This window comes from Strongylocentrotus purpuratus, unplaced genomic scaffold (assembly GCF_000002235.5).
Source record: "Strongylocentrotus purpuratus isolate Spur 01 unplaced genomic scaffold, Spur_5.0 spur5_contig_867, whole genome shotgun sequence".
Lineage (NCBI taxonomy): Eukaryota > Metazoa > Echinodermata > Echinoidea > Camarodonta > Strongylocentrotidae > Strongylocentrotus > Strongylocentrotus purpuratus.
The window spans coordinates 2,441,938-2,554,388 of NW_022145576.1; the positions used below are offsets into that span (position 1 = coordinate 2,441,938).

The following is a 112,451-nucleotide window of genomic DNA, read 5'->3' on the forward strand; positions in this document are numbered from 1 at the left end:
CGCCTCGAAACACCCGTATTAAGCGCCTAATAAATGTTGTGTATTATTATTATTATTACCAGAAGGAAAAAGAGCATTTATAAGGAAAAAAGGGGGACGTGTCAAAATAAAAAGGGGCATTTATTAGAGATGAGAAGAGCACTTACCAGGAGGGGAAGGGGCACTTGTCAAAGGAAAACGAATATCTCTCAGAATTGAATAGTCAAGTCATGACTTGAAAAGGGGCATTTATGAGAAGGGAAAGGGGCTCCTTTTTAAATGGGGGCACTTATTATACGGGAAAGGGGCACTTATTAAAAAGGAAAGTGGAACTTGTCAAAGCAAAAGGGGAACCTCTCAGATTTGAATAGGGTAATTATCAGTGGTGAAGGGGGCGGCTATCAAAAGTGAAAAGGGGGCTTCTCGTACCTGAAAAGGAGAACTTACTAGAGATTAAAAAAGGCACTTATGAGAATGGAAAATGGACACTTATTGCAAAGGAAAATGGGAACTTGTCAAAGAAAAAGGGGCTCTTATCAGAGGTGGAAAGGGAAAGGGGCAATTTTTAAAATTAATAGGGGCACTTGTCAAAGTAAAAAGGGGCACTTTTGGGGTACTTGAACAAGTGAGGGGGGCCTGCCCCCCGGGAGCGCCGCCTCTGTATATGATATTATATATGGTTTTCTGTGATTTTTTTATATTTTTTTTTACGCACTGCGGTTACCTTCCATTTTTTTCCTTTTAATCCTTCTTCTTTTATTCATTTGTTTCATAATCATTTGCTTTCACACCTGTCTCATTACTATTTTGTTGGGGAGGGGGTGCTCCCCCCCCCCCTTTCTTTCTCTCTCACTCTCCCTCTCTCTGTTGCTTCTCATATATTTTGTACATGATAAGAGTTCAAGAGAACTATTATGGGATGATCTCTATATGAGTGACATTGAGCACGCCCTCATTGTTCAATTCGTAGCAATGTAACTTTCAAAGATTCTTTCTCAGACTTGTCTTGTGCTCTTCTTCTTCTTCTCCTTCTCCTCCTCCTCCTTCTTCTTCACAAAAATAACAACCATCATACACATCATCACCATTACCATAATCATACATATCATCATCATTATTACTATGAGAATCACCACAATTACAAAGACATACTTTGCCGTCTTTATCTCATGAGAGGAAACTGAACTTACAAAAATCATGAAACCAAACAAGAGTGTTTTCCTTTTCTTATTTTAATTACGAAGTTGTCATTGCTTTTATCATCTCAGCACCTGCGATTTCATTATCACCAGGAACACGAGGTTTAAATCTACAATTTTATATCATATAATGTCTTTATACATGATCATCATCATCAAATATCTTGCGTCCTTTCTGGTTGTAAGTCCTTTCATGTTCAATTTATAAACATGCCTCTCACTTTTAAATCAAATTAAACATCGTGTTGAGGTTATACTATATAGACAAGCACGTTACAGAGTGGAGGTGATACATGTCTTGTACATGCTAGAGAAAAAAATGTGAATTTTTTTTTTCACAGGATAGGACACATGTAGAGGGGAGAACAGTGTGAAAATGAAGGAGAAAAACAGAAGAGGAAGATATGTTTTCTTGAATGTATTCCATATGTGTGAATTTTCACTAATACTATACACCAAATCTACTATGTTGTAGACGTAATTTTAAGTCACTGAAACTACCTCTTATAAACATTCTGAATTATATGTAGATGAATTTCATTGCATACATATAGAATATGAATCTTTATGAAGTGATGATTGAGTAAAGTGTAGTCCTTAATCCCTAACGAAAGTGACTCCAAATTCCTTTTGGAAAAGTGAGATTATAAGGATTGTCAATATTTCAGAGAATTTATTTGAAATTAGTCCTCTTTAATGAAACCATGATTTATTTTTAATTATTTGCACCATGGTTTGAAATGTCTTCTTTTTCAGGTTCCTACAGAATTTGAGAACCAAATTCCATGACTTTCCATGATTTTCAACGAACAATCTTTTCCCTTTTTCCATGAGAAGTAGCATTTTGGTATGGGTTGCGGCATCCAAGCTGCATAACATAAATTTGTGTCTGTTATTATGATACAGAAAGAGGTAAAAGAACTATGCATATTTTCTATGATGAAACATCTTTTGTTGTCGTAAATAAATCAAAATACATACATCATGTACATTTCACAGAATTTAAATAATAGGGTGATATATCAGAAATATAATATCCATACATAAACAGAAAAATAAAACTCTCAATTTCTTTCAATTAATGCACAAACACACAGATATTTCAACATAACATCACAATGTCGTTTTCAACACTGAATGAATAATCAACATATATTTGATTGAAACCGTCAATTCAAGACAAAAGAATAGCCCTTTAAAAAGGGTAAGAAAGAAGGTAATGTGATATTAGCAACCCTTTTTTCCAATTTCAATATTGCCAGTTTTTTTTCTTTCGTTTTACTTCATTCCTGGCAGTTCTGCAATTCAATGGTATTTCAATTCATTATGAAAATATATTAATAAACATATTACATGAGAAAGAAAAAAAGACCACTTACATCATACAGACTTAACTTTTCACATAGAGCACACAACAAATAGGAGCCAGTGGATAACAAGAGCCCATAGTGGTAGAAATTATATAAAAATTATAAATACTGATAAAATACAGATAGGTACAAGAGCATACATTACAGTGATAAAAGGACATTAGAGATCTACAATTTAAAACTTTCGACTTCATGTACATATAACCCTTAAAAGAAACGTCCATTCTTCTTTAAAATCCATAACATGCCAAATTTTTTTGGAAGGTTATGTCATACAATTCATAGTAATTATTTTGTGTTTATCAATTGCAGAGTAGTGTTTAAAAATAGAATGCAGATGTTATGGTATTATCAAGAACTATATCTTATCCAACACGAGGGAAATTCCATGATCAAACATTTTTAAATCTCCAAAACTATGTCAAAAGAGCCATGGTTATAAGAACAACATATAATCTTTGGAACTATGAACTGTCGCCGAAACAGAAACTACCATATAACTGTACATTGTAAAAATATTCATTAAGAATATTGGTATTTAAGAAAGTCATTGGCATTTTGAGAGTTATGTCAATGCCATGCTGTTCTTAATTTCAGTATAAGATATTTGTCTCTATATGATGAAATATCTTTGGTATCCAAATGACTTTTTTTTCCTTCCCCGTCTCAACCATTTTCATCCTACTCAAGGTCAAAATATCTTTGAAATTATCTGCTAAAAATCAAAGGGAATAAAAGAAATAATCTGGAAAGATAATATAAGATGACATCATTATACAGCATATAGTATTGCTTTCTCCATTACTATGTTAGTACAGGTAATAATTACCATTAACAAATTACTTCTTGTACGGTAAGTTAAAAAATGTTTCTGAAAATGAGGATATTAATTGAAATGCTTTCCAAAGCTATGTCCAGATTCTTTTGCTCATAAGGTAATAAAAATATCAAAACAATTTTCTGGACAGTATATAATTTATAACACTTTAAAAACTGATATCAATTGATGAATTTTGTCAATGTACTAAGATATTTTAAATTTCAGCTTATATATATATATATATATTAAGGGTGAATGCTTTTTGGTTGATACAGAATGATACACAGTGGCTATATTATAAACATACTTTGAAAATAGTTGTCTGAAGTATATTATATTATACTTTGATTGTGAACAAAAATAGAATAATATAACAACTGGAATGGAATTCTGTACTGCATAACAAGATAAACAGATAAAAAGGGGATATCAGACACCAGAGCCTAAATTTTTTTTTTTTTTTTTTAAAGAACCCAAACAGCGATTTATATTCTTGAAAGCAAAGCCGTATGCAGTCATTCATGGAGTACCAAATGTATATTTCTCATTTCTATAAATTGGCATGTTCAAATGTATTTTTAAATGTTAATTTCCGTAATTGTTGATGTTTCCCGGTACGCGCTTCTGTAGAAACGCGCCATAATCGGATTATGATGCCAATGCTAACTAAATGGACTACCCATTTTTTTCCAGACATACAGTGTACCCGCTTAAAGTCTGCCAAAATCCATTAACTGCGCTCCTGTAGAAAGAGTTTGGTTAAATTCCGATAGGGTTACTTTCCCGGTCAACAATACCGCTACTTTCCGGGTCTCCTGCACGATGTATGACAGTAACTATTTAACGCAATGAATTTGAATAGTCATAGTATCAAATTGAAGGTATAGACGTGAAATAAACATGAAAATCAATTTCACGATGACATGATTTTTATTTTATTTATTCATTTGAAAGAAGAATTATGGTACGTTTGAATGGACAAAGAGACTGGCATCTGGGTGCTCAACAAACCAATGGAGTAATGCAGCTCATTTAATAAAACTGAAATTTGCCTACGCTGTCCTTTCCAGTCATCGATGTGAGGGCACCAACAGCAACAACAACAATAAAACTTAATCACACAGCTACACAAGAAATACCAAACCAAATAATTCAGTAACCGCACATAAAATCTACTCTGTATGACGCGAGAGAGAGAAACAGAAAATATTGATGCAATATTAAAAGACCATGTGGTGGTGTTAAACACATAAAGACATTAGCATTACATAACCAGTCAAATAATAGTAATGATACAATACAATTAAATATGCAATAATAATTGAATTGATAAAATATCTTGGTGCCAGGCCAGCTGGCAAAACTTTTCATAAACAGAAAGGAATGAATGAGTCAGTATTTTTCCCTCACAAAAACAAAACAAAACAATACGAAATAGAGAAATCAGATACCATCATAAACCAACCAAGACCAATATGAAAAACAGTTGAAATAAAAGTTGACAAAAAACATATCAATTTTCCATGTACATAAAGACACTTTTCTTGTTAAATGAGTTTCATAAGTCCACTTTTTAAATAGATATGCATTTGATGATTGACTGATTCTTACAAGTACAATAGTGAAGAGAAGTTACAGAGATGGGCGAAGGACTTAGAACACTGGTACAACCCTCATCTCATCAATAAGCAGAAGAGTCAAATTAATACTTGGTCAAGCTATAATATCATTTTTGCAACAAATACTAAATTTTAACTTACGAGAACGGTGGTATTTTCACCTTGAGTGCTTAAAAAGTCACCGTAGAAGATAATGACTTTGTTTCTATTGCCTCATCTCCCTTACATCACTCATAATTGAGGAAAGTTAAAAATCTCTTTTTCTGACCAAATATGTGATAATTTAATGGGAATCTCACTTGGCGATTTAATTTTTAAAAAACACCATCCATGGCTTAACACAAACACCACGATGGATCACATATAGTCGAATATCAATCCACCATTACGTCACTCCTCCAATAGTAAGTTTGTGGGACTTTGAGACTTGTCAAGTACCAATTTTCGCAATCCTGAGGGAAGAGAAGAGAGTGCTCCTGGAATGTGTTGTTTTTTGTATTTAACAGTTCTTTGTCAGGGTTGGCAGTTGAAAGATAAATGTTAAAGTTGCTCAAGCGTGAGTATATAGAGGGCAGCACACAGACCAGAGCGTAATACCCATTGGCCCAGTGTTATGAAGTAATCAGGAGTGATTTCCAAGTTTCCTACTTCACGAAGGACTACATACCCATGCATGAACATCTTTAAGAGTTGATACGGAACATGCTCTGCTCCCTGCTTTCAAAATTTTATTGTACATGATTACCTCCAGCACCACATCTTATCCAACTTCTCAATAATTACTGTAGACATGCAGATGAGGCCAACTTGTCAAATCAGTGAGATCAATAACTCAACTCTTCTAAAAAATTGAACACATTTCATCATGTCGTAGATAAATTCTATCAGTGAGCTACACCAATCTTTGAGATTAACTGTCTCAGATGAATGGTCTTAAGTAAACAACTAGCATTATAGCTATTATTATTTGTCCTAACCAAACTTCGCTGGCTGCAGACGTTCGTCTCTTGCCATCAACAAAGATGGCTACTGAACCTGAAGCAGCCAAGCATGACGGATGGTAAGGATAGGGCAAGACTATTTTAGGTTATTTTACCAATCGAAATTGTCTGAAGGCTGCATGTTGGAGGGAGATGAAGATTTTAATACGATACAACATGTCTTTCTTATGACAGCCATGCCTAAAGTGGACTGGATCGAGAAGGCTATTTGTTTGAAGACTGTGCATGATCCATATGGTGAATAAACGTGGCATATCTCTCTTGATTTGTTCATTAGATTCCATAGATCGTCTCCCGCGGGTCTTCCAAGATTCTTAAGGTCTCTGTCTTCATTGTAACGCTTTGGTCAGATCCCCCATGAAGAAAACGGGTCTTGAGGTGAACACTTGTCATCAGCGACAAATGACAGTTGTTGTTATAAGCTACTGATATCCTCGCTCCTGATTGGTTATCAGCAGACTTGTCACTGATATTTGTCATTTGTCATTGAAAAAAGGCTTTGTGAAACGGGTTCCTGGACATCTAATGAACCCACATCAGCCACTGACCCATCCATCATCTTCAGTAGTCCTATAGGTGGCGCTTTATTTTTATTGTACAATAGTCTCCACAACAACGGAACAAGTCTCTCTCTTGCCGCCGCAGCAATGTCAGTTTCTCGGGGATTCCCCCGGGGGCGTGTGGCGATCGTCCGTTCATCATAAGACCGATTCGGCAGAGCGGGATAGGTGGAGGGGGTGGGAGGGGCTCCGGTGTAGGCCCTTCTTCTTTGGTAGTCTGAGGATGGTTTTCTTGATGTGCTGGAAGATGGGGCGGCTGTCCGGAGAGTACGACCAACACATCATCAGGATCTCCTGCAGAGACAACAACAAAATAAGTTAAAGGTATAAACCAGTTATGGTCATGCGACTGCATTGTGAAAGAAACGTTGTGGAATCGATCAGAAAAGGTTGATCATCTAGCATATAAGTGTTGGTGTGTACTGCAAAAGGGGATCATGGGGAACCAACAGGCACCAATTAGGCATTGTTTGCCATATAGAGGGTGCAAGTAGCTATAAGTAGTGAAGTGGGGCTTTAAAAGTCAGGTTTAGAGATACCATACCTTGACATCCCTGGAAGCCTGTAGGTGGTTGAGTGGTTGTTTTAAGCCTTTGCCGACCTGCCAGATAACCGTCTCAACAGGTTGTTTGTGGAAGGGCCACTCTCCTGCCAACAGCTCATACCATATCGTCCTGGTAAAAAAAAAAAAAATGGTTCAATGAACATTCAAACGATAAGAATGGCAAGCATAATAATACTTGTTGATAATAAAGCAACCAGATGCCTCCTACATATAAAAATTGTGATTCAATTTTTTTTTTTCTTTAAAGCCTATCTGCACTAGTTTGGCCAGAAGGGGTTAGTCCTCCCTGCATGGTCGCTGGCAGGTGGTTATCTCATCAAATCAGCTCTCAATTAACATAAGAAAAAGGGGAAGACGGGGGATCAATGGATACCACTTAGGCATTGTTGATATAGAGGGCGCAAGTAGCTACAAGTAGTGCAGTCCCGCATTAAGGTGACAAAACAATTGATGATCTTTATCATTCTTTTTCCCATCCATATAAAAGAATTTCATGGGACCAATGCGTAATAAAAATGATTGCTCTTGCAATGCTGTTATAATTTTTTGATATGATTAGCAATTGCAGTTTGGACCAAATTTCCTATGCCACAATGAGATGCAGTCACATATACCCATACATGCATGTGTGTGGAGTGCTTGTAATGGTTCACAATCTCCAGCAAGATTTGGGCAATCTGATACAATTTTGATGATCTCAGAACCTCATATTTATTGTTAATTACTACAAAACCAACCAACCATCAAGAATAGCTTCTAGATAGTGTCTACAACAAAAATTCACTGAAATCTTTCATTTAAAGCCTATGTGCATTAGATTGGCCAGGAGGGATTAGACCTCCCTGCGTGGTCACTGGACAGGTGGTTATCTCATCATATCAGCTCTCAATTACCATAAGAAAAAGGGGACCATGGGGGAACAACGGGTTCCTCTTAGACTTTGTTTGCTATATAGAGGGCGCAAGTAGCTACAAGTAGTGCAGTCCCGCTTTAACCCTAGTGATTCGATGGAAGTTCTTACCCGAAGGAGTAGACGTCAGACTTCTCTGAGAAAGGCAGCTCCATGTCTTGGGTTCCATCCGTGTTGATCTTGAGCGATGTGATGAGCTCTGGAGCAAGGTAACACAGCCATCCGTCCGGTATCACCAAACTATCCTTCCGCCTGAAAACCAACCAACAAAACAAGAGATACAAGATGTTAAAGGGATTGGGTATCGGTGCCTCAGATTCTTAACAAAATCCTGGATTTAGCTCATGCTGCAATGATAATTATAAACCTTTAGGTCAGTCAGGAACCCCATTACTTTATCAAGATACTTATGGTTGGAAATTGAAATCAAGTTTTGCGTTTTCCTAATGGTTTTCATAACACTACAGTCTATTGGGGAAAACAAGTATGGTAAATCCGGCCACTCAAAGATTTTTACTTTTTTGAGGCACTTTTTTATCGTTTGGAAGTGCAATTTTTTTTCGGGAGGGGCTTCAATATTACACCATATCACAGATACTGATAACACGTAGGGCTGTGCATCTCAGATTTAACATTGTTAAACAATGCCTTTAAGAGAATACTTGATACTTTCCGTCTTTCTCAGTGAGTGTTGTTGGATGGACTCCACACTCAACAGCACTTGCTACAATAAATCATAATTACGCCCCCCCCCCCAAAAAAAAAAAAAACATTCCGTTTCTGTGCTGCCGTAATGATCGTTAATTTCCGTACCAATTACGGGAAATCCCTACTAGTTGGCAGCTCTGGTTATGGTAGGTTATATGATGCACAATTTGCGGTTTTTGACTTACGTTTTCTGCTTGGACAGCCTGCCTATACTGAAGAGAGCAAAGTCTGTGAGCACCACCTTGCCGTTCTCAATGAAGATGTTCTTGGACTTGAGGTCTTTATGCACTATCCCCTTGTGATGTAAGTAGCTCATACCCTATGAGAAGAAGAAAGAATTAAGAACAATGTTATAAAAGCTGAGAGATATGATGCTATTATAATCAACATCTTTCTAATATCACAACAAACAGATTTTAATGATATCCTTGCTGGGCAAATCACTATTTATCATCAAACATTATTATTAATAAAGATGTTCTTGGACTTAACGTCTTTATGCACTATCCCCTTGGGATGTATGTAGCCCATACCCTGTTAATTAGAAGAAGGGGTTAGGACAATGTAATAAATATTTAAAAATTTGATGCTGGGGGAGTGGGGAATAAAGGAAATTAGATAGCAATTATGCTTCTTTACATGTTTGAAACAAAAGCTGCAAGAATAATCCAGAATTAAGAATGTACCTTTTTCCAGAAGTCATAAGCTATATTTCCTCGGCCATAATGAAATATAACTACATTACACTTATCACATACTAAAATGAATGTTAAAACATGTACTACATTTGTTTAGAGTTAAAGTTTGAATACCCAGATTATACTCTTCATGAAGGAAAAGCAACTTTTGAGTAAAACTAGTCAACGGAGGCACATACAAAATTTGTCACACAATGAAGTTAATTCTCTTTCTCATGAATACAAATTAGAATGTCCGACACAATTTTTTTTTTTGCTTTATTTGTCTACTGATATCAAAATTATTATAATCATCTTCATTGTCATCGTCGTACCGTCACTGTCATCGTCACCACCCCCAACTATCACCATCACCATCATCATCATTGTTATTTAAGAGATCGGTTGCTTTACAGTCTCTCTGAATAATGGCTTCCCAGGCTTTGAAAGGAATTCTTTCCGTCACATCTCTCTTACCTGGGTTATTTGTGTAGCTATTTGTATTGTCCTATTGATGTTGAAGCGGTCTTTCCTGAGGTGTATATGAGTGTATAACGTCTGTCCTTTGCAAAGACTGAAAGATAAAAATTAAGAAGATGAGAAAATTTAGCAATTTAAATAGCCTGTTGACAAATAGATGCATACAATGGCTACATAAGAACAGACTAAGGCAAATTAATATCATATTATATGATCTCGGTTGTATTATTTAATGTTTTACAGAAAAGAGTATTCCCACAGTTTTTTTAAAATCAACAAACTTTAGCGCTAGATGTGATTTAGCTAGCTTGAAAGTATTCTGCGCTTTCCAGGGTTCACCTTTTATGCAACGCTCCAAACTAACGTTATTTTGGAAAGGGGTCTAAATTGAACTTCTTAGAGTATGTATGTATGAGCCCTAAGTTACAATTTTGTTCGGGGGTCCAGACTTAAATTTTGGTTGCTTGAATGTCCAAGGCACCTGTTAGCTTCATGCCCTGTCTTATGACAGCCTAGGGGTCGTTTCCCAAAAGGCTAAGATCGACTTTAAGTTAGACTTAACTATGAATTATTAAAAAAAGGAAACTCGAAATTTGTGACTATGATTTGTACGTCGCTTGATAGACCAATCATAGTAAATGGTGAGAGAAAACAGTAACATGAATGGCCTGCCATAGTTAAGTCCAACTTAAAGTGGACCTAAGTCTTTGTGAAACACCCCCCTGGTTTTATAAAAAGCCGAGGTAATAATGAATGCGCCTCAGAATAGAATTTCTAGATAGACGGCGCTATAGAAATGTCTATTATTATTATTATTATTATTATTAACTGATCCAAACCTGACATGTAACTTGACAATATAAATTCAAACATAACTCTGAGTCATATCAGATATTGATACTGGAGCACGTGCTGTACAATCAATAGGTGGTATGAAACTGTACCAAGGGGGTGTTTCACAAAGTTCCCAAGTCGAACTTAACTCTAAGTTGGACTTCAATATTATGGAGAGCCATTCGTAGCATTAAAACAAAATATATTCAAAGGCGAAAATTCAAGTATTTTAGACTTTTTATAAATTCCACATCAAGAACATGAAATCTCCTGATAATAGAAAATATAATTGATTTAGATCAGCATTTTATGCCTTTTAAAATATTTTCATAGATGCTAACGGCTTTCCATAATCTTTAAGTACAACTTAGAGATAAGTTCACCTTAGGGTCTTTGTAAAACACCCCCCTGGTATGAAGACAGAACATGTCATCATTTTTACCTTGTAACAATAGCTAGATGAGGGGGCCTCATGCAAGCTCCCATAAACAGAACCACAAAATCATGCCTTGTTTTCCTGAAGTAGGACACCTGATCAGGAGAAGAAGACAAAGTAAAGAAAAAAATATTAACAAGAGTAAGATGAGAACAAATATTAAACAACATAATAGAATAGTATGACCATAGTAGAAATTTGATTCTATGTGGCGCTTACTAAATTCTCTAAGATAATACCACCACAATCATTGGATTTATTCTTGCACACAAGGAGTGCACCCTAACCACATCATGAGCACTGTTCTGAATGACACAAGGTCACAAAAGGGTTTTTGACTCTTATGATGGTCCTCTCGATTTAAAAAAAATATATAGTAAAAAGACAAGGGAGAGTTAAAGAAAAGGTCATGTGATTATCTGTGGTGGGGGAGGGGGTATTGTCCCCCCCCCCCTCTCATTACAGTAAGGGTGCTCACCTCTCTCTTGAAAGCTTGTAACTGCTTCTCATCGTCAGTATCGATGTCCATCATCTTGATTGCAACGTCCCCATGCCACTTTCCTCTGTAAAACAAAACAAAGTTAATAAGTCGCTATTTTAACTTGAGAAGTCTTTATTTTTTTTAATACGTCTTTAATACTTCTGAAAATTTTACTTCCAAAAGTGTGAAATCAAAATTTCAAATTAAAGTGAAGTAAAATGGATCATAGAGAAAGATAAAGAGGGTGAGAGAACACAACAAACAGCTACATATTGAAATTGGGGTAGATAAAGACAGAGATAAAAAGAGATACAGAAAACTAGAGAAAAAGAAATAGATAGAGAGAAACAGAGATAAAAAGACTTTCTAAAAACTTTCTAAAACATCAAGTTTAGGGAAACAAGAACTAATGACAGACGAAAATAATTAATAAATAGGAAACTTACTTGTGTACTGCCCCGAATCGACCTGTTCCTATTAGGTCTAGTATCTCTAGCTGCTCAAAAGGAATGTCCCATTCTGATAAAAGTTTTTGCTATATAAGAGAGAAGAGAAGAGAAGAAACAAGTTAAAAATACAACACCATAGTTACAAAATTGGACTATTCTCAATTCCAATCCCAATGGTAGACAAAATTGATAAACACACTTCAGGGCAAAATCAATATTTTTCAAGACATTCAGTCATGTTTTAGATGTACCGGTAAACAACTTTGCTTTTCTTTATTTATTTTTCTTTGTTAAAATGATACATTTTGTATGACTGCCAGCAATGGTTTGAACCGATTGAAAACTACTGTATTAGCCGTTATATTCATGAAGGTTTTTTCTTCCGATATTTTGTGAATTTTTGTAGGGTTGCGAATATAACAACACACAAATGCGAGCTGGTAATGCATAGTGAACGTGCCAAATAATCACGAAAATGTCTGTGTTCTTGTCATCCACAATTATATCACTACAGCAAAATATTGACTTACATAGAACAAAATATAATGGGGTCTCTTAACTAGTTTTCATGATAATAACAATAATAAAAGTCAGCTTTTATATAGCGCTTAATACATCTCGGATGTCTTTAAGCGCTTTACAGATACACTATTACCCCAGTGATTGGACCCAATCACACTATGTGTGCACAATATCCACTCCCTGGGGAGCATTCCAGTCAGGCGTTACTTGACGCTCAAAAACTGTTTGACCAACAATGATGGTCGCATCCTACGGGATACCCATTTTAACACCTGGGTGGAGAGTAGCAAGTGTAGATTAATATCTTGCCAAAGGATATCAGTGCCGTATCGGGATTCGAATCCTCGACCTACGCTTCTACAGTCAAGCGCCTTAAACCACTCGACCACTCCCCATAGAGATAACTTACACTATTTTTACGAGTTGCTAATAATATGTTAGGTTCTGGATCAGAGACTTCATCCACAGGTTCAACCTGCTCCGGGAGTGTTCTCTCTGAATCCGTGAAAGGCTGCATAAGAGGGGGAAAAAGAGGATAAATTGAATATCAGACTACCACTGTTCAATGTTCAATGTTCTTTATTATTATATATAATCAATAATTCCCAAATTGGTTTAAGACGTAAATACATGTTATGGGTACCCGACCTCCTCAGTATATCTCTCTTACTTGTTAATTTGTTTGATCACCTGACACCTCCTCTTGCTCTGCTTTAATAACTGTGTTAACTATTGTCCTGAATTTGTGTTTATTACACAACATTAGACCGTCTGTTAATTGTGCTTAATCATATGTTAAACCTTGTTTATTTACTGTTAATGTCTATAATTTATGTAAACTCATTTGTAAATGTTAATCTGTATATGTTATACCAGTGAAAATCAAATATCCAGAAATGGACAATAGATACTAATTACAAATACATGACATTAGAATAAAAATTGCGAAGGGATGTGGGTGTAGCCAATTAGAAGAATAAATTTCACTGCGGAGAAAGCATCTCATAAAGAAGTTCATATAATCATAGAAGGGAAAGTTCGATACTTTTCATCTTTCTACATGCGGAGGGGGAGGGGGGGTGTAAAATAAGCACAGAGCTACCTAAATAATAGTATAAGATGTTGAAAACTTCGTTATTGAATGAATGGAAGAAAGAAAAAAAAAGCAATACATCCTTTTTAAATTACCTAGAAATGAGTCAAACCCGTCTTTGCGGCCACCTCTCTATAAAGGCCGCTTTTCAATTGTGACCATGTACTTTGTATCTCTCCAGAAAAAGTGTGTGTTGTAGAACCTGTCTAGAAAGGCCAACTATTTACAGTGGCCACTTTTTCTGTTTCCCTTGGGTGGCCTTTATAGACAGGCTTGACTGTATCCTAAGAGGGGCTGTATTCTTTCTTACTTATTGATTCCCAACTGTGATATACAGATGGAATGAGAATATTTTCTCTGCATACATACATTAAAGCCCCACTGCACTACTTGTAGCTACTTGCGTCCTCTATATAACAAACAATGCCTAATCGGTGACCATTGGTCCCCCATGATCCTCTTTTTTGTATGTTATTTGAGAGCTGAGTTGATGAGATAACCACCTGTCCAGTGACCTTACAGGGTGGTCTAATCCCTCCTTTACACTAGTACAGATGGCCTTTAAGTATAGCTTGGTAAACAGGAAGAGTATACTTACATCATGGGTATCGTGTGAATCTACAGTTATCGTCCGATCACTACTCGTCGATGTGACGTTTTCACTGGACCAAGGAAGAGCAAGGATAAGGAAAATAAATAAATAGGAAAAAAGTTAAAGTGACTCAGTAACATTGTTGAAGGTTAATGCATTTATTTTGCCCCAAGTTTTGACTTTCAGAGGCATAGTTAATAGCAATAAACATGGATGAAAACAACTTCATATGAGATATCCCAATATTATCCAAGGTATGCATGTTTCTTCAAAGGTATTTGTTTGCTATAAATGGTCAAATTTAAATTCAAGCATGTTTATAGATGCATTTAGATCTTACAATAGTAGCAGATCTGGCAGATCTGTTTTTTTTTAAAATCATTTTAGGGTATCCGGCCAACCGGTTCGAGTTGGACACAATATGGCGACTACTGATTTGTTGGGCAAGCACAAACAAAACAAAAGAATATACGCCATCTTGGGACCCAGTGAAACCAAGTTGGCCAAACTCTGATTCTTGCCAATAAAATGTGGAAGTTGTCCTTAAATAAGTAAACCACATCATGAAACCAAAACAAGCGATACTCACTTATTGTCTAGGAAGTCGCTCACGTCATCGCTCACGTCAGGTGGGAATTTGAACTGAGGTACCATCATCCGAGGCGACGGCGAAGGCAGGGCGGGGCTGGGGCTGGGAAGGGGAATCCCCGATGTGGAGATGAATGGGGCAGGACTTGACGGCGTCGACGAGGTGGTCGATGAGGGATTCGAACTCGAGTCACCCGTCGATGATGCAACGTTGACAACCGTGGGTGGGTCGGTGCGAGCTGGAAGACAAAGAAGACAAAGTTGGGACAAATCGGCAAAATTGGGATCGGACTTGAAAATGAAAAGGCTAATTAATATACCTCCCATTATACACCCAACGCATAAAATCGTGCTCCAGTTTGATTATTGCACAATATGAAGCTTTGCAAATTTTTCAAGTTGATCTAGATTTGCAAAAGTGTCATGCTGTTTTTTAAAAAGGAAGCACAACACTCATTTTCGCCAAAAAAAATTGCTCATTCATGAATAATCTAGAAATGTTTTATTTAGTTTCATACCAGAAACAGAGATAATCCGTAACAATTCACCAAAGTTTCATGTTGCAAAACTGTCAAGTATTACAGCATCGTCCATTTATAGGGACAATTAACATTTTTATCAAAACATCCTTATCAATGTGTTTGAATCAAGGAATTACAAACTCCCTCATCACCTGGCTTAAATAGAATATGCTATATTAAACAAATCATTCACTTACAATCAAACCTGCTTCGATCATAAATGTATATATACAGATGCATGCTTCATGTAACAATATTATAAAGATTACATTTTTTTGTTAAAAATCTCTCATCATACATTTGTAATGAAGAGAGAAAGCAAGATTTCATGAAAAGCTTTTCCATACACCAATGACATGCAATGCAAAGAACATACACACAGCGAAAATTTGTTGGTCTATGTACTGTCTGCAATATATATTGCCCTTCTACATCTCTCTGTGCAGTATCAGTATATATCCATGTATTTTTTCAGGTCATAAAGTGCTCAAATACATTTTTCTTGAGATAACATCAAGAAAACTATAATAAGAGTTCACACACTTTACTGTAAGCACTGCAAATTAAAATAGTTGTCATAGCAAAGATTTTAAGACATATTTTTAATTTGGAAATCAAAAGACAAAGAAAACTCCTTTGAAATTCTAGCATCAAGTGGTTTTATTTTTAGCCCCCTCCCCCCCCCCCCCCCCAAAAAAAAAGGGCATGCACGTGCATATGCATCTAATACCACTTGCCTGCATTTATGATGTTATAACATTACTAATATTATCTGTTGAGAGCCAGAATGCTATTAAGGTACTTGGATTTGGGGAACAGGCTAGAGTTTTAGTGCTCACTGAATGAATATTGCAGTAATAATAATTATAATGATACATATATTCTGGGTTTAGATAGTGCTTATAATGTCTTAAAGCGCCTTACAGATAATAGTGCGAGGTTTCATGCTTTTTCTGCTCGTTTCTAAATCTACTCTTTGCAACTACCATGCAGGGATGATGATGGAATAGCACAGACCCCTATAGGCTCGTTCTGATATGGCACAGAAAACCCCAACTAAAAGCTGCCATTTTTTTTTTTTAATTGTGTAAATGAATGGCAAGTGCGTGGGTGCGTTTTAATAGTTCCAAATATTAAGAATCCCCTAATGAAATTTATGACATCTAGAAAATATTCACAGCATCACAGATTTTCATACCATGCCATCTCAGAACCTTACTCTCCAAGCATTGCTGGAGGGTGCCTGACATAGCGAACTGGTATGAAAGGTGACAAGTTTTTTTTCCTGATGCAGATATGCCTTTAATATAGCACCACTGCAGAACAGGCATAAAGGGTCTGTGCCGGTCACACACAAAAAGTCCATATTCTACTCAACAATTCAAAACCAGACACTGGGTTGAAGCTCAGTTCATGACGAGTTATTTGTAAATTAAGACACAACTAGGACCTTGTTTACACATGGCTAGAGCTGCGCTTAAACCCAGGGTTGGATCCACAATTTAGTAGACTATGGGCTCAAAGAGTCATGCTTTGGTGTGTTCTCACTGCTACAACCTGCTCTAAAACACATTTATGTGTGGTGTTAACCTCTCCTTTGAAAATGCATTCTTGAAAGAGCATTCCATTTTGGTTTCAATCTGAATTTTTGTTCTTCTTTAACGTTTTTGATAAAGAACACAATCATTATCAAGTGTATGGGAATAGACTTGTATCGCCAATAACTGGTTAAACATTATTGCAGGTTTGAGTCGAATATTCACTCTTCACAAGATCAAGTAGTAGACAGCAACCATGAAATACCCTGACATGAAGGCTAATAAAGTCACACACACGCATGTAAATATGCATGACACAGTAATTGACTAGAGTGAGAACACATCACGAGGAGAGGCGATGGCAGTGGTTCCTAACTCTTTCCACCCCACGACCCCATTTTACATTTTTCATGTTTTGCCTTACATTCCCCAAATCAATTTGTTTGTCAGAGCACATTAACCCTTGTAATTTAATATTACATAAATTCAAATGTTTTATTTTTCATTTTTTATATAATATAAATAATTTCTGACTTGTCATCACACCCCTCCCCCCCCCCCCAGAAAACCTAGGTTCCTCGCATGGGTCATGACCCCTCAGTTAAGAACCACTGGATGATACCTCAATCACACCAGCAAACCAGACCGAACGATTCTTGGCCATCTGGGGTAATGTCATCTAGCGTTTGGTCTACAGTTAGCCAGGACCCCGTTTCACAAAACTTGTCATCAAAAAGAAGTTACAAGCTACTGAAATGGTGGCATTTGATTGGCTAAGAGCAAATTTGCCATCGATATTGAGCATTTGTCATTGATAACAGGTTTCATGAAACAGAGCCCTGCTGGCATCAGTCTACAGTTGGCCAGGGCCCTGCTTCACAAAACATGTCATCAATAACAAGTTACAGTAACCCGTTACAAGCTACTGAAATGGTGGCATTTGATTGGCTGAGAGCAAATAAGCCATCGATATTGAGCATTTGTCATTGATAACGAGTTTTATGAAACAGAGCTCTGCTTTGGTCTACATCTGGCCAGGGCCCTGTTTCACAAAACTTGTCATCAATAACAAGTTAGAGTAACCTGTTACAAGCTACTGACATAGTGGCATTTGATTGGCTGAGAGCAAATATGCCATCGATATTGAGCATTTGTCATTGATAACAGGTTTGATGAAACAGAGCCCTGCTTTGGTCTACAGTTGGCCAGAGCACTGTTTCACAAAACATATCATCAATAACAAGTTACAGTAACCCATTACAAGCTACTGAAATGGTGGCATTTGATTGGCTAAGAGCAAATTTGCCATCGATATTGAGCATTTGTCATTGATAACGGGTTTCATGAAACAGGGTCCAGCTGGTTTAGGTCTGGTCGGTGTGACCAAGGGGTGGTAAAGCATCAAACAAAGCGTGCATGTAAGTTGCTGTGTATATTTCTACCTGGCTTGTGACTCATAATGGGAGATGCGGTGCGACCTGTTGGACAACATAAAGAGGGAAGGTAATAGATAGGCAAGCACACATTAAAAGGACACTGTGTACTGAGCAACAAAACACACAACTAATTCACTTTAAGCATCGTATACAAAATACATAAACAACTTCTAACTATTCTCTAACACCAAAGTCGAATCCCCCCTCCCCTCCAAAAAAAAAATAATAATGATTTTAAAAAATATTTTAAAAAAATTTAAAAAATTTAAAAAATATATTTAATGAATAAAAAGAATAAAAAATAAAATGAATAAAATAAAATAAAATAAAATATTAAAACAAATAAAAATAATAATAATTAAAAATTCAAAAATCATAATGATAAAATGGGAAAGTGGCAATGGGAAAGTGGCATTGGGGTTGAATCTCAGACGTTACTAATCTTTTACTTCACAACCAAAAGATTCACAAACATTTAAAAATAGGACACTGGGGAAGGGGACATCTAACAAGGTGGCAAAATGGGTAATCTTGGATGAGTACATAACACTGTCTTTGCTTTGCAGTCAATTATTTCAAAGTTTTCTTTCCAACAAAAAATCTTTAAATACTTTACAGCTCATGCAGCTTCAAACAAAAAACTTATTTAAGATTTCCTTTTGATAATCTTTTTATATATAATCCAAATCGTTCTTTCTTCATAAATCATGTTGCAGTCATTTGTATAAAGTGCAGAGGGCATTACACATTTTGCGGCCTGTCGTGCCAGATTTATAATGAGAATTTTCTCAAACTAAGGCAGTTGCTTAAGTTTTGCTAGTGTGCATTGCGCTATATAAATCAAAGAAACTTAACATATTTTACGGTAGTTGCAAATAGCGTAGGTGTAGAACAAAATATTTTAACATTCTTTAACAAAAAATCATTGGTTTAAGTCTATTTTTTAATGAATTTGAGTTAAAATGCCAATAAAAACTACCGGTAGTCTTTATTTCTAAAAATCAGACACTGCTTGCCAATACGACATTGGGTGACTATTGCACGACTTTAAGAGAAATCTTGTTGAACTACACTGCAATGGACTGATGTAAACATTGGATGGCTATCCCAAAGTCTGAATGTGAAGGAAAAAAAGCCCACTGAAACAAAATCCTCTTGCATTTATTGTAGCACTTTTGCAACCAAATCATCATCTCAAGTATCAAGATCCTATTGTTGGTGAATTTTCCCAGGGTTCATCGAATAATGTATTTACGTCATTTCAACAAAACTTGGCCAAAAAATGTTATTTGAGCCTAAAAACATAAGCCAGCAATCAATCTAACCTAAAAATATCTCCTTTTTAACATCATTTTGGATTTCAAATATTTCTTGTTGTGATGAAATGTCAGAATAATTTAAGGCCTCCCACACAGTCAAACATAAGACATTCCATCAAAAGTCCATGTTTTGCTATTTGGCTTCTCTGTAAAGGCATGTATTCTGTTTATTCCACAGGAACTAATGCAGATTCTTCTGCTTGCTGCTACTTTAAGAAAAGATCAGTAAAAAAAAAAAATGCTTTTAAGTATTGTACATTCCATTAATGCCACCATTGTCAAATATACAAATTAAGACCGACTATCAAGGAAACTTTATCTCTTTCTAGATTTTCCGTAGGTGGCAAAAAATCATCCTCATTTCATGTTTGAATTATGAAAGAATGAAAGAACACTAATTTTATAGATATACACAGGAGTTTGAATGTCTCATAAATAAATACTATATATAAAATATTACGCTGAAGCATATCTTAAAATATATCCTAATAAATTCTTAATTTTTTTTCTTCATCTAACAAAGAAATTAGCATTTTTGTGTTGTGCATATGTGTAAGTTGGCAGGGGAGGGGGCGATAAATCTATAATCTTACTAAGGAGTGTGCACAGCATTTATATAAAACACACAAAAAATATGTATACTTGGGACTACTATAAATAGTACAAAGCCAAACAAACAACTACATCACATCAATTACAAGTTGGCAACTTTATCTACGGAAGCGTGCATAGTTTCAGCTTGTTTCTAGCAGGCATACTCACCGCTATTTATCGTCTCCCTGAAGATTTCTTCATACTTTCTTGGCAGTCCGCACGAAGGGACCTTCTCCGCATGGAATTTACAGTTGCTATGACAGATGTACCTGATGAATGAAAGAACATTCCGATGTAAAGTTACAGGTTTTATGAACGACAAAAAGAACAAAAAGGTGTGATACAATCCAAATACAGAATTTAAAGACATAATGAATGTAAAATGACAAATTTGATACGATTTTTTTTTCAAAGGCAAGTAATAAGCATCTCGAAAGACAAGGATATTGGGTACATCTTTGTTCCATTTGTTTTACAATGGATCCACATACTTAATTGCACAAATGTCCTATGGTGTATTTCTCCCCAATCAATTTCTCACTCTATTTGAATCAAAGACCAAACAATTTTATGAATCTCACCCTCGTCCTTAACCTAACCTAATATATAAATGATGCCTGTGATTGAGTTCATTATACGACCTATCCATACTCACGTTGAGGCTGTAAGCATCTATTGTACCAACTCGTTGGGCTGAGTACGATAGTCGTATAAGGCGTTTAAAAACAAAAATGTTTTATTGCCCTTTGCCACTGACCCACAATTTTAAAACCTACAGTCGGCTTTTTGAATTTTTTTTTTCTTAAACGTTTTTTTAGAAATTGTTTTTTAATGAATAAAAAAAATATGTATTTTGTTTGTTTAGATGGGATATAAATGCAGAAAATCATCAAATTATTCCCCAAAAAGCTTGGTACAAAATATCACCATTACGATTGCCTGATCACCCAAATACTCACTTGCAGTCTTTGCATTTGTAGCGCTGCAAGATGACGATCTTCTCGTGGCAGTAGTCGCAGCTCTGCGGCTTCATTGACGTCTTCTTGCTGAACCTATGAGGGCGCAATGACCATCTGCTTGCGTAAGTTTGTTGACGAATAAAGGTATAGTGGGGAAGGCGTGGTAAGGGGGAGGAGGAGGAGGGGGTAAAGAATATTGGGAGGGGGGGGTAGAGTGAAGGGGGGGGTAGAGTGAAGGAGGGGGGAAGGGGAAGGGGGCAAGATGATATAGGTTGGTACAAAGTGGAAGGGAGTACATAGGCATGTGACATAGGGACACAGTGCAGAAATTTGCGTACAAAAAAAAGGCACACGTAATAGAGGTGATGATCACAGAGGACGTTATGATAACATTTTTTTGTTGATGTGTTGTTTTTTTGTTTTTTGTTTTTTTTGGGGGGGGGGGTTCATTGAGATGAAATACATAGAAATTGTTTCGAGAAGAAGTTTTGAGAACATTAAGATGAGATCGGCGATTACATTTGCAATGGTGAAAGTATGGTGAAGTGGTGATGACAATGACAATGATGATGGAGAAGAAAACGATGATGATGACAGTGATGATGATAATGATGGTAGAGTCCACAATAGTACAGAGAGGAATGATAGAAAAGGGTGATTTTTTTTTTAAAGAGATGTGACAGGAATGGCAGTTATGAAACATACAATCAAGAGATGATTACAAAGATAAATGAAATTGGTTGCATGATGTACGAGTCAAATTTACATTAGATCCGGAAAATTCATGACCACATCAGAAAGAAAAGAGATGTATTTGTCATGACAGAGTGTTTAATAACAATGATCATTTCAAATTGAAAAGGGGGAGGGGTGAAATGAAAGACAACATTCAAGGCAGGGTGCATGCATTAACAAACAATCAATAATGCAATGTCAAGCATGTGGGATGGATCAAAGTCATGGACAAGGTCATGAAACATTGGTGAAAGTCATAGACAAGGTCATGAAACATTGGTGAAAGTCATAGACAAGGTCGTGATACATATCCAAATGAAAGTTAGCGTTAGTTCATATGATAATGATGATGATGATTTCAAACCAGAGAGCATTCATGAAGGCAGTGTCAATGTGACACGAAAGGGGGAGGGGCCAAGGAAGGAATACGTTAGGATGGGGATGGTACCAAAGAGAGAGAGAGAGAGAGAGAGAGAGAGAGAGAGAGAGAAAGAGAGAGAGAAAGAGAGAAAGAGAGAGAGAGAGAGAGGGGAGAAGAGAGGATGCATTTGTTAGCTGATGAGATGCAGGCAATAAATGTCTAGTCATGATTTTAAAAACTAACCAAAATATAAAGAAGAGTAAATGATTATTGACATAATGCACTAAATGCTTCAAAAAATGACAACTAAAGTAGATGAATATACAACAAACTCAAATGCTTTGCTTATGCTTTTTCATCTACCTTTCGAAAATCTCAACTACAATAAATAAATATAAAAATAGTAAATATTTCAAAATCTAAACTACCTTTGTGCAGCATTAATACAAGTTTTAATACTAAAATAAAAAAAACAAAATTGTTAAAACAACAATAATTTTGTTCATAATACCCAAAATAAAACAAACACATACAGCTGTTGTATTTGTTAATAATTCAAACAAATTACTACTTCAGTTTCAAAGAAATAACTGTGCTTATTGCTGAAACTATTGACCCTACAACATACTGCATGTATTTCTGAGTCATAATCTCTCTATAATAGAAAAAATGTAAAAATAGTCATTGCTTTCTTGATGTATTTTGTGTTTAAAGCACTAATTTTGGCAATGTCAAGCAACTTTTGGAGTTGGGGTAAATTTGCAGATTTTTTTGCTAGCATATATTGAGCAATTTTATGTTGTCGCATATCTTACAGGCCATGTGATTTGTAATGCATGATTTTTATTTTAGAGTAAAAACAAAAGGGATTGGCGACAAGGTATAGATCATGTCAAATAATTAAAGGACAATCCAACCTTTGTAATAAGTTCATTTGAATAAAAGCAGAAAAATACGAGAAACAACATGGCGAATGTTTGAAATAAATCAACAAATAATAAGAAAGTTATGAATGTTTGAAATATGAGATCGTTACATCTATGAGAATCTCAAATTGGCAATTTGGTCAATGGATTGTGACGTAGTCGCGGATAACTCTCCCGTTTGTTGTGTACAAAAATATCACTAATTTCTGTTTTTCTCCCAAGTCAGTGCCCCCACCCTTGGGGTACTACTCAAAACATATTATGGAGAGTATATTATTATACTACAGGTCCTCTAAAAAGAAAAGACTATCCCAAGTCTTGAATATTACCCAAAAAAAATACATTTTAGCGATTTTGTGTGTTAGGACTAATAGAAAAGTTGTCCACCACTATATCACAGTTAACGATTCAGCCAATTTGAAGTGCCCATACGTATTGATTACAACTTTAAAAAATTCATAACTTTCTCTTTTTTGGTCAGATTTTGTTAAAACTGTCACCAGTCTGCTTCTCTGATCTTTCTGCTTTCTTTCATAGTTTTTTTTTTCATTCATGGTTAGATTTCCTATTAATAATAACATCTCAATATCATAAGCTAAAGAACAAATAATTGCATTTGGACTAGTAAATGCATATGCTTCATTCTGGGATTTGGACAGCATTAATAAAGTTCATTGGGAAATTCATTGCAAAAGCATTGAGGGCATAAATAAAATATGAAAATCAAGTACAAAATCAAACTGAGTGAAGACAAAACAAAATAGAAATAGCATCAGTCATTTACAGATAGCCCCATCCTAAACTTTCTCAAAACTTTGGGAGATCAAAATCTAGACTTCAATCACACCTACAAACTCATAAAATAAAAGAGTGGATAAATGGAAAGTGCTCATTAGACATTAGACAAATGGTCTTCCAACCGAATCAACTGGTAGCCATTAAGACTGAGTTAATGGACCACACTTTGTCTCCTTGAAATCTGACAATTCTGCAATGCCAAGGTGAAGATCAAATAGTGATTGATGATGTTAAACGTCCAGTTTTTATCCCGTCAAATGAAGAATTAATTTCTTCAAGGTTTCTGCAAATGGCCGTCACTATCTCAAGGATAATCGGGTAATCCCTGATGGCATAATCCCTGATGTCATTGTTAATACCGTGTCCAAATCAAATATTCATGATAAAATTCAAAATAAATGCACTCCCTTATTTCATGAAATGGTTTAGTAAATAGGCGACCTAAACAATTGCCATCACACCAATCTCCCAATATTATTTGTTGTGTAACTAAAACATTACATGAAAAGGGGGTAAGTAAAACAGGGGAAGGAGGGGTTCGGCTAGCCAGTGACCCTTACCTCTCCCCCCCCCCCCCCCGCCCCAAAACGCACCCCTTTAAACTCCAAATAAAAGACTCACAAACAAAATTACAACATACGAGTTAAGCCAATCGAATTAGGTATATCATTTAAGAGAGTAGATCAAAACAATATCACAGGGTTGAATGTATAGGGAAACTTAAAGTAGCACACTCAAATTTGACACTGGACATCCCAAACTTTAAGATCATGATGGATTAAGTTCTTTTTCACCACAACAACTTTTATAAAGCAATTGGAGCAATAAGGACAAAGATATCGTTTATCTTGAAATCAACACCTAACAACAAACTGCGTTGAGGGAATGTTATTGATTTAGTCACATTTAATATACAAGACGGTAGGTGGGTATCGTTAGTGGAAGGATAAGAGAGGGTTATTTTTTGTTGTTTGTGTCTTTAATATCAATTTGAATCTGTTCAACGTCACATAAAGCCTTTAAAGCAGCATTGAAATTTAATTTGTTTATTAGCAAGTACACCTGTATGCTTTAACATTCTTCTCTTTCAATATCTTCCTGTTTTCTTACTACAAAGCCTTTTTAAGCATAATAAGAAGGAAGATGGGCGCGTCCATAACACATTTTGGAGAGGCAATAAAACGGAACACATTAATGAGCAATGTTTAATACAGGTGGTGATGTAGCAGGGTGGCATATTTGGAAGAATTTGAGCAGGATTTGGCCGAGTTTTAGACAAAAATACACTTTAAAATTTTTGAGATAAAAATGCACAAGATTAAAGCATGGATGTTTGCATTTGCAATTTGTCTTTTGTGTGTGTGCATGATTCTTAAGGGGTTTGTTATCTCTTAAAGAATGGAATTTCATATTTTCTTCTATTTCCTCTGGGTTTCAGTTAAGTTGATGTTTGTTTGGTTGGAAAAGGAGGAGGAGGGGGGGGGGGCAAATTAAAGGGTGTGACCAGTGTTGAACACCAGTGTGCAAGTGGGCCTGTCTCTCTCTCTCAATACTACAGTTACATATTAAAGATGGACATGCTAAATGGATTAACCAAGTTGATGATACGACAAGTGGTTAGGTAACAGGCTATTGGTTAGATATCAGGCTACTTGTTAGGTCTCCTAACCCATAGAAGATGCATGTTAATATAAAAATGAAATGGTCTGTGATGAGTTAACATACATTTGTTTTTTCCTTAATCCTATGGAGGATTAGGATTAGGATTAGGATTAGGATGGGAGAAGAGAAGTATATGGTTTGGAGCTCTGTATGATTACTACCTTGATGTAACTTGTAGATGGCAAGGTATATGAACCCATCGAAAAAGTTCTGCAATTCAAGTTTAAGCGTTGATATCTCTCCTTACTCTATTTGATGTTGGCATTATTGAAAAGCCTGTTCATTCCCCTTTACAATGATGTCCTATTTTTTAATGGATATGTAATCATGGACTGTGCAGCACACCTGAATATTAGGCTAAGTCAACAGAAGAAATGTTGGAAAATGCATTTTTATTCCTTAAAAAAAACACAACCCATCCTCCAAACAAATGAAGAATTCCCTATAGACAATAACAATGCATTTTGTGATATTTCGTTTTGGACCTGCCCCATATTCGGACGTACTGCACATTCCATGATTACATAATCATTACAAAGAGGAATAAACAGACTTTTCAATGATACTGACGCCAAGTATGATAATATATTAACAAGAGATATGTCAATGCTAAGACTTGAGTTGCAGAACTTTTCTTTGAGGGGTTAATTTGCAGATGGCATCTATTTGTACTTTGAAATATATCTGAGGCAATTTTTGGATGTTGAATTATGGCATGGATGTTAAATCAAGGAAAGAAAGTCAACTTGGCAATATATGGGGAGTGTTTCACAAAGACTAAGATCGACTTTAAGTTGGACTTAACTATGGCAGGCCATTCATGCCACTGGTTGCTCTCACCACTATGACATTTACATAATATGTTTCCTTCAATAATGAACTATCAAAGAATGTAAATTCTGTAGATCTGTGACCATGATTTGTGCGTCCCTTGAGAGACCAATGCCAGTAAATGGTGGGAGAAATCAGTGGCATGACATTTACATAATATGTTTCCTTCAATAATGAACTATCAAAGAATGTAAATTCTGTAGATCTGTGACCATGATTTGTGCGTCCCTTGAGAGACCAATGCCAGTAAATGGTTGGGAGAAATCAGTGGCATGTACGGCCTGGCATAGTTAATCCAATTTAAAGTCGATCTTAGTCTTTGTGAAACACTTCCCTGATGATTGATGAGGAGATGTCTGTGTCATCATCCAAAGTGGGCAACTTATATTGGACGAGGGTAGGGAGGGGGGCAAGGAAAGGGTTACGAGGGAACGTGGGGGTGGGGTCAATCATACCTGCCAACCTCCTACACACCACAAAAATAATAATCTCTCAAATAATGAGGAAAATACGATTATTCTTTATGCTATTAATGTAGAAGTTTCAAAAAGAAAGTAGGCCTGTCTTCACCAGCTCGAGTTTGCCAAATAACCCGCTATTGCGTCTTCACCAAACCGATACGCTCATAACAAACTAGCTCAGACGGGCACGAATTGCGGGATATTTTGGAAACAAGACCAATATTTCTCAGGATATTTTCTCGACCAAATATCCCGCTAATTGCAACTGCGGGCTGATGAAAACACAAGTTATCTGGCTTATTTGCGATCAGGATAGTTATACATGTAATAGCGGGGTTATTTGGCAAATTCGAGCTGATGAAAACAGGCCTAAAGAGGAATGTATGGATTGTCACACTAGTTTGAAGGCCAGAAATAGGAACATTCCTCCACAATAGGAATCTTTCCTTTAAATTAAGAATAGGAACGGTTGGCAGGAATGGGTATATTACCGGCACAAAACATGAACAGATGACTGTGTTAGATGAAATAACAACGCTTCCCCAAACTCATTATTCAAAATCCAGATAGCATCCACCAATTTCCAAATTTCTTTTTTTTGGTGCCTATATTAACAGTACATTCTTTTACTGTTGAATATACATACAGAGTATTGAATAACCGAACACCAGAAATGATTTCTCCAAGGTCATATCGGGGAACAAACCTGTGTTTTATTGCGTGGATCATGTTACTTCGATGTGTCGCTCGGGGAGACTTGGGAGGAACGAGTTTTCCTGTAAAAGACAAAGAAAGACAAAGACAATGAGCTATTTCCAATTATTATTTCATACCTGAATAACAGAACTATTTAATATTAAGTGATGCAAAAATCCCTGTAAAAACTCCTTGATGGTCACAACGATGCACGAAATGAAAATATAAAGGAGGTCCTATCATTATCAAGGACAAATACAAATTCCATAGGGTGTCTATATTTAATCAATGACTTCAAATAAGAGACAGCATTACAACACAAAAAGACACAAGGGACACAGACAATTACAACACGAAAAGACACAAAAGACACAGACAATTACAACACAAAAAGACACAAAGGACACGGACAATTACAACATTTTATTAGAAAACATATGTGACATCCATTCTATGAAATGATATAATTTTTATAATTATAAATTAAAATCAAAGAGACAGCATTACAACACGAAAAGACAAATAAGGACACAGACAATTTCAACATTTGATTAGAAACAAATGTGACATCCGTAATCAATAATAAACTGTACACGTACAATGTGATCTAGTCACAGCTCAGTCTGCAACTGTTACAAATTGGACTGGAGACGAGTTTGCTTTGGCCAGCTTATCTGCAGCCATCTACATGTACTACACAACCTTTGGTATAACCATAGGTATTCTGTGTTAACACTAGTCATTTTAAATCAAATACTATTCTTTATGTTGTAAGGCTGATAACCCTTTTGTCTTTTCATACAACATGCAGCGTTCACACTAGCCATTTTTAATCCAATTCTATTCTTTACCTTGTTTGGGTGGCACGCCAATGTCTGTTAGTCTTTCTTCTGATCTACAGGGTGAGGATAGCCGCATTACACTTTGGTCGTCCGAGTACCGTCTGGTATGCTGGTCTCGACTTCTCACTTGAATTCTCCCCAATCTGTAAAGAAAGAGATCATTTTTTTTCGTCACTTGATGCATTCTCAAATTGGCAACACATTGAGACATCAAAATCATTGTTTTTTATCAAAATTTGCCATTTCTTTCAACTTTTCGACCAACTTGTCACATTATTGGTTTTGCCGACATTAAATTTTATTTGAACAATGTCGCATTAATAGAAAACTATTATTATTGCCAATTTGAAGAACAATAGGTGATCAATTTAGCTCTTTAAAAAATTCCTTTCCTGAAAAGGGGTAACATTAATGGTTACATGTGGTCATGTTTGAGAAGCTCTAAATAAATTGGGCCAAAAATATTCTGCATTCCGTCAATACAGGGCATTGCTTACACTAAGAAAATAAAACATCATGAGTCTAAGACAAGCACGTGGGTGTGCTATTGGGTTACATTTCCGAGAAACAAGACAGTTTTGGGGTGAATAGTTGATAAATAACAAGGAAGTAAAAGATAGAATGTCCAGAAAAAGAGCACAACATTCAGGAAACTATGACAATCCTGTTTTCCCTTCAAAACAAGCAGAAGAAATACAATTCTTATACATGTTTTGTTTTAAAGCGAAGATCAGTATCTTCCTAAAAACTGCTAAAATGTTATGTTCGTAGGTAGCTAACTCGAGCATTAGCATGTACTGCCTCAGATTTTTTGGCACAGTGACATGAATCAACAGAGTATTAAGCCACTGAGTGTATACTCTCTGGTAAGTACTTAACAATTAATTAACACGACACACAGCATTGAAAAAGCAAGTTTTAAGGTGGGAATTCACAATTACTCTTTCATCATGAGTACTTCACAAATTGTACTCGAGTTTTCCCATGGAATTGCAATAAAAGATAACAGGCATTACTCGTCATTATAATTTCTTTTACCAAAAAGTGGCAAGTTGGTGCTATATTTTTACTATATCACTACAGCATGGAAGCCACGCCCCCCCCCCCCCCCCAACAACGACCCACAACCTCGGTAGAAGTGTAATTATATGTTATGTATGAACATGCCCAATCACTTCTGGCAATGTGTGAATTGGTTTTGCTACCATTGCTAATCCATTGGTTCAAGTATCAATATATGGCCATTCTATGTTGTGTAGATATACGGGAGAATTCTCTTCTTGTTGTCATTCATTCAGCACAGCTGTTTTAGCAATGCATGGTGGTGGCCAGTCAAAATTAAAAAACGGATGAAATCCAATGAAGGAGATACTGATGTGAATTCCTGAAACCATGGTTATGCCCCCATCCCCCTCCTCCCCTCCGCCCCCCCCCCCCCCCCCCCAACCAATCCCTGGACGTGTCCAAAGGTTAAAGAGTAAACAGAAATAGACGTACGTCGCTGAATCGTAGCCAGGGCCCGACCTCTTATTGAGATGATTATCAGAGTTCCAGTTTGATTGGGCTGGCAGGGGTAGATTGGTCTTCCTCGTCAGGGGCGGGGTCTTGCCCTTCACCCTCTTGTTGAAGGTGGGCGTGTGGGGCGGGGTAGGCATGGGTGGCAGTTTGAAGATTTTATTGTTGAACGGGGGCGGCGTGATGGGCACCGAGGGCACTTCCGAGAGGTCCGAGCTGAGGGAGTCGATCGAGGGCCGCTTCTGCTCGGGGCTGCTGCTCACGGAAGGAGAGTTGGAGCGGGACCGGGACAGGTCGATGACCGTCTCGATGGAGTTGCCCATGCTGACCGCATCGGGGCTCTTGGCACCGTCCTCCAGGCTACGGTCCTTGGAAGGATAGTTGGCTGTTTGGGACGGAATGAGAGAAATGATATCCATTATTAATAACATAAACAAAAATGGTAATACGATGAAAACGGTATATAAGGAGTGCTCAAGAGAGAAAATTATCTTTATAGGCAGGTGGTCGTTATATACAGGTTTGTATATTACAGGTTTCAATGACAAATGATTTACAAGGAAAAACAAATTATATGGTTTTTGGAGCCAGAAGGTTGCTCAAGTGTACAATCACAAAATATATGAGAGTAATAATTTTGGCCTTTAAATGTTGGCATCACTTACCGTAAATCTCCGTGTATAAGGCGCACTTTTTTTTAAAGTTTCGATTAATGCCCTGCGCTATGCCTGGCAATGTCTCCCAGCTCAGTAATCTGTGTGTTGACTCACCACTCGGAAACTACAACAACACTCAAATTTGTCTGTCATCTTGGTTTGAAAGTAATCTTTCAAATAGATTTCAATACCGGTATGTAGTTTATAATAATAATTCCTCAAATTGTTATTCAATTACACATGGCGTACCACAAGGTTCTTTCCTAGGTACTCTACTGTTTTTAATTTACATTAATGATCTTATACACATTCTTCTAAAATCGACATTGTTACTTTTATTTGTGACAAGTTCACAAGCACAAATCGGCGCCTTCAACAACACCTCAATGTTAAATGAAAGCCCTTCCCTGCGTGGGTTTTCAGCAAAAAAAAAAAAAAAAATTATTTTGTTTGCCCCCAAAATAGGGGTGCGCCTTATACACAGGTGCGCCTTATACACAGAGATTTACGGTATTGTAAACAATCCATTCTTATACAACTAAATTATTCATAGCCCTTGTACATTAGATGTTTTACGTAATTCAAGAATAAAAGGTGGACTGGTTGAATTGGGGCCTTTGTTGATACTTTGATTATTATTATTATTACATTCTCAAGAAACATAAACCGAGGCAACTCAATTGTTAATATACTTAAATTTTTCCAAAACTTGGTATTAAAGGGTATAAGTAATTTAGTTTATTAACTGTATGTACATGCAAGCACCTAATCTGTAACATCAGTCTGAAGCTAAATAGAGGGAGGGGACAAGAATTATCAATGGCAAAAGGATTTACGATGTACCAAAAGATAAACGAGAAACTATCACGCACTACTGATGACTGTAATGGAAGTCCTTTACCACAGTGCAGAGAAAACAAGATGATCTTCAAAGATACATATGATTGTCTGTTCTGGCACTGGGCCAAGGTGAGAGATAGATGATTATTAGCCCCATTCACACAAAGGCAATTATTGGGATTTTAACAATCACATGTTAAACCATAATGAGAGTGTGATTTTTTGAAATGTTGATGTGATGTTTGTTGATGTTTGGTAATGAAAACGGTAGCAGCTGAAACATCCCGTTGTTTGGCACGTGACCTTCATATTTCAAATATTCACAACCTTCTAGTAATTGGTCCAATTTTCTAAAACTTCCGCCACTCTGTTTATTATTCTAGCTATGTTAACAGGATGATTTTGCTTTCATACAAATGAACCGATTACAAGGGTTGAAATGCCCTTTAACATAAAATTTCAATTCAATATCTGAGGCAAACGGTTATATAGTATAGTATTAATGACTGCTTTGAGAGAAATAGTTGTTTTTATACGCTCAAGGGAAGGTTAGAATTGTGCTATTACCCGAGGCGTGCCGAGGGCAATAGCCCAATTGTAACCTTCCCGAGAGCGTATAAAAACAACTATTTCTCGAATATTAAAGCAGTCATTAATACTTTTATATGCCAAAAAAAAAAAATTAAAAAAATTAAAATAAAAAATAAAAAAACTTTTGTCGAAGATGGGATTCGATCTCTTGCGTACAAAAGGTGATGTAACTAAAATCACTGCCTTAAACCGCTCTGCTATCGCGCTCTGTTACCATACATAGCAGTTTTTTCTTATATATACATTAAAATGAATTGAAAACGGCTTCGCGTGGTGGATGCTTCGCGGCTGCTCCATTAAACAGGCCCTTCTTTTACTTTTGCAATGCATATTGGCACGAACTTAGATCAAGATCTATCGGCAGATGTTGTTTTTTTGTTTTTGGAAGTTTATTTTCGTCTTCATGTCAACAATGCAAGATAAAATTGTCGGTAAGATCGATCGAGATTCAATTGTATTGAAATTACCGACCAATTCTTCGCACACGTACAGTATCCTCGATCGCTCAGACCATTTTTTAACATGTAAACCTATGGGGTAACCATGGAGACTGAACTATTTTCCCAATAACCATGGTTACTGGGATTATAGAACTGTTTTAACCATGGTTACTGGGAATTTTACAGAAATAGTTGAAGTTTATGAATGCAATTTCGACCAATCAGATGGCTGGATTTCTTAAGTGAGGTATATAACTCACTATATTTGCCTGTTCACTGTACATGAGATATAGTAGTGATCGAGCCAATTTTCCGGGATCAGAAAAAGTGGACAAATTTTAAAACTTGGGCTAGTGAAAACAGGTCTCAAGTACTCACGCATCACATCCAGTAATAAGCTAAGTTATTTTGCTGAAAAGAGTAACGTACCAACACTTTCTCTTTGTCTCTCTCACTTTCTCTTTCGCTCTCTTCCATAATGATCTATTTTAACAAGGCTTCAGTTATAACCCTTATCTTTCATCAGCTGCCTTCAGAAGAACATTGTTAAAAGAGAGCATGTAGAGGGGGGAGGGGAATGAATCAAATTATGACCTTTTTCACTCAATATTAACAAGGACGCATGACAAAGTACAGTGTATAATCACCCTCTTTGTTTAGTTTAAAACACGGTTGCTTCCTTTCTCACTTTTGTAGAATCACCGAAAAACGGCAATCATGATCGCCGATCGTAAACTCACAAAAAGATGCGTTTACAATTTGTAAACGCGTTTCAATGGGGTCAACGCACTGACCTCTAGTGGGTCTACGTAGCATGCACAGTGCAGGTTTGCGAATCCAGCTGCAAGACCAATTAGGGCCACACAGCAAGAATTGCCTGGAGGAGCCGGAGAAGTGAGCATAAACAGTACACCGTGGAACTGTGATTACGATGAGCGTTTACGATGAGCGTTTCATATCGCTCATTCTGCCTTCAAAATTGAGCTTAAACGCAGCCTTACTTGTTAAGAGAGGAGATGTGACAAAATTTAAGTGCCCTTTGTGCTAGTTCTAGAGGAATCAAGAATTTTTAATTGCACATTGCTCGAAAACAGAGAAGCAAACTGTATCATCTCAAGGCTTTTACTTGTTATGACTGAGGCGAGTGTGACTCAAAAGTTTGCTCTAGCTGCATTCACACTGCAACCAAAAATCATTGATTGTTCTCACATTACGTTGTTTCTACGAAAAATGGAAATAAAAAGATCCACCTCTGGAGTGCATGTTTTTTAAACACCTGCCCAAAATTTCACTGATTTTTTTCAGTGTAAATGCAAACTTCTTTACGATTCTGGTTTTTGCTCGCATGACTCTCCTCGCTTCTGTGTGTTAACATGCAGAGCAGCGACAAGCCACGCACACTACTCATCAAAAATTTGGAATGCGCAAACACCCAACATTTTTTGTAATGGATTTTTCCAGTAGTGTAAATGACAGTCAAAGAAATAAACGATGTTTCAAAATGTGTTCGAGATGTGTAAACAAGCCTTTTTTCTTCTTTTTTTTCTTTTTCAGTATTCAAGGAATTAATGCTTTCTTACATAATACTTGAAAACTGTTTCATCTTAGGATGTTTTTCTTTACTCAACATTAACAAGGCGTGACAAAATTTAATCACCCTTAATGAAATTTCTAGAGGAATAGTATTTTTTTTCTTTTATACTTCTTGCTCCAAAACTGGATTATCTCATGGATTTTACCCAATATAAATAAGATGTGAGAAAGTGTAATCACTGAAAACTGTGTCATCTCAAGACTAACATTTTATCTTATCAAGGAAATTAGCAAATACAGCTATCCTCTAAGATCTTGAGAGATTGAGATATTTTTACTTTTTTTTTTTAACACAATAATCTTTTACAACCCCAAAGAGAAATGCCACGTCCAATGTTAATGGCTGAAACCTTGTACCTCTGTAGATTTCTTGAAGTGCTTAGCAAAAAAGATCTCTTTTCCAAATTATATTCATGAATTTTGAAATTGTTAAAAATAAAGCCAAACCTGCCTTAGTGACCACCTGTCTACAAAGACCACCCGTCGACTACTTTTTGTGTTTCCCTTTGAAGGTCCCTATATACAGGTTTAACTGTACATTATTCTACTCTCAAAGAAAGCCACTCATTCACCATAAATTCACAACAGGAGAGGTCCTTAAATGGCCATTGGCTGGCGATAGAGGGGGCTACATACGTACCGTTGAAAGTCTTCTTCAGGTTCTTGACGGCATCAAGGAGACGAGTGATCTCTTTCTCCTCGCAGCCACAGATCTTCATGATGGTCCTGATCTCAGACTCCCCGTGCTTGATCAGGTGGCTCAGGTTCTGCACCTTCTCCATCAGCAACTGCAGTCAAGAGAGGATCAAATCAAACATTGATTTTATCAGTGTTGTAATGATTCAAGCTCTACTAGTAATTGCTTATGTTTCATCACCTTTGTGTGTTCATTCTTTAAACTGTATAATGATTGCAACTTGTCTTTGATAAAACATTGTTATATTCTTTTTCATGTGAAGTCAATTCCAATGGATTGTAAAATTGAAAATGATTTGTTATATTACATTCTTTTTCATGTGAGTTAACTCCAATGAATTGTGAAATTGTGAACATGCATGCATAGATATATAGATAGATAGATAGATAGATAGATAGATGGATAGATATATGGTGAAGTGCTATATCATTCCAGTTTACTGGCTAACATCAGTAACTAGAAGTATGTCACATTGGTCACCCATTCCCTTTTCATTTACATAATTCAGGGACTCCATGACAACTCAAAGAGCATCATTAAACCCTGTTCAAACAAGTTGCGAAAAAAACCGCCTAAAATTAAAATACTGCAGCAAGGTGAAGACATTTCTTGAGTCTACGAATGGCAAAAGAGGGTGAAAAGAAAGAAGCTGTTCACAACAAATTCCCTCAGCACACTGACTGACAGTATCTGTTTATTATAAGATACACTTCTCTATTTAAAGCACACAAAGCTTTAAGTTGAAGTCATTTTATTTTGCCATGCCAGGGTTTTCTTGTATTTGTTCTACTTTAAAACCTGTAAATTCATGTAAGTGATATGTTCATGAATGTTTCATGCTGCCAAGTAATTGAATCAGGCTTTAACACACCATTACAAATTTGACAAAAGTTTTGTATCACAAAGTTTCTTGTGTTTAATTTAATAGTGCATCACCAAGTGTGAAAGGGGCGTTTAAAGATGTAGAAACTCATTGCCATTCAGTAATGCTTGGCAAATCATTAGGGCACTAGCACACTCCAGAGATATCTAGCTCTGTGCAATGCAACATGCAATGGTCATTTCACATTTGCAATGACAAGGGTTTCTCCATGAGTTCTATAGCATCAAGTGTGAACAAAGCTTACAGATGTAGAAACTCATTGCTTGGCAGCAGGTATGCTTGGCAAATCACTGGGTTGTTAAATTGTTGAGATATCTAGCTGCATGTAATGGAAATGCTAAGACTTCCATGAAAACCACATATCGGCTACCCAACACTCCATTAGCTCCAGCTTGCACCCATGATCAGTTGCTCGATTAGATTAGACTTAAAACGGGGTTTTCCCTACTACCTGTATAATTTACTACAGAGAATACTAACCATCTGGTCTGTTCCCAGGGAAATCACATTTCAAGAACAAAAATTGTATTAGCTCAGTGATTACTGAAGTGATAAGCTGCTGTTTAGATAGTGCGTAGAGCCATTTTATACTTAACAGCATACGTACAGTATACTTTCAACATGTCTGTCGTGTGTAGAAAGCCCTTTTGGTTAGATTTAGGCAAGACTGTGACGTCACTAGCGATAATTAAGAAGCTAGTATTGATTTGGCCGCTTGGAGGCGCTGTTAGGCGTGCTGCTAATTTCCATGTTTCGGAAAGGTTATGTTAACCGGAGATGCCATTGATATTTGTCTAATTTCGATACAAGCCCAATGATGTGAGTAAACTATGCATGTTATCTTGAAGTTAAAGTCTTAATGTATCTTTCTAGCCTATTGGCTTTATAAATTATGAGATTTAAGTGACATTTGTGATGCCTTATAAATGAAAGGCCGAGAGTACACGTGTATGTGAAAGTGCACGTGTATGTGAAAGTGCACGGGTTTGTGTGCATGTATTATGTAATGTACTTGTCAGTACGTGTAATGTACTTTGATAATGAATCAGGCGTATGTGGGCATTTACGTTTAGGTATTGTTTAGCTATCAAAGTAAAGATGAACGATATGAAATTATAAGAGGCATATTATGGAGTTTGTAGCTCAGCTGGATTATAATGAGTGTGCATGCTCTCTACAAAAGAGAGACAAAATTACTATCATGCAGCACTAGAAACATTGGTGCAGTGCATGATTTGATTTGTTATGTCAAGGTTGTGATTATGAAGGTATAGGCCTGTAGACTTCTACATTAATCACAATCTATTCAGTTCATATACGATGAAGGAATTTAATGGTTTATTTAATTGTAACAAGTGTGGAAAGACCCACAGAGTATTATAGACCAAATTGTATGACAATTTATCTTGGTTTAAGCAAATAACAATAGGAATTAATACAAACAAGTGAACTAGGGTTGCAGTATTGTATTTCACTGAGGTGAAGTTTATTACATCTAAAAGGGTATCATTTCATGATAAATGAGTTATAATGGCGACATATGACTAAACAAATGTTTATATGTTTACATTAAATTGCAGATTGAACCTGCATTGTTTGCACGGTATCTTCATGGTTTGTCAAGTTCTGTCGTCGATGGTGTCGAGGTGTTTTGGAAGTCACATCAAGTTCAATATCAGCTTGGATAAGTGAGAACGTCAAGCAGTCACCAAGCAGTCACCAAGCAGTCATCATGAGTGAAGTACAACCGGAGGACTCGGTTAGCCAGAGTGGCAGAAGTACTGCTGTTAGTTCCAGTGCCAGAGTAAAGACACTAGCAAAGAAGGCGGTCCTCAAAGCTGAGGTGGAGGCTCTTAGACAGCACCAGGAGTTAGAGCTTGAAGAGTTGAGGCTCAAGCAGAGGAAAGCTGAGTTGGAGCTGAAGACAAAGCTCAGAGTAATGGAAGCAGAGGAGCTTGTCTATCGCCAGTATGAAGATGATCTTGTCAAGGCTAGTGAAGGAGATGAGGTTACCTTCAAGCCTCAGTCTGTCAATGATGACAGCACATTGCCATATCCTGCAACGGATACACCTCAGAAGCAGAACATTGACGTTGAGGTATCAAGAGCACCTGAGTCAACGCCAAAGGCCAGTGATGAGTCACACAGAGAATCCAGAGATCATTTGGACTACGAGATCTTAGGACATTTGAGGCAGGGCCAAATGCAACAACAGCAGCTTCTTGAATCCATAAATTTGCCAAGTGCCGAATTAATGAAATTTGATGGTGACCCATTAAAATATTATGAGTTTGTACAATCATACGACTGTATGATTGGGGACACGTCATTGTCCAGCAGTGGCAAACTCATGAGACTGTTTCACTGTTGTGAAGGAGCAGCAAAGAAACTCATCCAGTGCTGCATGATGATGTCACCGGATCAAGGGTACCTAAGAGCTAGGGGGCTCCTTGCTGAGAGGTTTGGTGACACTCACAAGATTGAAGAAGCCTGGTTGAGGAGAGTTACGGACGGCCCAGCTGTACTAAACAACTGCAAGCAGCTGCGGGATTTTGCTGATGAGCTGCAGACCTGTACAGAGACCCTCAAGGCAATGGGTGTGCTCCAGGAATTGAGTACCCAGAGAGAATTAGTGAAGCTGATCGAAAGATTGCCCTACCAGTTGAGGAGTCGGTGGCTTGGCCAAGTGAAGAGAATCCGTGATACCGGAAGGTCACCTGTAATCTTTGATGTTGTTCGATTTGTGAACGATGCTGCTGAAGAGATCAATGATCCCGTCTACGGAGCTCTAGTTCAGGGAGGATGGAAAGAAGGACGCAGTTTCAAGGCCAAAGACAAGGATAAGGTTTCGATTCCAAACCGATACCACTCTTCCAAAGGAAACTTCTCAGCATCGCTCAGTCCTCAGAAGTGTGCTCTCTGCCATGCTGATCATGGATTGTTTGGTTGTCAGCGGTTCAAGGATATGAATCCTGAGCAACGTTTCCACTTTGCTCGTGAACAGAGACTCTGCTTCAATTGTCTACAGCCAGGGCATATGTCCTTTAAGTGCACCTTGAACAGGACCTGTTCAGTGAAGGGTTGCAAACAGAAGCACACAAAGTTTCTGCATACCGGGAAGCAGATGATGTTTAGCCGTGGAGATAGGAATTCTTCTTCCAAGAAAGCAGAGAGAGATAGTGGTCAATCCAACTCTATGACCCAGACTGATGACAGAGCTTCCGGCAGTGAAGCTTCCTCTTCGCATGCAAGCAGTAATGCCACGGGGGCCGGAAGGTATAGAGTTGCTCTTCCTATAGTACCAGTGAAGGTACGAGCAGCTGATGGCGATACAGTTGTAGAGACATTTGCACTTCTCGATTCAGGATCGACAAATTCATTTTGCCTTAAGGAGTTGGTGGATGAGCTGCAGGTTAAAGGCAAGAGTAAGATCCTGTCTGTCTCTACCTTGGAGAAAAGGAATAGCCGGTTAAGATGTGAAGCAGTAAACATCAAAGTCATGGGACTTGCCACACAATCTGAGCTTGACGTGGAGGTTCACACACGTCCCAGTTTGAATATCAGCATAGCTAATATGGCAGAAGAGGCAGATCTAGCTAAGACTCCACATTTACAAGGTCTTAATCTTCCAGTCGTCAGTAGAAGCCAGGTCACATTGCTGATAGGGCAAGATGTTCCTGAGGCGTTGATGCCCCTTGAGGTAAAAGCAGGTAGACCTGGAGAGATCTATGCTGTAAGGACAGTTCTAGGATGGACATTGAATGGACCCCTAGGAGACAGAGAAGGTCGAGATAATATCCAAGTCTCAACAAGCTTTATCTCAGACGATAGTAATGCTGGTTTGGAGGAACAGGTGAAGAAATTCTGGAAGCTAGAAGGAATGGAATACCTGTATGATGATAATAGAGGAATGTCAGTAAATGACAAGAAGGTATCTGAGTTCTGGAAGAAAGAGATTAGCATGGACAACGGTCACTATCAACTGCCTATTCCCTTTAGAGAAGAGAACCCAAATTTGCCTGAGAATCGCTACATGGCAGAACAGCGATTAGAGTCACTGAGGAGAAAACTCAGCAAGGATGATTACCTTATGGGTAAATACAAGGAAGGGATGTCCAGCCTTTTGGAGAAAGGATATGCTGAGGAAGTATGTGTAGACAACACAACTGAAGTCCAGATTCAGGACAGACAAGAGAAATGGTATCTTCCTCACCATCCTGTTATCAATCCCAAGAAACCAGGAAAGGTACGCATAGTCTTCGACTGTGCAGCTAAGTGTAAAGGAGTAGCTCTCAATGATGCTGTATTGCAGGGTCCTGATCTTACCAACAAACTGACAGGAGTACTCCTTAGATTCAGAAAGGACCGTATCGCATTAACAGCTGACATAGAGGCGATGTTTCATCAAGTCAGAGTACCGTCATTTGAGAGAGATGTGCTGCGATTCCTGTGGTGGCCGTCGGGAGATTTGTCAAAACAGTGTCAGGTTTATCGCATGTGTGTACACCTTTTCGGTGGGACATGGAGTCCCAGTGCTTGCAGTTTTGCCCTTCGTCAGACTGCGGTTGATAATCAGCAGGATTACGAGGCTGACACGGTAAAGACTGTTCGCGAAAACTTCTACGTTGACGATTGCCTTGTGTCAACAGATAGTGAAGAAAGGGCCATTAAATTGGCAGCACAACTCAGGGAACTACTCAGAAAAGGGGGATTCAGGCTAACGAAATGGTTGAGTAACAGTCCCACCGTGCTACACTCAATACCTGTTGAGGAAAGAGCCAAGGAGTTGACTGGAGTCGACTTGAATCATGATGCCCTCCCAGTTGATCGAGCTCTAGGTATCAGCTGGAATGTTGAGGCAGATAGTCTCGGGTTCAAGATTTCACCGAAGGACAAGCCTCTCACGAGACGGGGATTGCTGAGTGTTGTTTCATCGATGTATGATCCGTTAGGATTTGCAAGCCCATTCGTCGTAAGAGGGAAGTTGATCTTGCAAGAACTGTGTCGAAAGGGACTTGCATGGGATGATCCTATTCCTGAAGTCTACAAGCAGAAGTGGATGGTGTGGCTCAGTGAACTACCAGAGATAGAACAGTTTGCAGTGAACAGATGCATTAGACCCCATGGATTCCCTGAAGTGGTGGAGTATGAATTGCACCATTTTTCTGATGCTTCTGAAGTAGCATATGGGGCAGCATCATATCTAGTATTGAAAGCTGAAAATGGTCAGGTGCACAGTGAGCTGTTGATGTCAAAGTCTCGCCTTTCACCAATCAAGAAAATGACGATTCCACGTCTAGAGCTGTCTGCAGCAGCAATCAGTGTAAGATTGGACGCCTTTCTAAGACAAGAACTGAATGTGCTAGTGGGAAGTTCTCATTTCTGGACAGATAGCACAATCGTCATACGATACATAACAAATGAGGAAAGGCGGTTCCGGACTTTCGTGGCTAATAGAGTTGCAGCAATCAGAACTAAATCCAGCCCAGAACAGTGGCATTATGTGGATTCAAAATCCAATCCAGCAGACGACGTGTCTAGAGGGCTGACTGCTGAGGAGCTGAAAACCAACCAGCGATGGGTGCACGGTCCTAAATTCTTGCTGCAAGGAAAGGAGAACTGGCCTACTGATCCATTTATAGTGGGAGAGCTTTCAGATACTGATCCAGAAATCAAGTTGCCCAAGGAAGATACAAGTTCATTCAGCACAGAAACGGGTAATGAGAAAGCCTTAGACAGGATGATTAACCACTATTCATCGTGGTTTAAGCTCAAGAGGGCTGTATGCTGGATGCGGAGATTCATTAAGTGGCTGAGAACCAAGAGAGAGTCACAGTTGAAAGTTGACACAGAGGTGACCTCTAAGAGGATCACGTATGAAGAGATGAAGTATGCAGAGCAGAAAATTCTCCAGTATGAACAATCTTGCTTCTTTAGAGAGGAAATGGATGCACTAACTGGTGCAGATGGTGTAAAGAAAGCCAGCAGTTTATACAAGTTAGACCCTAAGATAGAAGGTGGTCTGATTCGAGTTGGAGGAAGGTTGAGTAGGTCAAAGAATAGCGTGCTTGTGAGACCAATCTCCAAATTGTGTTTGGTTTTGGAAGCCGACGTTTAAACTACTTTGGAGAGATTTCTGAATTTGAGAGATAGGAAATTATCAAATATATTGATGTAGGATTGTGATAAAAGGAATACCAATTTGATTCTTTTTATTGTGCCTTATCATTTTTGGAAAGGGAATGTGGAGTCGCACAACGACAAGATGATTCATTTGAGCGGGTTCACTAGCATAGTAATTCGACGAAAATTGATCTACAGAAGTTTATTTAAACAACTGAATGGAACTGAGAGATATTCCAGCCACGTTTGACAAGAAACTGATTAACTCTAAAGACTGAAAATTGAAAGGACTCAAAGACTCATGGACTGACAGTCATATTCAGCTTATTTATTGTCATAAATGTCACTTTCAATGCTAAATTTTCATTTTTCTTGTAAAATTCAATATTTAAATGCCTTTATCCCACAGGAACAGTATAGGTGTTAATGCATGCTGGTGCATGTTAGCTTTGTTTATAATCTGGACAAATTATATATGCAAGGTTTAGCAGATAAATTTTCTGGAGAATTCTGGTTAATATCTAGTGTTGACTTATTTGTCAAAGTTTGAATACCTTTGTTGGAAATACAGTGTAGCAGAATGCCAAATTGTTAAAAAAAAATTAGCAATAAGAAAAAATAGGTGTTTACATGTTTGCTAATTTCAGTCTGTTAAGACCGAACACAGAAAATGTCAAGGGGTTGTAGCAAGGATGATTTCATTATTTTTTCATATAGCATGTTTTGGAATACATTGCATTAGTAATTTGGTATACAGAACATGTATGTTGAGTTTGTAAAGGCTTCCAGTGGTAAAGAAGATGTGTTAATACATAGCAGATGGAAGGACAATGACTCAATTTATTGCTAGAGGAATGGCATAAGGTCATAAAGGACAATTACATGTATGTTCAAAGTTTGATTGAAACAAAGTGAAATGGTTATTGGAGACGTTAAGAGTGATCTACCAATAAGTATATTCAAGTTTGTCACAAGGAAGTAAACAAACTTAATTTGTGGTTGACCAAGTTTAATGCCAACAAATGCATATTTGTTTTTTACCACACCGGTATAGAAAGAGTTAAAGATATGTTTAATTCAGGTATTGCTACCAACTGTTATTGGCAGTGGTTTAGCTAGATTAACAATGATGTGTTTTGGTTTAACTGCAAATTTGCATAATTTGCATAATTTGCATGATTTGCATAAATTTGCATAATGGTTGAATATTGGTTTAAAACAATATACATGTACAAGTATCTACATGTGGTTGTTGTTGTGATGCTATAATTCTTAAAATTAAGATTATAGGTTAAATGTTATTTCAGGTAAATTTGTATAGAAAATTTAGAACAATTTCTTGCAAATTGACAACTTTGTTGTTTAGTTAAAGGGATCTTGTCACTTTTTTGATGAAGTTGAGTTAAGTAAATGTAATACAGTGCACGTAGTGAATGTTAGTTTAAATGTTCAGTAAAGCTTCACATTTAGGGGGCCGGGATGTCGTGTGTAGAAAGCCCTTTTGGTTAGATTTAGGCAAGACTGTGACGTCACTAGCGATAATTAAGAAGCTAGTATTGATTTGGCCGCTTGGAGGCGCTGTTAGGCGTGCTGCTAATTTCCATGTTTCGGAAAGGTTATGTTAACCGGAGATGCCATTGATATTTGTCTAATTTCGATACAAGCCCAATGATGTGAGTAAACTATGCATGTTATCTTGAAGTTAAAGTCTTAATGTATCTTTCTAGCCTATTGGCTTTATAAATTATGAGATTTAAGTGACATTTGTGATGCCTTATAAATGAAAGGCCGAGAGTACACGTGTATGTGAAAGTGCACGTGTATGTGAAAGTGCACGGGTTTGTGTGCATGTATTATGTAATGTACTTGTCAGTACGTGTAATGTACTTTGATAATGAATCAGGCGTATGTGGGCATTTACGTTTAGGTATTGTTTAGCTATCAAAGTAAAGATGAACGATATGAAATTATAAGAGGCATATTATGGAGTTTGTAGCTCAGCTGGATTATAATGAGTGTGCATGCTCTCTACAAAAGAGAGACAAAATTACTATCATGCAGCACTAGAAACATTGGTGCAGTGCATGATTTGATTTGTTATGTCAAGGTTGTGATTATGAAGGTATAGGCCTGTAGACTTCTACATTAATCACAATCTATTCAGTTCATATACGATGAAGGAATTTAATGGTTTATTTAATTGTAACAAGTGTGGAAAGACCCACAGAGTATTATAGACCAAATTGTATGACAATTTATCTTGGTTTAAGCAAATAACAATAGGAATTAATACAAACAAGTGAACTAGGGTTGCAGTATTGTATTTCACTGAGGTGAAGTTTATTACATCTAAAAGGGTATCATTTCATGATAAATGAGTTATAATGGCGACATATGACTAAACAAATGTTTATATGTTTACATTAAATTGCAGATTGAACCTGCATTGTTTGCACGGTATCTTCATGGTTTGTCAAGTTCTGTCGTCGATGGTGTCGAGGTGTTTTGGAAGTCACAATGTCTTTTACCTTATTCCATCGGATCCATCCCTCTGTTTTTTCGCTTAACCCTCCCCCTCCTCTATCTCTCTCTCTCTCCAATGATTTCTTAGTTCTTACCCCCTCTCCCCTCACTTTCTATTTCTCTCACTCTTTTCCTATCTCCATCTCCTTCTCCTCTCATATATTGTATCATATCTAATTTTCCTTCTCTCTCTCTCTGTCTCTCCCTCTCTCTCTCTCTCTCCTTCATTTCTCTGTTCTTCGATTATAACATATCCCGAATCTATCTCATTGTCCGCAAATCCTTCTTTCTGATCCATTCTGCTTTCATCTTTTATTCCAACCTATTTCCCATTTCTTGGTTCTTCTCCCATCCATCATCTATTCCTTTGTTCCACTTTTCAGAATCAACCACTCATCAGAATCCACTCCACATCCTACAAAACCATTCCTAACAAATTCTTCCTCCAAGATGACCCCCCCCCCCCCCCCCCCCAGCCCTCAAAAGGCGTGTCTGCACTATCTCGAGATTGCCAAATATCCAGCTATTTGAACTATCGTTATATAGTTCAAATAGCTGGATATTTGGCAATCTCGAGATAGTGAAGACGGGCCTAAAGTCCAACTTTGAGAAGGTGCTATAATAAACTAGGCTGTGGTATTAGGACGACAATTGATGGAAGAAAAAAGATATACAAGTAAGGCTTTAGAATCGAGGTGTCAATGGATGGAAGAGATATATTTTCAAGTCCAATGTAGGCTATGGTATTAGGGGCGTCGTCGAGTGATGGGCGCTTTGAAACAAAAGCCATAAAGGGCATGGTATCCAGGTCAAAGGGGGTCGGAGGACGTTACCCTCTCACTGAACGGGATGAGTCACAGGGTGCTTGCATACCCTTCGCCACCCTCTCTTCTTCACATCTAGAATGTGGTTACAGACCCTGTAGCCGATATCCAGTATCAAAATGACTTTTAACTAAGCTTGGTTTTGAGCTTTCTCTCTCTCTCTCTCCCTCTCTCTCGCTCTCTTTCTCTCTTTTATACTCTGATTAGAAGGTGTAAAATTCACTCAGAGGAAAATCATGGTTCTTACTTATTGCAATGAGATCTTTATTTGTAGTTTCCCAGAACTCTTTTATAGCTTTCCAGAGCCGATCTAACCTTTAACTAGGTACACAAATATTTTTTTCCAATGATACATAGGTCTATAGATTTCAGTTGAGATGATTCCAAACATGGGAACTACTAATACCATGTCTTGCTAAAAATTATTCAATTTTAGGCTAAAAATCGGTAGTCCAGCAAAAGTAAAGAACTTATCAAATTAATACCTAATCGAACAATGTACGTCGGGTACAATACAGTGGTTTTGAAAAGTCGCAAATGGATCTGTAAATTGCTAAACCCACATGTAGCATGGTCATGCGATTCAATTTCATACATCATACTAGTACACTCTCTATAACAAACAACCCCAATGGCGTCTGAACCTCAAGACTAGACAGTGACTTTGATATATTGTCTTATTTTCATTTTATGGACAGAGGCACCACTAAATGAGAGTGTCCCATGTCACGCGAAGAATAAAACATATGCTAGAGTATAATGTATGGATGGCCTCCAGGTCAACTTGCCAGAGCTGACTGACCTGGGACGAGTAGCTTTGTATACATTTCATATCATTCATTTTCAGGCCAATCTAATAGAATATTCAGAATCTGAATTTCATGGTTCATACTTGCTGCTATTATTTATGCAGGCAGTCCTATTTACTCATATGAACTTGTCTTTCGATGGGTTGATTTTCATTATTTCTTTTGTTTGCAGCTTTTTCTCAGAATATTCATTGTTCATACATGCTGCCATTTATGCAGATAGCCTATTTACTCATGTGAACTTGTCTTTCGATGGGTTGATTTTCATTATTTCTTTTGTTTGCAGCTTTTTCTCAGAATATTCATTGTTCATACGTTCTGCCATAATGCAGGCAGTTCTATTTACTCATATGAACTTGTCTTTCAATGGGTTGATTTTCATTATTTTTTTTGTTTGCAGCTTTTTCTCAATTCTTATCTCAAAAGGGTTAGTCTCAGGGTTTTGCTAATCTCAAATGTTTAACAGATACAATTTACATATGTTTTATTACATGCTTTTACTAAGAATGCTAAGGAATAACCTGAAAATAAAGGCATATTTTAGCTTTAATCAACTTTTAGATTCTTTTCATAAATTAAATCAAATTCCATCCTAATAACTCTACTGCTCAAGTTCAGTTCATATTTATAGTTAGCTACAGAGCCAAAAGTGCCAAATCTCTGAGCTAAAATATAGCCTACAAGCTATATCATCAGCTCATTATTGATGTGGATTTTTCTTCCATCAATTTTTTAAGAGAAAAGGGACTTTTGTGAAGCAACACATTTTATTGAAAGGTGAACAAAATATTCCAAAGTGCGTTCACCCAGCATTTCTTTGATACACAACTACATCCTCGCTACTATTATGGGTAAGTTAGTTCTATACCGATAGCACAGAATTTGAATTGTGTGAAAATGTGCTCTAATCAGTTCTTTACAGGAGACTTTCATTGTTTTTCTTTTGCCATTCTGCCCCAGATCACTAATCAAGAAAACAATGACAACAGAGAAAAGGTCACGAGCTCCTCCTAGGCCTTGGCAATGACAGTCCCACAGGGTTTTCATAGAAATGTACCATTCACACTGTTGGTGGCATTCAATAATTAAAATGTGCATCTTGTGAATGGGGTTCAATCTACATTTTGCAACATGGGCAATTCTACAGGGTTTTCATAGAGATAATTATACAGTTCACACTGCAATTTGTGATCCGTGTCATACTTAAGAGCATTCTATAATTAAAATGTGCATCTCGTGAATGGGGTTCAATCTACATTTTGCAACATGGGCAATTCTACAGGGTTTTCATAGAGATAATTATACAGTTCACACTGCAATTTGTGATCCGTGTCATACTTAAGAGCATTCTATAATTAAAATGTGCATCTCGTGAATGGGGTTCAATCTACATTTTGCAACATGGGCAATTCTACAGGGTGTTCATAGAGATAATTATACAGTTCACACTGCAATTTGTGATCCGTGTCATATTTAAGAGCATTCTATGATTAAAATGTGCATCGTGTGAATGGAGTAAAATCAAACTTTGGCAACATAGATGATTCCAGAGGGTTCTAATACAGATGTACCGTTCACACAGGAATTTGTGATCTTCGTTGTGTGAGAAACCTGAAGTTAAAGATAAACTTGAGTTCTGGTAATGCGATTGCATTGTGAAAGAAAAGGTGTGGAATGGATCAGAAAAGTTGATCATATAGCATGTAAGTAATGGTGTGTAATGCAAGGTTCTGGAGTCATCAAAATCATCATAAATTTGGCAGTCTTTGTAAAGTAACAATCACATACACAGAAAGATGTATATGGGACAACACACATGGTGTCGGGGCTAGTACTACCCCGATTTCCTTATCTTTCTATGCTCATTACTCAGCCAGTATACATTTTCTTCCAAAATTGTTTGGCACATGACATTTATTTGTAATCTTGAACATTCAGTGTAAGTTTCGTTAGATTCTGTGAGAATTCTTTTTCTTTTTTTTCCAGAACTCAAGTTTATCTTTAAACTGCATATTGTGTAAATGCATGTGCAATCAAACTTGGCAACATAGGCAAATCCACAGGGTTTTTAATATCACAGATGCCCAGTTCATACTATGGCCTGCAAGGGTCCTACTAGCAAAACAATCTTGTACACAAGATGTATCGGGTTCAAAATGGAGTTTGTACTACTGACCTTGGCCAAGACATTCATCCTCTATAACCAAAGTCTTTGGAAAGGACATGAAGCTGAGGATCTACCAGATGCTTTTCTCCAAGAACATCATCTATATGGACCCAAAAGGATGTTGTCTCTGGCTAAAAGGACATGCCCTTCTGGCTCCAAACAGATGATATTGACCTGCTTCCTTTCTTTAGCGGTCTAGTAAATTAATTGAATATTAGCATCAAAATGCATTCTCATTGGATAGACCCTCTCTATGCCCTCCATTCGTAACTTGCACCCTGCAGTGGATAGAGGTCCGTGATCACTGCAAGAGTGCAGTCTAATCTCCCGAGGCCTGTCTGGACTTCCTTATCATGGCGGTACAGTCCCTATTGAGAGAAGCCCTGTTCCGATCCGTTCTTCCTGAACCTGCAGAACCGCTGATCCCGTGAAACTCTGGGCAACTCTCGTGGGTCATTCTCACCCCAAGTTGACATGTTTAGCTTCATAAATGGGGCTTCTTTTTTACTAGGCTAAGAGAGAATTATGCATGTTCTGAGTTTTGGCTTGATAACTTTTAGTTCATGGCCCTACAAAAATCACAAAGAGTTTGAACTTAGCAGTTACCTGGGTACCATTGACCAACTAAAATCATGGAAGGCAACCTAGAAGTCTGCCTTTATTGTAAGGCTGATACTACATAACAAATCTCGAGTGAATTTTATAAAAAAATACTGTAAATGAAAGCATAACATGAAGTCTGGCAAACCTAAGCCATTGTCTAGTTCGGACCAGATGGCAACCATAATAACAAGTTTAGCAGTCCTAAAACCAGATCCTTAAAAGGAAAGAGCGAATAATTTATGCGCATTCTTCCAACCATTCTTATTGCATTACCATATGGTCTTTCATGACTTAAAGTTTAATTTTCATAAATTGAAGGCAAATAAAATTTGCTCGTCAAACATACTTATATTTGTCAAAGAGGGGATGTAGGCCTACATAAAAGAGGTCTTCTAAATTTAATGAAATCCTGAAAATGAGAAGAGTAAGTTCTGATACCAAATATTCATGAAGAGACCTACAAAATGTATCAAAATATAATATTTGCTCCATTTAATAGCATAGAAAATTTCTGGACCATCAATCTTGCTTTGACCTCATCTTAAATTAAAGAATCAAATAAAAGCATTAATCAACAGACAAATCAGGGCAATCTCCACACGTATAACAGACCCAGATTAATCACGATTACATCTCAGCTCCCATTGAAATATACTTAGGGTGACTGGGAGTTTAAACGTATTAAGGCACATCAGATATGATGCGAACATTTGCATCTGGGGTCCATAATATTCACCATACACACGTATGTACACATGGGTCCGGGCACGAAGATGATGCTGAGAGCCGAGTGCTTTTTTGCATGTATGTCCAGCACACACAGGAGAGAGAGAGAGGGGGGGGGGGGGGGGGGTGAGATGAAGAGAATACGATGAAGAGAATCGAATGGCGTGCCTGGTGAAATCTCCCTGGGTTCATGGAAAGGTCAGGGAACGTATTGCATGCAGAGCGGTGCGCCACTGACTGCCTGGAGCTCTGCCTGCGTAATGCACGGGAACCCCACATACAGGCTACGATGTTTATGATGATCAGAGGATGGTGGGGGGAAGGGAGAGATGGAAAAAGGGAGGAAAAAAGAGAGAAAGAGATGGAGAAAGGGAAGACAAAAAAGATGGAGAAAGAGATGGAGAGATGGAGAAAGAGATGGAGAAAAGAGAGGAAGAAAGTGAGGTAGAGACATCAGTTGGTGGTGACACAAAGGGAGTGAGAAGAAAGAGAGAGAGAGGGGGAAAAGAAGCTGACAAAACAGTGGGAATGGTGAAACAGAGGAGTAAGCAAAAGGGTGGAAGGAAAGAGACGTAGAGGGAACGAGAATGAGGGGGACAAAGAGAGAGCAAGACAATGGGATAAGGAGAAATACAGGAAGGTAGAGAGAAGGGGAAGCAAGAGAAAGAGGAGGAAATACAAAGGGATGCAGAGAGGGATGCAGAGAGGCACAATGAGAGAGAGAAAGAGAGAGGGAGAGAGAGAAAGAGAGAGGGAGAGAGAGAGGGAGAGAGAGAGGGAGAGAGAGAGGGAAGAGAGAAAGAGAGAGAGAGAGAGAGAGCACAAGCAGATGTCACTGACCCATCTACGGGTGATGATGCACACACTCAATAAGATGCGACCAAATCACGCATAATTTCATTTTCATAGAGTGTGGTGTGAGTGGGGTGGGGGGGGGGGGGGGGTCGGTACAGCGCTAATTAGTATGTAGGTGCCATACAGGCTAAGCATACCCATTCAAACTAACGATCCCTTTCCCCCGGGCAGGCCTTCAACAGCAGCTATAAATAAATTCATAAAAATTGCTGACGCTAGTCCAAAGGATGAAAGTAGAAGTGAGATAGATTGATTAACAAAGAACTTCAATTTTAGACAACAGCTATATTGGTTGCCATGTGTTCAGGCTGCACATTGCCCATTCAAATATATATGGCCTAAAGCATGAAAAAACAGAGGTATTAGTCTTTCGTGTCTTAGCAATAGGCCGACTTTTACATACACACATAGAAAATCAAATTATAACAATAACAACCAGAGTTTGAATATCAGAAGGAGAAAAAAAATGTATGGACATTTATATTGCACCATGACGACAGAAGATATGTTTCAAATTAGCCACAATTATATTTCATTTAACAATCACACAAGACCTCCATGAACAGGCATATACTTTCCCCCTTCTAAAAACAGGGTTGTTAATGACAAAATGGTGAAGCATTATGAACCATGCAATCTATTTTGTGCTTCTTAGCACTTTACTCTGTGACCATATATACAGGCAAGTCGATCAAGAGAACAAAACTTGACATACATGTATTCACTTGAACTGGTATTTCATCTATCGACCTCTCACTTCAACACATATTAAACACTACTGAATCTGATCTCTCCCTTTAAAATCAGCATACACAACACTCAGACAAGGTACACACTAAGTACATGAACATGATGCTATTTCTGAGAAGGAGTCCCGGATATGAAAATCACTCTCTCGGTATATAAGGAAAGCTTCATGGTTTAATGAATTTCTGTCTCACAAAAATGCCCACATAATATGACAGAGAAGGGATAAATATTCATATAAACTACAACTGAAAATGATCTCTCCCTTTAAAATCGGCAATGCACAGACACTAAGCATATGAATTATGATGCTATTTCTGAGGACGAGTCCTTGGAAGTGAAAATCACTCTCTCTGTACATGTATACAAGGAAACTTCATGTTTTTTTTAATGAATTTCTTCTGTCTCAAACATATGCACATAACGGAGGGGGAGAAGGGATGAATATTGACTGAAATTATAAATAAAACTGCCATTGAAAATTGACAACTCCCTTTAAAATCAGCAATGCACAAACACTAAGCATATGACGCTATTTCTGAGGACGAGTCCCTGGATGTGAAAATCACTCTCTCTCTCTCGGTATATAAAGAAAGCTTCATGGTTTAATGAATTTCTGTCTCAAACGTATGCACATAATACGATAGAGAAGAGATAAATATTCATAGGAACTACCATTGAAAATGACATCTCCCTTTAAAATCAGCAATGCACAGACACTACGCATATGACGCTATTTCTGAGGACGAGTCCCTGGATATGAAAATCACTCTCTCGGTATATAAGGAAAACTTCATGGTTTTTAATGAATTTCTTCTGTCTGAAGAATATGCACACAACGGAGGGGGAGAAGGGATGAATATTGACTGAAATTATAAATAAAACTGCCATTGAAAATTGACAACTCCCTTTAAAATCAGCAATGCACAGACACTAAGCATATGACGCTATTTCTGAGGACAAGTACGTCCCTGGATGTGAAAATCACTCTCTCTCTCGGTATATAAGGAAAGCTTCATGGTTTAATGAATTTCTGTCTCAAACATATGCACATAACGGAGACGGAGAAGGGATGAATATTCAGCCGTGGACTGGGAGGGATGACGACAATGGAGACGCAGGATTAGATTGCATGCAACAACAAAAATGCTGGATATCGTGTAAACCGAGACCGTTTAGGAGACAAGGCATATGTTCATTGTCATGAAGAGGGGTGATAAGGAGAGAGGAGGGAGGAGAAAGAGAGGGAGGAGAAAGAGAGAGGGAGAGGAAGGGAGAGGGAATGAGGAGAAAGATAGAAAAGGAGAGAAAGAGAGAAGGGGAGAAAGAGAGAAGGGGAGAGAAAGAGAAAAGGGGAGAAAGAGAGAAGGGGAGAAAGAGAGAGAAAGAGAAAGAGAGACACACACACAGAGGGACAAATGAAATAGATAGGGCAGGCAGGATGATGGCAAAAAAGGGAGAAAGGGGAGAAAGAGAAGGAGGAATAAGAGTGGGGAAAATGAATAATTCTACAGGGAAAGGGAAAGAGAAAGGGAGAGAGAGAGAGAGAGAGAGAAAGAGATAGAGATAGAGAGAGAGAGAGAGAAAGAGAGAGAAAGAGGTAGATAGATAGAGAGAGAGAGAGAGAAGAGAGAGAGAGGAAGCCATGGAGATAGAGAGCATGAAAGGAGAAAGAGGAATGTAAGGAGAGGAATGGAAGATACTGTGTTATAAGAATGATATGAGAGAGACAGAAATTGATAAGTAACAGAAAATATACCTTTTGTTGTTGCTGTTGTTGTTTTGTTATGTTTCTTTTATGTTTGTTTTTGTTTTATTTAATTGAAAGCCATGGCAGAAGGTACTTTAGAGTTTACTTGTATGAGTTTACTTGTATGTGTTTACTTGTATTCTCGTTAATACTTCATATTCTGAAGATTCGTAAATCTGATCACTAATCACTAAAACCCTAATCACTTTGGTGGTGATTAGACCGAAAGCCTCAATTCTTCTAATCATAGAAATGAAAATAAGAAAACTTACAACATGACAACAAGGGACTTGGTTATTATTTATGTAAATCTTCTTGAAAGACAGACAGAGAGACACAAAGAGACAGTGAGACAGAGAGAGATAAAACTAGGACTTCAATAATCGCAGGCAAATACACAATCCCTAGAATAATGCCTCTTCATGTTCGAGACAGCCCGAAATAGACCACTCTTAATTTCTTCACAAATGCCGGGCGATGACGATATTGTGTCTTCAGATTCTCCCAGGAGCGTGTCGTTGGGGTGTCGCTTGCACGCTCCTGACCTTAGCGGAGTCGCCGTATTGTTTGGGGCGAGCGCCGGCCGGAGAATTACGTCACGCGGCGGAGAGTGAGGAGATGATGTCAGAGAAGATGCGTAAATAAATAACAAAAACTACTCTCGAGAAAGTACTGGACGGTCGTGAGCAGAAATGGGAGAATGTTCTATTCTAAGAATAGATGAGAAAAAATGAGCAAGCAAATATCAAGACGATTTCATCATGGTAATTTTTCTCTTCTTGTCTAGAAATAGGCACTGACAAGAAATAAATATGAGGAGATGGAGATGGTCGGAAAAATAAAAATTGAAGGAAAAGGGGAAGGTATTCAATTCTGTAAACAAGTAGGGAAAAATGAGCAAGTAAATATGTCATGATTTTAATATTGGATTTTGTTCTCCTTTGTTGTTCTTGTCTTTAAAAGCCATCCTCCAGAAATGGAGATTGAAGAACAAGAGGAAGAATGTTGTTGTTTTTTAATAGAAAGGGAAGATGAGAAAGCAAACAAGATGATTTAATAAATGGTACATTTCTTGTCTTGAAATAGTCACTGACAAAAAAAAAAAATAATATGAAGGGATGGAGAGACAGAAGAATGAAAATATGCAAAATGTTGATAAATAGTAAGAGGAAATATAGAAAAAGACATGGGGAGAGAGAGATGGGGAGGGTAGAGGATTAGGGAAAAATTCAGTTTAAATCGCAAAACAATGGCAGACACAGAGGAAAATCTACATTATGTACCGGGTAAGATGTGGAAGAAAAAAACATATGGATAGCGGTTGTTTTCATAAGAAATTAGTTGATATTTTAATACAAATACAAAGGTAGTCATTTTTCAGAGTCAAGTGAGAGGGGAAAACAGGATTGGAGAGAGAGAGAGAGAGAAGGAAAAGATAGAGAGAGAGAGAGGCAGAGAGAGGCAGAGAGAGGCAGAGAGAGGCAGAAAGGGAGAGAGAGGCGGAGAAAGTGAGAGGCAAAACAAGAGGGAGAGGGAGAGAGTGAGAGAGACACACAGACAGACAGAAAGAGAGAGAAACAGAGAAAGAGAGAGAGAAGGAAAAAAAGAGAGACACAGAGATTGAGATTGTATAATGTCAAGTGTTCTTCAAGGCTATTATGGTCCCTTAGAAGGTGTTTTGCTAAGGCTGATACACTTTCAGACGAGCCTGCATCCATAATACCCGCTTCCTACGTGCAGGAGCCCATGTAAACATGTCAGGACGTCAACATGTATTACGGACAACACAGATTCCGGATGATTCTGCGTTGATTAATTTTTATTGCTCTATTCTTCTAACTGCTAGAAAGCGACGACGTGCTGAAGTCCATGTCACTATGCACCATGCATTCTTCTGGCAGATTCATGTTTTAATGAATTTGTTTTGATCCACTGTCTTCTTGAAAGAGTAGGTCATATACAATTACGGGTAAATTTGGGCGATGAGCATTCATTCAAATTTCAGGTTTGTAGGGAGAAAAAAAATCTCATTTGAAACAATCTATTTTTGGAAAGCATCAAGATGATTCCAAATTTGTATTATAGGTAAAAGTAAAATGTAAACATTGTTTGATGTAACAGATGCAACAAATACAGATGTCCTCAAGCTTTTCGTCTTGCATTCATTAGAGTAAATTGCAAGAATAAACAGAAAGTTTTTGTATTCATTGCTATTTTTTTATTTGGGGGTACCAATCATCTCTTAGAGAGAGGTTTGAACATTGTTTCAAATGAAATGTGGAAAAGAATAAGAGTCCCTAAACTACTGTATATTACATGTTACATCTATTTGATAAAAAAACGTATAAATGGGGGCGGCTTATGTTTGCACGTGCTGATAGGACCAGCGCCAGCTGTTATTTTGTATAGTCCAGCAATGACCATAACATAAACTGACTCTAAATAAACATATTATAGTATACGCTGATTCCCAAACTAGTTTGTTGATACTGTATCACTTTATTCAACAATCTTATCCTATGTGTACATGTACAGCTCTTTTTTAACAATAAGTTTCTTCATATATATATATCTTGTATAAATTTCTTCTCGTGTGAATACCCTGAGTGCCCCCATCACTAAGCCCTGAAAGAGAGGCTTTCCGGGAAATTGAGATCATGATTTGCATGTCGCCAAATGATTGTTAATTTCTCTGAGATGGGCTATATACAAACAAAAATGACAATTTCAGTCTCCGAGTCCAAATGCCATTGCATATAATCACAATAAAATGCAGTTTCTTAGAGTCTGGAACTTTGACATTTTCCCAAATCTATGAGGAGAAGTACCGTGGCATTTGAAACATTGACTAGAAGATTCACACAACCTTTCCCTGTTCCATTTCCTAAATTAACTTCACTAAAATGGCCGACTTTCTTTCAATCTCTCAAGCTACTTCTCTCTGCTTAAAGGTACATCTAACTGTATCGTATGTATCATCTAACTTTTTCAATACAAAAGTTTTTTTTTTTTTTAATAATATATTGGTTACGTTTTAGACATAGAGATATTTAAAACGACATGTTTCATCAGTTTGGGGTCAGAAGGGAATTAACTCATATCATCATTACACAGATTTAACGCCCTTCTGGATCTTAACAGACGATTTACTCCTCTTGTATTTCTTTTTTTTCTCAGTATATTTTGTACAATTATTTGGAAGGAATGCCAAATTACCCTAAATTACCCCTAATTTTGTTTTTCTTGACAGGGATGGGTACTGTACACTTTTTATTTAGTTATTATGATGTCCTTTAAAAATCTTGAAATATTTGTCTATCCCAAATTTATAAATAGTACCATAAAATGTCATCTCAATGTACTGAAATTGAAGGAAAATATTGATATATTTTGAGCCAACGGGTATAAGACCTTCAGGTTGAGAGGAAATTTCTGACATTTACTGAACTTAACACCATCTAGAAGAGACCTTTAGAACTGAATAAGGCAATTGTTATATTGTCTTTAGTTAGGGAGGATTTTTTTTGATGTTTTTGACATTTTTGAGAGCCAAAAAGATGTTAACCTTGTGTATAATATATGAGCTAATGTCCTTCTGGCTTTAATTAAATACTCCATATGGATTCTCTAAATGCCGGTGCAATGTGAGTAACTACATTGTCGTTGTCAACTGAAATTAAATCCGAATTTGACGCACTAGGTCCATTTACACAGCCAAAACACCATTTTGAAAAATCATCGATTTTGGGAACTACCATTTACATTGTACACTACTGGAAAAACCCATAAAAAAACATTAAGATTGCTCAAACCACTTTTGGGATAAGTTGTGGCACCTGCCCTGCATGCCTTAGCAAGGAAGCGTGGAGAGACACTTGAGCAAAAAGCTGTAATTTTAATTCTGAATTTTGCATTTACACTGGCAAAAACAGTGAAACTTTGGCACGTGTTAAAAAAAATCAAACTCCAGAGGTGGATTTTTCAGTTTGTTTCATTTTTTTTTTTTTTTTTTTTTTTTTTTGGTGGGGGGGGGTCATGTTTGCTTGTACTTCGCACCGCAATGTGAGACAAATCAATGATTTTTGGTTGGTCGCAGTGTAAATGCAGCTAGTGTCTATGATATTTGAATTTGTGAGACACTCTAGAGCAAGTGTAATGAGCACCCAGCAGAGGGGGATACTGACACTGTCCAAGAAGCCATCATCATCATTTGTTGGAATCTCAAAAGACAGAAGGCAGGTTTCATAAAATGGTTAATTCTATGTTTGGCAAGTCTTTGAGAAAAAATCTCAGACAGGCTTTCTGCCAGCCTAGCTAGCAGAGGTATGATTGCAGGTGGGGTCGAATGATATAATTTTTGTGGCAAACAGTTCCTCCATATTATGCAACTCCAAGGCTGATGTTGATGCTTTGGCCATTGTACCATGGAGTCATTTTGATCTGAAGCCAAAGTCACTAAGCCAAAGCAACAAGAAAGGCGGTTGGATAACATAACATGCCGACGCACTACGAAGAACAGTACAAGTCGAATAGTGCGAGACTAACCTTACACATATAATGTAGGCCCACATACCGTATTAGTAGTTAAACATGACAGATGGGGTAACCCCAATATATGGCCTAGATAACCAACCGATCACCCTGCCCTGGTTCGTAGATCCCGCTTTACAATCCATCCTGCTATCAGCAGAGCGCCACCGAGGACCATCAAGAGGTCACGCGGCGATAGCATAGCTAGCCCATTATCGAGGCAGGTCAAGCAGAGTGCCGTGACTCGATAATTAGGAACCATGCTTACATTGATTTTGGGCGTCAGGTTTAAAACAATTATCTGGCGCAACAGCTGTTTGGGGTTGCAAACAGGTCGACATGTTCTTGGACCTTGGCCTGGATTTCTAAATGCAGCAAGCGCTTGCAAATTATACACCATAGGCCTGTGTTCATCAGCTTGATATTGCCAAATATCCCGCTATTTCAACTATCCCGATCCAAATTATCCAGTTAATTTGTGTCTTCATCAGCATGAAGTTGCAATAAGCAGGATATTTGGTCGAGATAATCATCCCAAGATAATTTGGGCTAGTTTGCAAAATATCCCGCTATTTGTCCGGTTCATCTTCAACAGCCAGAAGACTCGCACTAGCGCGAACGCTGAGCAAAATAACTAATTTCCAAGCTCGAGTTTCAAGTTTCGAAGTAGAGTCTCAAGCTAATGAGAACGCGATTTGTAACTTCGGGATTATTTCCCAATTCAGGAATAGCGGGCTATTTAGCAATCTCGAGCTGATGAAGACAGGCCTCATGAAGTACCGGTTAGAAGGGCAAAAATATGAATGGTGCAGAGCCTGTGGATTTTTCTATAAGTTTCTTTAACCAAACCTGTACAAAACATTTCAGTGGGACTGCATTGTCTTCAGTTGCTGTCAGAGCTACTGTAGAATATCCCATTACACAAGTAACCCTAACCCCAAACCCCGTCATAACGCTAACCCAATACACTGCACTGATGTGTGGTAATGATTCCGCAGTTGACCGGATTTTCGAAAATGTTAGCTTAGAAATTATTATTATCCTTTATCCTCTGAGCATATATATATATATATATATATATATATATATATCTTGTTTAATATCTCTATATTTGCAACTCTAATTTTCTCTTTAAAAAAAAGTTATCAACATTTTACCCTACTATGTAACGCGCATAGAGACTTTATTAGAATATAATTCGCTAAATATATATAAGAATCTACTTACTGTGTATTATTCATATAAAACTTCCCAAAATAAATTAAAGAAAAAATGACCACAATTTTGAGTTTCAAACTGTACACTATCACAATCACAAATCATAAACTGTACAAATCTGGAAAGCCTTCAACCGCATTCCTTGTGTAATTGATACCTAGAAAAGGTTGTGCACCACATACATGTATAAATTACAGTGGATACTAGACCATACCTTCATTGCATAGAGCTTTTCACCTTTTTTAAAGATTTTTTAAAGATTTTTTTTAATTGCACTTTCTAACCATATGCCCACCCAGTCACTCACCCCATCAAATATTCTCAGATTCATAAATCTTGCAAATTCATGCTGAGTACCTGCCCTCATCAATGTGGGCGGTTTCGTGAGAAAGAAGATTGCAGTGAAACAGTCACTGTTATTAAACAGGGCATGTCTTCTGTGAAGTGTCACCCAGTTCTTAGAGAAGAAGAAGACCTCCCAATTATCTTTGCCCTATACCACGCTAAAATAATTGTCACCCGTGGGAATAAATTATATCTTTCTATCGATCAAAGCAGTTTTGGAGAAGCGGCAGTTTTGGAGACGTGATACGGCTTGGAAATTAATGATTTCTACTGGAAGCATAGCTCTGTTTCGGTTTCATCCTTGCCCTTTCCAAAAAAATATACTCTAGACAGGTAACTGTTGATGCAGACTCAATTTCAACTCTTTTTATCTAAAAAATTGTGGGTTTTGTAGAATCCCAGCCCGGCAGCAACGTCCTTTGGCAAGACATCAATCCACATTGGCCACTCTCCACCCAGGTGTAAATGAGTACCTGGCAATTGCTGAGGTAGTAATGATTGCAGAACCCTCCGGTAGAACAGTATTGATATTGTTGTTGTTGTCTTTGTGGTTATCATTATTATTAGTATTACTTTTATTATTACTATTATCATCACTATCTTCATTATGTTATATTAAAGGGGCTCGTTTAGCTCATGCTGCAATCATTATTATTAACTTTTAGGTCAGTCAGGTATTCCATGACTGTTACAGGCCGATCGCCTGTCTGATTATCAAGATATTTATGATTGGAAATCGAAATTTCAAAATTTGTTTTCCTAACAGTTTTTATAATACTACATTGGGGGGAATGAGTATGGTAAAACCGGTGAATCAAAGATTTTTACTTTTTTGAGGCACTTCATGACCATTTTGAAACACAATTTTTTTTTTAGGGCTTCAATATTACATCATATTATAGACACTGATAACACGTAGGGCCATGCATCTCAGATTTAACATTGTAAAACGATCCCTTTAAAGCTTGCAAGACTTACCTCGGCTGCAGGAGGATGAACATCCACTACGTGAAGCCACTGCTTGAAGTTGGGGTACCTGTTGAGCTCACTGCACCCTGACCCGGTGTCCATGCCGTGCTTGCTGCTGGCCAGCTGGCGGCCAAACAGGTGAATAAGACGACCCTGAAACGATCAAAACAAAAAAGATCCATCGTTGAGCAAAATGTTGAAACATAACGTGGAGTTAAAAACAAAATGTTTTTAGAAATGATTCAGAATTTAAAAACTGGTTAAACCAATGTGGAAGAAAATTTAAACTTTAACATGAGAAAGGAGTTTTACAAACGGATATAAATTGCCATGAAACAATTCTTTACATCTACATGTACAGTATGTAATTCTTTGATGAAACATTAACAAAAAATCAAAAGCATTGTTTTACGAGTGGGATTAAGCCCTGTTACATAAAGACTCATTGATGTACAAAATAAATTTAGGCATACATTTTGTCAAAGTTTAGGTCAAACTTGATCGCAATAGCACAAAATATCACAGTTAGGAACAGGGACAAAAATACACGGGGCACGGGGTAAAAGAGCTCCTGAAAGTCATAAAAGAGCCCCCGAAAAAAATTGCTTAGAGTTCAATGCAAAACAAATTAGAGAGTGTTGCTTTCATGCAAGCAAGCTCGAAAAGTAACCCTCAAAATTTTTTAATATTTTTTCCCTGGTTGGGATATAAAATTGACCAAAGTGAGTGGGATAATTACTTTGTGTCGGTTACACTCCTACAGTGTACCCATATCATTAAGAGTAAACTTGATACAACATTTCCCTATTTCTTCTTTGGATTATTTTGGGGAAGGATGAGGTTATTTTCGTTACCAGTTGGTATGGAGCACAAGATTAACTGCTATGTGAATCACATTTTATTAATCCAACTTTTTCTTTTCATTTTCAGTTTTCACCACCTTCGGTGTGAACTTTGAATGGGAGGATCGAGGAAGTCACAAAGGGTACACTCATCAAATTGTAATAACGTCAGCTTTGTTTTCGCAGAATGTCATTGTTTCAATCGAAAGACATCAGACGGACTATAAATCAAGTTTTTAAAGCAAAATAAAGGGTGGCTCTCATAAACACCTCTGCTTTCCTGCTGAAATTTTCAACCACAGCAGTCCATTGAATCCTTCTGATGAATTTCAGTATAATTAATCAATTATGTACAATTTTACTCTGGTATAACAATCATTTTTCATAAAGTCAAGGAGTATTGAATTGACATGAGTTTTGAATTCAAAAGGTTTACTGATCAAAAATCTAAATCACAGCTTAAAGCTGAAACATCTTGAATTTACAAATAAAAATGCAACATACAAAATACATGCAAAGAGTATGATATGAAATTGGTAAATATAAAATGAAGACATTAAGTCGAGAAAATGATATGAAAGGAATCGAAAGGAAAAGTAGAAGAGAAGAAAAAAATGAAGGAAAGAAAAAAAGGAAAGATGGTTGATTACTTGATAGTAAATAATAGTTTACAGTTGATATGTTCATGCTGAATATTCCGAAGGCCATATGATGCACTATAGTAACATACATATGAATAGATCAATTAATTCTGTTTTTGTTTTCATTCAGTTGGGAAACAGGTAAATCAGAGGTACCAAATGTCCTTCACAGTGTCTTTGTTTTCTACATTAAGATCATAATTGATCATAAATAACTGCTAATTTAGACTTCACCTAACCACAGGAAGAGATATGGTATAGATTGAGAATGATTTAAAACCCCTGCGGTGAACCTGTGGTGAGTGGTCCACCCTAAAAACTCTATAAAATAAAGACGCCCACTGAGTCCCCATTGTGTATAAATTTCATGTGCATGTGAAGAATATCATCAAGCAGTTCTTGATGACCGGTGCAATGACACCTTGAACTTGAATTATGACCAGAAGGATGTCCTATAGTTACTGCATTCAGTGTCAAACTACACACTACTTGAGGGTTTTTACTCTTGTGTGTGACCTTTAGTGACTGTTCGATTAAAAAAGGGCCCCAAATCAGAGGACAATTTGTGCAATCTCCCTCCCCTGCAACTGTGCTTACAAAATACACCCGGATATTAAAGAAATACAAGTTTAATAGCTCTGGACAAATTTCTTTATATTATAAACAAAATTTCACACTGTGCCTGAAAACTGAAGACAGGTTTCTACTCGGTGAAAATACTTTCATTCATTAATACAAAATATTATTTAAAACCTGATAACAAAATATGTCATTGCTTGAAAAAACCTATATGCCTGCAATACTCAGTGAACGTTGTCATTTCTAAGAATAGAAACTGGGAATAATTGTTTTTTTCCTTCCCAGCGAGAAATAAATGGAAGCCAATAACAAAATACTTGGAAAAGGGGGAAAAGAGAAGGCTTTCGTCTGCCCTGTGAATGTGTACAGCTGTTCCTTTATCAAAGGGCGTTCACTGCAGTCACATGTGGGTGCTTGCGTGGGCGTGGGATTTCTGGCTAGAGATGTGCGATTCTTGCTCCCTAGCCCGACTGCCCGCTTGGTCGGTTGGCCTCTTGTTTTCTTTCTCTCAAAATAAGAGTATGATCTGTCTCAGAAATGTACATGCAGTCATGTACATGTACATTTCATTATGCTAATGTTAGTTACATGGGAGGGTTCCTACAGTTCAATACAAGATGGAGTTTATCATTTTCACTTGTAGCTATTGCAAACAAATTGTGCAATAACGTTCAACATGGTATGCCATCTTGTTTACTTTCTTTCAAATAGGAGTAATATTTGTCTCATATGTTCCATCACATAAATTCCACTCATACATGTAAATGATGCCACATACAAAAGCTCATCATCAAATCACCCCCTTACCAACCACACCCCAGTGAGACTAGAATCTCAAGAATATAATACTAACTGTTAATACTAACAATCTTTCTTTTTTTTTCTTTAATATCTTTTTATGCTCTACAGTTGTTTTCTGTTATCATCCTAACACGGATCTACAAATTAACAAAACACAGAAACTCACCATCTGTATTAAATCACAATACTTCCAAATGAACCCCCGGTAGAATAGAGTTTGTATCATGTGTGTTGGCTTGGCAATGTGCAAATCATCTAAGGGAAGCAGGATATTATGATCTTTGAAACCAAAACTGAGTCCACTTGTGTTTATGAAACAATAACCATGGTAATTAACTTTTTATGACAATAACATACTATATACTGCAGGCAAAATATAATTCCAACAAGTTTGTTTCACAACAGAGTCAAACTGAATAGCTGACCGTGGGCCTTATGATTTGTTAAACAGAGCAGTAAAGAGATTTTTCAAAACAAGAATGATGTCAGTTCTCAATATGGCAATGTAGATATTTTACATCATATATATTGAAACCCATTAATGACCAGTATTGGAAACGCCCCAATTTCAAAAAATTAAATGGAAGCTCTCATTACCAATCATGTGAAAGAATATGTTTTGACTAATACATGATGATAAAAAATTTGCCGGGAAACCGCCTACTAATTCATATATTTGGTAAATTTGTTTCTCTCATGGTCTGTGAGAGATATAGGGTAGTCCCATATACATCTTTCTGTGTATAGTGCTTGTAACTTTACGAAGAATGGGCCAAATTTCTTATCATTTTGATGATTCCAGAACCTTGCAGATGCTAGATGCTAGATGATCAACCTTTTCTGATCGATTCCACAACGTTTCTTTCACAATCCAATCGCATGACCATAACTGGTCTTTACCTTTAAAGTCTATAAAATCATTGGAGTTGCTGCCTTTTTGCTTGATTATACCCCGTATGTCAAACCGTATTTGTGAAAGGCTGAGATGCAAATTGGCAATCATTGCTAATCACTGCATGGTTTCTTCTATATAACCTTCATGATGAATATTATGTGGCTTCATATTGAATTATTTAAACTACAATAAATATTTTAAAGAGAGTACCATGGATATTGAAGAGAAGAAAAATATAATTAAAATTGAACATTATTATTCTAATGATACTTGAAAGTTGAAAGCCAGGAATCATACATGCAGTTTCTTCAGGAGTTTCTACGTGGACCCATACAAAAAAATTCTGTGATTCTTTAAAAAAAATGTACGATATACGAGTGTTGTTTCACTACGTGTATTAAACTCTTTTTGTCAAATATGCATAAAGAGAAACGATATTGATCAAGATTATCCCCATGGAAAAAGCAAGAGTTGGCCCAAGTGGGTGTTTATAGGAGCTTTAATAGTACCAAGATAAATTTTCAGAATTGCTTGTAATACATGTAGCTAAGAGCAAGTTTATTGATATTACAGATAAACTTGAGTTCTGGTAAAAAAAGAAAATGAATTCTCACAGAATCTAACGAAACTTACACTGAATGTTCAAGATTACAAATAAATGTCATGTGCCAAACAATTTTGGAAGAAAATGTATACTGGCTGAGTAATGAGCATAGAAAGATAAAGAAATCAGGGTAGTACTAGCCCCGAAACCATGTGTGTTGTCCCATATACATCTATCTGTGTAAGTGATTGTTACTTTACCAAGACTCTGCCAAATTTATGATGATTTTGATGACTCTAGAACCTTGCATTACACACCATTACTTACATGCTATATGATCAACTTTTCTGATCCATTCCACACCTTTTCTTTCACAATGCAATCGCATTACCAGTACTCAAGTTTATCTTTAATCACTGCAGCCACTGTAAAAAGAAATTGCTCCAAAACACCTCTTCATTTTTTCTGAATGTTGGGATAATAATTGTATGAGCTAAATCAGAAGCAAATTCAAATGCTTCCATTATGAACACTTTTTTGTTTTGAAGCAATTTTCTGTATTATTCTCCTTCCTACAAAACCCTATCATGGACAAGGAATAACTGGCTGTCTTCACATACATATACAGTGTACACTGTTCATGTAATGTACATGCATGTATAAATTCCCATTCCTGATCTCCATACATACATGTACATCAGGGTATGCCAGTTTGCATTAACATGAATCCAGGCACCCTGAAACCGAATCCACCAGACTGAAATTAGGAATGCGAGAGCAACTGCATTTTGAGGAGTCAACGAGAGGGCAGACCAGAATTTACTATCTTTTCGATCACTCTGCTTGTCAGGATAACCTAAATATTGTCTGTTTGGAGCCAGAAGGGCATTAACTATGTGTTAACTATGTCAAGAGATACAATTTAAATGTCCTTTTGGTTCTCAATCATCAATGTTATAATGTAGAAGAACATATTCCTATTATGCACAATGCCTACTTATTCTGGGTAAAAACAACAGAACTGTCTCATGAATGCTATGTACAGGGCATTCTCAATTAACTTTGGATTAGCAAACTTCAATTTCTGGACGGAAATTCGGGGAAGTCAAATCAAGGATCTGTTTCATTAAACATGTTATTATTAACAAGTTACAATAACTGTTATGACCTACTGAAATCATTGCATCTGATTGACTGATAGCAAATTTGTCATTGAAATTTAGCATTTGTTATTGATCACAAATTTTGTGAAACAGGGCCTGGGGGTGTTTGAATCAAGTTTATGTCTCCAAAGTGGGCTAGTAAAAGTCATTAAATGTGGGTTCATTTATCAATACAGAGTTCTTAAAAGATGATATTAATCATAACACCTGTACATATCTAGGCCCTGTTTCGTATAATCAGTTATCCATAACAATAATAAATTTATATGACTAATTTGCTCTCAGTCAATCACAAGCCACGATTTCAGTAGCTTATAACGGTTACTGTAACTTGTGACTGATAACAGGTTTTATGAAACCGGGCCCTGCATGATCCAGGGATATCCCTCCCTACACGAACACACTGAATGCATGATCCTTGATAGGACACGTACATTATACAGTAGAAGTAGGCCACGTTTTAATTGCAGGCCAACTTCAAGGAGTCCTTTGATAAAAATCAATGGGAAATCTATAATGGAAGGACAAAGTCAGAAGCCACAATACCAGCATCTTGATCTCTAAATACACCATAAATTATGAAATTAATAGGTTTTTTATGTGGTAAAATCTTATGAAAAACATAGATATGGCCTTTAAGAACATTTCCTCAGCTCCCCCCTCCTTCTCACCATAAGCACAAGGCTGTTGCTCATGCTGTTGTTTTGTGAGCTAAATAACAATTTTCTTGGGAGGGATATTCAAATGTGAATCACGCTGATCTATTTCCAGCTTACTATTTAATAGTGCAACCTTGAACTGTCCAGGCACTGGCAACATGCTGAAATACACTGCCAAGAAGATCGACATCCTTTTCTTCCCAGGAGGCTAGAAATAAACCGAAGTTTCACTACAAATTTACAAAAAGACTTGGCTTTTGATTTCAAAATGCAAGTGTTTCATAATCGACATACATGTAGATGGATCCTTTTGGACTGCTACCAATTTTATTTTAGCTACATCAAAAGTACAATCAAACCTGCTTTATAGCGAAAGACTGCTCAAACAGTCAAGGGAGAAACAAACAAAGTCTTTGCAGACAGATAATCATCATATTCAACAGGTTTCCATGAGAGAAACATTACATGACGGGGGGGGGGGGGGGGGGGGGGGGTGGTCTTTCTATACAGATGATCATTAAAACAGGTTGCAAAATATATGAGAGTAATCCGTATGGAGACACTCGTTAGCTCTGTGTAAAAAAAGGTATATGAGATAAAGCCTTTCTGGCTTTCAACAGATGAATTGTTTAAAAATTAGGCCTACATGTAACTAGCCTTCATGTATGATGCATTGATGTTGCTCTAATTGGTTTGTTACATAAATATGCCTGGACGCCAAGACTAGAGAATTATGAAACGGACAACATGCCTGGGAAGATTGCCAGCTCACAATGTCAATTGTTCCCAAAATCCCCTCATCATGTCCTCCGCATGTCAATTGCATGTGAATCCACACATTGGGTACCTCAAAACACTGAGAGCGCTGGATATCAAAAAGTTTGTTGACCTTTGCCTAATGTATATTTCCAGCACAACAACATTGCCCAACAACATGTCCCTAAATGTGATGCATGAAATCTACTACCATGGATTCACAGGAATGGGGAAATAACATGTCCACACAATATATATATAAATGTGTGAGAGAATTGTTTCAAATGACAACTAACAATAAGATTACAGTGGCCACCTCTCTATAAAGTCCACCTGTCTATAGTGGTCAATACAACACTCATTTTTTGGTCCGATTTTCATTCTAACTGTCACCAGTCTGCTTCTACAATGCTTCTGCTTTCTTTAAGAATGGCCTACAGGCAAGGCTGGATTTCCCTTTAAGATATATAGCAAACATCTGCTAGAAAACATGTACGATATTTTGATTCTTTTACAACTTGTTTAATACTTTTATTTCTGATATAATCTCATATTGGCTAAAGCAAACATTCCAGAAATTCTCCTTGATGCCTTGTTGAAAGGGCCCAACACACTAGACGTGATCGATGATGCACTGCTTATACCATGAGACGTACATGTACAAGATTAGTCATGCATTCACACACAGGTACGTTCTGAATACCGTTACTGCATGGTATTGAAACGCAAAAGAATCTTAGAAGGCATCTTACAGTTACATGTACAAACCTGCAAGTGCATTTAACTCTGTTCACACATGTGCAAGTCAGGAATTGGAATTTGGAATTTGGAAGAACTCAATCTTCTACAGTGAGTATTGTGAACCAAGTTAATACAATGAATGCAAATAAAATAATTCAAGCTTCACTTCACGGACAAAATTATTACGAAATATGAGCAGGGATTAGAGAGAAGAATTGCAATAGGTTCATGTAAATTTCGACAAGCGAGAAGTTTTGTGACTGAGGAAAAATCAATTTCTAACTTTTCACACTTTGGGTACTTTCACATTTACTGACTACCGGTATACATTTATTTATACTGTGCGTCACTCAATTTCAAGTGCTCAGAATCTGGTTGTACATTGTACATCACACATGTACGAGGGAGATGAATGAAACGTTGTCAGTCCATCGTTTAGTGCCGGTGTGAAAGGGGGGAGAGAACTCCTCCACAACTCATCCGAGAGTGCGATGATGATGCACAAGTCATCACCAAGCATGTGACGTAGAGGACTAACATATCCCACTCCCAGGTATGGGTCGGCTCTATTTATAGGCTGCAGACGGCTAAATTTAACCGCTAATCCCTTCAAGTTGATGATGGTATCACTATTAGCCGCACCACATTACGTTTCCAATAGACTGCCGGCCTAAAATGAACTTTGTTTTCCTTTGACGTTTAATACGGGGTGATTATGGAGGGTATTTTTGGTTTGTTAAGAATAAGACATCACTGGGTCATGCACTTTGTCCTCGTGATGCCTCGTTCTTGACCAAGAAAGAATTCTCCAGAGTATCAAATACAAAGCATTGATTATTAGAGGATTCTTGAGTGGTTCTTCATTTTTTTATTTCATGTTTAGATAATATTAATCAACAAACTTGAACAAAGTTACACGAGAGGTCGATAAACATAGCCCCCAAACCAATCTGAAAATCCATCTTTTTTCTGGACTGCTATTTACACTACTCGAAAAACCTAAAAGACACAGTCTGTGTTTGATAATTCTGGTTTTTGATGAGTTGTGCGACTCTCCTGTCCCGCAAGCGAGGAGAGTAACATTTAAACAAAAATATGGAATCTTCATCGATGTCATGAGAACAAGCTATATAACTGCAAAACCAGCGAAATTTTTGGCGGCGTTTAAAGAAAATCACACTCCAGAGGTGAATTTTTAGGGGGGTTCCTATACTGGTAGTTGCTTAGTAATTTCCAACAAAATTATGGAATGTTAGCAAAATCAAAGATTCTGCTTGCAGTGTAAATAATTGAATAAATAAAGTAAATGTGAATACTACAGTATACCAGTTACATGCAAAAGCAGAGTGTGGTTTGTTTCTAATCAAAATCCAATATTTCAGGAAATGAATCGATTAAATGCAGGACCTTTTTTCCATCCTGTCCATTTCCTCCTCCTTGGTAAAAAAAGCTACGTATTTGATACTCATTGACATTGGTCACTGAAAGTGGTCAAATAATTGGCTAATTTTCTGCTAATCTCATTGCATAACAGAATTAGTAGAAGTCTCTAAAAAAACTTTTTTTTAGAAACAGGTCTCATTACCTTTTTGCGTAGGCCACAATACAATTAAAAAGTAAACCTCTCTCTCTCTCTCTCTCTCTCTCTCTCTCTCTTATCGCTATCTCTTTCTTTCTCTCTCTCTCTCTCTCTCTCTCTTTCTCTCACTTTCTCTCTCTCTCTCTCTCTCTCTCTCTCTCTCTCTCTCTCTCTGTCTCTCTCTCTCTCTCCAAGCATTTTACTTTGTATTATAGAATGCTTCATAGATATACCAATCCACTATTAAAATTTTCATACACATTAGATCATACATGTGCACACGTACGGGAAGCACAGAATGTAATCCTGATGTCATTATTATCAATATAATCAGTATTCCAAGGGGCTTATTCATATTCATAATGTTTTTGTCATCTTCCAAAAATGGAATGCCTCTGGAAATTCCACCCCCTGTTTACTGGTTTTAGCATCTCACTCCCACTTTGCATGCTTTTCACCGACATATTTAAGCTTTTTGATGCTGAAATTAAGGGGGCTAAACGACAAAAATTAGATTACCTAATTACTTCTTGAAATCTCCTCCTACATGTTTGAGATCGAGATTGAGAGAGGGGGGAGGAGAAAGACAAAGAACACTCAGAAAGAGAGAGAGGGGATGAGACACAGAGAGGGGGGGGGGGGGAGTGTGAGAGAGCAAACGTGAAAACTATATTCTTTTATATGCATAAATAGGCCTTATGTACCGAGTAAATTAATTACTACATCTACATACATCCTGATAATACTCATACATGTAAACAACTCTTTAAAAATATATACCCTAAATCTTTGTGTATCAGACGCACCTGAGTATAAGACGCACCCCAATTTTTAGGACAAAAAAAAAATCATTTTCATTGATCGGCAATCGGAATTTATTATCCGATTTCACCTCATCAGCCAACGATCGGTTACAGAGGTTACCCTATTCGGCCGTTATGCTGCGATGCATCGTTATTCTTTTATTCTCAATAAAACCATTATCAATTAAATTCACTGAATCTCAAACGTGTACATGTAAGCCTAGATGTACCAACAAGGACATGAAATTTAACCCAGTATATACATTTTGTACAGTCAGTAGCGAGTGAGAGAACAGAGACTTGGCTGATGAATGGTATTAACCATCAAACATGAGATCTATCTGTCGAGATCTATCTGTCTAGCCCTGGCTGTAGTAGTAAAATGTCAGCAAGCAATAAATACTGAGCAAACAAACTCATAAATGACAAGTTTTTTTCTGAGCTGCCTGGTGGGGATAGATAATGTGCAGCACTCCAGGAAAATATCAGCGACGACGATGTTCAAACGTTACTTTGATGTAACCTTGAAATCATAAACAACAATCCACCAAAGACGAAGAGGGTTCATACAGGACTAAAACAACGAGGGAGAAATTCATTTTGTCTACAAGCTGGCATCCTCATGGCACATAACTTTGAGTGAGGACACCCCCCCCCCCTTAATACCCCTGCTGTTCGTAGATATCTTTAGATCTGTCATGATTTTTAACTTAAAGTTAACTTAAAGTTTTGTAACCACAATTACATCTGTCCCAAGAACCCCAACTTCAAGATAACTTTGAAGTTTATAACCACGACCTGAACTTCCAAGTTAACAGACTGTTGGTCGGTCGTGTGAACCTGGGTGAGAAGGCTTTCGTCTGGAGGCTGCCCCCAGACAGTGCTTGCTTGCTGACAAACAGGGAAAAATGAGTGGTATATTCATGAAAAACATCTTTAGAGTAAATTCATGCATACATGTAGCTCTACTGCCAAGTTTCAGTCAAGAAGTACAGTGTAGCGTCTCAAGAGAGAGAGAGAGAGAGAGAGAGAGAGAGAGAGAGAGAGAGAGAGATGTTTAAATGCCCTCCATTACATGCTCTGGGTGGATTTTGTATGTTACAATGCACAAGTTCAAGTTCAACTTCAAAGAAAAGTACAACTAAAATATTTACACTACTCAGTCATTTCAGTTTGTCAAAGACATGACAGCAATGTTACTTAAGATCCTCTTCATTCAATAGCGCTCTTTATACATTTTGTCTTGTAAATGTGAGATAATCTTGGAATGTGACTTAACTCATAAAGTCTCTTTTGACTTTTATCTTTATTTAAATTATATTTAAACTTGCAATGTGTCTTTAAAAAGTTGATGTTTTGAATGTGTGTAGTAGAGTTCACAGGATGAAACTTGTTCAAGTACGCAATGGAGTTACTCCATGAGTACACCAAGCATAACATTTGGGGTGCAATTGGCCCTCTTTAACCTCTAATCTCCTTGACCACAGGCTCGGAATGGGATTAGCTTAATCCTTCTTAATCCCCCATGCCAGGGTTGCTGCCACAGTCATTAGCACTAGCAGGCAGGGTGTGGGCTCTGCTTTTGCTGGCCCCTGGGAAAGGATTAAATGGCAAGAGCCAAAACTTATCCCAAAGATCATATCACTAAACATAATTATTGCAATGTTACATGATTGTTAACTGTAGGCTACATGTCATTGCTACTCAATTGATATCTTTAATTTACAGAAATACATAAACAGTGTACATGCAAGATGCAATCATTTCTTGTTTTGAATAAAGTTAAATTTGTGTATATTCAGTAAAGTATAATATACATCTCTACAATTACAAAATAACCAAACAATGTATGGCATTGCACATTTCTTTATCAAATTTGTTGATTTTTTGTTGTTCTACTATACGATCGTTTATACGCATAATTTGTGTGATATTTTTTTTTAAATTTGTTTTTAATGTTTTTATTGTTATTTCTGAAAAATTAACAGAGTAAAAGCAATAATTTGTGTAATATCACCCAACCTACTCTTAACACATGGAATACAATTTGATCTGGGTGTACATTAAAGGAATAGTTGAGTGTTGGTCAATACTCACATTAGCGAACGAAACTATGATCTAAACATAAAAAACATACAATAAATGTCTAAGAATGCATCATTGAAGATATAAATCCGAAATATTACATTAGAGTGAATTTATATGCAAAAAACCTGTTCGACTGCAAATGATTTTATTTATCAAAAATTTTACTTTCGAGGCGTGTTCAGTGTAATTGTATAGCGCCACCTCTCGGTCAAGCGGCAGCACACCGTGAATTTTCGCCAAGACGACGATCGGATATGGGCGTGCAAGTAATATCCGAACCATGTCTATAGCGCGCTGACTGATTTATATTGTACACATTATGGTATGCGAGGCCTGCACATAATTGTATGGTCTGTGGTACTGGTAGCGCTATTGTTTTTGAGCGCGATATGCGAATACTGTATGTGTATGTAGTGCGAGTACGCTCGACCTAGTAGTAGTGTATGTGTATGTATTGTACGTCGTATGACCCAGTTGATTACTTCTACAGTGTAAAGAAAGTGGCTTACTCTATCTATCAACCAATATGTGAGACAACGCAAGGGCAATTTTGTATTTCGTTTGTAGGAACAAAGCTGTGGAATGATCTCCCAGATGAAATTAGATTAAAAACATCGAGGTTATCTGTCCACCTACCTTCTATGTAAATGACGTGGGCCTTCGTTTTTCCTTTTATATTACTTGTCTTCCTTTTATAATATGTGAAGAGTTTCATTCCAAAAGGAGCCAAATCCACTTTGGGTACTTCTGAGTAAATTGCCTTTTTTATTTCTCCACTTTCCCTTTAGCCATGTATACCTTCATGTTGTTATATATGTTAAAGGTGTCACCCTGCATGGACCTGATTATCTGCCAATAATGATAAGAAAAAATCTTCCCTTCGGCTTTTCTGATGTTTACTAAATTTTTTGATTTTTTATTTTCGTGGATTTAGCTCCTTTTGGAATGAAACATGTTATTGTACCTAAAAAATAAAAAATAAATCATATTTTCTCAATAAAGTCACTGAAATTTTATTCAAATTTAGCAGCAAACCTTTCCTTTTAAATAATAATAGTGAAATCACACATAAATATAACCTTTCGAAAAGAAAGTAAACAACATTATTACAGTTTCATTCCAAAAGGAGCTAAATCCATTCAATTCCAAAAGAAGCTAAATCCATGTTTCATTCAAAAAGGAATTACTAAATCCACATTTTTTTTTTGGCACATATCGCACGACAACCAAATGCCCTAAGATGTTGATACCCACTTTGATAGAAAAATAAGGTTTTACAAAATGGAAAAATACTAGAAGAGAAAAGGTAAGAAAGAGTAAAGACGGATTGAGGACGGTAAACCCCAAGAGACTCAAAAGATCTACCCCAGAATCCTCTCACCGGCACCAGAGTTGCCTAGGCCAATGATGGCCGAGAAGATTGCGCAATGTACCGCGCCGGTCTGGCAGGAAGGTGCCAATTGCGGTGAGGGGTTTTCATGGACCAGTAGATCTGAGATTATATTATCCAAAAAAAAGAGATGAATATGAATTGACAAATAGTACCAAAAATAGAAGAAAAAAAAGAAATAAAGTGAAAGGCGTAAATATTCTAAAAAAGAATGAAACGCCGATAATACCAAACAACAACAACAACACAAAATCTAAAAATTTGATAGAAATCAGAAATAACTGGTGGATTTTTTGTCTTATCATATGTTATAGGTCCAGAGCGACACCTTTAACATATATAACAACATGAAGGTACATGGCTAAAGGGAAAGTGGAGAAATAAAAAGAAATAAATTTAAAAAAATATTAAAAATTGTTGTATCAGTATACTATAATGAATAACAGTAGTGAATTAATTTAACATCTTACTTGATTCATACTTGTCCATAATGCAGTGTTTTTCAGTATTCTTATTTTGGTACTGCATGCAATTGTAAAGTTTAAAAAAAAAAGTGATTGTAACTTCTTGTAAATAAGTTGTGTTCTACAGTGCCTGTGTATTGCATGACCTACGTCAGTACGTGATAACTTGTAAATGTGTAAAGACAATATAATTATAGTAATGCTAAAATGAAGATACATAACATATTTTTATGGTGTACATTGAAAGCTTTATTCGGCCATAACTAACAGTTAAATTTACACAACATTATTGAGATGAATACAAATTATAATTGCTGAACTGAAGGCAATATTTAAACGTGATGTTGATTTCAACCATTGCATACAAACAGATCATGTGTATTAAAAAAGGCACATTTTTATTTAGCATCTATCGCTATGACAACTTTAACCGTCGTCATTAAGAAGGAGCAATATACTTTATTTGTATACCACCATGTCTTGTTACTTATTAGTTACTGCTTATTTATATACATCTTATCTTGTGTCTTTCATAAAAACTTGACATACTCTATAGGCAATGTGTAGATAAGTTTACCAAAGAAAAGTATCTATAACAGTAATGTTTCTACGCGCTTGACAAATATACTATTACCCCGGTCATTTGATTCAGTGCTTGCCCGCACACAATGTTTTGACTAGTACGTGATCATACAAATTTTGCCGAGAAACTGCCTACTAATTGATATATTTGGTAAATTATTATATCTATTTGGACTTGATAGATATAACGCATGTGTCGCGCACTTGTGCGTAGTCCCATATACATCTTTCTGTGTACAGTGCTTGTAACTTTACCAAGACTGGGCCAATTTTTTTATCATTTCGATGATTCTAGAACCTTGCAGTACACACCAAGACTTATATGCTAGATGATCAACCTTTTCTGATCGATTCCACAACAATCCTTTCACAATGCAGTCGCATGACCATAACTGGTTTTATCTTTTAAATTTCACATCTTACTTTATATATAAATGCTTTAAAAATTGTCTGAGTGATTCTTTTCCTTAATGTGTACGAGTATACATGTATACATACTCCATATCTCAAATCCTGAATCATATCAGTTTCAGCACAAAATTAAGTATAGTTAGGTACATATATGTCTTTCATCTTCCCTAATGCTCGACTATGAATATCACCTCAAGTGATTAACATCCAACATAAGGTTTTTCAAAAAAATAGCACAGACATTTCAAAACTGGTCATGTCCTATACGCACACAAAAGACAATTCTGCGTTGTGTGTACTGAGTTTCATATGAATCGATCAAACTACTTCCAATAGTTTGCTCACATACTTATTTTACACACTGCACATGCATTGAGTTTTATACTGTTATTATAATGCCTCATCAAAGATACCAAAACTATAAAATTGCTAAAACTTGGAAAGAATATGCTCCACATGATTATTAAAACAAAATTGTATTCTTTGTGCAAAGCTTGGTTACCATGGAGGTACCTTAACAGACAGACACAACAAATGTGTCTTGCACACCCTCGGGTCAATCGGTATACCAAGTTTTATTACAATTTGCAAAAAAATTGGAAAAAATTTGACCCAGTTTTTTACAATAGACCAACAGAAAGACTCGCCTGCCCAACTGTATCCTTATTCCTTTATACACCCTTTCAAACTACAAAGTAGTTACAGGCAGCATATCTCTTGATGGTATAACCTTGAACCGCAATACTTTGGCGTTGAGCTGATTCACGTTCATTGATTCAAATGATGCATGAAACCAACTGTTTTGCTGTCTTGTGATCATTTCTCTTTTTCGCTTGCCGTTATTTTAGTCACATTGATTGCATTAAACAAAAAATGAAGACTATTTACAATAAGATATTCTACAAATCTTTCTTCTGTCCATGTTGATTTTCAACAGGTTCCGAAGTATAGTCTTTTTCATGATCGACTGTCACCTCAGTTACATGCACAGTCACTAAAACCAAACACATTGTTGACTCATGGTTTGACCTCTTGGCTGTAAATTTTATAATTACTACCGTAACTTCTTCAAGGAATATAGGTTGCCAAATAGATACAAATTGAAATATCCACCATTTCCACATGAGCAAGCACTGATTTTATCACAAATTATGAATTGTATAAATCACATAGAGCTTTTATACACTGATGTCACAATTTGTCTTTTATATTCCTACATTTCTTCCATTTGTAAACTTGCCAACCTCTTATTGTAATACAATATACAAGTGCCAAGCATGGTGGCTAATCTAGCAACAATAACAATTTATTTCTGGTACATGTATATCATGTGTTATGTGATTTTTTTTCTCCAGATAACCACATCCCCATGATCCCCAGGGACACTCTAGTATCAAGTTTGGTGGTATTTTGTCAAAGGGTCTCTGACATATCAAGAATACATGCTCGTAATGCTAAGCCATGCAATCTTTCACCTCCGGACCACAAAATGTTAAGTTCCAACCAATCCTCAAGCCTAAAAACATGCCACATGGACAAATTAAATCGAGGCGATTAAGAGTCTTGCATGCAATCATGCAACAATGAACCTCATTTGACCTTTGACCTACTTATGTGACCTTCAACTCCAGAATATCATGGAGGCCAATAAAGGGCATCTACCAATCAAGTATGGTTACAAACAGATGCAGGGTTGGAAAGTTAGCAACCCTAATTGATTTTTGCAGGTAAGATTTCACATTAGACTTCATTCAAATTTGTGTACAGTCACGGAGGATGGACGGAAGGATGCCATTTGGATCCCTTAGTCTCTGCTCGAAAAAAAGCAGTTCTCAAGTCAGACAATCCCAAATGTTCACTACAGAGGATTACATGGATTTCTCTAATCGGCCTAGTCTCCTGGCTAGGATCACATCAACTTGTGGTGGAGGAAATGGTGCAAGCCGGGGCCTTGTGTGTCTAGGGTCATCAGGGAGCAGAACAGCCTTCGAGAACAGTGGTCCTTGGTCCTGTTCTCTGCGTTCCAGTATCGCACCGATGAGTCCTTGTACATACATGTAGGGGTAGGTCTTGGGGACCTTCTCCTTCCGGGCCACGTAGTTGTTGGCACGCTTTGACCATACTGCAACATATCTGTATCATAAAATAAAAGAACATGCAAAATGTAACAAGTTGCATTATATGCACACTCATTCTTGTCAATTGGAAATGATTCATATCTCTTAAAGATAAACTTGAGTTCTGGTAAAAAAAGAAAATGAATTCTCACAGAATCTAACGAAACTTACACTGAATGTTCAAGATTACAAATAAATGTCATGTGCCAAACAATTTTGGAAGAAAATGTATACTGGCTGAGTAATGAGCATAGAAAGATAAGGAAATCAGGGTAGTACTAGCCCCGACAGGCCGACACCATGTGTGTTGTCCCATATACATCTTTCTGTGTAAGTGATTGTTACTTTACCAAAACTCTGCCAAATTTATGATGATTTTGATGACTCCAGAACCTTGCATTACACACCAAGTATATTATTACACTGAATCCAAGTCCGCATTTAGGGTCCAAAATCAGCAGCATGATTGACAAACCATCAGCTTACAGTCCGTCATCTACATAATTTAGATGTGCGTCGTGTACAGGGACAACTTCTTTAGATGACGTCATATTTTGGCGATTTAAAAGGGGCGTTCCCAGGAAGGACAATTAGATATTTAATAATTTCCCCAAAATTGATAAATTTCATGGGAAAGAACTGCCAATTCGGATTGCCCTGTCCAACTACACAGGGAAAACAAAAAATCATGTTTTTTTTTTTTACTCCACCCACTTTGGATTGCCTTGTCCATCTAAAAAAAAATGTACAAATAAAAATAGGAAAAACAAGAAAGAAAAGAAAACCTTTTTTTCTTTCTTTCTAATTTCCACTCACTTTGTATTGCCTTGTTCATCAATCTGGTCGGGCCTGTCCTTGTGTGCCATGTAGTCGATGACCGCAAGCAAATTCCTTGCCCGGTTTGCTGGGTAGCTGGATGGATAAGACAAACAATTGGTATTACCACTACCATGATGAATGAATAGTAAATGCTTTAGACAAATCTCAGACTCATTGGCCCGTAGTCACAAAGGAGGTTTGTAGGAGGTTTGTACAAACCATGGTTTGACGATGGTTTACATCTATGGAATGCTGCTCGCATACCGTAAATTGTAAATTAACATTGTTAACAAGTATGGAGTTTACATTCCTTCTCCATCAGTTTACAAATGGCATTCCATAGATGTAAACCTTGGCCAAACCATGGTTTGTACAAACCTCCTTTGTGAATACGAGCCATTCACTTCAGTTCTGGATTTGTGTTGTAAATTATTGACTTTTAATTAAAGGTAGTTACATTTCCCTGCTACAACCACTCCAACTTGACTTAACATCAGGTACCGACACAAGTACGATACAAAGTCTGCTGTTTCAAGACTCTGCAGGCATCCAAAAGTGATTTCAGCATTTATATAGATGTCATTCATAATTTCTCATTAACTTTGCTATTTGCTTCAAAATATGATATTGTAACTGTAACCGTACTGTAATGATATGTTTCAACTTTTCCACAATCTTACTTCAAACATACAAAATGATACTAAAAATACTTACTCAAAGGAATACCGCTTGGAAGCATACATCAGTATATGGTTGTGGAAACACTCGAGCATGCTGGTGTGCCTAAGGAATTATGAAAACAAAATAAAAACTGATATAAATGATAGGGCATTTCATTATTTTCATACCACAAAATCAATATTGAAAATCCCATGTCATACACATGAGCAAATAAGATGCATTATCTTGACCTGCTGATATGTCCCAATTTTATAGGTCATAACCGAAAAAGAGCTCAATCTTGCAAACATGTACGTAATGAACGCATTCTCATTAAATTCCTCTCAATTTACAGAGCCTTTCGTACATGTATATAGAATCCTACCTGAAGCGAGCAAATCAGCAGAGTAGGCCAAGTTCTCCATGAATTTGCGGTCAAAGGTGACTTGTACTATTCACCTGCTAATTCCCCTACTGCTGCTTGGAATTTCTTCGCTGGGGATGGATTGTGTTGTCTGTTCTTCATATCTGTAAAAAGTGAAGAAACGAAAGTCATTCACAAAGTAAAAAACATTCAGATTTTAAATCACCAAAAGAAATTATTTTGAAGATGGCATTCTCTAATAATTATCACAGCTAGCCAGATTTGGAATTTGCATGACTAATAACTGATGCATTGGTTCTCTGTCATGTATGTGAAGTTGAGACACTCTTTGGTAGAGATAAATATAGATGAGACAGTCACATCTCAAGCAAGCTATAGTATAACCTTGTCGACTTTTAAAAAGAGCAGGATGTTTACCCGGTTGACTAGCCCTGCACGTCATCATTACAAAGAAAACTGCAGTTGTAACGAGGGACATTAAAGGTAGGGTCTATTACAAAGTTTTGGGAAATTTTGAAAATTGGGTGGATAGTGATTCTTTACAATTTTGATATATTTGGATGCCCCTGTGGAAGTATTATAAGCACTAGAAAATTTAGCTCCTAAAACACTTCTGCTTTCGAAAAAAATTGAATATAAAAATTTACCGGTGCTCCCGGTAAATTTTGATAAATTTAAAATAGCGCCTACGGTCGTACAACGGTAGCTGCTACCATAAAAATCCCGGAATATGTAGTTGTGATATATAATTTCAAAAAGGTAATAGCCAATCGGTCAATTGTAGCTTGTTGTATAGCTGAATTAATATATTGACCTTGAGAGAGAGTTATAGTATACCCCATAAAGAGATTATTATTTACAATTTCATCACTTTAGACTCGATTTCAACGCGACAACATTCACTGAATATTGTAGGATCGCATATGCTTCCAATATTTTCATTTGAACCAAATTCATCCGGAGGTCTAGTGGAGCCAGACGTAGTCTCAGTGGAACAACCGACGATATAGAGACTGAAGCTTTCGGTCTACTGTAGACCTAGGCTAGACTATCAATATCATATGATTCATGAAATCTGAATTAAAAATCCAAGGCAAGAGATAACAAAACGTAATTTCTTAAAATAAATTTGCCGATTCCATGCATCTAGTCTCTAGACTAGATCTAGATCAAATTAAAACGGTAGGCCTACCCAATGCAGTGGGGCGTATATCATTTCAACTTACCTCTCAGTGAGCTGGCATGTCTATTGCATCCTCTAGACTCGGCAACGAGAAGGCCGCCTGCAGCTCGCGAAGTTTCTCCGCCGTACCCTGGCCTTGTTCACAGCCACTCCCGCGCCTCCTCTGGGCCGGATGGTCGAGCTGCCATTGCTTGTTTCTCTCCTTCCTCTTACCGTCTTACTTAGTCTTATTCCGATTTAGCGTAGCCTTAGCCTTGTCCTTAGGCTTAGCACTAGCTGAGTCCGAGTCGGCCATCGTCCGTGACATCGAGCTGCTTTTCCAATCTCGATCTCGTTATCGTATTTCAATCAAAGCTTGTCTGGACTGTAGCTGTCTATTTAGCGTTTGATCGGCGCCGGTGATAATCTGATATGAGCTGTGTGTGTTATACTTTACGTGAAAGCAGCGTATTGGAATTGATCAGCTGTATTACTAACGCGCGGTCGGATACCCGCCTGCTAGCTACCTGTAGTACTGTACGTACCAACGAACTCAAACACTCGTTGTAAATACGCTGGTTGTTAAATGACATAGAGGGAGCTAAACACGTAAATTCAAAAAATAAACCGTCGAAAGTCAAAAGTGATGTCCGGACGTCAAACACTTTTATATAATGTTTTGAAAGCAAATTGCACAACAATTAGAGCATTTGATTTGGAATTATTATCATCTCCCATGTTTTTTTCGATGATCTTTCATATGGTACTGAAATAAACCAAATTTGTTTTGGAGGGGCACTTTGGAAATTACCAATACTCAACTATACCTTTAACTTGAATTTGGCATAGGCCTTGAGCCCCAGTTGTCTCAGACTTTTCAGGCTACGTGTAAGTATTCAACAGGTTCAAAACACATTCCACCCTTGTTTACTGTGATCATAAATAAAGAAAATTTCAAAGGAACTCGCCCAATATCTGCCACTTGGGGATCCACCCATGGATAGGCAAATAACCGATTGGATAAAGTATCAAAGAAGAGCAGAAAAAGAGAATAAAAATGTTATGATTATTAAGTTGCTAAGCTACCAATCGACAGATACAATGTACATGTCTGTTCCCACGCTCACATTCCACACATGTTTGCCCATTGTCTGCAGTGAAGTACATTTGTATGTACATTGTAACCTTTTTGTCTTTCTATTTCACAAAGTGCTTGAGTATGGGGTTTTTATCTGGTCCAAGCCCATTGTAATCTACACTCCCATGATGTCATTGTTATCTCAGGTATGCGAGGTATGCCCCTCTTTGGGGGGGCTTTTCTTTGACGAGAAAAGAGAGCACTGGAAATCTGAATGCATATATATTTACATTACATGTGAGAAAAAGTTATGGCCAAGGCCACTTCTTGCAAATTCATGTATAGTAGCTCTTTTTGAGGAATTTCCTTTTTTTCCCCTTCAAATCTTGAAAAACGTGATCTCATTCAGAACATCAAGGTCATAAACTTGCCTGAATATCAAGTTTGAAAAAATACACAGGATTTACAAAATGTAGGCTTCATGTACAGTATACATTGTAAGTTGCACTTGAGCTATTATTGATTTTGACTGATAATATTATAACTTACATACATACATGAGGTTTTTTTTAAATAAATCTAATTACACTGCACATGTATGTAGCTGAGTTGTGTATCATTATTCCAATAATCACTCTTTGAAAGTTTGTTAACATCTAGGCTCACATGTACTCCTATCAGTTATATTTTATGGTTGCAAAAATATCAAAATATGACCTCCCCCCTAAAGAAAAACACCTGATAAAATGATGATCTACACATGTATGAAAAAAATGATGGATACAAAAAAAACAGAGCCACATTTAGCACTGCATGCATGGAATCAGTCTTCATACCATAGGCTGCCATCCAGCAGTGCTGTGCAGTACATGCATGGGCACAATACGAAGACACACACTGTATTGGTTGACTGTATTGTGTCTGCTACAGTGTATGGCCTATGGTGGGAATGTTTATATCCAGCTAGCTCAGTGTTTAGTGTGATTTTACAGACCTACACTGTACCATTGGGTACTTGCTTGGTGTGTGCAAAGGTCAATCAACATGTACAATACTCTTTGTATTGTGTTATCCTGTGTGAGACAAAATGTAAACAAATGCTGCAGTTAAAATGTTTATGTACATGACTACATGTACATAAGTGTAACAATCAGGATTTCTGAACATTTAATAGCCTCTAACTAAGCCTATTTCATATGTGGGAAGGGGGGGGGGGGGGGTGCTGTAGCCAATTTGTACACTGTCTACAGTATGAAATATCTATATCATTGAAAGCTTGTATGAAAAGCATGTACACATGTAGGCCTACAAGTATCTATTCAAAGTCATTTTGACAATTCTCAACAACTGCGGTAGTGGTAAACAATTATGAAAATAATTGGAAGCTCACCAAAAGGGAAAATATTACAAGCAATTTTAAAGGGGCAGTGTGGACTGTAGTCACTGTACTATGTGTAGTGCCATGAAAAGCAGTGCCTTTTAATAAATAGCTCTGTAATAAAGAAAAAGCTTTCATCAGAGATTGGGGAAGGGGGGCAAACAAATCATTTACATTTAACATAAAAACATCAACTCTGAATATAATACAGATGTTACCAACTGAACTACATTCCAAATCTGTGTCAACAGTCAAGGGCTTAGAACACATCAATCCAGGAGTATCTCTTTTTTTTTTTAAATGCAAATTTAATGTCACTCTGCAGTATGCACATGTCCATGTACATACATGTACATGTATGTAAAATCTTCCAAGGAAAATGCTTCTGAATTTCTGCCGGCACCAAGAAATTACAGGTCTTCAATACGCATATTTTGTATGAACATGTACAGTATGTTGCCTACATGAACGTGTACTAGGGATGTTAGACTAAAAATTGAAGTCCATTAAATCATGACAATTTTGCACTGTATTTGGAGAACACAATTTATCATTCAATATGGAAAAAAAATGGAGTCAAAATATAAATTGATTCTCGAGATATTAATTTTTTAATATTTTTATTTAGGGGTATTTCCTGAAGTTTTTGCATAGGAAATTACAATGTAAGCATGGCACCGAGTAAGAGTACATACCTCAACATTGCAAGCATTGTTTGATGTGCCATATCTCAAAAAATATATCTTGTTTCTCATTGAAATTTCAACAGAACTTTTCTTCATTATATTCTTTTTATCAACATTTTTAAGAGAAACCTTGAAATTAAATATATTGTTGCCATGGAAACAAAACAAAGAAAATAAGAAAATATTTAAAAAGTAATATACCGGTATTTACTTTCCAGATCAAATTGCTACTCAAAACACTTTGCATTCCAAGATAATGGCAGGGACACCTTTCCACAACATTTTTTAAAATTAAAATATAAGGTTGCCATGGCAACAAACAAAGAAAAACAAAGAAAAACAAAGAAAAACGAAGATTTAAAACAAACAAAAAAGTGACAGGAAAAATGTTTCCTGATAAAATTTGAGGATCGATTTGAGGATCTGGAGGATCGCTGATTTTCAAGTAAAGATTTTCAAATAATCAGCGATACAAATATAAGATGATATTTCAATGTAAACTTGGATTAAAATTCTGGCAGTCATGGTGGAAAAATATATCAATTCCAAGTACATGTAAAATTGCTTTTTGATAAAGGAAAACAAATATGGTAAATGTCCAGAAAACCTCTTGTAATGTTACAAATGTATCAGGAGAATAACACCTGTATATTTACAATTACAGCTGAGTCACTAGAATTGCTCATTTCTACGTAATTTCCCTCGAAACAGTGTTTAGTTTCCCTTGAAACATTGTTTTAATAATTTCTTGCATTTTATCTTTTTTAAAGAGGGAGTTTGTACACTTAGAAGAAGAGCCACATGCTGGCGCTTACAATGGAAATTTCCACGTGCGCGCACGTGGTCATTGCGGCTTGATGATAACATCACGCTTTTCTTTCATTTATACTTCCTCCCGGCATTTCACTCGTACACACATTCAACATTTCAACTTCTTTTTCTATAATAAATACTGAGTTATTGCTTTAATAATGGAGTCTTTAATTATGAAAAACTTATATTCAACGTTTGTAGTCGATCAAAATTCTCAATTTATCCATGGAAAGTAGTTTCTAGCTGCAAATATTTCGTTCGGTCCGTACGTGTTCAGCACAGAATCACCAGGGGTTGAGGGCGAGTGTCAAGACTTACGGTTGTTCAGTCTTGGGTAGTATACTATCGGAAGTTTGTGATTATCTGTAGATGATCCTGAATGAATTTCCCTTAGATTTTTGGCTCAAAGATAGCTTGGATATCACTTATAAATATACTAACATTGACTTTTGCAAAAAGTTCATTTTTATAAGAAAAAGATCGCTTTAAATTGGAACTTTTTTTTACTGCTCAAATATATTAAAAGTATGGGGTAGGCAAAAAAAGTCAACGCGCATGGTCAACTTTTCTAAGTTTCATGAATGGCATGTCCAAATTTGGGCATTGTGTGACCCCGGGATCACCTCCAGATTTCGATGTAAAAATGCGCAGTTTTTCAGAGAGTCACAGAAAAGCAGTGCCATGGCTGCTGCAATGCCTTTCAATCGCTTGCAAAGGGCCAATGGGCGAATTAGAGCTCATCTTTACTGCCATATTTTGATTGATTCTACGATTCTACTTGTGAAGAAAATGCTTCCAACATTGGAATACAACTTTAATCTACGGTAATTCTTAATCAATTAGTTCTTTCCTGCTAATTTTGATTTTTAATGAATTTTTAAAGATTGCATGTTTTTATTTCGACTACAATCACCGTTGGCTCGTACGCACATTGATGGCTCGATTTCAGGATTGCAGCGCGAGCATCTGACATCCCTACGTGTACCGATTATGGAATAAATATAAAAGTTTGCATGTCTGAGGTATAGACTATTGGATAAATGCCTGGATAGGAGATGACACGGCCCGGGGCATCCCATAGTTCAAGGGGAAGAAGAATTAGGGGACACCAATGCAACTCTCCAATGTACTACAGCACAAGGAACTTCAACTAAGGTCACTATGTAGTGGGCCATACGATCCAATGTACATGGACAAGCTGTACCCTACTGTAAATGGTCTGCACTCATTTAGTGTGCACTGAGCAAATAATAACAAAATAATTCTACTCAAATTGTATTCCGTTCATCAATTTCATACAATTCTGCAGAAAATGATTGTACATGTTTTAGGTATTAGCAGTACGATGTAGCTGTGCGATAGACAAATATTCAACATTTGTACATGTATAACACTGCACTACTGTATGAGCAGTTGGCTATAAACAAAGCTACATGAGCACAAACCATAACAACACAGATTTTATTATGGTACACATGTAGTCCAGTAAAAACCAGAATCTATATAACATGCACGAAGCTCATTAAAAAAAATCAAATTGATTGATATTTTATAGGCATGTACATGTACATTGTACAAGTACATGTACATTTAATAGCAGAATAGTTGAACCAAAACCACAAAATAACTTTCTGCAATTAGCAAAAGCTTCTTGCTGTAAAAGAAGAAATAATCATCATCAACAAATGTTAAATATTTTTCTAGTTTTAGAGAGACAACTATTGTTTTTCAAAGAACTTAGCCCATGACATACATGTACATGTATGCAGGGCATTGTTGTCACTTGTCAATTGTTCAGTATCCCTGGTAAATATGTTTAAACAATAGTATAGCCATGAACATTCACAGCTACAATGTACACTCCTTGGCCTTCATCCTGGTATGAATCACCAATGTCTACATATGGGACTGATATATTTAGCAATGACATTGTCTTAGTCACGGGTGGCGGTGCCTAGATACCCGGCAATACACTGGTGTCATCAGCATCATTTTCTTTCTCATGCCCAGGGGCCAATTTCTATGAAAAACCCAAGGAATACGAGAGTAAAACTTCATCATCGTAAAAGAACCCTTTTGATACGATGACGACGCTACCAGGATGCAGGGAGGGCAGTGCTTTGTGTTTTCCATTGAAGTTGATTGCATACACTATGGAGGTAATGTAATTGTACACACAGAGCCGATTCACTATGACTCACTGTATTTTGCTCGTTATCCAACGTTTACATCACATCAATGTACCCCCACCCCCTCCCGATTCCTTCTCTTACAAAACCTGTTGTAATTTGGAAGTTGTCATCAATTGAATTGTTTCTTCGAAAGTACAGTAATCAATACTATTTTCATTACTGGACCCAGTCACCCAGTACAGTGAAATATGTTAGCCTAGAAATATGATATCATTCATTTCAATGGTTCACTATGTGTATGAAATCTAATAACGACTTGCCATTGTGAAATTTCTTGTGACATTTGGCTTGTGAATGCCCTGTCTCATTATTCAGCTCGACTACAAATACCAATGATGTCATACCCAAGTTTTTTGTTTACCTCTTCATTGTGAAATAAATTGAAATATTGTCACCAAAGTGGAAGGAAGGGCTCATGTTTTCCAAGTTTTGTATTCACCTCTTAAAATTTTAAATGTGAAATAAATTGAAATATTGTTACCGCAGTGGGAAAAAGGGCTCATGTTTTCTAAGCTAAACCCAGACGTACCTCAATGATTCAAACCTAGTTCAAACCCTTCATTTTCTGTGCTTCCATTTCAAAATGTCTTCATTCATTTCTCCTCCTGTCTCAGACAAGTACATTGTACAAGGACAAACATTTGTGTGTGTGTGCACACTATTATATCATATACACGAAACACAGCAAAAAAAAACATTGTTTTATTTCAATTCACATCAAAATAAATGTACTGCTGATAAACAAATCCATGTTTATAAACATGTACATGTACATGTCGTTTGGGTGAACAGTTTACATGTACCGGTACTTGTATTTTACATCATGTGTATGATGACATTTTTTATAAGCATAAAAGTATATTATTAGTATCATTGCCGTACCAATACATCATTACATCTACAGTACATTGCATTTCACATTGAGCCTAATACATGTACAGTACATTTACATGTATGTTAAGCACATGATCATCTGTAATCGCACCCAATATCAAGTTGCCGATGGATAAAGAATAAAGGAACTTCACGCATGAGCTCCATGTGCAAAGCTCTTGGGAACAAGGTGTCCCACAAGACAGACAGCATACCTGGACATTAAAATAAACCAGGCATGAAATTCTATTGTCCCCGAACTGAAAGTGCTCACCGTAACAATCTTTGGCACGTTTTAGTACACAAGTACAAATGCAACTTTTAATACTGACAAGCAATACAATTTACACTGCATTTCAAATACCTGGCATACCATTGCAATGACTGTCAAATGCCACTGGCATTATTAATACAACTGCCAGTGTCAGAAAGTACAGAAGGCTATTTTCTGTCGTGATGTAATTCACTATATGTATTCTTCTTCTTTCCGTGCGAGCAATGAGTAATGCAGTTTCAGGGTGATTACTTCTTTTTATTTGTCATCTGTTAGATTGATCACTGATTACTCATCCAATCTAGGGTATCAATTCAATCAAATTTCTTTTATGTTTTTTTTTACCACTTCCCTCCCAGGAAATTTAACATTTTTCTTTTTTTGGACAATATGAAAGAAAGAAAGAAAATGATGAATATATTTCAAACCACAATGAGACTCACACTCTCATTTTTTTCATCTTTTGTATTTCTGTTCAGGACTTTGATCAGAGGCATATTCTGCCAAAGATACACGCACATATGGACTATGTTACAAGCCAGGTTGAAACATTTACTGTATCATTTTTTAGAAGCCAGAGAGGCATTTGCACCCATGTACTTTTACATACATGTACTTATCTCTTTTCTGGCTCTTGGCCAATGAGACACATGTATGAAAATTAATAATTTACTACAACTGCGTCACCTTGCATTACATGTATTACTGTAACATTACTCATAATGGAATAAATGTTAATAAACATTGATAGGTGGGCTTACATATATGAACATGTGAATAAGAGTCCTTATTATGCTCTAGTCCCTCTGTTAAAACTATAACAAATTGGGGTTTCGGTCCAGTTTGATTTTGATTTTGGGTGCCCATGTGTCCTGGACAACCGTTAGCATAAAGAGTCAAGATCTGACTGTGTTTCCCTATGTGTTAATTATTGCTTATCCATCATTTTCTCCCTCATGTTCTCCCTAAACAATTTCTAAGCATGTACATGTCATTGCAGCATGGACACTGTGGCAGTAACCCATCGTGTCTGGTACATGGAAGTACAGCCTGTGGTCTCTCTAGAGCACTGTTCTCACAGGAAGATAATGGCACGAGAACTGATAATTACACCTGATTGAGAACAGGTTATTCTTCTCACTTCCTGGTTCCATCAGCAAGCAGAGGCATGTTCAGCTGGAGCACAACCACGATTTAGAATACATTGTGTCAATGTGATTCACATCAATACTACACCTACACATTCAGTTACATGTAGATTCACCTGTACTTTGCAAGTCACAATTTTCTTGAAGATTTTTGACAATTTAGTACATGTACGTTTTTAAACATAAAGGATCAGGACTCCAACTACTTAATATTTAATAATCTAAATGTATTTAAAAGGGGGATCTGAATTATTATTATTTTCTTTTGGGGGGAGGGGGCGTGATTCTGGAATTTGAACTACATGTAAGTCTAAAGGACTCATGTATAGGATGCAATCATTTTATGTGGTGTACATACATTTTGGTTTGAAGATTTATTGCCATTCAGTCTGAACACATGATGGCGGTCTCCTGTGTCTTTTTTGTAATATACATTGTACAGTGTATCTTTTTTCATTGAAAAATATTTGTTGTTTGTGTGCATCTTATTTAACGTAATGAAAACTTCATAATTATGTATAATGAAGAATAATTGTTAATTTATGTATATGATTATCTACTTTTCTGAAAACGCAGAAATAAAAACAAAACAAACAAACACCTTTATGACTGACAACTTGTGACCTCAACCATGTTCCACCATACATAATGATCTACATGCACAACAATATGCAAGACCTATTATTGTAGAAAACATGTTTTGAAGGTATATTAGGACTCGCTACATGTCAATGATTCCTCGATAAGAACATGGCTTTTACCGAGAAACATTTATCTTCATCCTGGTTGTTATCAAATGCCCTTGTGTAAACAGTACATCAAGTCAACTTACAAATGTACACTGTACCAGTCACTCACTACCACACCCAGTAAAATAAAGGCATTCTGCTGTTGAACAACATGCATGATGTCCCAATGGACTGACAGTTCGAGGGATCATGTTGAATACATTCGCGACTGCCTTTATTCTAGTACAGTATGTACACATGTTGGAGTAACTGGAGCAAATCACAAACCTACTGATTAGTGTCTACAGACACAGAAATAAACATATTTCAAACATCATGTGTTGTTTACAATGTCAGCAAGTTCCATGTGTACTTGCAATTGCAGAAATAATACACAACGTACTTGTATATGTACGATGTATAGTACATGCCAATTATAATTTGAACATTTTGGGAGCGGGTCTGCGACCACATGACACAATATGTACAATGTACATGTTGTTTACCTTTGTTTCTGACAAACCCTGTACCAGTGCAGGAGTATCAGTCAATAATTGGCATCAAAATGATTTCATTCTCTTCTTTTCAAACCCTGAAAAAAACTCAAACCAATGTTAAATATATAGAGTACAAAATAATGTTTTTTACTGAAAGCCTGAAGTTTTTGTCTTTTTTGTAACTCAAGAATGAAAGGTGGACTGGCTGGATTAGGGCCTTTATTCAATACTTTCAGATGAAAGCTTTAATATGTCACAATCTCAAGCAACATCAATCAGGAAACATTAATTTTTCACATACTTCAATAACTACAAAACTTGGTATGGCTAAGTGTATGAATAATTTAGCTATTAACTGTATACATGTATGTACATGTACATGTATGCCTACATGTACATGTACAGGTACATGTATATTGTAAGATGTAATCCTTCCATCTTGTATCTACAGTACATACATGTACAAGAATCTAGGAGATTAGCCTTTTGTGTTTATTGTGCTGCTACATGTAGCATGAGCAATGGTTTGTTAACCATTGTGCACTGCACAGATGAGTAAAGATCAACCCTTTTATGCAAAAAACTTTACGACTTAAACTTTTCCAAGAAGGAGTGGATAAGTAGGGAATAAAGAATTGATTTATCGAAGTGTGTGAGGCAGGAGTGGTTGAATAGGCCTGTCCTCATCAGCTCGAGATTGCCAAATATCCCGCTATCTTAACTACCCCGATCGCAAATTATCCAGCCAATTTGCGTCTTCATCAGCCCGAAGTTGCAATTAGCGGGATATTTGGTTGAGATAATCATCCCAAGATATCTCGGGCTAGTTTGCAAAATATCATGCTATTTGTCCGGTGTGTCCTCACCAGCCCAAAGACTCACACTACGCGAGAATGCCGAGCAAAATATCTCAAGCTAATTTCTCGAGCTCAAGTTTCAAGTTTTGAGGTCAAGTCTCAAGCTGATGAAGACGTGATTTGTAACTTCAGGATTATTTCCCAAATCAGAAATAGCGGGCTATTTGGCAATCTCGAGCTGATGAAGACAGGCCTATTAACTGTGAGGGGTTTGTCTAGCCGTGTTACCACAAGGCATTGATGAGCCACCTCAAGACAGAACCCTGACTGCTTGGCAATTAGGCCAATGTCCTATGTCTGTCACTGGACTCACCACAAGACTAATTTAGTCTTGGACTCAAGACCTGTCACTACAAAATAAGTTAATTTACAAGCACATCCAAACTTTACATGCAACACGTTCCCCCTAGTTGGTCACGTCTTGGAAACTTTTGTACATTGTGAGAAAGTAAACAAATCAGGTAAACATATTGTAGGGGCACTTCATAAAGCCTGTTATAGAGTCTGTTATAAAAAGAAAAGCATGTTATGGAATTTCTAGGGCCTACACGTACATGCAGGACTATGCAAGTACATGGATACCTACATGTATGTTAGATAGTTCAAAACTTTGTTATCTAGGACCACATCAACAAATCTATTTTCCCAAACACCTGATTGAATAAGTCACAGGTGTAAACAAACAATGCAATACCTGTACTGTAGCAAGTGAGTGACCACAGACCAAAAGCTAACAAACAATTATGACAACACGCTCTGCCTCTTCACTTCAGTCTGTTTTTGGAGACTAGACTAATTTTCAGTTCCTTCTTTTTTCTAATCAATGTCCCTGCTCCGAAATCAAAACACAATGGCTGGACAAAGTTGGACTGAGTTGGCCTGCTGCCCCACAATGGAAAATGTGCTAGATGAATCCATCTGAACACTAGGCTTATTGGCCTCAATCCCATTGTGTCAACCTGGGAACACGTCATTAAAGAGATAATTGAGTTATGGTGAAGATAGAAGAAAAAATTTGTGAGTTTTCTGAACTGTAACATACATGTACATGTACAATATATAGGATAGGAGATGTCCCTTGAAGATTAAAAAAAGTTTGCTTTTCATTTTTCAAATGCCCTCACATTTTGGAATACATAATGAGAAGAATCTGCTGAATAAACAATACTTTGGACAAAATGTTCATGTGCAGTCCCATATATATATATATATATATATATATATATATATATACCATTCCTGTACATGTATGTAGTGCATGTACTTTACAGGTAGATTTTTTAATTTTCTCTTATTATTTTGGTTATTCCAAATCATCAAAGTATACATCACATATTATTAACTACATCATTTGATGATAATTATCATTTCTCAATCACTTCTAGACATTCTCCACCCCCCCCCCCCTCCCCCTTTTTTTGGCACAATGACCAGGGCTCTACTTTATCTTTAAAGCTTATCTGCCATAGTTTACAGGAGGGATTAGAGCGCCCTGCAAGGTCACTGGACAGGTGGTTATCTCATCAACTCAGCTCTCAGTTAACATAAGAAAAAGAGGATCATGGGGGACCAATGGTCACCGATTAGGCATTGTTTGATATATAGAGGGCGCAAGTAGCTACAAGTAGTGCAGTGGGCCTTTAAGTTTTACCCTGGCCTGGTTGTTGTAGGCCTATCCTGTGTAGCCAGTAGGCCTTGAGGAAAGGACACAGCACTCCCCTGGATTACAACAATGTGACCTTCAGGAGATTATGAAGGTGTACATGTACATGTAGTTAGAGGGAGAGAGAAAGAAAAAAAAGTTTATGACCTGTACATTACATGTGTCCATTGTAGTGGAGTAGCTAAAAGTTGCTTATGCTGTAGTTTATGACAATAGGACTGAGTCTGACTGATAATGGGACTATTGCAATTCAGTGCAGTCTGTGAGATAATACATATACAGGATTTCATTTTGGATGCCCAGTGAATAAAGATGTACATTTTTACTTACATATATATTGTATATTGTATGCCTGCTTACATATTTGAAAAGTTGCTGAAGCTTTTATTTATGACAATAGGACTAACAAGGTACACTGTAGTCTATAACTTTAATAGAATAAACCTACATTGCCTAAATATTTATTAATTAACAGGAACTATTTCTGTTTACCTTTATGTATATTTTCATTACAAAACTATATAAAACGGGACAAATTCACACAAAAATGTTTGCACTTCATAATTAATAGTAACACTTCCTAGCCTTTCTTATTATAGAAATCAAACCTTAAACTTTATTAAAAGTATATCCATCTGTTCGCTTCAATGGCTCTTTTCAAATTTAACATCTACAATGTACATGTACATGTACAAATGTACAGTACATTAACTTTGTCCCCTCAAAAGTCAAAGGGAATTAAGGAACTACATGTATGGTCCATAGTGACTTAGTCTAAACAGTAAACACATACTGTAAGTGACAACTGCAGAAGCTCCATAAGGAGGAAATAAATCGCTGTGGTCATTTTTAGGCAATGATCAAATTAATGACATGTAAAATAATAGTAAATTTATTTGTAACCAACCATCACACTCACAAAAAATTGTAGGACTATGGTTGAACATGAAGTGTACCACATTGCGTTAGATATGTACATGTAGGTCACCACAAGAATACAAGCGCAGTGACCTCTATGGGCAAGTTGGGTAAATGACCTATCTAGGAAAAGAAACAACTACCGGTAGTCCTTCTAGGGGGGGGGGGGGGGGGGGGAGGGTGATTGAAAACTTGCAGCCCTCTACACTCTACCATATACATGTACATTGCTGTAACAAAGATTGGATTGGAAACTGGAAAGGTGTTTGATATTGTAGACCGAAAAATCAGTCTATAACCTAAATGTCGTTCTGGGGTTTGTTCCCCCGAGACTATGTACGGATTCACTCAATCCCTATCCACTCCCCAAGTCTCAGACTCGCAGCCTGAGCCTGAGGAGAGCATCAAAAGTCAAAAGCTGTTTAAAAAGTCATCCAAGCAGACATATTTTTTCTGTTTGGACTAATAAAAATGCAAACCCATGTACCCGGGTACATACAATTGTAAACAAATCAATGACTTTATTGACTTTAAAAACTTTCATCAGTACGCATACATTCAGTGGGAAACTGTGAAAACATGTTTACACGTGATGTACTGTACTGGTTATTGCTTTCCCGATCCACAACCACCACACACTTTTCATAAAGCTGTACATGATGTACGTGTACATATCTGATGTACAGTACATGTAGTTAGAAGGGGGAAGCAAATCAAGCAGAGGAGATCAAATATTTTTCATGATGACAAAGGGAAAATGCTAATTTTAGTTGGATCTTGATCCAAATCTACGGACTAGGCCTACAACTTGTCTAGAGTCTACAGTCAAACTCATAGTCATAGACCTAGGCTAGTCTAGGTCTATTAAAAAAAACTCTGCATCCGTCATTCAAAAAGTCAACAATGCACAAAGTCTACGAGTAATAATAAGGAAAATGCTTGGCAAAATCTGAGTGAAAAAGGAGTTTGAGGCTTGTTCACTGACAGTGACACTAGTTTAGTCGATGAGAGTCAAGTCATTCATTGATCAAATTTTGATTTTTGTAATCAATTTTTCATGTTTTTATTTGAGATAAATAATAATTAAATTCTAGATTAGCTTGGCCCCCCGTTCTAAACTTCAACAATACAAAATATAGATCCAGGACCACACACTAGATTAGGTTAATCTCAATTTCTGTACCAGTGCCAAGGCAAACAAAAATATGCAATGGGTGTTTACTGTTTACTCACTTCGACATTCCGTATTTCATACTGTGTTAGCTCGCTGGATGGCAACTTGCGGAGGCCATTCAAGTTTGTGATCCGCACTTCGATCACCGACTGCATGTCTTGAAGTTGCATGAGTTGCAGCGACGATAAAGACTCCCCAGACATGATTTAATTCCGTTCTCGTGGACAATCGGTGGGAAAAGGGATACCTAATTAAGCCACATGTATGCAAACAAAGATTAGGAACGACGAATAAATCCAAATATCATTCATTTCTCTGTTAGATATCCACGAAGAGTTGTCGCATTATCCATGGTTCGCACGCATCATGCATTCTACGCAAAAATGTTATCCGAACAGTATATCGCATCGGAAATTCACAGTGGAGCCTCGGTTATCGTTCGGCGCTTGTAGTCTTTGCGGCTCGTTAGCGAGAGCTAGGGCATTTACAGCATAGAGCATAGACGGGATTCGTCGATTATATATTGAGGGAGATCATTTATAGAAATTGATATAATGATCTACATTTCTGTATTTCATCACGTATTATTCCATTTATAGTTATTCAAATTTGTATAAATTATACAATTTCTGTTTAAAATATATATAAAACTATGGTACATTAATTTGTATACAAAATATATACAACAAGTTACCTTTATTTATTAATAGACTGTTCCCATACGTTAAGGTCAATTAAATTTATCTTTTTTTTCGCAGGATCTGTAAGGCCCATCAAGCATTCTTTGGGGCTGCAGCTCCCCGAAAGGTGTAAAAACATTCGAAGTGACCATTTGTAATGTAAACTAATGTTTACAAATCTTGTTTGGTATATTTTTATGACGAAAGTATATATATATTCACTCTAATAAAGAGAGTTATGATTTTTGTTCATTCTCTCGTAAAATTAGGAACTAAAAAGTTAATCAATATTCAAACAAAAGACGTCGGCCCCTGTCGAAATTATGCATTCATTTAATAAGTTTAACAGATTTGTTTTTGTTTTAATTAAAAAATTGACTTAGGATAGGAAAGGCCTCATGACATCTCTAATTCTCGATCATCACTATTTTGCATTCTCCTTGGAACTCCCCAATTTTAGGCCTCGTTAATTCATAGAACATAAGATAAGCAAACGAGCAGTGGCGGTTCTTTGAAAGATATTTTGTTCATACTTTGAAAAATCAAACTAGACATTGTTCATAGGCCCCATCAAAATTTATTCTTTTCAATCTGTGTCACTGGCGTCCTTGCGTTCACAGGGGGAGCCTGCATGTGGGCTGCATCCCCAACGTTCTGAGACCAGCTCAAAAGAGAAAACGCAAAAAAGATAAGATGGAAAAATTATAAAAGATATCATTTTGTTGTGACCCGGCCCGCTGCGACCATCTTTCGTAATGATTCAATTCGTTCCAAATAGTAGGATCTATATCCTTAATGAATATTTCGCCAAGCCATTTGTCAGCTGAGTTGTATAAGGCCTAAATGTCTCTCGTCTTTTTTTATCTATATATTTTACCCGATTTGAATACACCGCTGTCCATAAAATTGGGCTACATTTTTGTTTATCTCTTTTCTTGATGTGATTGTGAAAATATGATTTATTCTCGATAAACAAAGTTTATATTCTCAGAACTTTATTAATCCATCTAAATAGTCATAAATAGATGTAGTCTATTATATGCAAGGCGCCCTCATCCGACATGTCCCCACACAATTTTGTGTTTGCTTGGTGAAGCCTTGGCGTGACACTCTTGAAATTTTAGTAGCCTAAAGTTATTGATCATTAAATATTAATCATTAGTACATTTCTGAGAAGAAGAAGACTTCAATCAAGAATAAACCATATGATGTCACAATCATTTCATATAAAGAGATGAGAATAGATAATCCAATCAACATGCCCTTTAAATATTTTTTTAATTATTATTATTATTTCAGGTGTCTTTTCAGAATATCTAAAGCTACATTTTCGGATTAACACCATCCCATAATTACATAACTTTTAGATACAATAAATACTTGTATCACAAGTTCCTTACAAATTTTGTTGAAAAATAGGAAGGGAATTTCTCATGCACCTCAAGCGCAGTCAATTTGAGTCAATTCAGTAAAAAAAAAAAAAAAAAAAAAAAAAAAAAAGACTATTTATGTCCCCCCCCCCCCCCCCCCCCCCCCCCCCCATTTATATCATGCATCATTAAGTTATTTTCAAAGCTGAGGGAAGACTTGTAAAATATATCACTGAAAGTAAGGCATCAAGTACGGGAAAATAGGGAACACCGTCCACCCACATATCTGTAAATGAAAACGAATATATTATAGTGCATTTAAATGGAAATCCACCTTGATAACGAACACGTTATCCTAAGTTGGTTTTGAATAAATCAGTGAAAGTTGAGCAAGAAACAATAACGTTTTGAACTTTGAAGTTGCAATCGATCAAACTGATTAATCTGCATAATTTTGTATTCTGTTATTTATATTGTTTATACCATGTATTCAGGCACGTAGCCACGGGGGGGGGGGGGGGCACGTGCCCCCAAAATTTCCAGGATCGGTTGAACTTTTTTAGACCCCTTTTTATGTGCCCCCCAAAACATCAAACTCTGGCTACATGCCTGCATGTATTTGTTTCCTTTACTGGGAACTACTCCATACAAGTTTTCATAATTTTTTTTTGTAGTTTTCGTTTTTTCTCTTACTATGTATATTTGCCATTTTTGTATAAATATTAAAATATTGTTTTTATGCTTGAGGAGAGTTAATAAACTAAACTGAACTGAACTGATATAAATGGGCGACTCTTTGAGATATATACCGAGATCCTCCCCCATTTAATATGTTATAAAAATACATGAGTTTTTTCTAGAAATTCTGTTCAATTAAACATAATTATAGTAATATTTTAATCAATCCATATAACGTTTTTATTTTCCTCTATATAGGCCTATCATGAAACTATTCTATTTTTCGATCGATAACTATAATAAAGTGGATTTTTTTTTGAAATGTTTAGGTTTTTGTTTGTTTGTTTGTTGTTGATACAAGTGTGAGAGGATCGCGGAAGATGCATCAGAAACTAACCCCTATTTGTGTTTCATTCATTTCAACTTTGACAATTCAAGACTTTCTTAATTTTAATCGGATGCCTTGTTGAGAAAACTTTCATTAAAATCCGAGTGTTTCCCTCATGTTTCTTTTCATAGTGAAATACCAACTAAATATTTAGGTGGACTTTCCCACATGGACATGCAAAGATTTACTATTAAAAATCATAAGTGGAAAACCTTTTTTTTCGGTCGCTAAACTTTCTCGTAAAGATCATGTAAAGTTGCCAAACAATTTGAGAGGCCTCTGGGTAATAAGAGAAGAAACACATGCAAGATCTTTAATACGGTTCAAGGTTGGGATTACTTGTGGATGAAAATGATCATTTTGATTGGAAACAAGCCTAGGCCTCGGTCCCTCGGATATAATATGACCAGAGTGAACTTTAGCTCATTAGGGGAAGTTGTTATAAGGGTATATAACTGATGTGCGACTGCCTACCTAAGATTTTTTTGGTTTAATGGGACATTGAGCTAAGAGTTTGGTTTGCCTTTCACTCTCCACTGCAGAGTTTGAAACTAAATTTACAAAACGTAAAACCAAGGGCGCTACTCAAAGGGATCCCCCCTTCTTTTTTTTCTTTTTTTTTTTTTTTTTTGGGGGGGGGGGGGGTACCTGAGGAATATATAAATTCCAACTGTCTCAACCCCTAAAAATTGTTGGCCCATTTAGGCCGCTATGTGTGTTTGTGCGGGGGGGGGGGGGGGTACCCTGTCTACCCTATACTGGATTTTCATGACTATGTGCGTATATTTGTGATTGCTGGTGTGCCTTTTGAAACGGCCCAAGATTGATTCGTCTAAAAAAAAGGTGGGGGGGGGGACCAATCGGTATACTTTTCAAAGGAGTTTTATAGGAAGACATTTCATTAACTTATTCCTAGGAAATATATTATTCTCTAACCAGGGAGGTGAGACAAATCTCACTTTCCTCTAACTTTGCATTTTTCGCAAACTTCAGTTTGATTTCTTTTTCAATATAATATACACTGTAGTTTGTACATGAATAATTATCTCTAATTTGCTATCACGATATTCCTCTTCCATCCTAGAAGAAAAAAATTCACAGAAAGAAGAAAGGTCACAGGTGGCGCGCCAAAAGCAAAGTGAAAATGAGTCGTGCAAATGAACACAAGAATTTACCATGGTAAGCCTTTTATTTTTAATTTAATGGCTTTTAAACGTTTGTGTAGTCAATTTACCCACGAATGTGTCTCTAACTTTCAGCCACTAGCTTTCGTAAATGATTTTATGTCGCTGATTGTCAATCTCTCGACACAATGAATGACACAAAAAACGGTAGACGGGACTACAGTAGGAGGTCTACAGTCTTTTGTACAGACGATGTGTTTTGATTTGAAGACTGACTCGACTGCAAGATGTGGCTGTATGTTTGCAGTGCAGTGTGTGTGTACCATATATGTATATGTTTTAGAGGATCTAATTCTCTTAATGTGACACACAAATGACAGAAAAAGACCAGTGAAAGTTTGTTGAAAGTCTGATAAAATCCAAAGAAGAAGAAAGTTATTCACAATTTAATTGATCAAAAAGATTCAAAAGGATAGTTTCAAAGGCACATTTGTAACCCTGTCAGTCTGTGTTTACGCTTTTACCTTTTGAATTTGAGCACCTCTCTGTTTTGTGTTGTACAGAAAATTAATAAATTACCATTTTCATGGCAATTAGTGTTGTAAAATGACTTTCAATGATCATTTATCTCCGTTTACAGGGTGGAGAAGTATCGACCCAACTCGCTAGACGACCTTATCTCACATACAGAAATCATCAACACCAGTAAGTGAAAGTATGGCCTAGTATTTGCCTCCAATTTTAATTCATTGGAGAGGCAGAGGCTCCCTCATTTAAAACAAAAATAAAAGCAAAACTAAAGGAAGGGCACCAGCATGATTGATGGCTCAGTGGTAGAGCAGTGTTCTCGAAACTGGAAGGTCCTGGGTTAAAGTCGATTCATTAGTGCTCTTTGGGAAGGCATTGCCATTAATTCTCATTACATCTACAAGCATATTCATGCTTTTTTAGTTCTTGGAAGTCAGGTAATATAGACTAACAAATGAAAAGAGAAAAAAAAACGAACGAAAAACAACTGCTCACTGCTCACTTATGTCATAGCCACACAGGCAAATTCTGTGTCATCTTAGAAGCACTCTTCCTGGCTCCAAGATGTTTCAGAAATTTGCCTGCATGGCATAAGCATAGATGAGCAGTGGTCAAACACTTCACTTACTATACTTTATACACGATGTTGTAGGTCTAAGCCTGTTCATTGATCCAGGATTCTTCCATGGTTACTGTAAAGGGATGATTTTACTCAGGGGGGGGGGGGGGGGGATAGCTTATATCTTTTAGCCTTTTTTTGTTCTAAGGTGGGAATAGAATTCTAGGCATGCTATAAGAAAATTAACATTCATTTTTTCAAACAAAACATTGACCATATTTCTTAAAATCTTCAAAGGATATATTTTCTTGAATTCTCAACCAGAATTAAGATGAGGAGGAGGAGGAGGATAGTGACAACAGCAACAGCAATAACATCAATAGTGGGTTCTTGTATAGCACCCATGTCTGTCAGACTTTACACTATGTACTTTCTTTTTAACTTCTGATTGCAGTTCAGAAGTTCATCAAGCAAGATCGCCTGCCCCACCTACTCTTCTATGGACCCCCAGGAACGGGGAAAACATCCACCATCTTGGCAGTTGCTAAGCAACTGTACGCTCCCAAGGAGTTCAACTCGATGGTCTTGGAGGTAAGTATTGTTCCCAGGATCCTCAAAGGAAGTTTCTTGACCATTCGTCTTTTTCATTTTGTTATTACCTTGTCTGTAGTACATGTAGGTGCTCTCAATCAGTTAACCCATTGTCTGAATGAGCGATCTTTAATTCCCTCTTTAAACTGGCACGAACAACATTTGTCTTACATTGTCGTAAGTAAATCAAATTATCAAAATCCTCTTTAGGGAGTCAGAAGGGCGCTAACTATGTGTACAAGTAAGTTAATGCCCTTCTGATTCTCAACAGAGAAAATGAAGCAGCCTTAGAAATGAAGTTTCAAAATACAACAGGGAAATACTAATTTGTTACTAACACACATAGTGACTAAAGATTCTACTGTGTAACAATTTTAAAACCTCTAATCATTTATATATGATTTTGCTTTGCCTGCTCTTATGTTAGTCATATTATTCTAAATCAAAAGTTGCAAAAATGTCCCTAAAAGGCGAATACACCGCTTGTCCATAAAATTGGGCTACAAATTTGTTTATCTTTTTTCTTGAAGTGATTGTGAAATATGATTAATTCTTGATAGATAAAGTTTATATTCTCAGAACTTTATTAATCCATCTATTAATGGATTAACACTGTCTATGACTTGAAAGGAATAACGTATTTCTTTTGCAATGGTTACTGCAACAACAATCATGAGTTCTTTCAAACAGTCTTAACTGACAAAGTCTCCTGTCATCGTTCTTAGCTCAATGCGTCAGATGACCGAGGTATCGGCATTGTCAGAGGTAGCATCTTGAACTTTGCCAGCACCAGGACCATCTTCAAATCGGGCTTCAAGCTGGTCATCTTGGATGAAGCCGACGCCATGACCAACGATGCACAGAATGCACTCAGGAGAGGTAAAAATACATTTTAAGCAATTTATTTTTATTTAATTAGTTTTAAAAAAGGTGCGAGTGAACATTTTGACTTGGTCTTGTTGAAAAGTAGTCAAATAATTGTTGATTTTGATAAGAATGTAATGTCAAAATATCCTGAGGGCAGACATTTGAGAAAAAGCAGATAATCTCTGTTAAGTAAGGGAATAATTAAAGTCTATTATTTTTCATGTTTACATCATAGTGTATAAAAACAAAAACAAAAACAAAAACAAATAATCCATGATATGTATGTTATTTAACTTTGTTCAATTGCCTCTGTATGTGTAACCTATAATTTGTACAGAGCCTCTCAGGAAAAAAGTTATGATTCTGATAGAGTTGCCCTGTTTAAATCAAAAGAATAAAAAAATAAATGTTCGTTTTCAATAAAGGTAATAAGAATTCTATTCATGTCCAGTACAGATAATCCCAAAGTCCCCAATTCAATCTTGCTTCCCATCGCCATTTTCATCATGTCTTTTTGAAAGTTCTATAGCACCTTTCAATTAACTGTTATTGTGTGCTTCTCCTTGTCCTTGTCCTTGTTCATTTTTCTTTTCATTTTCCACCTACCATGCCTCTTTCTGTCTTTTCTTTCATTTTACTTCTCATTCCTCTATACTCTTCTTACTTCCAATTTTCTTCCTTCTCCCTTTCCTTTTTCCTCTTCCTTTCCTCTTTTCCCTCTTCCTTCTTCCATACTCGACTACTCTTCCTCCTCTTCCTTTGTTGTATTGTTCTCTGCCTCAACTCTTCCTCTTTTGCCAATCCCTTTTTTTCTGTCTTCTTCTAACCACCACCTCCTCTTTCTTTCCTTTTCTGCAGTCATTGAGAAGTTCACAGAGAACACCCGGTTCTGCTTCATCTGTAACTACCTGTCCAAGATCATCCCTGCCCTCCAGTCCAGGTGCACCCGCTTCCGATTCGGTCCCCTTGACAACCAGCAGATTGTACCCAGGCTGGAGTTTGTCGTCAGGGAAGAAAAGTAAGAAAGAGTTCAAATCCGGGCCCCCCCCCCCTACTCAGTGTTATTTAGGGTACGCATATGCATGTTCCCTCCTTTTGAAAACACCCCGTAAGTCTGGTGTGTAAAGTCAATACGGGCCAGATTTTTGTGTACTACGAGCCGGACTTTGGTGCATGAAAATTACCCCTTTACCGGACATTTTGGTAACACGCATGGTATCCCTCCGTTCACGGAGTGGGGGGCCGGGAGTCCAATAGACAGATGAACTAACATATATATTCAAATTTATGGATGTTTATTTCTTGGGGACCAAGTGTTGAGGTATTCCATTAACCTGTTACCAATGAATGAACTACAATGAGTAGAAGGGGGCTGGGGGCTGTAGACCCCAAAATAATTTTGACATTACCAATAGTCGGGCAATCGTCACCTGATTCTGGCAGTGAGGAGGCTATTTGTAATCTCTACAGTCTTTAGTATTATCTAGCAAAGTTTGATTTTAAAAAATCAAAATAATGTAGTATCAAATGTTAGAAAATGGACCGTTGATGTTCAGGTAAGAGGCTGTAGTTTTGTTTCTACTCTTATTGAAGTGATGTAAAGTGATGATCCTCTTTCGATTATTCAAATCGTATCATATAATTTAGAAAAACGGCCCCTTTTTGTTTGCCTCCCACCTTATATCAGTGGATTGACTCTGATTGAGTTTAAACGTATGTGGTGCATTGTTTTGCCAGTGATGTTTGATTATTCTATATTTGATTGTAGAGGTGTTGTGGTCTAGTGGATAAGTCACCCGACTGCAGATCGCAAGGTACAGGGTTTGAATCCCGCTGCCGCACTAATGACGTTAATCTACATTTGCCACTCTCCACCCAGGTGTCATATGGGTACCCGGTAGGATGCGAAAGTTAATGTGGTTGGACGAGTGAGTGGTACTTGTTAAATGGAGACTGGCCGGAATGCTCCCCAGGGAGTGGAGAATGTGCATACATTACTTACTGTACCTAGAAACAAAGTATTAGGCACATTATAAATGTAAGCTATTATTATTATTATTGTATTTGCAGTGTTGACATGACGGAGGATGGTAAGAAGGCTCTCATCACGTTGGCCAAAGGAGACATGAGAAGAGTCATCAACATCTTACAGGTATGTTGTCATAGCTTGCCAGACTCTGACCAGGGCCCGGCTTATGAAGAGTTGCGATTGATCCAAATCAATCGCAAGTCCTCTAATCAATCACAAGTTTGCAGTCCCCTATCTCTTACATATTACTATGGTTTTGTGACTGAACAAAATAAACAAAAGTCATATCACAAAATATCAATTTGGCCAAATGTCCTGCCACAAAAGTGGCCAGACATTTTGCCAAATTTGGCACAATTTATATTTTATTAATTTACTAAATGATGATAATTTTGCTTGAAAATTTGCAAGTTATTGTATGCATATTCCAACCACATGAGGAGACATTAACAAATGTGCATGTGTTTCTAATGTATGTTCCTTCGTTATAATAACAGTAATAATGGTGGGTTCTTGTATAACCCTCATATCTGTCAGACTTGACACTCTCCACAATCATTGCCCCGGCTCATGGTTGCCATCATGGTGCTCTAGCTTTGTAAATAATTCCTGCCAGATACCTGTATACCTCACCTGGGACGGGTGTGACAAATGTTGATAAATGTCCTGCCAAACGGCGTTAGTGCTGAGGCAGGGATTTGAACCCTGTACCTTGTAGTACACAGGGGTCTACAATTTTTTTGTCTACTACCCAATTGGACTATTCCCATATGGTCGACCCCCAAGCATGTCTACTATCCACATGGTCCATGTGGTCTAATAATCATTTAATCAAAAATAATAGTAATCATTAATTGATTACTGGACCTTATTGATGGTAGACAAAATAAGCATTAGACTAACTGGTTATTAGATTAATTGGAGATTGGACCATATGGGAATTAGACCAAATGTCTATTAGTCTAAATGATAATTAGATCAAATGATAAGAAGACAAAATGATTACTAGACCATGTGGATAGAAGACGGGCTGGGTGTAGACTATATGGGAATAGAGTAATTGGGTAGTAGGGGAGCTGGTTGTAGACCAAGCTGCGTTCACTACACCTTGGATGCATTCAAGCCATTTTGTTCTTGCGACTTTATATTTCCAGAGCACATCCATGGCACATGAGAAAGTAACGGAAGAGAATGTTTACCTGTGTACCGGCCACCCTCTCAGGACAGACATCGAGAACATCGTCAACTGGATGCTGAATGAAGACTTTACTGCCGCTTTCAACCGTATCCTTAACCCATGGCTGCCAACCATTCCTGTCTTGGAGGAATTATTCCTATTATTTGGTCTTCAAGCCATTGTTTTGAATCTTAGATTCCTTTCCTATTATGAAATATTCTGTTTGAAAAGTATAAACAATAGACTGTATTCCTAATTTTGACTCAAGAGATTACTCATTTTTGCTGTGAAAGCCTTGTCTGAGTGAAGTTTCACTTGAAATCATTACTGGTACTGGTATCTGACTGGCAATACCGTAGAAAGTTCACCATGCAACAAAGATAAAAAGAATCATAAAGATACAGAATATATTACATTGAGTCAACCGTGCATAAGTCAACCCCTCTCATGCCTAAACAATCTTATTCTTTTTAATAACCTTCCTTGGTTGAAGAGATTGGAAAGATACAGAAGTTTGACTTTCTTGTTTTAAGGCGCTTTTTTTTAACCTTGGGATATTGATTACTCTGCGGTTCGTTTTGGGTTCCAAGGGATGAAATATGGGTTATTGATTTCATAACAATTTTAAACACTTTCAAATCAGCAATCATCGCATTACACAGGGAATATCACTGACCAAGATATTGGTTTGGGAGTTACAGCACTCACATGGGTTGCCAAAAGGGGTCGTTGGACATCTGTTGTAGAACTTCTGTTTCCTTGACCATGCCTTCGTCCAGACATCAACCAGCTGAAGACACTCAAAGGTCTCGCCCTTCTAGATATCCTGTTAGAAGTCCATACTTATGTACACAGAAGTAAGTCGAGTGCTGCATGCGGGGCGCAACGTAACTGTTCTCAAAGCACTTGATGACTCGCGCCAGGGAAGGTCTACTGTATGCAGACTTTAAAATGAATTTGCTCTCGTGATAGAGTGAAGTGGGAATGTTTTCTGATTTGGAAATGGTTCTCAATGCTTGTGACGCGAAATAAAGTTAAACTGGAACACTTTCAATGTGTACTACCAAATTAAGGACAGCTGTTGCCAAACAACTACTCACTATTTCTTTGTAAAAATCACCCACATCAACAGTTACAAAATATAAGATTACCACTAGACTTAAAATTCTGGATCTCTCTTCTGGTAATAGAATCACTTGAAACTGTACAAATTTGATTTGTTTTTTTATTTTTTACTATGGCCTTTTGCATTAAAAAAAGATTTTGATTAAACCAATTCAGTAAATGAAAACCTAGCTTGACTTTCAATCAATCATAATTTTACATTGTGGCTTTGCTTGCATCCTTCTTAATTTTCTTTTAAAAGCTCTTTGTGCATGATGTTCCTGAATTGGTAATTGTCTGAAAAAGTAGTTTTAAAAGGGGAAGTATGCATTATATTCATTGCTGTGCTTGCTGAATCTGTAAAAGAAACAGAAAAAGGTTGCTCATAATTTTGCAATTTTGTAAAATAAATCTCAGACCTTCAGACAAGAAATTATGTAGAGTTCCTGTAAAAATACATGTACATGCATGTAAGTGAAAGTTAATAAAACATTTCTATTTTGTTTATATTCCAGTTGAATTTCCACAGAAGGTTCGGATATACCTCTTGGACAAGATGTCAGATATTGAGTAAGTTGCCCCTTCCACTTAATGAGATTGTCATCGTTTTCAATTCCTGTAAAACAAGCAAGCAAGCAAACAAACAAACAAACAAACAAACAAACAAACAACAACAAAACAAACAAACAAACATTAATGATAAATCTGAAATAATAAGCCAGTTCATAGATGCAGTCTGAGCATGAGCTCAGATAAAGGTCATTGCAGACCAAATTGTGAAATGCAAGGAGACAAAATACTGGATATGTGCTCATGAAAGTTATGTAATCATTATTCATTTATGCACAAGCAGTGCACTCCATGATACACAAGTGGAAGTATTTTTTGAAAAGGGAGAAACAAAGGCTATTTTATGTAGCACCTTCATCAATGTAGGAGTGATTATTTCAAAATGTACAAAGTGGGACCTCTTCATGTTTTTGAAGATCTGTGGATATTCGGGATCATTTGGGAAGTGTGCTACCCGTGAACTGGTCTATTACATACCATGCAAGATTAATGATTCTTCCTGTAAAATACACTAATACACGTGGTAGATCTTAAAATATTTGAACTGATCATTTTACTAGTTATGACTACCTTCTAAATAAAAATCATTTCTTTTTTCACTGTAAAATAACGCATACAAAAAGCAGTGACAAATTGTTATATGAATAATAGTGGCAGGATCATGAAAAGCTCTCAGTGAATCAAATGCCATGATTTCAGTAGCTTATAACAACTGTTGTAACTTGTTATTGATAACAAGTTTTGTGAAACAGGGCCCAGTTCAGTCAAATGGATTGGGAGCCTAACTTCCTAGCAGTCTGAAAAATAGATATTTATGATTTTGCAGAATTTTTTTTTTTTTTTTTTTTTTTTATAATTTTTTTTTAATTAAAAAAAAAAAATGTTTTGATAACTCACCAATGAAAGGTGGACTTGTTGAATTGGGGCCTTTTTGTCATATTCTCAAGAAACATAAATCAGGACAAATCAAATTTTCACTTAAACAATTGCAAAACTTGGTAATGGGTGTGAATAATTCCAGTTGCTAACTGTATATGAACATGTGACTGTCATAAAAGTGTTTGACCTCAATTATGAATATGTTGAATGTGATATTATTAATACCTTGAATATGATATTGCAAGAATGAAATGAAATATTCTTTTTGTTTGTGTGAAGGTACCGCCTGGCAGCAGGGACCAGCGAAAAGCTACAGCTTGGGTCTTTGGTAGCAGCCTTCCAGAGCGCACGAGAGATGGTGGCTGCATAGGCAGGACCGTACTTTTAAAATATATTTAAAGTTAAGAAAGAAAAAGAATTAAAGGAGAATAGTCAATAATATGGAATATTTTGTTCCTGGAATATCATGGTTAGTCCTGGGTTTTAGATTGCAGAAAATGGGGCTTTTAAAGCCTGAGTATGAAAACAAAATTTAGTCAGATAATTTACCAGAGGTAATAGAGTAATGTGCATGTATATCAATGTTTTGATACTATAACTGAACCTCAACTTATGGTAGGAATTCAGTTATTTATTCATAGGGGGAAAAGCCTGCACAAAATAGGTGCTCTCAATTAGCACACTCTTCATTTACAAAAATTTTTGGGGAAATGGTTTGATAATGATTCATCTTATCTCATCATTTTAGTAAAATCTGCATAAAAAAGTTGTTAAGACACTTTCCTCACTCTTTGTATGACACTTGGATTGCGAAGTGAGAATTGTGTTCCAACGGATTATTGCAAATACTTTACAGAGATTATTCCAAATCAGTATTATGACTCTTTCTCAAGATTTGTTTTCTTCCACTCTTTGACTTTATTTTTAAAATTCTCCCTAATTATGTGGCCCAGTCGAGTAAATTCTGTTTCTTGTCTGAGCTTGCCTCCTTTTTCACCATTTACTATAATATACTACCAAACATGATGCAAAGATTTCCCAAAATAGTTGGTTTAAATTTCATGGTAGCCCTATTGAAAAACAAAAAAGGAAAATCATATCTTGAAGGAATCCCTCCCTCTGTTTAACAATTTATTTGTCATCTTGATATTCTTACTTTATTAATTAAAGGCCCACTGCACTACTTGTAGCTACTTGTGCCCTCTATATAACAAACAATGCCTAATCGGTGACCATTGGTCCCCCATCATCCTCTTTTTCTTATGTTAACTGAGAGCTGAGTTGATGAGATAACCACCTGTCCAGTGACCTTGCAGGGCGCTCTAATTCCTCCTGTAAACTATGGCAGATAAGCTTTAATACAATTATCTATGTTTTATTATTTTGTTCAATTTCTTCTTCTTATTATTTTTTTTTCTATTCTTTTTGAGGAGGGGGGGGGGGGGGGGCTGATAATCCATTTAAGTTGGACCAATATTTATAGGCATGTCTATTCATGTACGGTACATGTTCACCCATACATACTTTGCTTTATTGCCGAATTATTGTGTGTTATCACTGAAAGCAAATAAACACAAGCAGAGAATATAGTATGGACTGAGCACCGCTGAGAGTTCAAAGGTAATGTTGAACAATACCTTGTATATCATGTACATAGCAACTTGAATAAAATTTTGTATGTAAACAAAATATCGCACACCCTTTTATCGCAATCTTTGGCTTATGTGAGTGGGTCTGTTGTGTGTCTTCATCGTGATCTTGTTTAGACATGTTATGACCTTTTCCAAGCGCACTGTCTACCGGCGCAGACCCATGTTCTTTTTACTGTTTTTATTATATACATGTATTTAGTGATGAACACATAACTTCCAGATTTAGAATTTAAGGTAAACCGGTAATATAAAATATGGAAATCGTGTTTCCAATAAGTATCTGCATTCAGCTGAGTAATAGTGCAATAGGCTAGGCTCCAGCAAGAATTGTTTCTATGATCAAGATAAAAAAGGTCTGTGCTTGCAGACTAGTCATCAATCGGCCTCTGTTCATTTACGAGTGAAGTGGATGTGATTTCCTGGAAGTTTGAATCGAGCTATCCTTTGTTTAACATCTTTAACTTTGCTTGTGTCGCCAACGGCTGTTTCGGCATTTTTTAATTCTTAATTTTTTTTCACATCCTTTCTTTTTTCAAGATCCTTTCCTTATATTTAATCACGGTTCTTCAATTCTTATTTTTTGTTTTTGATTTTTCTGACCAACTCCCCTTCCTCCATTTTCTCCTCTTAACCTTTCTTTTCCCTTCTCTATTCCCTCAGAACTTTTTATTGTTTCTACAGTTTCCTACTTTGATCTCTTCATTTATATGCTCTCCCTCTCCATCTGATTAATTTTCTTGAATTTCCTCCTTTTTCTATAATGTAAAGACTCCTTCCATGTAATTCATTCCTCTTCTTCGTCCTCTCTCTCTCTCTCTCTTCCTATTTGATTACTGATATTTTGCCTGTTCATGTAATTACCTTTTCCTTTTAAACTTCTCTCATTTTCCTATCCTGCAATGATTTTATTTCCTTCAACTGCATGCTGATCTCTAATATCTTCCCTATTCTACTATACCATCTTAACATCTACATGTCCCACACACACAGCAAATCCAGCTACCAGTAACAATTTCATCAGTTTTTTATACTTTTTAATATTTGCAGTTCACTTTCCTTCATCACATCATCCACACAAGAGTACAATGACCTTCACATGAATGAAACATACTGGAAAAGGGACACAAAATCTGCCGTGAGATTCCCAAATAAATTAATTCAGAAGGCAATTTTTACAGTTAACAGGTAGGTACCATTGTGTATCCAAATAGTTCACACACTTCATCACCGATACAAAGTTTTCTTGTGCCTGTTGCACGCTTTGAAGCGAATTCTGATATTATGAGATGTTGCAGAAGGAAGATGCATGTACATGTTCTGCTAAAAAGCACTTTCTGAAGCAAATTTGCAATTAAAGTAAAAATGCAAAGTTTTAAAAAGGCTGCACAGTGTCTCATTCAGGCTCTAGAACAAAGCTTTTGTTAAAAAGAAATAGCTAGGACTACATGAAGTGGGTGAACGAAAAATTATAAATTATTCAAAAATACAATAAAAATAGTATGATTATTATTAAATGAATTATATCATTGGTTAATCATTCTACAAAAGAATGGATGGAATTCCTCAGAATCATTCAATATTGGAAGATTTTGCATCAAACAAAACAAAATGGCCGTTTGAAAGACTGCATTGCTTACAATGAAACAAAAAAATATCAAGGTTGTACCGATTGAAAAATCAAACAAATAAAAAGCAGAATTTAAAATTAAAAAAATATTGGTAAAAGGTTAGATAAACAAAATCATTGCATAGAAAAAATAAAATTAAGAAATACTATATCCCAATATTGATAAAAACATAAAAAACCAAGCAAAAGAAGAAGAAAAATCCTCATGCAAATTCCACTATTGAGAGAAAAATGGACAAAACCTAATATACTTGTATGTTCCTGCCAATGTATTCTCAGTAAAAATGTAGAAAATCAACATCACTACAGCAAATACCTCAGTTTGTACTGACATACCGGTAATGAATATTCAAAACACTTATGGTAGTAACTTCATACATATTCATGAGATTGAGAAAAAGCCACAAAGGTTGACTGCACAAAATCAAGTCTCTTCATGCCGTAATTGTAACCATTTTACCAGAACAAATGCCGGTATGTAAATAGTACACATATGGTACATGTATACACAGCATGTTCACACATGTCTGAGGTTTGGTTAAACAATACATTTCTCTGACACAAGCATAATCCAGCAAGTACCTACCGGTACATGTATGTGAACACAAATTCAAGTTTTGGGGTATGCACAAGATTTCTTTTGAGGAGATGAAACCTCAATGTACAGAAGCTCTTCCCTTTTAAAACAAAAAGGAACAAGACAGAACGAAAATTGAAATTTGAACACAACTACTTTTGACGAAAAATGTGCATACCAGTACTTGTTTCCTTTACTGTTTTTCCTCCCCCTCTTGATCAATACAATTGTATACTTCCCTGAAAAGTAGTCCAGCAATTTGTAGTATAGATGAAGAAAACTGCAAAAAGGTTGCTGGCTTGCAGCCTTTCAATGGGCACTCTCGCTTAAATCTTTTCTTTCTCTTTTCAATACGAGCTGGAAATATTACATTTCTGATGCAAATGTGTGTCCAATAGACCCAGAAAAGGCCTCCTAAGTGATAATTGTACTCAATATATACTGGTTGTACGAGTTCATAATACACAAATAGTCGTAAGTCCTCTTTGATGCTACCAAGGTTTCACAAAAAGTAGGTGACTTCCTTGGTACGAGGGTGCCGGCCGACCCATCATTTAATCCCCTAATCAGAAATACACCACAATCACGATTCACAATGACACAATCAATCATATACAATGCAAATGTTTGAACTATATAATAAGTTCAACACACAATTGAAGACATACTGTTTTGTTTGGAAATGTAGTTTGTGCATCATCATTATGAGGTAACATTTGTGAAACATCGGTCACCGATATGAAGACAGTACTACAGAGAAATATCAATCCTTGCAAGTACATGTTAGACATTAATCAGGAATGCATGTACAGAAAACTTGGTAAAATTGTTGGAATGGGGTCTGTAATGTCCTGCATTATTAATTATTTTACAAATGGAGTGAAAATTAGACAATAATTGTGATAATAATGACTGGCATCCATAGGATACATACAGTAAACAGGAATAAATTATATAAAATGTGTTCAATCTACAGAATTAGAGAAAAAGTCAAATGAAAAAGTAGTAAAGATATTAAATTCCTCAGAGAAGTACCAGTGATATTACAAGTTTGAGCCTTTGAGGCCAATGTTCTATTTCTTAAACTGAGATCAATGAATTTCTGATTTTCTGATTGAGTTGAATCATTACATGCTTAATGAATTAGCTTCCTGAACAAGTATACGGCTCAGAAATAAAAGGTTTTCTTGACAATACTACATTGTGTATGAATGATATTCATGGGAGATTAAAATACAATATTTGGTATCTTTAAAAATGCATCATAGTACACAAATGGGGGATATATTATATATACATCAAATTTCACACACTGGATTAAATATGCAAAGGACTTGATTGTTTCCTTCAAAATTTGTCTTCCGCTAAAGGGAAGGAAAAAAAAGTTATCAAAGTCAAGATGCACAAGTTGCATGATTCTTTATAGGAAATGTATTGGGCTCAGTGAATACTTCATATGAATGGGCTACAAAATTGAAGACATTCATTGGAAGGAATTCCCGGTCATTTAAAAATGTCATGAAATTTGCATCAATTTATTTAAAGGGAAGTATAAAAAAAAATTCACTTCAATATGTATTGAATAGAATAGAATTCATTGATGCAACATGGGTAAAATTTGCTGAAATTAGTTTAGAGTTCATATCATGTTCGAGTACAGTAAAATAGGATTCAGAGTCATTAAAAACACACTATCAGCTTTGAATATTATTCCAAATCCAAAAT

At 36.8% G+C, this 112,451-nt stretch overlaps 4 protein-coding genes and 1 long non-coding RNA gene across 7 annotated transcripts in view; 2 read left to right on the forward strand and 3 right to left on the reverse strand.

The window, feature by feature from the left end:
• Positions 1-1,195: 1,195 nt before the first annotated feature.
• On the reverse strand, positions 1,196-60,148 carry LOC115918374 (kinase suppressor of Ras 2-like). Of its 3 annotated transcripts, none has more exons than XM_030975619.1 (19): positions 59,976-60,148; positions 34,838-34,985; positions 30,060-30,462; positions 28,572-28,705; positions 27,731-27,800; positions 21,251-21,343; positions 20,460-20,560; positions 18,385-18,420; positions 14,885-15,122; positions 14,302-14,365; positions 13,020-13,121; positions 12,086-12,174; positions 11,637-11,721; positions 11,165-11,253; positions 9,886-9,982; positions 8,917-9,050; positions 8,135-8,275; positions 7,093-7,222; positions 1,196-6,842 (listed from the first exon to the last, which is right to left on the reverse strand). In XM_030975619.1, the coding sequence occupies exons 1-19, from the start codon at positions 60,066-60,068 to the stop codon at positions 6,687-6,689; spliced, it is 2,403 nt and encodes an 800-aa protein (XP_030831479.1). In that variant the 5' UTR covers positions 60,069-60,148; the 3' UTR covers positions 1,196-6,686. The 3 variants fall into 3 exon arrangements, with proteins under 3 accessions (XP_030831479.1, XP_030831472.1, XP_030831489.1); XM_030975612.1 differs by having other exon boundaries at positions 21,251-21,364; positions 59,976-60,147; XM_030975629.1 differs by lacking the exon at positions 18,385-18,420 and having other exon boundaries at positions 21,251-21,364; positions 59,976-60,147.
• LOC115920250 lies at positions 42,969-44,417 on the forward strand. Its single transcript, XR_004062275.1, has 2 exons — positions 42,969-43,573; positions 44,335-44,417. It is a non-coding gene; the product is annotated as an uncharacterized LOC115920250 (long non-coding RNA).
• A 14,927-nt stretch (positions 60,149-75,075) lies between the features above and the next one.
• LOC115920252 lies at positions 75,076-80,382 on the reverse strand. Its single transcript, XM_030975645.1, has 5 exons — positions 80,112-80,382; positions 78,886-79,028; positions 78,555-78,623; positions 77,838-77,933; positions 75,076-77,037 (listed from the first exon to the last, which is right to left on the reverse strand). Exons 3-5 carry the CDS (start codon positions 78,611-78,613, stop codon positions 76,773-76,775), a joined length of 420 nt encoding a protein of 139 aa, XP_030831505.1. The 5' UTR covers positions 78,614-78,623; positions 78,886-79,028; positions 80,112-80,382; the 3' UTR covers positions 75,076-76,772.
• Positions 80,383-98,514: 18,132 nt separating this feature from the next.
• LOC764228 (replication factor C subunit 5) lies at positions 98,515-108,107 on the forward strand. Its single transcript, XM_030975655.1, has 10 exons — positions 98,515-98,621; positions 99,207-99,271; positions 100,108-100,244; positions 100,970-101,123; positions 101,970-102,129; positions 103,182-103,263; positions 104,295-104,424; positions 105,097-105,174; positions 105,937-105,991; positions 107,150-108,107. Exons 1-10 carry the CDS (start codon positions 98,587-98,589, stop codon positions 107,238-107,240), a joined length of 987 nt encoding a protein of 328 aa, XP_030831515.1. The 5' UTR covers positions 98,515-98,586; the 3' UTR covers positions 107,241-108,107.
• Positions 108,108-111,046: 2,939 nt separating this feature from the next.
• The window catches only part of LOC582153 (probable protein phosphatase 2C 64), a 7,706-nt gene continuing 6,301 nt past the window's right edge, over positions 111,047-112,451 (reverse strand). Inside the window, exon 4 of the mRNA XM_782120.5 lies at positions 111,047-112,451. This exon is cut by the window's right edge and continues 1,628 nt beyond it. The gene's annotated coding sequence lies outside the window, so the exon portion shown is untranslated.

Excerpts from the sequence above, each read along its gene's own strand:
- LOC115920252 (XM_030975645.1), bottom strand. The coding sequence starts at position 78,613 with ATGCTCGAGTGTTTCCACAACCATATACTGATGTATGCTTCCAAGCGG. Across the intron at positions 77,934-78,554 it reads TCCAAGCGGTATTCCTTTGA|CTACCCAGCAAACCGGGCAA; the intron begins GTAAGTATTTTT and ends TTATCCATCCAG. Across the intron at positions 77,038-77,837 it reads GATGAACAAGGCAATACAAA|ATATGTTGCAGTATGGTCAA; the intron begins GTGAGTGGAAAT and ends TTTATGATACAG.
- LOC115918374 (XM_030975612.1), bottom strand. The coding sequence starts at position 60,068 with ATGGACACCGGGTCAGGGTGCAGTGAGCTCAACAGGTACCCCAACTTC. Across the intron at positions 7,223-8,134 it reads TCTGACGTCTACTCCTTCGG|GACGATATGGTATGAGCTGT; the intron begins GTAAGAACTTCC and ends TTTTTTTACCAG. Across the intron at positions 6,843-7,092 it reads AGGCTTCCAGGGATGTCAAG|GAGATCCTGATGATGTGTTG; the intron begins GTATGGTATCTC and ends TTGTCTCTGCAG.
- LOC764228 (XM_030975655.1), top strand. The coding sequence starts at position 98,587 with ATGAGTCGTGCAAATGAACACAAGAATTTACCATG. Across the intron at positions 99,272-100,107 it reads TACAGAAATCATCAACACCA|TTCAGAAGTTCATCAAGCAA; the intron begins GTAAGTGAAAGT and ends TTCTGATTGCAG. Across the intron at positions 102,130-103,181 it reads TTTGTCGTCAGGGAAGAAAA|TGTTGACATGACGGAGGATG; the intron begins GTAAGAAAGAGT and ends TTGTATTTGCAG.